This window comes from Lepus europaeus, chromosome 9 (assembly GCF_033115175.1).
Source record: "Lepus europaeus isolate LE1 chromosome 9, mLepTim1.pri, whole genome shotgun sequence".
In the NCBI taxonomy this organism is placed as follows: domain Eukaryota; kingdom Metazoa; phylum Chordata; class Mammalia; order Lagomorpha; family Leporidae; genus Lepus; species Lepus europaeus.
The window spans coordinates 94,694,892-94,839,070 of record NC_084835.1 but is presented as its reverse complement, the minus strand read 5'-3'; the positions used below and the strand labels follow the sequence as shown (position 1 = coordinate 94,839,070).

Genomic DNA, 144,179 nt, shown 5'->3' with positions numbered 1-144,179 from the left:
GACACCCTGAAAAATGCAGTCCTGCAGAGACAAGGCCAGATCCAGGGTTGCCAGGGGCTAAGGGGAGGCACTGGCTCCCGAGAAGCAGCCTGGAATTCGGTGGGTGATGGAACCATATCAGGTCTGTGATGGGGACAGTTGTGTGCATTTGCCCAAATCCTTAAAACTATGCAGCAAGTTTACTGTGTGTAAAGCTTTTTAAAAATTATTTTCTGCTACCCTCTGTGGTTGTGAGCTTCCTGAGAATGGAGACTGTGGGAGGAGCCTAGCTCCAGGGCTATAGCTCTTGGGGATGCAGGAGGTGAGTTAGAGGAACAAGGCTGCAGATGGGTGGAGAAAGCAGGAAGCCACCAGACGTGGGGACAGAAACCCAGACACTTGCCAGACCTGCCTATTGTGCCTGTATTCTGGGCAGCAGGCCCGGCCCAGGTGAAATGTGGTGAGAAGTGACCGTGAGCTTGGGATTCCTTTCTCTCGGCTCCTTTCTTCCTTCCAGGGATCTGCTTCCCACCATCAGGGAGTCCACACAGATGCTCTCCGTGGCTTCTGGCTCAGATTTGCACATTCAAAGATAATGCCAGAGATTCCAGAGGGATGTCGGAAGTTAGGTACAAAGCGTGCTGAGAGCGGTGGGCGTCTGACAGTTAAGATGGCGCTTGGGACAAATCAGAGTGCCTGAGTTAGTGCCCCAGCGTCCTGCAAACGCACACCATGGAAGGCAGCAGATGACAGCTCAAGTCGTTGTGTCTCTGCCGCCCACGCGGGAGTTCTCGGCTCCTGGCTTCTTCCACTGGGTTTCTGAGGAGTGAATCAGTAGTGAGTGTAACAGGGAGTACGACGGGGGAAGGTGAGGGGGAGACACCACCACAGAGTCAGTCCCCAGAGACTGGCTGGAATTCCTCCCTAAACTAGAGGCACCTGCTTCCCCCGTCCCCCAGGGGAGGGGGAGTGCTGTGGCCAAACCAAGGAACGTCAAGTTTATTAGATCATCTGAAGGGAATCGAAGGGAGGCTTCTGGCCCTCTCCGCCCCTGTCTGGCTCCAGCCATCCTGCTGACCCCACTTCCCACAGCCTCCCCAGACCTAGGCCTGGGCCTGGCCAGTTGCCTCCCCAGAGAGAGCAGCTGAGGTCGATGTCCACAGCTGGAGGTGTCCTTAGACGCTCAGCTACTCAGACAGCTGCTTCCTCCTCACCACTGCCAAGGGCAGGGGTCTGGGGTCTCTACCTTCAAAGAACCCTACCTCCTGCCTGCACTAGGCTGAAACCCACAACTGGGGCCAGGAGGTGGGAGCTGGCAGTGACCTCTGTGGCAACTGAACAGTGTGATTCCAGAGAGAGGCCCTGGGAGGCACAGAGCATATGGAAGTGGGGGATGTATCCTTAGAGCCCCCTCGCCCCAGGGGCTGCATCAATTTACCCTTACCTGGGGCTGGAGGCCAGAAGTCCAAAGTCCAGACGCCAGCAGGGCTGTATGCCCTCAGAGCTCCCAGGAGAGAACCAGTCCCCTTTGCTTCTGCCAGCTGCAGGTGTTGCCAGGTGTTCTTGGCTTGTGGCCATGTTGCTCCAAGCCCTGTCTCTGTCTCCATGTGTCTCCCTGCACCCCTGCATCTTTTCTCTTCTCTCTCTACAAGGACACTTGTCATTGGATTCAGGGCCCACCCAGGTAGCCCAGGATGATCTCATGTCAAGATCTTTGACTTAATGACATCTGCAAAGACCCTCTTGCCAAATAAGAACACATTCACAGCTTCCAAGAGTTAGGATGAGCACGTATCTTTTGCAGGGTCCCTTATGCACCCCCGTTACACCCATCAACTCCCATGGTACCTCACAGTCTCTGCCCTCATTTCCAGGAGCTCCCCTAAACACAAATGACTTTTCCCTCCCGTTTTGCTCGGAGGAGGCCTGATTTACCAGTGTAACTATGCTCACTGTCCCCTTTCTCTTTCAAAAGTGTTGAAAATATAGGGCAGGTGTTTGGTACAGAAGTTAAGATGCCACTTGGAATGACTGCATCCCAAATGGGAATGCCTGGGTTCAAATCCCAACCCAGCTTCCGGGGAACCTGTAGGCATGGCTTAAGTAGCCGGTCCCTGCCACTTATGGGGGACACCCAGACTGCGGTCTGGGCTCCTGGCTTTGGATGCAGGGCATTTGGGGAGTGGGCCAATGGATGGAAGATGTCTCTCTCTGTATCTCTGCCTTTCAAATGAATAACAATAAGTAAATAGAAGACCTTCATAGCCAAAATAGGTATGTATTTGAAAGAGCCGAAATGAACTCTGTGCTGACACTGCCCAAGAGTCGGACTCCCCAGGGGCACTGTGACGACAGTGTCTCACTCCTTCTCCTGTGCTCCGAGCGGCCACAAGGCCTGTGCTGCTCCAGCTCACCACAGAGGGCACCGGGCCTCTCAGGTCATTCCAGGTCATGTGGCTGGTGGCAGAAGCGTGACTTGGGTCTGGAAGGCAGAGCTCCCGACTCCAAGCCCAGCCTCGGTGCACAGTAAGCACAGACATAAAATGATGTGCAGGACACCTAGAAGAGACTCCGCCCTCATGCTGGGTGGCCTCTAATGGGTGCATGGCCCTCGGGCAAAGCTCCCTGGGTCGGTCAGGGCGGGGTCAGCCAATGCAGCTTTCCCAGGGGAGGCCACACCATGGGGAACCAGGAGGAAGGCATCAGAGGGTGTTCTAGGCCCTGGGCTTGCGTGAGGTGACTTGTGAGGGGGGAGCAGGGCTTTTCTCCCCCAGGGAAGCCAAGGAGCTTGGTAGTTCTGTGGCATCTTCACTTCTTTAGTGCAGAAGGGGCAGGGACGTAGCAACCCCACAGCTGTCCACTCGGCCCTCAGTATGCACAGGTTCCAACAACCACAGAGAGAGAAAAAACTTTTTCAGTGGTCCTGGTGGGTAAAGCAGCCACCAGCGAGGCCGGCATCCCATATGGGCACCTGTTCGTATCTCGGCTGTGCCACTTCTGATCCAGCTCCCTACAAATGGCCTGAGAAAAAGCAGCAGAACATGGCCCAAGTACTTGTGCCCCTGCCACCCATGTGGGAAACCTCGAAGAAGCTCCTGGCTCCTACCTGGCCCAGCCCTGGCTGTTGCAGCCATCTGGGACATGAACCAGCAGATGGAAGATCTCTCTCTCTCTCTCTCTCTCACTCTGAATTTCAAATAAACAAATAAATCTTAAAAAAAAAATTTAGTGCCTCTGTACTGAATATATACAGATTTTTTTTCTTGTCATTTTCCCCAAACCATACAATATAGCAACTATTTTCATAGCATTCTATTTGGTTTCTAACCCAGACATGATTTAAAGTACAGGGGAGGGTGTACATAGATCAGATTGCAAAGGCTACGCCATTCTATAGAAAGCACTGAGCAGCCATGGGTTTGGGGATCTGCAGGGCGTCCTGGAGCCAATGCTCTTTATCAAGTGCATGCGTTGGGACCATTGTATGTGGCACCTAGGCGGCAGCCAGGCAGAGGCTTGTGTGTTTTGTTGTTGGACCAGTGTTCTTGCTTTTGTCTGTGCTCCTGCAGAGGGGCCTTATTCCTGTCTCGACCTGTCACAGCCACAGGCGTGGCCCTGTCTGACACGGATGCCTTGTCACTGTTTCTGCTGGAACAGGCACGCGGGGAGCTCGCTCTTTTGCAAACCTGTTTATTTCTTTTCATTTCCAAACAGGTCTGGTTTCCTGAAGGGGTGGGGATTGACCAGGTTGAAGGAGCTCATGAAGAGCGCCTGGAGAACTAAAGATGGCTGGGCTGGACTGGGCTGGGCTGGGCTAGGGTGGAGTTTGATGGGGCTGGGCTGGGCTGGACTGGGCTGGGCTGGGCTAGGGTGGAGTTTGATGGGGCTGGGCTGGGGTGGGCTGCGATGGGTTGTGATGGGGTGGAGTGTGATGGGCTGGGCTGGGGCAGGACACGGTGTGGTGGGATGCTGTGCACCGGTGGGCAGTCACTCAGGGACCACGCCCAGGATCTCTCCCTTCATCTGCCCCACGTGCCAACTCCTTCACAGAGAATGGAGAGCAAGGGTCCGTGGTCTGAGAGAGGTTTGCAGGAGATCTGGCGCGTGGACCTGCTTCTGGGCAGCAGGTCAGCTAGGCAGCCCACCTCCGCCCACACCTGCCCCAGGCGACCAGAGACCTTCTTCCCTGGACCCAATTATTTGTTGGTGGTATGCTCCCTCCCTCCCTCCCTCCCTTTCCCGGCTGGCACTTGCGAGAAGCCAGCCTCCAGGTCTGCCTGCCGCAGAGGTGTGGAGTTGGGGTATCAAATGCAAGGGCACACAGCCAAACACCCTGCTCCTGTCTGGGTGGGGAAAGCCGAGACGCTTGGTGCCCAGTGCTGTCTTGGGGGGGGAGGAGGGAGAGCTGGGGGAGGGGGAGGAAGGGACAGCAGGGGAGATGGAAGAGGTTTCATTGGCTGCCCAGGCCAGGGGCTTTTGGGCTCATGTTGGGAGCTGAGCAGAAATCTCTGTTGCTATGCTTTTCTTTCTTTCTTTCTTTCTTTTTTTTTTTTTTGACAGGCAGAGTGGATAGTGAGAGAGAGACAGAGAGAAAGGTCTTCCTTTTTGCCATTGGTTCACCCTCCAATGGCCGCTGCGGCCGGCGCATCGCGCTGATCCGAAGCCAGGAGCCGGGTGCTTCTCCTGGTCTCCCATGGGGTGCAAGGCCCAAGCACTTGGGCCATCCTCCACTGCCTTCCCGGGCCACAGCAGAGAGCTGGGCTGGAAGAGGGGCAACCGAGATAAAATCCGGTGCCCCAACCGGGACTAGAACCCAGTGTGCCAGTGCCGCAAGGCGGAGGATTAGCCTGTTAAGCCACGGCGCCGGCCTGTTGCTATGCTTTTCAAACAATTAAAAAAAAAATAACATGAAAAGGAATCCACAGCCTGGGGGTGGTATCTCCTGGTGGGGATGGTATCTCCTGGTGGGACACAGGGGATCTGTTGATCGGAGGACATACGATGCCACTGAGGCAGGGGGCGCACATCCAAGAGCTCCAGTGTACAAGGTGGGCACTGTACAAGGTGTTGCATACCCGAAAATTGCCAAGAGTGTACATGATGAGTGTTCCCACCCCAAAAACTGGACATGTGGAGCAATCCGAGGCAGCCATTTCAGTGTGTGCCTATTCCTAAGCATCAGGCTGTATGCCGTGTATACTGATCACCTGTATTTGTCCAGTCCCCAGCAGACACCCATTCCCCGACCCCGAGTCCAGGAGTGGCAGCCACCCCTCCGTGTACGTGGATCCTGAGTTCTTGTCTCTCTAATGAGACGCCAGGCCCTCCCCTGCTGCCCCTGGCTTCTGAAACCTCAGCCTGCTCTCCTGGGCCCCGCAAGAGGGCTGCTGGCCGGGACCTGCATGGTTCCTGAATAGCAAACATGGCGCCACACCGCAGCTGCGCTCGGAGTGTGGCCACCACCTCCCACGCGCCCGCATGCGCGCCTGACAGAGCACTGGCGCCCTGCCCACTGCAACAACCGCCGTTAGAAGGGCCTTTGGGGAACAAACCCCTAGGCAGAGCAGAACCAGCGATGCCCAGCTCCAGTTCAGACCCAGCCCTAGGGCGCACGGCCCCTTGAAGGAACGAGAACAGCTAAAGGGAGTCGCCTGGAAGGCTGGGCTCTGTGTCCTCCTGCAGAAAAGGGGTCCAGAGGCCAGAGCAACCTGGTCAGCCTCTGGCTTGGTGCTCACCGCCTCCAGGAAGCCTCCTGGATTAATACTCCCTGACCGCAGCATACCACACCGGTCTCACGAGGCTCATGCACTGGGTTCCTATTTGCTCTCTGGAAAGTTCCAGACTCACTCCGTCTGTAGGGGTCCTCTCCTTGCTCACAGCAGGGTGCACCGGCAGGCACTCTGGTTTCTCTCTTCCCCACCTGGGTCAAGGCTCACCCTAGCACTGTCACTCGCTCACGGTCTGAACTCCGCAGTTGGTGCCTTCAGAAGGTGATGAAGCTGATGGTAAGAACCACGCCCAGGACCACCCCCTCCCCCCACACCCACACCTCACACCTGCCACCTCTCCCTTCTCCTTCCAGAAGGTACTTCCTTTTGGGTTTCCACCATGTTGGTTTCTTTTTCTTTTTTTTTTTTTTAAAGATTTGATTTATTTATTTGAGAGGTAGAGTTACAGACAGAGAAAGGTCTTCCATCTGCTGGTCCACTCCCCAAATGGCCACAACGGCTGGAGCTGGGCAGAGCAAAAGCCAGGAGCTTCTTCCAGGTGGATGCAGGGGCCCAAGGACCTGGGCCATCTTCCACTGCTTTCCCAGGCCATAGCAGAGAGCTGGATTGGAAGAGGAGTGGCTGGGAATTGAACCGGCGCTCATATGAGATGCAGGTGCCTTAGGTGGAAGCCTAGCCTTCTACAACACAGTGCCAGCCCCTCCATTGTGTTTTAAACAGAACCTGGGGCCTGCCCTTTGTCCCTGGCTGCAAGCCATGAACTGGCCTTTGGATCAAAGGGGGAAAAGCACACTCTGCTTTCCAAAGTGGGTAACCATCCCATTCCCCACTTTTGAAAATGGCATGGGCTTTACGACGTTACAGGAAAAAGTAGGAGTGTAATGTTAACAAAATCCACATTTTATCCCCAGGAGAAACAGTCACAGGCAGTGTAAGAGGAGCTCCCTCCCTCCCACCCTCCTTCTCCCTCCTCTGCCCTTCCCTTCCTCTCCCTGTCTTGCACTTTGCTCTCCCCCCCTCCACCCTGCCTCCTCTTATTCTCACCTCCTCTCCCCTTCTTGGACACTTGCCTGGCGGGGCCACGCTGGAGGACACAACTTCTCTTGCCCGGCTTTCAGCATCTCCATTCGGCCACACACGCATCCAGTCTGTTACCTCTGACTGCCGCAGTGTGGGGTGGGGGAGGGGGGGAGGGGGGAAAGACTGCCAGCCCTGGCCCTGGTGTCGACAGCGCCAAGGACCGAGCAGGGAAGCTGACAACCAGCGCCAGGACCTGGGTGTTAAGGTCCGTGCAGGGCACAGCCGAGGCCCTCAAACTAGGACCTCACCTCTCCGCCTCCAGCATGCCCAGCTCTGGGGCCATATTTGCAAATCAGATGCTTGGCTGGGCTCCTGTGTCTTTCCAGGGCTGACCCCAAAGCCTGGCTGCACCAAGGTCAGAAGCCTTGGCTGTCATGGGACCATCGTGCTGGGGACACATGGGGACTGGGGGACGTCTGGTGGCATTTCAGGGCGCAGGAGGGTCAGTGTGGGATGGCAGTGTATCATCAGACTGCTTCCTTGGTGTCCCAGGGCTAGGAAGCTGCATGCTGGGCTTTCAGCTTCCCCTAGGTGCGGAGGATCACGAACCAGAAATGAATTTGGGGTTTGGGAGCGTCAGGCGCTGAGCCCAGCCCCAAGCCTCCAGGGAGCCCCTTCAAGCCAGGAGGCAGCTGGGCAGGGTGAGGGCTCAGTCCCCACTGCCTGCTGTCAGGGACCCGGCAGGAATTGAGCCACAGAGCTCTGAGTTCAAGTGCGGGCTCTGCCCTCACTGGTTGCAGGACTGGGACAGGGAACGGGGATGGGACGGGCCTCAGGGGAACACTCACTAGCCAGTGTCTCGTTTGCTCTATGGCTGTGTGTCCCCCAACCCCGGGGAGCCGTGGCTGCACTGTGTGCTGGGAGGATGCAGGGCCTCAGTCTCTCTCCAGGCTGAGCACCTGAGTGACAGTCGTTGGAGATGGGACTCTGCTGCCATTGGGACAGTACTCCCAGGCATCACCCCGCAGCAAACCCAGACCTGTGCCATTCTCAGCGCTGACTCAGCTGCTTGTCACCAGCAGGAGGCCTGAGCAGCTGTGGGAAGAGCAAAGAGGAGGCAAGGGCCTTGAGAAAACTGTCTCTTTCTCAGCCCAGCCAGAGACTCCCCGCCCGGCGCCAGCCCCCAGCCTGCCCCCCTGCCTTCTCTGATTCCAGGCTTCCCACCTGTTCGTGCTGAAAAGGAAGAGCTGTATGGGGGCTCTGTGCTCACCCACGGCCCCCACGAGAGACACCAGAGCCAAACCGGTCTCCCCAGCTCCAGACAAAGGAGGGTGGTCCCCGGCTGCCGGCTGAAAGCAGATCTGCTGGGGCTGGGTTTCCGGACGCGCCTGCCTTGGCTGCGGGAAGGAGGGAGCGAGCTGGAGGCCGCAGGTCAGATTCTGTGCCTCGTCCCTTCTGCAGGAAGGGCTTCCGTGGTTTCTGTCCTGTAGCTAAGCAGGCAGAGGATTGAAGCTGGAGGGACTTGCGCAGGGGCCAAACAGCTGGGGAGTGGACCTGGACTCCCCAGGGTCTGGCTCCCCCGCACAGGTGTTCCCTTGGGCTGTGAGCGGATCTGGGTCCCCATGGGCTCCCTGCTACTCCCATGAGCCCCCTGGGCTGTGGTACTCATCCTGACCGTGAATGGGTATCAGATTCACCTGGGAAATTTTCCAAAATGTACCTTCTTCTTCCCACCCCCGCTTGTATTAGGCTAGGCTGGGGGTGAGGTACACGGCTCAATGGGCAGCGGAGGTGGGACCAGAGCCCAGGCACTCCGTGTTGGATGTGGATGATCTAAGCAACTTAAACCACTGCACAACTAGGCTCACTTAGGCAGGGGGGCTTGATGGAAGGTGTGGGCTCCATGCCTGCCTGGCAGGAAAGACACAGATGCCCAAGGAGTGTGGCCAAGTCGCAGCGCTGTAGGGTGGGACACAGGGACCTGAAGCTTACACAGTGTGTGCGTGGGGAGGCTTTGTCAGGAAAATAATAACAATAACACACACAAAAGTAGTGCAAACATGAACGTTTATTTAGTGCGAGACTAGGAAGCACTGCAAATTACAAATGTTCAAAAGCTGAGAAATATCAAAAATATCCAGGACAAATGAATATATTAATTTAAACAGTCAAGTTCATCTCTGTTATACTTTTCCTGTATTATATTTTTTTGACTACATTTGTTTTGATGACCTCTTCTTGTGACAATTTTGTAATTTTTTCCATAAAGAAAGGTGAAAGATGTGATAATCTTTCTTCTAAGATGGTTGGTCCAGGTTTATTTATTTATTTATATTTTATATTGAAATAATGACTGAAAGTCTCTCAGGAGACTGAGAGAGGGAGAGAGAGAGAGAGAGAGAGAGAGAGGAAGAGAGAGAATCTTTCATTGTTCACTCTCCAAATGCCTACAATAGCCAGGGCTGGGCCAGGTGGAAGCCAAGAGCCAGGAACTCCAGCCAGGTCTCCACAGGGGTGGAGGGGCCCAAGCACTTGGGCCACCCTCTGCTGCTTTCCCAGGGTCCTGTGAGCAAGGAGCTGGATTGGAAGCAGAGGTGGGCGATCCCAGGCACTCTGATACGGGATGCAGGCGTCCTAAGCCAGGGCTTAACCCACTTCACTGAAACGCCTGCCCCCAAGTTTCGTGTTTTTTTTTTTTTTAAGATTTATTTTATTTATTTGAAATATAGTGTTACAGAGAGAGGTAGAGATAGAAAGAGAGGTCTTCCATCTGCTGGTTCACTCCCCAGATGCCACAATGGCCGGAGCTGTGCCGATCCGAAGCCAGGATCCAGGAGCTTCTTCCGGGTCTCCCATGTGGGTGCAGGGGCCCAAGCACTTGGGCCATCTTCTACTGCTATCCCAGGCCATAGCAGAGAGCTGGATCGGAAGTGGAGCAGCCAGGACTCAAACCGGCACCCATTCGGGACGCCGGCGCTTCAGGCCAGCATTAACATTACCCACTGCACCACAGCGCCAACCCCCCCAAGTTTGGTTTTTATTATGAGCAAACATTCACAAGTGACGATTTGTATTGTCACATAAATGTTTACAGGATTGCTGCTGAACCTGGGAAACGTGTTAACAGTTTCTTCTGTATAGGAGCTATTAGACTTCAGTTGCATTTCATGTTTTCTTGTTCAAATCATCCAGAAATTAAGCACACACAAAAGAAAACCCGATAAGTTCTATTTAATATGTTCCTCATTTTAAAAGATAAAAGAGTATGGTATGCATTACAGGACTGAACTTCCATTCTAACTAAAGGTTGTAAGGAAGCAAGGTTTCCAGCTGATGCATTTGATGCTCAAAGGGATCTTCTCCAGAATCAGCTTCTGGCTCCAGTATCTCAAACTGCTTTTCTCCATGCCTACCCATGTGTTCCACAGTCCCACCCTACAGGACACGCGTGTGTTGCAGCACAGCCTCTGGACCTGAACTTTCGTGTCATGGTGCCAGAGAGCTACTTCCACAGAGGCCACTTCCACACAAGGGGCACGAGCAGCACCCAGAGAGAACCACACTTGGAAGTGACTGCGCACTACTTACATAAATCCCACTTACCCAACCAAATGTACCTGCAACTCCACCTCCCTACGCTAGATCTGCAAGTACCCAGAGCCACTCCAATGCCATATGTCGTGATGGAGGGGACATCAGAGGAAAGAGACAAGGGACTTAGCATCCAGCTACATTTAAAATTATTCTAGGGACCGGCACTGTGGCGTAGTAGGTTAAGCCTCTGTCTGCGGCACCGGCATCCCATAATGGGTGCTGGTTCAAGTCCTGGCTGCTCCACTTCTGATCCAGCTCCCTGCTAACGGACTGGGAAAGCTGCAGAGGATGGCCCAAGTCCTTGGGCCCCTGCACCTGCTTGGGAGACCAGGAGGAAGTTCCTGGCTCCTGGCTTTAGATTAGCCCAGCTCTGGCTGTTGCAGCTATTTGGGGGAGTGAACTAACAGATGGAAGACCTCTCTCTTTCTGGCTCTCTGTCTGTAACTCTGCCTCTCAAATAAATAAATAAATCTTTGAAAAATTATTTTACTTTTGAAAGTTTTCAAAAGAAGATGGCCACATGCAGAGATGGGGCTGGCCTTTCCCAACACAGAACCCACCCTGAGCGCCCCCTCCTACCTTCTGTCCAGCAAACTTTCTGCCCACTTGCCCATCCAGTACAGAACTCCGTCCTGGGGCTGGTGTGCAGGAAGGACGGCCCAGTTAACACCCAGGCTGCGCCTGTGGCTGTTTCCTGCTTAGTGCAGGGGACAAGTGTGTGCAGTGAGGCTTACAAGTCAGTGGAAAGTTCGAAGATGTGGCTTCAGAGGCCCTGGGTTCTGTTCTAGCTCTGCCATGGCACCTCCCCGAGCCTCAGTTGACTGTGCTGCAGAATGGGCACATATGGGTGACACCTGTTTTTTTGAGATGGTAGCTGTGAAAGCACACACTGGGCTGCAGATTCCCAGGCACAGCCCGTGAGCGGAATGTGCAGGTTGGGGTGCACTTGTCCAGGAGAGAAAGCTCCCAGGGAGCAGGACAGTGGCACCTGAGCTAGGACCTGGCAGGCTTGGAGCAGCCAAGAGAGGGCATCTGGACAGAAGCCACTGAGTGAGCACAGGTGTGTATAGGGCCCCGCCCGCTGCCCCCGGAGCAGGTGGGAGCTGAGAGGTTCTGAAGGCCCACAGCCGAAGAATCCTTGAGGACGGCCCTGCTGCCGATCAGCAAGTGGGGGCTGCGGAGCCAGTGTGGCCTGTCCCTGTGACGTGACTGCAGCCTCCCGTCCTAAGGATGAAACGTGCCCACACAGGCTGTCTTGTGTGCCAGGCAGCTGGCGCAGGGGCTGGGCTGCCAGCTTCCTGCTACTCCTCAGTGGTCAGTGGCCCTGAGTGGGGGCCGCTCAGTCCGCGGGAAAGTGCTCTCCCTCTAGCGCTCTGCCCCTGCCCCCGGACACTCCAGCCGTCTCTTTGATCCCACCCGCCATTCGCCTTCTCACCGACCTGCAATTCACTCACTCCACGAAGGGATCTGACAAGTGGTTACAGTCCCATTAAGGCCTGGGCACAACGCGCTCCACAGGGGAAGCGGCTCTGCACAGAACCAATGAGCTCAGAGCGTGGACGGGGGGCAGACACGACAGCGAAACAAACCCCATGACGCAGAAAGCACAGGGCTGGAGGTAGATGCAGACAGCTCTGGCTCAGGCTGTTGGGGGGTGGGTCATGTATCCGCCCCACGCCGAGCGAGGCTGCACTCCAGGTCACTGGGCTGTCCCTTGTCTTCCTGATGACAGGAGGCAAGGTGGCCGCACAGCACATCTGTTCCCTGATGCCTCTAGCTCTTCCCTGACACCCCCCGTTCCAACTCCCAGGCTTCCTGACCCACACACGGAAGCCACATCTAGAAATGGGCTGAGACACCACTGCCCTGTGCCCCTGGCCGCAGCCGGTGGCCTGTGACCCCTCAGCCGTCTCAGCCCTGCAGCTACCAGCAGAAAGGAGGCATCCCACCCTGGAATATTTATTATGCTCCCTGTGTTTTCTGCATGAGCGAAAGCTTTTCGCCCTCTCAAGCACTGCGGGACTTGGACATACACCTGCCATGGGGCACATCTGATACACAGATCCCCTGCGGCATCAGTACTACACGAGACGCGCACAGTGACTGTGCCTGGGTCTCGGCGGAGACGTGCTCTGAGTCTGAAGAGCAAGGGGCTCTCAGAGAGCAAGGACCAGTGCCGTTCGAGCTCTTGCTTCTGTTCTCCTCACTCGCACTTGGTCAGTCTCAGCCGGACCCCACAACAGGACTCAGAAAAGAAACCAGCAGGAGCCAGGTCTCACCAACTGCCTCTCCCGGCACGTCTCTCTCGTTTCTTCGTCGGTGCAAACTGACCATGATGCCCAGTTCACAGGACAGAGCAGGAGCCCTGCCACTCTCCCATGTATACCACCTGCAAGAGACCAGCGAGGATGCCACTGGGATCTCGGGTCCCGGTCCCAGATGTGCAAGAAGGGCTGTGGATGGCGCGGTTTGGCCAGGATCTCAAGCCTGGTCTGGGGAGAGGCAGGGCGAGCGGTTTACAGAGGCAGGAGAGAGCGGAAGTGAGAGCACACAGAGAGGCCCGGCTGTTCCCCGAGTGTGCACCTTCATATTTCCCCACCTGCCAGGAATCAGCCCCGGGTGTCCTAGCGAACCTCTCACCTGTTCCACTCAGCTCTCTCCTCCCTCGCCCCCTCCTCAACCCCTACACCCTGCACTGATTCCTTTATCACTTTCGTCACTCATGCGTCATCGTGTCTCTCCCCTCCACCAGATGGAAGGGTTCAGCTGGACAGGACCGAGCCAATGTGGCCATATCATCCTTTGGGTAACCCGGACAGTCATCCCAACGCGGGTGGGATACACAAAGGGGTCAGAGGTAACCTACCTGGGCATGTCTTGCTGGGTTAGGGCCCCGGAGTGCCCCTTACCTAGTGCCTGGAGGGTTGTTATTCCCTGAGAAAGGCCGAGTACACGGCCACCCCAGATCAGGCTCCAGTGCAGAAGCCGCCCGCTCCCACTTACGTTACGCTTTGTGTGACCCTGGACTTGGCGGCCTCCTGCTTTGATCTCACACCCTCCACTTTCAGCAGCCGGTTCTCCCGTTCTGCTTTTCCTGAAACACACATTCGCTTGGGGCCACGGCGGTATCTCATCTCTGTAGCTTCAGTATGGCGGGAAGCACTCAGGAAATGTTTGTTGCAACCACTTGATGATTCAGTAAATAATTATTCAGCATGGGAGGATCAGTCCAAGTAACAGTCCCATGATGCACCCAGTGTTTGCTGAGTGCCCACTGCGTGCCGAGAACAGCTCTGAGCACAACTGGGAAGCAAGCAAAGGCTTTCTTGAACTATCACTGGACTTTCCATCCTCACCATTCCTAGTCCTGAGACACGGAAGCTCTCGCGTGGATTTTCACGTGGCCTTGAGTAATCTTGCCTTCACCTTCCGGTGTGTCCAGTGCTCAGTTCTCACAAGAGCTGACTGCCTCAGCTGCACGGCCGAGAGTCTGGCATACAGCCAGAGCTTAACAAACCTTACTCCAGGGCTGTACTGTGGTGCAGGTTGATCCTCCGCCTGCGGCACCAGCGTCCCATATGGGCGCCGGTTCTAATCTCCGCTGCTCCTCTTCCAATCTAGCTCTCTGCTATGTCCTGGGAAAGCAGTAGAAGATGGCCCAGGGCCAGCGCCGCGGCTCAATAGACTAATCCTCCACCTTGCGGCGCTGGCACCCCGGGTTCTAGTCCTGGTTGGGGTGCCGAATTCTATCTCGGTTGCCCCTCTTCCAGGCCAGCTGTCTGCTGTGGCCCGGGAGTGCAGTGGAGGATGGCCCAAGTGCTTGGGCCCTGCACCCCATGGGAGACCAGGAGAAGCACCTGGCTCCTGGCTTCAGATCAGCGCGGTATGCTGGCCGCAGTGTGCTGGCCGCAGCAGCCATTGGAGGGTTAACCAACGGTAAAGGAAGACCTTTCTCTCTGTCTCTCTCTCACACTGTCCACTCTGCCTGTCAAAAAAAAAAAAGATGGCCCAAATCCCTGGGCCTCTGCACCTGAGTGGGAGACCCAGAGGAAGCTCCTGGCTCCTGGCTTTACATCGGCCCAGCTCTGGCTGTTGCGGCCATATGGGGAGTGAACCAGTGGATGGAAACCTTTCTCTGTCTCTCCTTCTCACTGTCTGTAACTCTACCTCTCAATTAAATAAATAAAAATCTTTAAAAGGAAGAAGAAAGAAGAAAGAAAGGGCCGACGCCACGACTCACTAGGCTAATCCTCCACCTGTGGCGCCGGCACACCGGGTTCTAGTCCAGGTCGGGGCGCCAGATTCTGTCCCAGTTGCTCCTCTTCCAGTCCAGCTCTCTACTGTGGCCTGGGAGTACAGTGGAGGATGGCCCAAGTGCTTGGGCCCTGCACCCACATGGGAGACCAGGAGGAAGCACCTGGCTCCTGGCTTCGGATCAGCGCAATGTGCGGGCCGCAGCGGCCATTGGGGGTGAACCAGCGGAAAAGGAAGACCTTTCTCTCTGTCTCTCTCTCTCACTGTCCACTCTGCCTGTCAAAAAAAAAAAGAAGAAGAAGAAGAAGAAGAAGAAGAAGAAGAAGAAGAAGAAGAAGAAGAAGGAAGGAAGGAAGAAACCTTATCAAGTGAGTGAATGAACAAGCAAATGAATGTCACCCCCTTCAGAATCCCATGAGGTTCCCCACTATACTAGGAGTTGTTGGGGACCGAATGTTGCCTCCTCCTGAAACGCATCCGTTGAGGCCCCAGCTCCCAAGATAATGACATTTAGAAGCAGGAGCTTCGGGGTTTAGCTGAGATCAGTGTCCCTCTAAGAAGAGAGACAGAGTCCCCTCCCTCTGCGTGTCAGCTCAGAGGCAAGGCAGCCACCCGCGGGCCAGGAAGAGAGCCCTGGCCAGAGCTGAAATCCACCCCCTCCATCTGGTTCTCCCCAGAGACGGAGAAAAGCCACTGCCACGGCTGAAGCTACTCAGTCTAGGGCATTTTGTCACAGCAGCCAGAGCTGACACAGGCACAGATTGTGCAAAGAATTTGACAACTTCAGCGGGTGTCTTTGTCCCCTCATCCCTGTACGTGTGACGCTATCTGTTCAATTTTCAGTCTTGACTTTGGTCAGGGGCGCTGTCATGCCTGTCAAACAGGGGCAGCTCGGCCTGGCTTCCCAGGCCCTCTCCCAGCCACCCCACCCTGGGTGTCTACCCCGGGAAGTGTCCCCTCCGACCCTCGCCCCTGGCTGCTCTCTCAGCTTACACACAGGAGACACATTCACTTTAATAGGACAATTTTCGGATTGCAGAATGAGTCAATTGCAGAAAAAGGGAACAAACTCCAAGCAGTCCCAGGGTGAAAAGCTGGTCCCACGGTTCAGGTACCAGGATTCATTTTCTCGCCCTCTCTGTTCAGTGAACGTCCACTCAAGTGGGTTCCTCTAGCAGAACCGGAGTGCACGGCTTTGCAACAGTCTTGTTTCCCTCAGCGGTAGCCGTTCACGTTCTTTCCACCTCCCCAGGGTTGCAGCCGAGAGGAGCCAGGGTCAGAGAAGAAAGTGACCAAGCTCTGTCTTCCGCTTCAACACTCCCAGCCAGTGGGCCCTGGCTCCCTTCCAATACACCTCACGCCGAGGCTGGGTGGCTAGAATCACTTCCCAGAGGATGCTCCCATTTTCCGAGAGCTGAAATGTGGCCCTTCTCAGAGCAACCTGGGGTCACCTACAGGTTCCTCCCAACAGCTCCCAGCTCCCCAGAGACTGATAGCACGGCTTGAGGGTCAACAGCTGGGAAGCCCTCGCCACCTTAAATATCCCCTGGACTCCATCCTCACTGTCATAGTTCTTGGTCATGCTATTAAATTGTACCATTCAGGTAGAAGTCAGGTGTCTTTTTTTTTTTTTTTAAGATTTATTTATTTACTCAAAAGTCAGTTACACAGAGAGAGGAGAGGCAGAGAGAGAGAGAGAGGTCTTCCATTTGCTGGTTCACTCCCCAGATGGCCACAACGGCCGGAGCTGTGCCGATCAGAAACCAGGAGCCAGGAGCTTCTTCTGGGTCTCCCACGTGGGTGCAGGAGCCCAAGGACTTGGACCATCTTCTACTGCTTTCCCAGGCCATAGCAGAGAGCTGGATCGGAAGTGGAGCAGCCAGGACTAGAACCGGCGCCCATATGGGATGCTGGCGCTTCAGGTCAGGGCTTTAATCCGCTGCGCCACAGTGCCGGCCCCAAATTCAGGCATCTTTTAGTTACTTGAAAAATATTTATTATTTATTTACTTAAAAGGCCGGGAGAGAATCATCCATTGATTTACTCCCCCAAATGTCTGCAACAGCCAGGGCTGGGCCAAGCCAAAGCCAGGAGCTGAGACCTCAGGTTGGGTGGCAGGGACCCAACCCCTTGAGTCATCACTGTGGCTTCTCAGGGTCCACAGTAGCAGGAAGCTGGGGAGTGGAGTCAGGTCTCGAACCCAGGCACTCCAGTAGGGGTCGTGGGTGTTCCTGTTGGCATCTTAACCACTGTGCCAAAGGTCCACCCCTTGGAGTTACTTCTTTATGATCTTCTATATTTTCCTTTTTTAAAAAAGCATGAATTTCCATTATTATTAAAAAGCCGTGGCTGGCACCGCGACTCACTAGGCTAATCATCCGCCTTGCGGCGCCGGCACACCGGGTTCTAGTCCCGGTCAGGGCGCCGGATTCTGTCCCGGTTGCCCCTCTTCCAGGCCAGCTCTCTGCTGTGGCCAGGGAGTGCAGTGGAGGATGGCCCAAGTCCTTGGGCCCTGCACCCCATGGGAGACCAGGAAAAGCACCTGGCTCCTACCATCGGATCAGTGCGGTGCGCCAGCCGCAGCGCACCAGCCGCGGCGGCCATTGGAGGGTGAACCAACGGCAAAGGAAGACCTTTCTCTCTGTCTCTCTCTCTCACTGTCCACTCTGCCTGTCAAAAAAAAAAAAAAAAAAAAAGCCATTTAATGTATAAGTTTCCTTCTCTGCCATCCTTTTGCTGTTCAGTAGCTGAATCCTTACAGGCCAACAATGTCCAGTAGTTATCTCTTATTGATAGTTTTACTTTCCATGGTTTCAGTCACCTGTGGTCTAAAAATATTAAGTGAAAAATTCCATAATTAAACAATTCGTGCATTTTTAAGTAACTTTTATCAGTTGATTGTATCATTCTTCTATTGTATTATTGTGGTGAATCAGTTACTATGCCCAGTTTCTAAGTTAAACTTTATCACATGTATACATATGTAAGGAAATACAGAACACACGTAGGATCAGTGCCATCCATAGCTTCTGGCAGCCCCTGGGGGTCTTGGGACACGTTCCCTGTGGATAAGGGGAGACTCCTGGACTGTGCTGTGCCCCGCTGCCCCAGTATGTGCTCCAGGCCGTGGCCCAGCGCTGCCCCTCCACCCCCACCCCTGCCTCACTGGGCGTGTCCCTGCACACCTCTCTCCCGTGCAAGACTTCGTTCCGTGCCTTACCAAGACGTCCTGTGCTTTTCCTCCATGCTGACAGTAAATATGCTGAGTGGATGAGAAAAAAATCCCCCAGTAATGAAAGTCACGGGCGTTTAGTGCGACATGATTTAATGAATTCATTCTGGAATGAGCGTGCTTCTCCCGAAGACGCTCCCAGACCATCTGCTCGCTAAGCCCGGAACGCTGCTGAGGGCATTAAACTTCCAGCCTGGGAACCACATTCTTCTCTTTCTGAAACCCAGGACATCTCGCTCCCCAGGCCTTCCTCTGTTCCCGAAGCCATTCCACAGGTCCTGTCTCCCCTTGGGCCATTCAGGAGCAGTAACGGCTCCTCCATCACCCCCCCACACACACACACACTGCGGAATGACCACAAGCAAACAGCGGCCACATTCGCAGCTACCAATGACACAGCGCTTGCTCTACCCCAGACGCGGGCCAAGCGCCTTTGCACGCTTCCCTACCCCTGCGTGCTGCTATTGAGTGTTGGGGTTTCAGCACTCGAGTGACAGCTGCTGCTCCGGTCCCCACTTAGCAGGTGAGGAAAGTAAGTGTAGAGAGGTTCAGGCCCCCGCACAGCTCCGCTATCCATCGCCAGTGAACCGTGGCAGACCCATGACCCCAGTCCTGGGTTTACCTGGGCCCAGAGTGCGGGTTCTTACCCCTTTGACCCCCAGGCGTTGTTTCTGGGGCTTTCAATGATTTCTTGATATTTCTGGCACCTCCTGCATAGTACTGAACACGGCCATGGGTGTCATGAGTGGGTCCTTCGTGGCTAAGTGGCCTTTTATGAGCATTGGACTGGCCCTGCCTGTCACTGGGCGCTGGTGGCACCCTCTGCCTCCACCTGTCACTGCAGGGTGGGAGGGGACTGAAGGACCCTTATGAGGGAGAGGGACAAGAAATTAGGCCTGGGCAAATATCAGGGGCTTCTTAAGAGGTTGGATGTTCCCCAGAGTCTAGCGGGCAGGATGTTCTCTGGGAAGGAAAAGTCAATCCCTTTCAGAGAACCTCTAGGCGCCCAGAGCAGAGCTGCCCCTCCCTTCGGAGGGTCTCTAGGCGCACACTTATGATGTCACTGCGACCGGCCAATCCTGTAACACCTCAGCACTCTCCCTCAGCATTCTCCGGTATGCTAATTGTCCCTCTGAACCAGCCAATCCCGTGCCACCTCTGCATTTTATATCAGCACTCTCCACCAGCATTCTCCCATATGCTAATTCGTTGCCTATATAACCTGTGTAAAACTGCCGCTCAAGGCTCCTCCTCACTGCCTGAGGTGGGGGCCCGTTTGCGCAAACGTACAATAAATACCTCATGCTTTTTGCATCAGCTGGTTTGGAGTCTGGATTTTTGGGCGTCCTCTCGAGCAAGTGGGCATCTCTACTACTGAGAGGTCCAACAGGGACCATGTCGCAGAGGGATGCACACAGCCCGGAGACTGAAAGAGGATGCCGCTGCCGGAAGCTCCCACCCACCCTGTGGCTGGGGGCTGAGGCCGCAGCCCACAGCGCTGATCATCCCACCCTCAGCAAGGCCTTCCTGGCTGGTAGTTGAATTCTGTGTTTTCCTCCCAGGCCAATCAGGAACCTCACACCACATCCGCTCGTCAAACCACTGGGCCAGGCGTCGGCAGGGGCAGGGTCCCCGGGGCACTTTTCAGCTCCCCGGAGCTTGTATTTCAGTTGCTAGAGGTCATAGGGTCTGGCATACAACCGAGGGGCAGCTGGGTGACTGCTGTCCACATCCAGGACAATCACGGGGGCTGGGGGCACGTGTTTATGGAGGAGGAGGATGGACAGCCGCATTCTGCTACGCATCGAGGAAGGCAGAGAGAGCGGCCTGCGCATGGGGACACAGTGGACCCATTCAAGGGACAAGAAACAACCCCATCTGGACAGGCCCTGGCTGTCTTCAACCAAGGAGTGATGAGGACTCCGAAAAACTCCAGTAGCTCCCAGCAAGGGTGTGTGGCCCAGCCTTGGTCCACAGAACAAGGAAAGTCTGGACAGAGGTGTTCACCACTGTTGCTCCGGTAGAGCAGGGAGAGGTTGACTCCGCCTCGCCCACGCCCACTTGACCCCATCCAAGCCCCGCCCATTTCGCCAGCGGCATCAGGCACTTCTCACCTGTGTCTCAGGAGACAAGTGCACATTCTCCCCACACACGCCCACAGCCTGCCCCTCCCCTCCATGCTCTCCAATGACTGCCAACACCTTTACATCCAGGGGCCTCCGGCCTTGCGCCTCCATGGCTCCATGGTCACTCCTTGCCTTGCAAAGCTCTCCAAATACACGAGCACAGATCGAGGCCTTTAACTCAATTTATGATGCTAACCCCCACCCCAGTAGTATTTCATACACGGATGTGCTTAATCCTCATGGGAACCCCGTGTGGATGAGAAACAGAGAGGCCAAGTGACTCACCCATGGTCACACAGCTATTAAGGGTGCTTGCTTCTTAAACACTAGCGTCTCCTTGGAACTTTCTAGGGTACCAGCAGCCCCTCTCGAACATCATCTCACATCCCCTGCACCCCGTGTTCACTTACAAGCCTCAACTGCTTGTATGACACCCCTCTAGCAAGCTTGCTCTGACAGCCCACCCCCTAGGTTCAAGTTAGGGTGGCAGGTCCCCTACTTTGCTGCATGCTGGATTTGCCTGGGAATCTTCTAGAAAATACTGATGCTAAGCCCCACCCCTAACCTCGTGATTAAATTGGGCCCAGGTGCACCCTGGACCGAAGCCCCCGATACCTCTCAAGCATTGCAGGGGCGGGCAGTTGGGTCAAGGCTTCGGTCACTCTTGGGACGCCTGCATCCCATACCAGAGGGCTTGGCTTGAGTCCCGGCCCCTCCACTTCCACCCCAGCTTCCTGCTAATGCTCACCTTGGGAGACAAGTGTTCGAGTTCCTGCCACCCACACGGGAGAGCCAGATTAAAGTCCGGTTTCCTGGCTTCAGCCTGACCCAGTCCTGGCTTTTGCGGGCATCTGGGGAGTGAACCAGTGGATAGAAGATCTCTCTCTCTCTCTCTCTACCTTTCAAATAAAATAAAAATAAATAAAAAATTCAAAAGAAAGTAACCACTGGCGGTGCTCAAAATGGAGTAGGCACCAGGAGGTCTTATTCAGCCAGGGACTGCTGGGCCCACCTCGGGCTTTCTAGTAGTGTAGATCTGGGTTAAGGCCTGAGAATGTGCGTTTCTTTTTCTTTTCTTTCCTTTTTTTTTTAAAGATTTATTTGAAAGGCAGAGGCAGAGAGAGAAAGAGGGGTCTTCCATCCGCTGGTTCGCTCCCCAGATGGTCACAACGGCCGGAGCTGTGCCAATCTGAAGCCAGGAGCCAGGAGCTTCTTCCGCGTCTCCCACGTGGGTGCAGGGGCCCAAGGTCTTAGGCCATCTTCTACTGCTTTCCCAGGCCATGGTAGAGAGTTGGATTGGAAGTGGAGCATCCGGGACTCAAACCGGGATGCAAATCGGTGTGCATATGGGTTGCTTTACCCACTAGACCACAGCACTGGCCACTTAGCCCGAGAATGTGCATTTCTTTTTTTTTTTTTTTTAAGATTTTATTTATTTATTTGAGAGGTAGAGTTACAGACAGTGAGAGGGAGAAACAGAGAGAAAGGTCTTCCATCCGCTGGTTCACTCCCCAGATGGCCACAACGGCTGGAGCTGGATCCAAAGCCAGGAGCTTCTTCCAGGTCCCCCACACGGGTGCAGGGGCCCAAGCACTTGGGCCATCTCCTGCTTTCCTAGGCTGCAGCAGAGAGTTGAATCGGAAGTGGAGCAGCCAGGACTAGAACCGGCGCCCATATGGGATGCCGCAGGCGGAGGATTAACCTACTGTGCCACAGCGCCGGCCCCATAGAATGTGCATTTCTAACACATTCCAGGTGAAGCTCCTGCTGATGCTGACCCAGGGACCACGTTCTGAGAGCCCCTGAGTTAAGGTGTCCCCCCGGGTGCCCCCGTGCTCCTAGAGGTAGGCCAGTGCTGACCCCACCTACGTCCTCACCACATCTGCTCTGACTGAGCTGGTCCCCTCCACCCTGGCTAGGTCCCGCAGCTTTCAGATCGGCTCTCTTGGGTAACAGGCGTCAACACAGGCTGGGCCGATGACCCCACGGGACAGCCAGGCCGGCTGTGAGCTGATATCACCGACAGCGCAGTCTCGCACTGTGGCCCTCCTTAGGGGCCAGGCACTGTCCTCAGCGCCTCACACAAGGGCTCCTCTGGTCCTCACAACCACCCAGGAGCAGGTGCTACTATCATCCCATTTCATAGACAAGGAAACTGAGGCACAAACAGGTGGAATAACTTGTCCAGGCCACAGATGGAGAAAGGGGCAGGGCCGGGATTCCACGATTAACCACTAGACTCCTAGAGAGTGCCCGAGTCCAGGGCTCCACCCTCCAGCCTGGTGTGTGTCCGTGGACAGCCTTTGTGAGTGACCGAATCTCAGACCTGAATGGAACTAGATCAGCATGCACCCATGTAGTAAGGGTAAGTGTTGTTGAGCAAGGCACACGTGCGTGGCATCCCAGACTGTGTCCCGATGTCAGAGGTGCGTCTTACTGTGGGTCATGGTCAAAAAAGTCTGCAGAACCCCAGTGCCTTGGCCAGATCTCCACACGAGGCCACGGTGCCCCTGCAGGCGCAAGAGCTAGAGAAGAGCGAGGTGGGCCTCTGCTGGGCGCCGCCAGCATTGCACCTGGCAAACAGAGGCCTGGACGCCCGGGAGCTAGGGGAGGAGCCAGGATTGATTTTTCTCTAGGGAGGATATCAGAATATGGGGGTAGGGAGGATGCAAACAAAGAGTTAAGTCATTGTCTTTCAAAATAAGTACTTCTCTGTTTCCAGTCCCACACTCAAGTCTTCCCTGCAGCCCGACTGCGTTGGCTGAAGCCCCCATGAATTCTTCTACCCCTACCCCAGCACGTGGCGGATGGAGCACACCAAAGGAAGTTGTTATTTAGTTAATCATTTACTTTTTAAATTATTTTACTCTTACTGCTTTACTGTCCTTTTATTTGAAAGGCAGAGAGACAGGCAGAGGTCTTCCACCTGAAGGTGCAATCTCCCCAGCCACCCCATGCTTGCAAGAGCCAGGGTTGGGCCAGGAACACCAGCCATTCATTGCCTGCTGCCTCCCTGGGTGCGATCAGTAGGAAGCTGGATTGAACCAGAGGAGCTGGGACTCGAACCCAGGCACTCTAATATGGGATGTGGGAGTCCTTAACCACTGTGCCAAATGCCTCCCCTATAGCTAATCACACAGAATCATTCAACTTCTGAGCACCCGGGGGAGAAATGTCAAGGCCCGCATCTTTTTCTTGGTGCAACAGCAAGAGCTGTGGGATCCAGAACACACCAATAGCTACTACAAGGCAGGTAATGAACTACCCGATTTCACGAAGGCTGTGTTCCCACTAGGAGAACTGAGCAAAGCCCTCAGCTCACAGGCTGGTGAGCAGCCAGGCCTCTGCCGACAGGACAGCTGGGTTGGCTGGGATTAGCCTCCATCTGGGCCTCTCCTTTGCCTCCAGCTTTGCCCTGTCTTTCGACCTCTTCCTGTGAGCAAGCGTCTCACAAGATGAGACAATGGTCTTTGAAAAGCAGGGCTTTCCCAGTGTAGAGTGGGTTTGGGCATAACTCTTTGGTTGTTTTAGATCTATTGACAGAGTGACAGAGAGGGAGAGACCGAGAGAGAGATCTTTCATCTGCTGGTTCACTCTCTAAATGGCTGCAATGGCTGGATCTGGGCCAGGCTGATATCAGGAGGCAGGAACTCCATCTGGGTCTCCCACACGGGTGGCAGGGGCCCAAGCACTTGAGTGTCTTCCCAGGTGCATTAGCAGAGAGCTGGACCAGTAGCAGAGCAGCCCAGACTGGAACCAGCACTTGGATATGGGATGCTGGCATCACAGGCGGTGGCCTAACCCGCTGTGCCACAGTGCCCTGCCCCCTGGGCATAACTTTCAGAGATCCCCAAGCCCTCAGTGGTGCACGTGTGGTCTTACAGAGCACATGTCTGCTGTTTTTCACCATAAGCACCTCCCACTGGAGGCCAATCTAATAGGAGGATTTCTTGTCTACTGTGGCCCACGATGGTTTGGACCAAGCCTGTTGGGAGGGCAGAGCTCAGGAGGGGAGAGAGGGGGAGAAGGATTTGGAGATGAGGCGGATTTGCAGTGAAATAGATGAAAGCCAGTGAAAGGGGGCAGGGAGAAGGGGCTCACAAAATGTCCCAGGGCTGGGGCTACAAACCCCTAGACCCTGCCCCCATGCAAATGCCTAGGGTGAGGTGGTCCCGTAGAACAAGTGTTTTGTATTCAAGACTTCAGCCCCAGTGAAGTGAGCCAGGGCGTGCAGACACAGCAGTCCTAAGAACCTAAACCCCAAGTGCACAAACCCCGCGGAGAGAACTTGGCATGTCCACAGAGCAATCCCCTTGGAAGGGCGTTTCCGCCGACGCCTCGGGGCACAACAGCCTCGTGCTGGCCTCTGGAACCACCACCAGCATGGGCCTCCCACCCCGTCACTTCTCCCCCTGCAGCCTGAAGACCGCCTGCCACCCGGACAAGCAAAGAACAAGCAGGGAGGCCCCATCCACAGCCTCCACTCCCCCCGGCCCCCGGCCCCCTGCCCCCCCCCCCCCCAATAGGTGCACACTAACTCACCCCACCCTTGCCACCTTCCAGCTCTGGGGGAAGTTTTCCTTCTTCTTCTTCTTTTTTTTTTTTTTTTTTTTTAATTTATTTGACAGGTAGAGTTATAGACAGAAAGAGACAGAGAGCAAGGTCTTCCTTCCGTTGGTTCAGCCCCCCAAATGGCCGCCACGGCTGGTGCTGCGCCGATCTGAAGCCAGGAGCCAGGTGCTTCCTCCTGGTCTCCCACACAGGTGCAGGGCCCAAGCACTTGGGCCATCCTCCATTGCCCTCCTGGGCCACAGCAGAGAGCTGGACTGGAAGAGGAGCAACTGGGACCAGAACCTGGCGCCCATAAGGGATGCCGGCGCCGCAGGTGGAGGATTAACCAAGTGAGCCACGGCGCCGGCCTGAAGTTTTCCTTCTGATCCAAGTTAAGTTGCCTGTCTCTGTCTCTTCCCTTTCTGCTGCCTACGGGTTCTTTATCATCAGCATACACAAGACGTCTGTCTCCCCAGTGCCTCGGAAAACTTCCTTGATCCTAAAGCCCCTTCTAGCAACTCCCAGCATCCTCTCGTTTCCTTTGCCTCCAGGCTCCAGGATTCATTACCTGCCTTCCAGTCATGTCTTCCCTCCCCCTCTCCACAATGATTTCTGCCCTGCTGTGTCAGCGTTGGCGAAGGTTCCTGTTGCTAAACTTTGTGGGGCGAGGAATGGCTCTTCCTTCCCTGGATTCCCCCAACAGCACTGTCCTGCCAGCCCTCCTGGCTCTCCCAGCATCACACTCGCTGCTCCTCTGTAACCCCCCGGGAGTGGGCTTCTCAGTCAGCATGGGTCACCCTGGAGCGTGGACAGTTTTTCTGATGGGCTCTGACCTGGGCATCATGGGATGTTTGCAGCGTCCCCAGACTCTACTCCCCGGATGCCAGGAGCAGCATCTGTTCCCGTTGTGCCATCCAAAAATGTCTTGAGGCATTGTCAAATGTCCCCTGGGTGACAAAATAGCCCTTGCTGGGAACCACTGCCTTCAAAGGATGCTTCCCTTCCACAGGCCTCCTGCAGTTGAGTCTGCAGGTCTGTTGTTCTATCTGCCACTCTACGCTTGTAGACCTGCGTCTGAAAGGCATGTGGTCACTGCCTGTGGCCCAGTCCCACCGAGTACGTCTCTGGCAGGTCAAGCTCAGGATACACTCCACCTCTTCCTCTCTGAGCTTGAATTGTCCTGGAAGCAGAGTCTGAGACTAGGATGTGGAAGCAGGTGGTTTACTGTGTAGGTGATCTCAGAACTAGGGACTGAAGAGAGACAGTGAATGAGAAGCCAATGTCAAGTTCCATCATCCAAGTCACTGCCAGGAGCAATGGGGGCTCAATGCCACTTGGATCTCCTGAGAAGCAGGATACCTCTCAGATCTGTCCAACCAAGGAGGTTGGGCCATTTAGTCCCTGGCTAGGGCATTTACCCCCTGGCTCCTACCTTTCGTTGTGAAGGATTGTTCCAGAACCGTTGCTCCCTTAACTTCTGGGCCATTGCTTGAGTCATACAAGCTTAATGTGGCTCAGAGGAGGCTGTAAAACAGAGATCAGAATGACAGAGGGCCAGCACTGTGGCACTGCGGGTTAGGTCACTGCTTGCAACACCCAAATCCCCTACCAAAGAGCCAGTTCAAGTCCTAACTGCTCCACTTCTGATCCAGCTCCCTCTTAATATGCCTGGGAAGGCAGTGGAAGATGGCCCGAGTACTTGGGTCCCTGCCACCATGCTGGAAACCAAGATGGAGTTCCTGCTCCTGCTTCAGCCTGGCCCAACCCTGGCCGTCAGGGCCATTTGGGAAGTGAACCAGCAGATGGAAGCTCTCCCTGCCTTTCAAATAAACAAATAAATCTTAAAAAATTCATAACAAGGTAATCCATGTACTTGAACTGGGGTGCTGTCAGCATTGAGCCTGAGCTCACACATCACTGTCCAGCAGAGGTGAGGTTCAGTGCAGAAGCTACCGGAAGGCACGTGATCCAGGGCACCCACATGCTCAGTTCCTTGCACAGTCCCGACCCACTCAAGCCCCACGTTAAGCCCTGTCTTCCAGGTGGTAGCCAGTCATAATCTAGTAGAAAAAGCTTCGCTGATAATTGACGATGGGCTATAGCAAACCCCCACTCACTGCTGCAGGTCCGGAGGCTGAAACTGCCATTCATTTCTCCTCATTGCCAGCTAACACTTCAGCTGGTCCAGGCTGTCTGCCTGATGGGGTGACCCATGCTTATGTTCCTGGGGGGTCTGAGTCCTTGGTTGGTTTGACCCTGACCTTGACCTTGTCAGGCCGTGGTTGCTCTGAGGGCCCATTCTCTGATGTCACTGGGCCTGGATGCCCCAAGCAACGTTCTCCCCCAAGTTCCAGACATACTCTCGAGCACATTTCCTGAGTTCTAAACACTTCTTTACCTGGTACAAGTGGATCACTGAGAGTGACGGTGAGAGGGACCAATCCTACACCCACCCTCAGCTCCTGAAGCTGGGTATTCTAACAACTGGGGACACAGTTTCTCTTATCAACTATATTCTTGATGACAGCACCCAACTCCAGTGTATCATCCCTGATTGGGGACCTCAGCTGAGCTGTTAATTCACCATCCCATCATTCTAATAGATCCACTGTGTATACCCAATTAGTGGATCCCATGGTCACATACCCACCTCCTTTGCTATAAAACAGGCCTCTTAGGCTGAGACGAGGTTACAAGATACAGTGTGGATAAATGAGGCAGTCCCCAAGCCCTCAGGTTAACACCAGGCATCAAGCCCAGGAAGGGCTCCCTGCTTTTCCTAAGGTGCAAAGGCCCGACGCTCGTCAACAGGCCTGGCTGGCTGAGCAAGACCTTAGGGCCCCCGCCTCTGTGCCGGCACATCAGCCAGCAGTGGCGGGGGCTCAATGTGCGGGTGCTTGTCTCACTTCCACTCATCAACATGGCTCCTCCATTCCCGAGGTTGCCGTGCTGGCTGCATGGTGGCTCAGCGCCTGTGCTGCAGTGGATGCTCTGGGGCCAGCACATCTGCCCCTCCCCAGACCTCGTCTCCTTCACGTTTTCCTTTCAGGCCCACGATCCACCAAGCAAGCCATTGTGACCCCAGCGCCAAGTTCTGCAGCCTCAACCTCCTACCAGTCTTCCTTGAGGCAGCCTCCCCTTGCCACCCCCTCCAGCACCTTGATCCCGCCTCCATCGCTGCCCTGCCGGACTCCTGCAGCAGCTTCCTAATTCCCCACTTCCACATGTCACCTCTCACTCACTGTTGCCACTGAACTCCTCCCTACATACTACCTTGTCTTTCCCATTTCAGAGGTATACCTTCATTGCCTATATGTGTTTAGATGTCATCTTTCTTCCCAAGTGTAGCCTTTTTGTGAGTAATAAACGTGTTCCTTTGTCTCCATAGTCAGCATGGCTGTAGGCTGTTGCTGAGACCTCCAAGGCCCATCACCAACGGCTCTCCTATCTGCAGCGTATCCCCCTGCTGCCCCGGCCCTCCCTCTGATACCAGTTTCTCTACTGCGCCATGCCCTCTCCCTGCTCTGTGCTTTGGGCTTTGCACCTGAATGATACCCACCCACACCCTCTGCTTCCTTCAGTCCCTATCCATCCGTCAAACTTAGCAAAAATCTTGGCATTCTGCAAAAGCCGCTCCATCATTCATTCTTTCCATCACACCAGCTGGTGGGGAAAGGGGGGACTTCATTTTGTTCCCATAATACCTTGCATTGAGCTGTAATCTTAGCATTTTGTCAGGCTTTGTGACAACGGTTTGTTACATCAGAGCCAGTCACTTAATGGTGAGGACTGGCCCCAGGGTCTGGCCCAATGCCTAGCACACAGCAAACACTAAGTGTTGGCTGAATCAGTGAAATCTGCATAGTACAGAGGTAGCAAACCAGCAGTCTGCAGGCCACACTAGGCCTGCTGCAGACAAATCTTGTTTGGCCCACACAGGTCCTGGCTGAGCTAGGCCAAATAGGATAGATCCAGGTTCTATGACTGGCAAGAGATGACACGGACTTGGCCTCCATTTGGTTAACTGTCTAGCAGCCAGAGATGTACCCAGGGGATACACCAGACCAAGCCTGAAACTGACTCCAGCTCCCCGGGTGCTGCGTCCCTTACGGGAGTGGCTCACCTGCAGCTCAAAGTCTCAGCAGCCTACAAGAGAATGAGGGTCAGCGCACCAGGCCACCCCAGGCTCACTTTTTTTTGTCCCATCCCCAGACCCGGGGAATAAGGAATGGGGACAGTGGCATGTCAGTGACAGGTCCCCCATGTTTTTATTATTTTATTATAGACTAACAGGTATATTCCAGTAGGTCAGACCATAGCCACTCATGAACATTTGTAAACCAAAAATCCCAGGTTTACATCCTTAAAATTCAGATTTCCATTTTCTTCTCAAAATATTCATACATTTGCAACACTGAACCTCTTTTCTCTCCTGCTGGGCTTCTCTCTGCAGCCAAGCCAACTTCCCATGTCATTTCTTTGTCCAGTGAGTGACTTCTGTTACCAGCCCTGCTTCTGTAGTCATTGGGCCTGCCAGATTTTTAAATGTTTGAAAGGCAGATGAGAGAGAAGAGAGAGGGAGAGCTAGAGAATGAGATCTTCCATTGGCTAGTTCACTTCCCAAATGGCTGTAACCGCCAGGCCTGGGCCAGGCTGAAGCCAGGAACTCCATCCAGGTCTCCCACGTGGGTGGCAGGGGTACAAGCTCTTCTTCCACTGCCTTCCTAGGTGCATTTGCAGGAAGCTAGATTGGAAGTGGAGCAGCCAGTGCTCAAACTGGCGCACTGACACAGGACCAAGGGTCACAAGTGGTGGCTTACCCTTGCCCCAATGTTGGCCCTGAGCCTGCAGCTTCCCAACAGCTGTGAATCATCCTATTGATCTTATTTGATCCTATCGTCGCCCAGGGATGCAGGCGGGCCCACAAATACCCTCCCTTCACTGAAATGTTAGCAGGCCTACACACAGGTGTTACCAGCAACCATGTTTCTCGGCACAGCTAGCCAAACAAGGGCTGGCACGGATCCGGCAGGCCCGATGGCACAGGGCTGGTTCCCAACCATTCAAGGACAATCCCATGAGGCAGGTAGGTCCTATCATCCCCACTTTACGAATGAGGCACCCGACCCACACAGAGGAGTGTGCTCGTTCATCAGTGGTTAAATGGTGACATTCTCCAACCCGAGACACACACTGCCCCTGCCCTGAGCTGCCTGAGCCTCTTCCCCTCCCCAGCCTCTGGATCTGCCGCCTAGCGGTGACTGGGCTCACGTGACACTTGCCCACAGGACCCTGGGCCAGCTGGACCTGCATGTGAATTCTGACTGGTTGGTGATGAAAGGATTTGGGGTATTTTGCTGCGGGGTGAAAAGTTTGCATTTTTGACAGTATTTTTCAATGCACTAGCAAATGAACACACTTTGGCAAGAGCCCAAAGAGCTAATGAGCAGAACTGAGAGAACAATTTGAGGTGTGGGAGACTAAATGATGAAAGCACCCGATTCCAACTAAAGCCAAGGTTCCAGCGTGTGTTCTGCCTCAGCACCGAGGGACACCGTGGACTTAGCAGCAGTGACAGTGACTCTCAGGGAGAGAAATCACTGCACCAGACTCAGGGGTTAGGGGGATGTGTGAGAACTGCCCCACCCCCAACCCACTGCCCACAGGATGCCATCAGGGCCCCTTCAACGGCTGCAAATCTTTCCCACGCCAGGAGCAGGGTCTGCGTGAGCTCACGGGCTGTGGTCACGCTCCAGCCCTGAAAGGAACCCACTAGTACCCTCTGCGCCACCTCACACACAAGGCCTCCCTAGCGTTTGCTGTGAGTTGATGAGCGTTCGTGTTTGAGCAGGGAATAAAGAAAGGCTCCTTGACCAACAAAATGCACCTTTGAGTGGTAGGTTATTTTTTTTTTTTTTAAGATTCATTTTATTTATTTGAAAGACAGAGTTAGAGATAGAGAGAGGTCCTCCATCCGCTGGTTCACTCCCCAGGTGGCCGCAACGGCCAGAGCTGCGCCAATCCGAAGCCAGGAGCCAGGAGCCTCCTCCAGGTCTCCCACGTGGGTGCAGGGGCCCAAAGACTTGGGCCATCCTCCACTGCTGTCCCAGGCCACAGCAGAGAGCCGGATCGGAAGAGGAGCAGTCGGGACTAGAACCAGCGCCCATATAGGATGCCGGCGCTTCAGGCCAGGGCTTTAGTCCACTGCGCCACTGCGCCGACCCCTAGTGGTAGGTTTCGATGCTTCAGAATTCTCCACAAGATAAATTTTCTTTACAGAGGGGAGTTTTCCTGAAGTCCCACGTCAGCATCAAGGCGGTCTGCAGCCACAGAAGGCTGATCACATTTGTCTTCGATTACAGCTGTCTTGGTCTCCTGGCTCCCTGGTAGCTGGATGGCACCTTCCAACTACCCTTTCTGCCCCCACCTGTTACATTTTTTTCACCTATTTAAACTTTTTTTTTTTTAAGTGTGTGGCACTTTTTTTTAAGATTTCATTTATTTATTTGAAAGGCAGAGCAAGAAAGAGAGAGGGAGAGACAGATCTTTCATCCGCTGGTTTATTCCCCAAATGGTTGCAACAGCAGTGGCTGGGCCAGGCTGAAGCCAGGAGCCAGGAGTTTCCTCCAGGTCTCTCATGTGGGTGCAGGGGCCCAACCACTTGGGCCACCCTCTGCTGCTTTCCTAGGTGCGTTAGCAGGGAGTTGAACTGGAAGTGAAGCAACCAGGACACGAACCAGCATCAGTGCTGCAGGTGGCAGCTTAACCTGCCACGCCACAACACCGGCCCCAGTGTGGCAGCCTTTTCACGGCAAATAGCTTAAAGCACTATGTAATTTTAGGATGTTTTCATCAGCCCCAAGAGAAACACTTATCCACTAGCAATCTCTACTACCACCTCTCCCAGCCTCTGGAAACCACTCATCTACTTGTTTCTAAAGATTTGTCTGGACATTTCCTATAAATAGAAGAATATGTGGTCTGTTGTGAGCACTTACCAGTATTCCTGCTTATGGCCAAGTAATACTGTTACACAGCTCAAACCGCATTTACCCATTCATCAGTGATGGCCATGTTGGCTGCTTCCTCTTTTTGGCTATTGTGAATAAATGTTTTTCTGTGGATGTTTTCATTTCTTTTGAGCACATTTCTAGAACAGCTGAGTCATACTCAACTCTTAGGTTCACCCATTTGAGGAACAGCCCAACTGTTTTCGGAAGTGGCCGCACTATTCTATTTCATGCTCGCACCAGCAGCGTGTGAGGAGGCTTCTGAGTTCCCCACTCCACTTGCCCACCACCGCTTGTTACCTGATGTTCTGATCCTAGCCACCCTACTGGATATTAAGTGATAGTTCATTGTGGCTTCGACTGGCCTCTCGGACATGGGAAGTACACACACTTTCTATGTGCTTATCGACCAAGCAGACACTGCTTTGAGGACATGTCTATTCAGAGCCTTAGCCGTTTTTAAACTGGGTTGTCTATTTTATTGAGTTCTTTGGATATCCAAGACAATTTTCTTATCAGAGTTAAGATTCACATTTTCTTCCATTCTGTGGCTTCTCCTTTCACTTTCTTGGTCATTTCCTCTGAAGCACAAATTTTTTTAATTAAACAAAATTTTCTTTGAAAGGCAGAGTGACAGGAAAGGAAGACAGAAGGAGAAATCTTCCATCCACTGGTTCACTCCCCAAGCCCCTGCAACTGCTGGAGCTGGGCCAGACCAAACCTAGGAGTCAGGAACGCCATCTGGGTCTCACGTGGGTGACCCATGATCTGCTGCTACCTCCAGGCACACTGGCAGGAAGCTGGACTGGAAACAGATAAGCCAGGACTCAATCCCAATCACTCTGACATGAGATGTGGGCATCCCACGTGGCAGCTTAACCTGCTGTGCTACAACCACCACCCAAACTTTTAATTCTGATGAAGTCCAACTTAGCAAATTTGTGACTCGTGCTTTTGGTGACGTAGCTAAAGAGTTGACATCCTCTGAAAGTAAGAGTTTGAGACTTCATTGCTGCTAACATACCAGCAAAGTCATGACAAGCTTTTATTATTTGTACTTGAAACAGAAAAAAAGGCCCTTTATTATATTAAATATATACCACAAAGGGCAAAGAATAACACACCTGTGCTCCCCAAATTAGGAAATTTTACCAGTGAAGTTGAAGGCTCCTCCAGACCTCCCCCTCCAGAGGTAACCACTACCCTGAATTTACTGTTTAATATCCTCATGTATTCTTTATACTTACTACGTGTGTATGTGTCCCCTATCAATATGCAGTACCGTTTTGCCTTAGGACATTTCATACAAATGGCATCATGTAAGATGCATTCTGCAACCTTGCTCTTTCTTCATGCCACGCTGTTGCAATTTTTTTCATAGTGATGTAACCAAGTGTATAAATATAGGTCTAGTTCTTTAATTTCCATGGTGGCTTAATGCTGCATAGATATATTTTCCATCTATCATCTTGATGGACCCACGCTGAAATAGCACACAACTGGAAAAATGACAGCAAACACTGGAGCACATACACTAGTTTCCCTAAAACATGACCTTCCCCATCTTTCCCATCTTTTTTTTAAAAAACTACAATTCAATGTAAAAAAAAAAAAAAAAAGCACACATTTTACATCTTAACCCTATCACACACATATTTTTGTATGGATGTGTGTCAGTATCTAAGATAGATAAGTTTAACAACATTGTTCCCAATTATTTTCTGCTATTCTACTTCCTTTAAAAACAGTAGTTGGTTATAGATGGACACCAAACTGACTCCATGACTTCCCTGTATGAGCTGCAAACACAGTGTTAACTGCTTGGGATATTAGCATAAGACGGAGAATAGCTGGGTCATGGGTTGTACACATATTCAATTTTATTAGACACTTCCAGTGTTTTACAAAATAGTTTTAGCAACGTATGCTCCCATAAGCAGACAAGCAATCCACCATTGTTCTCTCTGTTGGGTTTAAACATATTCCTACCTGCTTTGGCCTCCAAGAAATGGCATTTCCTTAGGTACTAGTAAGCCCAAGCATCTTTTCCTGTTTACTGGCCATTCCTATTTTTCTGTTCCATACACTCTGACATAGGAAAATCCATGGAAAACATCTCTGCAGTCATCCCAGAGCCTGGGCTGGGGTGCACACTCAGCAGTGTGGTTCTGATCTGAAGTATGTTTTAACCTGTGGCCACCTGCCCCAGAGAAAAGGGAATCAAACCAACATTACCTTCTCAGGAAAACTATGAATTCTTCTCAGGCCAGAACAAAGTGGAATAGCAGCAAAAAGAAGGAAAATAGGGCAGGGAAATGAGGTTCTGGTTTTCTTTTAAGTAAAAAAGTCCTAATTTGAATCAGAAAAAAGAAAAATTTGCTCTTGCAAAGTCTAGCTATGTAAATCTGGGTACATAGATATGCTGTTCTCAGTTTTTCAATCTGTAAAATTAGGACAACAATCTGTACCACCTCTTACCCCATCTGCAAATAAACAGTTGTTTAAAACTTTGAAAACAAAGAGTTTGTAGAAGTTCAAGGTTGTATAGGTGTTAGTCATCCAAGGCCCTCTAAAAGCTTAAGTGGGAAGGTAGAGCTATTGTCCTTTGAATAGCTTTTGGGAGTGAGCAGCTCTCTGGAGTTCCTGTCTGAAAAGTCTGATGATAGCTCTACAGAACAACAAAATACCCCTAAAATAACACAGCCCAGCTTTTCAGTCTAAGGAAAGAAACCTAAGACATTCGTCATTTTCCAGGTACAGAAACCAAATCCTTCAGCAGCCACATGGCCTTCCCAGGGTCTCTTATTCCTTGGGTCAGGCTTTATTTATTAAAGGTTTATTTCATTTGAAAGGCAGAGTTACAGAAAGGGGGGGGGGGGACGGACAGAGAGAAACCTATCCTGTTGGTTCATTCCCCAGATGGTACTCCAGCCTGGTCTCCCACATGGTGGCAGTGGCCCAAGTACTTGAGCCATCTTCTGCTGCCTTCTTAGGCACATCAGGGCCCTGCACCCAAAGCAGAGAGTCAAACCAGCAGCTCATGTGCAATGCTGGCATCACAGGCAGGGGGAGGGGCGTCCCTAACCTGCTGTGCTTCGATGGGTTCAGGCCTTTTATACCTCATCCATTCGAACCTCTGGAACCTCTGGTCCGACCCCCTCATGCTGCAGAATCCAAGATCCGTTAGCCTGCCTTGCTTTAGCATCAGCTGCAGGAGTGAGGGCTCAGCAGTCCACATCACTCCGCCTTCCCACACTCGGGTTGCAGCAATCAAAACACACCCGACTCCTCTCAGGTGTCGACGACCAAAGCACAAAGGAAGTCGGTAGCAAATAGCTTCCTTCCCTAAAGAGTGGGAAGGTATGCAAATCTAACACCCGACAAGGGGAGGTTCCCAACCAGCTGGCCAGGATCTTCGAGCTGTTGCTGCTGCCACACCTCTCTTCTGAGACTAGACCACTCTGCCAGCACTCACTCCTACCTTTACACCTCCACCCTTCCAAATGGGACGTCAAGGCTGCGATTCTCACCACACAAAAGGATTCCTGCCTAAGTCGTCAGCACACGAAGGCATGCCACCTGCAGAGCAGTACAATGGCAGCCCGGAACTGAACTAACAGGCAGCACCACCTCTGGACAAGTGGGTGCTCTTTCTGTGCCTCTGTGATTCTCCCCATCACCACCTGCACCTTTTTCTAAGCTCACTGCTCCTTTCCCAACTTTCTACTGCCTTCTTTCGCCCCAAGCAGAGTCTGCTAGCCAGAGTTCCACTGCAGTCTAAGAGCTAATCTGGGCATCGGTGCTCTTGAACATGGAGTCAGGAAAATACAATGATACCGACCAATGACCTAGAAGAATCATTCCTCACAGAGCGGTAACATGGTTAAAACAAAGCCTAGAAGCAATCCACTTCACTTCGGTTGTAACAGTGGAGTTGCGGAGGTATGTATATATTTGGTAAGGATTTATTTGCAATTTTTATGTTTGGACTAAAGTTATAAATAGCAGGCATGTGCTGTGAAAAACAAACCAATAAGGAAGGGAAGGCCAAAAGCTAGCAACAAACAGAAGACAGAAGCAGCCCAAAAAAAGTACCAGCCACACGTTATGTTACTTACTTGTGCCTATTTTTTCAGAAGTAGCATCCAAGGGCAAGAATTCAAAAACAAAGTCCTATGTAAACAACTTTCTTCTGAAGTCAAAGAATCTCTCATAGGCACTAATATAGCTCCGTCTCAGATACAAGGAAGTACAAAACAAGTACTTTAAAAAATTGAAAACATTTCCTACTTATTTTTTTTTAATATTTATTTTATTTGAAAGAGTTACAGAGAGAAGTAGAGACAGAGAGGTCCTCCATCTGCTGGTTCACTCCCCAGATGGCTGCAACGGCCAGAGCTGTGCCAATCTGAAGCCAGGAGCTTCCTCTGAGTCTCCCATGTGGGTGCAGGGCCCCAAGGACTTGGGCCATCTTTCCCAGGCCATAGCAGAGAGCTGGATCAGAAGAGGAGCACCTGGGACCTGAACCGGCGCCTATATGGGATGCCGGCGCTTCAGGTCAGGGCTTTAACCCACTGTACCACAGCGCCGGCCCCAACATTTCCTACTTATTAAAGTATATCTCCTAATTGCTGAAAGATCTCTTTCCAGTGTAAGCAAAACTAAATGGAAAATTGAGAGATTCAGGAGCTAGATATTTTAATAAAGGTAAGACTCACTCTTGGTGCCTCATTCTCCTTTATGTGAGGCTACAGAAATCATGAGATGACAATATGGTAGTTCCTATCACTTTGATAACCAAATAAAGGAAATTGAGCATAGAACCAAACCCAAACCATGGGAGAAGCTTTGGAGGCTCTTAATTTGTTTATTTGCCTAGACTTCCTTCAGAATACAACCATGTGCAAAGTGTGTGCGTCTTACCCTGAGGTGCAAAGCTCCAGGAAGTGCCAAGTTTTGTTCCTAAGAGCAAAGGGGCCCAGTACTACAAAGCCTTTGGCCTCTTTGAAACTTCTCTGGTCCTCACTAAGGGGTGGAGGTGGGGGTGCCACAAGAATACTAATGCAAAACTACCTTCTTAAGGATTTATCTATTCATTTATTCAAAAAGGAGAAAGAGGGAGAGAGAGAAATGTGCAAGCAAGCTCAATCTTCCATTTGCTGGTTTTCTTCCCAAATGCCCGCAACAGCCAAGACTGGGCTAAGTTGAAGCCAGGAGCCAGAATTCCATCTGGGTCTCCCGAGTGGGTGGCAAGGATGCTGCAAACAATTGGGCCATCATCCCCTCCTTTCCCAGGCACAGAAGCAGGAAGTTGGATTAGTAGTGGAACAGCCAGGAATAGAACTAGCACTCCATTATGGTATGCCAGTGTTGCAGTGGTCGCTGCTGGGCCACAAGGTCCATCCTGAGAAACCATCTTTATCTAGATCCAACACACCTTGGAAGTAGGACACAGCTACTGCTTGGAAAAATCAGGTATCCTGTAACAAAACGTAATCTACTTTCACATCCAAAAGGTAACTTGGGAGCTGCTCCAGGCACCACCTAATTCACTGAAGCAGAAAGGGAAAAAAAAGTCCTCAGAAAATAGCATTGTTTAAATACACTCTATTTTATTTTGTCTTAAAATAGTTTAACCTTTATGCTACAGACTTATTTCAAAAAACAGAAAATCTTATCTTGCACCAAAAAATATATATATAACACTCTGTTTTATTATTTTTTTCTCCAAAGACCATTAAATACTAAATGGAAACAAAAACTAAATAATGAATGTAAAGAACCAAATTTCATTTTAAAAACTAGAGTTGCACATTTGAAAACATTAATTCTAAGCAATGATTTGTCGTCACTGCATCAAGTCCACACTCACACTCCAGCAACAGCAGATCTGTTACGCGCCAAGTGCATTGGTTCCTAGCCATACAATGGCTAACAGTTCATTTTCACGGTAAGAAGAGCAAAGGGCTTCAAAGACCTCTGTACTCTTTTAAAAACAAAACAACAACAAAAATATTTCCTAGTTATCCAGTGATTTTTTTTTTAAGATCACTACCCTTTAAAATTTGTTAAAAGAATAAGAAGTAAGTAGTGTTTTAAATAAAATGAAAAATAAAAGTACAACAGCATTGGACTAAAATACGTGATTATTTTAAACAAACAGTGCACAATCTGAGGAAGTTTGGTTAGGGTGCAATCATTTTTATATATACATGGAAGTCACATCATACACATTGGAGAACAGGGATCAGGGGCTCTTTTCCTTTAAAAAAAAAAAAAAAAAGTTTGAAACTAAGAAGACGAAATTGTGTCCCTAGCTTTTTCAAAGCTCTGTGACACGTGTATAAAAAGCAGGCAACACATTCATCTTTAAGTTACCAATGGTACTAGTCTGCTAAAAGTAAAGATGAACAAAGGACTAAATTAGCAAATCAGATAGTTCATGTTCACAATCAGTAACAGCAAAAGCAGAGTTCATATTTTAAAGAATTACGGAGCCCATTCGGTCTGGCCCCCACCAGCGAAACAAAACGACAGTCACTGGACAGCAGAGATTGTAAGTTACATGGCAGTCATGATGGTGCAGCAGCAAGCTTACTGCTCTGCTTCTTCAAATTGGAAGGGAGGGGAGTTTAACCAGTGGCATCCACCAATCCCATGTGTCCCATTTTAGAAGAGCTACTACTTTGAACATACAATGTCCTGTGAAGCTTAAAAAACTACTTACACTATCAAATGCAAGCTCTGGTTAAAAGACATCCCTTTAAAAGAAATTTCAAATGTCACAGAAATTGTATATCACAGAGTTTTATCAAAACCTTGCCTGAAACCACATCCCCACTCCTCTTGATGGAAAAATGAAAGAAGAGGTGAAACAGGGTCTCTCTATCATCAGCTATTATGTGGAAAAGTGCCAACCTCATAGGGGAGAGGAAAGCTGACCATCTACCATCCCTCCCCCTGCCCTGTTTGCATTCAATGTCTACATCTCTGTTCCAGTGCATCACACAGAGAAGTTGGGGACGCCTTAAGGAGCAAGTTAGGAAAAGTGCAAGCTGGTGGTAAAGCAAAAGGCCAAAAAACAGAGCTTGACTGCCAGTCCACCCTCTGTTCCCAACCCAGTGTGCACACAACATGCCCCAAAGGCCTCTCTGTAGAAGGCGCCACTCGGGGAGTATGGAGACTATGCCACAGGATCACCTGCTATGTGGAATCAGACGAACACACTGTTGACACAGGAATAAGTAATGCAAACACAGTCTTCAAAAACGGGGCTCTGCTCTAACACAGGCGGAAAAAAAAAAAAAAAAAAAACAAGATGCAAATACTTCAAGTCATATAATCCACTCTATTCTCTTCCCAATCATTTTCCTGGAAAACACAGACCAGAAATTATACATTTCTGCTTGTCTAATATTTTAATTCAAGTCAAAAATAATGTGTAACAGTAAAACTCAATAAATTAGTCCTAAAGTAAAACGTGAAGGTTCGAGGATTCACCAGTAGTGAGTCTTCAGAAGGTCCTACTTCGCACTGGCTTCTGGGTCTTTGGTTTTTGTCTAGAACTGTGGCCATGTGAGGTGCTAAAAGCAGCGGTTCATGATCTTAAAAGCCTGCTCTATCAAAGGTAGACTAGAAGGAAAATGAAAAGCTGAAGAACAGAGGCCAGATCAAATGAGATGCTGTCGAGAAGATCAAGGAAAACACGCTCAAATACGTTCCCAAGGAGGAGGAGGTACACAGAAGGACTGAAGGAGCAAGATGAAGGGTAAAGGAACAAACTTGTCTTCAAATAAAACACAAGAAAAGGCCAGGCAGGTGGAGCCAGGCAGCATCGGATGCCCGTGCACGTGGGCTGGGTCTCCCTCATCCCAGTGCCTCCACAGCACCTACCCCTGCACAGTGCCCAGTGCGGAGTAGCCACTTGGTAAATGTGTGTGGAAACTGAAATGGTTCTCATGTTCTTCTGATATGGAAGAGCCACCGAGGCATTTAGGAAGAGAGGCAAAAGACTACAGCAACACTGGAGACAGAAACAAAAAACAATGAAAGCAAACAAAAACCATGAAAAATAAAAGGTGAGGTCTTCTGTGCCAGTATACTTCCCTCTGCCTGGGCACAATACATAGTGTTCTAACTCTAGGTATTGCTTTCCAAAGAATTCACTAATAACTACAAGATATTAGAGGGAAAAGTTAGTAACTAATGCCACAAAACTCCAATGCTAGCATTTCCTGAAGTCCCTGAAGCTCCTACTACCCTCTGCTATTCCTTTTAGATACTGTAGACTTACAGTGCTATTCATGTTCTCACAGCATATATCTGGTTTTTGTTTTTTTAAATCATGGTATGCTTTCTTAGAAGGCAGAGGTCGGGAAAACATCCCAATATAGCATCAGGTCTAGTTCAGCTCAGGTGTTACAGTCATTACACCTTTTATAGAGAGCAGCTACGAAAGGTGGCACTCTCCTCTCAGATCTGCAACAGCTGTAGCCTTAGAAGCCACACAACTTTTTTGTTCTCCCTAAGGACTAGTAATAGGTTTCAGTGTTCTCCCATTATTTGACCAAACCATGAAAAACAGTTGAGGGAGACAGATGCTCCCTGATTCCTCAATATTCTCCTCCTTTGATGCCCAGACATCCTCTGGGTGGGGATCTACCTGAAATGTCTCTAATCCAAAGGAGACATTTTCCACAGAGTCATAAATTATTGCAATAAGGAGACCAGCTAGGGTTCCTTGGTAATACTTAGAAACACAAAGGGGCAAGTCAATTCTTTGTGTTGTGCAAAGTCCATCAGGAACAAAGTCAGGAAAGAAGGCCGAAGGCTTGAGCCAAAAAGAAAAAAAAAATACTTTGTAATACTTCTGTCTTCTATTTTGAAGGACAGGTTTTTAAGTGCACATGCCCTACTAGATGCCAATAAGGACCTGACTGATATGTGTGTGAATGCCCTAAGGTGAGGGTGCCAGTGAGGGTGGGGCAGATAGTGGTCAAGTCTAGATATTAATTTTATTATACAGAAAAATAAATACAAGATTCAAAAACTGAAATCCATGTTATCTGGCAATTAAATATTATTCTAGAAGGAAGGCAGAGTTTCCTAAGATTAAAAGTCACCAAGTAAAATGAAGTCATCTAATAAAATTCATTATTCTCATAGGCCTATTGAGGGAAAGAAGAAAAGAAATCCTTTTCTCTGTGATAAGTTATTTTCCTAAGTGACTTCTTTAATTAAAAAATGGGGGAGAGGGGATTTTCCATGAGTTTCAATTCTACAAATGCCACAAACAGCTTCTGAAGCTGAAGCTATGACAATGAACTTCCGTGTCACAGAGAGGAGGAGGAGGAAGTGGCAGGGAACAGTGCAGAGGAAACACAGTGACAACGTATTACAGTAGGTATTTACGTCTACTATCCTCATCCAAGGTAAGGTCGACCACTTCTGCTGGGGAAGCCCAAGTCTGCTGAGGAGTCACGGCAGTCCATGGCTGTGTTTGCCGGCTGCTCACGTACTGCGTGCCCGAGCCGTGCTTCCACGAAGAAACACTCTGAATCACACCTCCTCGAGGATGAACACACCTACAAGGGAGAGGAAGAGCAAAAGCATGCGTAATCCCACCACAGGAGAAACAGAGGACAATATGACTGCAGTTCTGCTGGTCAATACTTTTACTAAGATAAGCCTTTTACGCAAGTTCAGGAAACCCACAATCAATAACCTTTCTCCAGCCCCACCCCATCCCTCCCGTGTCTCTATCCTTCAGTTCAGCCATAAACAGGCCAAGAGTCTTGTCTCAGAAACTCCCAGGTTGTGTCCAGCTCAATCACTGGCCACCAGCAAGATGGCATTTTGCTGCACGTGTTTAAACCTCTGGCACCTTAATGACAGGGCAACATTTAAGTGCAGGACAAAATTAAGATGCCAAACAAGACAAACAGGAGAATGGGTGAAATAACTTTTGCTTGCTAATAATACCTTCAAAGAGAGAGTAATTACACTGTACAGAGCAGAAGTCTGCAAATATTAGGTCATACGGAACCAACCAGTTTCAATCGTCTTGAAGTCACAACCGAAGTGCCTGGGTCCTTCATCAGAACTGCTTATGCCCTGGTTCAGTAGAAGTAACAAGGCTGAAGCACCCGGTTTAGATTCTCTAAAAAGATCCCATCAGAAGGGCAAACCACTCCTAGAGATCACCAGGAGAAGAGTGTGCCTGAAACACCTTGAATCCCACATTCCAGGCAAATGACACAACTATGAGTCCCCAGGATGAAGCACTAAGATAAGGATTAACTCAAATAAAAAGCAGCAGGCAGCTCAAGCTGCCATTGCTATAAATGCCCTTACATCTAAATGACTGACCAGTAGCCAAGCAGGCATGTGAGAAGTAACCAGGGGTCTGAGGCAGGTCACGTGAACTTTCACAGTGGCTCCCAAGCAGCTGTTCTGACAAGCTGAACCCAATAAGCAATAAACCATGGTCACTTGAAAATCCACTTTGACTTAATACTACTTGACCATGAGGTTCAAAAGAATATTAGGGTGACAATTCAGTTGCAAAACTGGCCCAGGTCCCAGGCTCCTAGAAAGATGCTTTGCTCTGACAAAGGGTAGCCTGGAACTACTCCCTTCCCAAGAAGGGTGTCAAGGGACCAATGTCTGACTCAGTGGTTAAGATGAACGAATTCCACGTCTAAGGATCTGGGTTTGATACCTGACTCCCCACTTTGTCCTAATGCAGATCTTGGGTGGTGGTGACAGCTCAAGTGACTGGGTTCATGTCACCCCCCTGAGATCTAGACTGATTTCCAGGCTCTGGGCCTCAGCCCAGGCCCAGGAAGGAGGGGGACTGGAGAGGAAGGTGCAAAAGCACAGACCCCTTGGGGCCAGAAGGCCAACTAGATACAGTGCCAGAGTTCCACGTCAGAATGGGCTAAGCAATTACTAACTTCAAGGCTACTATATTTTCAAAGATCAGCTAATAAAAAGCATTATAATAACAGAAAGCCCAACGTCTAATCAAAATCTGTCCAATTCATTAAGTGAACTCAAGATTAAGTGACCAGGTAGTCACAGGAAAATGGCAGCCAAGAGTCCATTCAACATTTAGTGAAATGGTTTTGATGACTGCCAGCCAACAGACTACCAAGCTTATGCAGCACTTTCAAATATATTTCCTTATTTGACAGTTCCGACAGATCTATGAAGCAGACACGAAGTCATTGCCCATTCCCAATACGTGGGTTAACTGGGGCTTCGACAGGTTCCGATTTGCCTGAAGTCTTTGCCTGAAAGTGGTAAGTCGAAGAGGCAGGCCTGACCTCAGGACCAACGCTTTCCACATCACTCTGCCACCTCACAGGTGTGTGCAGTAAATCAGGCAACAACAGCAGAGGATAAAGACAGGACCAGACTAACAATGTAAAAGTTGGGGCTGGCATCGAGGCATAACCCATTAGGCTGCCACCTACCATGCCAGCATCCTATGTGGGCAATGATTTGAGTCCCGGCTGCTTCACTTCTGATCCAGCTTCCTGCTAATGTGCCTGGGAAAGCAGTGGAAAGTGGCCTGAGTCTTGGGCCCCTGTACCCATGTCAAAGACCTGGATGGGGCTCCTGGCTTGGGCCTGATCCAGCTTCAGCCATTGTAGCCATCTGGGGAGTGAACCAGTGGATAGAAGTTTTCTCTCTTTCTTTCTGTAACTCTGCCTTTCAAATAAATAAAATAAATCTTTAAAAAGAATAAAAAAAAACCAAAAACATAAAGTTCTTTAATAGGTCCAAAGCTCTTCTGTACAAGGACTACCTCAAGTCGAACTGGCTAGAAACTTGGTAAGGATTCAGCCAATGCAATCTTTGGCAGAATTCCTAGAAATAGCTCTGACATAAAAGAAGCATACAGCCCCAGCTGTTACCCTGTTTGGCTCCCTAAGTAATCACACTTTGTAACATCAGGCAATGGCTTTAAAGGGATCTAATCTAATCTGTTCATTTTATGGAAGAGAAAACAAGGGCAAAAGACAACTAGCAGTGCCTTAAGCAAGTTATGAATAGAACCGGAGCAAAAGCAGACCTCCACTCACGGTCTGTTTTCCACTAAATAACTAGGCCTTCCTCTGACTACACCTGGAGTACCAGACCAAGCCTGACTGGGAGAAGCACTGCCTGGGCCCCAGGAGCATTTGATAAGAGCAAACCAGACTGCAGACAGTATCTGGTGTATAAAGAAGACAAGGAAAGTGAGAAGTTTTAAGACCCAACTTACTACTGAAGAACAGCAGAAGGAGGGAGAAAAATAAGATGAGGTACTTTTTAAGCTACCTAAGAATAGAAACTTCTGTAGTTAATAGTTCCAGAAACTGACTCAGGCTTCTTTAAAAAAAAAAAAAAAAAAAAATTAGGACACTGGACCACCTCAAAGAACCTGAGGTTGGTGGGACAAGTTCCAACCCTCTCAGTCTCTTCCTTCACACTTCCACTTCCTCTGGGAATGATCCCATCTTTGGTCCAAAGCTTTCCTGGCTATGATTAGTTGCAGCTGGAAGAGTGGCTCCCAAAGGAGAGAATCACTGTATGCTGAGCAGCCACCACAGAAGGCACTACTCCACCTTGCACAGGGATCCAAGGGCTTAAGGAGCACGAACAGGTGTCTGCAAAGCAAGTTCGGGGTAATCATCGCTACACAACAATCACAGTCACTACAAAATGGAATACACTGCCTTTTAAACACTGAAGCAAGGGCCAGTGCTGTGGTGCAGTGGGTTAACGCCTTGGCCTGAAGCGCCAGCATCCCATGTGGGCGCTGGTTCTAGTCCCGGCTGCTTCTCTTTCGATCGTGCTCTCTGCTATGGCCAAAGCAGTGGAAGATGGCCCAAGTCCTTGGGCCCCTGCACCCACATGGGAGACCCGGAAGAAGCTCCTGGCTCCTGGCTTCGGATCGGCGCAGCTCTGGCTGTTGTGGCCCTCTGTGGAGTGAACCAGCGGATGGAAGACCTCTTTCTCTCTACCTCTCTCTGTAACTCTTTCAAATAAATAAATAAATCTTTTAAAAAAAAAATAAAAGTGGCCGGCGCCGTGGCTCAACGGGCTAATCCTCCGCCTTGCGGCGCCGGCACACCGGGTTCTAGTCCCGGTCGGGGCACCGATCCTGTCCCGGTTGCCCCTCTTCCAGGCCAGCTCTCTGCTGTGGCCAGGGAGTGCAGTGGAGGATGGCCCAGGTGCTTGGGCCCTGCACCCCATGGGAGACCAGGAAAAGCACCTGGCTCCTGCCATCGGAACAGCGCGGTGCGCCGGCCGCAGCACACTACCGCGGCGGCCATTGGAGGGTGAACCAATGGCAAAAGGAAGACCTTTCTCCCTGTCTCTCTCTCACTGTCCACTCTGCCTGTCAAAAATTAAAAATAAATAAATAAAAATAAATAAATAAATAAATAAAAGTAAAAATAAACACTAAAGCAATTCCCAGGGCATCTGTCCAGAGTGTTACAGAAGCTTGTAAGATGACCGACCTCTAAGGTCACAGTGTAAGATGTGTTCAAAAACAGGCAAAACTAGCCTCTTAAGAATTCATAGTAGTAGTCATGGAGGGAAAGGCATGGGGGAGGCTGTGACTGGAAAGTAGCACAAGGAACATCTATTCTGTATCCAGATCCAAGTGTGGTTTTCTTGGGTTCAAGCTGTTTTCAAAAATTAAATTATATATTGTGACTTTTGTATGTTATAAGCAAATAAAACATTCAAAAGATGCTTTGTTTTAATGATCTCAATCATACTGACTGAATAAAATGGTAACTAGGAGAGGGATCAGGACTGAACAAGGAGACACACACACACACACATAAATAATACAAAGCAAAAAAGCCAACTGAGTGAGCATAACAGTCCTGGAGAAACATTTCAACCACTTTACAAGATTGTGTACATTACAGAGTAACTTCCATCAGGTAGACAGGAAGAAAACTTTAGGAGGCAGTAGGATAGCAACAGTTGTGCAAAGCCCTCCAGAGCTGTTTGATAAAAAAGAATGTGATCAACTCAAAACATTGTGATTCAACCAACATTAAACATAGGCTTTCATGCATTATTACATACGCTTTTCCTGTATTATGAAAGAAAGTTGGCAGCTTACTCAGCTGGTTTTTAAATTGGTATGATCCAATTTTGGTAGAGATACAGGCTTTGCACCTACAAAACATTTCATCTGCATAGCACTGGTGACAGGCATGAAACACAACCTAGAATCATGTTTCCAATTCTATAACCAAGAAAATGCTTAGGCCTCACATCCTGAAATGGGGGAAAGTAATAGTAAGTTTTGACAGAATAATCTCCTACTCTTTATAACTAAAACTGATAGAGGAGAAACTTAACATCATAAAAAAGAAAAGGGGGGGAGGGCCGCGGGTGGTGGGCACTGTGGCTCAGTGGTTAACGCCCTAGCCTGAAGCGCTGGCATCCTATATGGGCGCCGGTTCAAGACCCGGCTGCTCCACTTTCCGATCCTGCTCTCTACTGTGGCCTGGGAAAGCAGTGGAAGATGGCTTAAGTCCTTGGGCCCCTGCACCCATGTGGGAGACCCGGAAGAAGCTCCTGGCTCTTGGCTCCAGATCGGCGCAGCTCTAGCCATTGCGGCCAACTGAGGAGTGAACCATTGGATGGAACACTTTTCTCTCTCTCTCTCTCTCTGCCACTCCTCTGTGAAACTCTTTCAAATAAATTAATTAATTAAAAAAAAAAGAAATTCATTTTCAAAAAAGGAAAAAGAAAAAGAAAGAAACAAAAATAGGGGCCAGTGCTGTGGTGTAGCAGGTAAAGCCTCCACCTGCAGCACCAGCATCCCATATGGACACCAGTTCAAGTCCCGGCTGCTGCACTTCTGATTCAGCTCTCTGCTATGGCCAGGAAAAGCAGCAGAAGATGGCCCAAGTGCTTGGACCCCTGCCCCCACATGGGAGACCTGGAAGAAGCTCCTGGCTTCAGATCAGCGCAGCTCTGGCCATTGCAGCCAACTGGGTACTGAACCAACAGATGGAAGACCTCCCTCCCTCTCTCTCTCTCTCTCTCTGCCTTTCTGCCTCTCCTTCTCTGTCTGTGTAACTCTTTCAAATAAATAAAATAAATCTTTACAAAAAAACAAAAATCAGAGCAGGTGCTGATGGCCAGTGTTCGATATAGTTAGCTTACCATTCTAAGGAACAAATCAAATGTTAACCATTTTTGTTCTCATTTACAGAACCAGAAGGCCACCTCTTAGCTACTGTTACTACTTATTTTTCCTAATTGAAAATGGACCAAATCCTTGGGATTTTAGGGAAATGATTGTTTGCCTCCCTATTTTTCAGGGATAATGTTAGTAACTGGTTCCATGAAGCGATCAGTTTTCAATGCAAAAGCTTCCTGCACCAATTTTTTTGCTTCCAGATGAATCAACATTAACACCAATGGCCACAGGACTAACAAACTAAAATGAGGTAAGGGTCTTATTCCTAAAAGCCTCAGTTCCATGACGGAACTATCTGGGCTTTACACACTCACCTTCCTGGGGAAGTTGCCAGTAAGGCAAGTAGAAGAGAAGGAAAAGGGATCCGGGACAGAGAAAAGCATGGCATGAGGGTCACAGCTGTAGCCAAAACTTCTGGCAAAATTAAGTGGGTACAGAAGAACTAGAGAGGCTGGCAAAGTCTGCACTTCACTAGCAATGAAGACCAGGTAAAACTAGATAGTCCAAAAGCTGACATCTGGAAATGGTAGCATTAGACAGTGTGAGGAGTTCATCACAGCAATATAAGGCAGCCATAGACATGTGTTCAACCGTTAGTTCAGAGAGCATGCTTCCCAGTCTAAGACCAGAGGAAACACAGAAGCTAGGAAAGCACATTAAAAGAAGAAGAAAAGATAGTAACAAGCAAGTAAAGAAAAACAACTGTTTTCAAACAGGAGGGAGAGGCACACAAGCACAATTGCTGAGTGCAAAGATCAAACAAAATGCTTCCAATATTGAAAAATAATACCCAACACCAGAACAATCACAACCCTAAAAAGAACAAGGAGCAAGCCTGAGTTTTCGAAACTTTCAGAAAGCCCATAATGATGTAGAATATCAAAAGATAAAATAACAGGACAACTAAATCCACACAAAACATCTCTACGAGCAAATCAAATTAGAACAAAAAGATGTGGACCAAAACTTAAAACCTTTTTCCAAGTGATAACCCTGCCAGAGCACATCAATACTTCATAACTGCGACCCTAGACCTGTAAGAGAAATAAACTTCAGATGAGCCACATCAATTTGGGAGCAAACAACCAACAAGAAAGTCTCTTCCCCTACCTGCTTCCCAGCTTTTAAACATCAATGTTTGCAAGACTATCATGCTACTTCTAAAGGCACCTCTGGAGGGAAAACTCAGAGCACAGTTAGTGAAACTCTACTCAGTCCTAGACCCAAAGCCCAATTAAAGAGATACCCTCACGTGATGGGGATACAGTTAAAAACACGCCAACAGATCTGCAAGCTCCACATCCCATTTTACACTGAAAAGATCTAACCAAAGATTTCTACTTTTCCATAAACTTGTTGAGGTAACCTTGTGTTAACCATGAGGTTTCAAAACTGATTAGTAACCTATAAGAAGTGATTTCTCCAGGATTCAAACCAATGGAACAAAGTAAAATACAGCTTTTACACTTCAAAGCCTTTAAGGAAAAGTTCTCAAAAGGAATGTTATAGCCTGTTATTTAAAATACAGCATAAGTCAAACCTTTTTTTGTTTTGTTTTAATTTGAGAGGCAGAGTTATAGAGAGAGGGAGAGACAGATAGGTCCTCCACCCACTGGCCTACTCCCCAAATAGCAGTAAGGGCCAGAGTTGAGCTGTATGAAGCCAGAAGCCAAAAGCCTCCTCCTCCAGGCCTCCCATGTGGGCACAGGGGCCCAAGCACCCAGGCCATCCTCCACTGCTCTCCCAGGCCACAGCAGAGAGCTGGATTGGAAGAGCAGCAGTCAGGACATGAACCAGTGCCCATATGGTACGCCAGTGCCGCAGGCAGAGGCCCAGCCCAACATGTCACAGCACCAGCCACGGAGCAAAACAAAAGTCCATAAGGTAAATGGCAATCTGGATAAATGGCCTAACCAGTTCAAAGAGTGTACTAAAGATTCTGTGTGTTGGCAGACAGGGGCTGAATTTAAATCTCCCAAGTTTTCATAGAAACATAATGATAATTTTAACTGCAGGTATCAAAACATTGATAAGGAAGCAACAAATTTCAAGATGGAAAAAAAGCTGGTCAAAGAGGTTAAAAAGAAGAGTGGCTCATGTTGTAACACTTCTACATAAAGAAGCAATAAAGAAACGAGACACAATATAAGTTAATTGGACAACTGATCTGTCTTAGCATAGTGAAGATTAGATAAACAACACTGGTTACTACCTTCTCTTTCCTATTTGAGTAGGAACAGGTGAGTACAAAGAATCAAAATTTGAAATGTAACCTAAAAAGCAGCTGGTGAATGGATAACCTGCTCCTGGCACCAGTGAAAATACTTAACCTACATCAATCTGTCTATATGAGAGGTATTTTAATAGCAGGGAGCCTGAAGAAATACAATATTCTAGAAAGACCCTGAAACAGAGCTTAAAATATCTCCAATTTTGTAAGGCCGAAATAAACTAATGGCAAACACATGCTTAAGTGAAGGAAGAAATCCGTAGCTCTGTCTTCCTCATCTGATGGAGAGATCAGCTTGAAGAGAATAAATGGAAAAATGGAAAAGAACTTAAACAAAGGAGATAAAGGAAAGATCAAAGAATGAAAATTCTTTCCCATCAAAATAGTGGGAAAAAGGAAGCAGCTATGCAGGCATACTCAGGACATACATACAGAACAGGATGAAGAGCTAGGGCAAGGCTAGTAGCAATGAACACCAGACTGACCACTTTGGCAGAGATGGTATGCTAAACTAAGTTAATTCTACATCCTTAAAGTTCCCACTATTTTTTTTTTTTAAATGCTCTCAAAGGATAGTCAGATCATATTCATGTGTACCTGAATTCAGCCTCACTCTACACTCCTACATCTGCCTTTTATAGAAGCAACACAAGAAATGCTAGTGACTGTTTTACCCGGCTAACTAATGAGTAAAAAGCAAGGTACTATGTCACATACTTAGTTATCAGAAAACACAAGAAATGCTAGTAACTTTTATTGCCCAGCTAACCAATGAGTAAGAAAGAGCAAGGTACTGTCACATACTTAGCTATCAGAAAAGTCACAATTTAACCCTTACAACACAAAAGAAGTTTGTTACACAGAACACACACATTCGGGGGGGGGGGGGGGCATTTGGCCTAGTGATTAAGATGCCCACATCTCAAGACCCGAAAGAAGCTCCTGGCTTCGGATCAGTGCAGCTTCAGCTGCTGCAGCCAATTGGGGAGTGAACAGCAGATGGAAGCACATGCATGTGGGGTCACAGTCTCTTACCTTGCACTCTACATAAAAACAGCCAGTAGACTCTTAGCCATAGTTTGCTGAACTTTACCTTAAAAATGCCAAACTTCATATAATTATTTTCATAATACTATACACTAATTTGATGTGACTTTATCTTGAGAAACAGGATTCCCTTAGTATAAGAATAAGAACACCAGAAATATATGAGGTAAGAATAGATCAAAATAACTTACAAGTTTGCTTTTTAATGAAAGACAAGAAGAGATATTCTTGGAAACCAGGCAAAGAGGTATGATGACAGGTGCACATTCCCTGGTTGTGTGCTCCCAATATACTTCAAGGTAAGTGAAAGGCAGCAAAGTAGGAATGGGAGGTAAGAAAGAACAATGACACTTTTTTTTTTTTTTTTTTGGGACAGGCAGAGTTAGTGAGAGAGAGAGAGAGAGAGAGAGAGAGAGAGAGAGAGAAAGGTCTTCCTTTTTCCGTTGGTTCACTATGGCTGGCACGTTGTGGCCGGCGTGCTGCGCCAATCTGAAGCCAGGAGCCAGGTGCTTCCTCCTGGTCTCCCATGCGGGTGCAGGGCACAAGAACCTGCGCCATCCTCACTGCCTTCCCGGGCCACAGCAGAGAGCTGGCCTGGAAGAGGAGCAACCGGGACAGAATCCGGCGCCCCGACCAGGACTAGAACCGGAGGTGCCGGCGCCGCAGGCGGAGGATTAGCCTAGTGAACCGTGGCACCAGCCAACACTATCATAAGAGAAATATCTTTCAAGCTACCTTGAACTTTGCTTAAACTAAAAAAGAAAAAAATATCCTCTCTAGTTCAAGCACAGGTAGAGTTGAGATGACCTTGCTATGAGACTATCCCACATGTTCTGAGGTTTCTATCATGTCTGAACAAAAATGTTTCTGAAGCCAAAGAAAGTCAAGAGGTAGCTCCCACCATTCATGCCAGCCACTTGAGGAGGCTACCAATTTTCTTAACCTTGTTTTCGGGATAAAAGGAAATTCACAATTTAAAATACCAGAATACTCCAGTTAGTATCCTACCTTGCATGCTCCTGGACTCCCACAATCTCTACTTCACTATCTGAAGAGGCAATATTAATTTCTTCATTAAGTGGTGCATTGCCCGTAGATGGTTTATCACTTGTCAAGAATCCTGGATCCAAGTGACCTGAGAGAAGGGAAGAAAAGAAAAAAAAAAAAAAAAAAAGTACTATAGTTTGACTTCTCACAAACAACAGAAACAATTGACAGATTTTACTTCCTGGCTGAATCATAGAATTAGAATAGCCCATATGAGATACTCATATCAAATAAGCTGAGGCAGAACTTTTGTTTTTCTTTCATCTGAAATAGTTTAAAAAATTAACAGAATACACACTCATGGCATATATTCAGATACTATGGCAGCACACACGTGAACTCAAAATCTCGTGTTCTCTACTCCTATTTCTCAAGGGGAAAAAAAAGTTGATGCTTCAGTAAATATCTAATAGTATAAACTATAATAAATACTTTTACTCTGAAATTTTTTAAAAAAAAATTTAGCTCCAGTCGGCTTTTAAATGATCTGTATGACCACCAAGATAGAAAGCAATGAGGTGAGGCCAGCGCTGTGGCGCAGCAGGTAAAGCTGCTGCCTGCAGTGCCGGCATCTCATATGGACACTGGTTCAAGTCCCAGCTGCTCCACTTCCAATCAAGCTCTCTGTTATGGCCTGGGAAAGCAGAAGATGTCCCAAGTCCTTGGGCCCCTTTACCCATGTGGGAGACCTGGAAGAAGCTCCTGGCTCCTGGCTTCAGATCAGCTCAGCTCTGGCCGTTTTGGCCCTTTGGGGAGTAAACCAGCGGATGGATACCCCCTCTGTCTCTATCTCTCTGTAATTCTGCCTTTCAAATAAATAAATACATAAATAAAAAATCTCTTTTTTAAAAAAAAAGTTATATTTATTTTTAAAAAAATCAGCCTGCTGTAGACTTGTTGAATTTCAAATCTCGCCTGTGGCTGCCTTGGCAGGGCCAGACCCAGTGATTTTGCAGGCCTTCTCTAGCCCGCAGGCCATATGCTCCCCACCTCTGTTTAAGGAAGGCAGAACTGACAAGTCTGATCCAAACTACACCTAGAAGGGAAGGCTAGAAGATCGTAATTTTGGCTCTGAGCAACCGAAACGTGACCTGCACACTGTCCAGAGTTCTCATTAGACAGAAGCAGACCATGTGCTCTGGAAAAGCACAACAGTTTGTGGCACTGGGGTGTGGAAGGACTGGCTCACCAAGGTTTTCAGAAAGCATACATACTATATGATGCAGTCAAACACATCCGCCAACATCACAGAAAACAAGCTTCTGAGAACTCTCTCAACAAAGGCTAACAGCACAGAACCAAAGTACACAGGTGAAAACTCTTCTAACAGAGTTAAAGATTCAGTTTATGTGTTCTTATTTGAAAGGATGAATTTTGGAATACTTAGGAGTTAACATGGAATAAACAGTTACAATGGGTATGAATTTTCATTTATTCTTTAAAGTGTATTGAATATACTGCCATCTGATACAAAAGTATTTCTTCAATTTTTAAAAAATCTCTCTTGGAAGACACCTCATATAAGCTAAACCAATATAATGAAAATTAAATTTTACACACACAGCTCTCCCTGATCCATGCTTCTTTCACTCCAATGCTTCAAGGTCAGAGAAATCCTACCCCAGGCTTCAGTCAAGTTTTACAGGAAACATTAAATATAGTCTCAAAGCAAACGATCATTGTTATACCCTTTAACACTATAAACTCATTGCTGAGAATTTTATCTAAGGGAAAAGACCTGAAAGAGGCAAAATATTATGACATTCAAAGGTATTTACTGTAGTCCTATGGAGAAACGTGGGAAAATGCAAACGAGCATAACAAAGTATCACACGTAACAGTGAAAATACCAGCACATACATGTTGGGTAAGCTGTGAAAAGTACTCAAATCTGAATACGATTCATGTATCTTTTTCATAACTATCATCTTTACCTTTCTCCTTCAATCGAAAATGATGCACATGAGAAAACAGAAAATTAAAAGGCTTAAAATGGTTTCTAGACACAACTAGTAATTGAGATTATATTGCAGTCTGCCTGGCTCTGTAATCCAGACTCGTGGTTGGCCTCATCAGTGGGCACCAGACAAAGCCCCGCCTTGTTAAATCTTGGGCAGTTTCTTAAACAGAACTTGGTTAAGTCTGCATCTGGTAAACCTAGACTCTTGCTCTGCCCGTCTATACCTTGTTTTGGTTAAATCCAATTAGGTCTATTATATGTATTATCCCAATTGTACCACTAAGGAGGAATACAAATTGATAGTCTTTCTTCAAATCTTCAATCTGTCCATATTCAGTAACTCAAGCAGTCCTGTTTACTTCATCTGTTACTTCCTACAATAAATACTTCTTTATAATTGCTATGTATTATGCTGCGTGCTAGGAACACAATGGGGAACAAGGCAACCAGCTCTACCTTCAACATGCCATATATTCAGGCGAATATAAAAAGCAGCACACTGCATAATGACCAGAAAAGCACTGATAGGGAAGTTTAAGGGTACTTCAGGCCGGCGCCGTGGCTCACTAGGCTAATCCTCCGCCTGCGGCGCGGTTACCCCAGGTTCTAGTCCCGGTTGGGGTGCTGGGTTCTGTTCTGGTTGATCCTCTTCCAGTCCAGCTCTCTGCTGTGGCCTGGGAAGGCAGTGGAGGTGGCCCAAGTGCTTGGGCCCTGCACCCGCTTGGAAGACCAGGAGAAGCACCTGGCTCCTGGCTTTGGATCGGCGCAGCACGCCGGCCATAGTGGCCATTTGGGGGGTGAAGACCTTTCTCACTTTCTCTCTCTCTCTCTCTCTTTCTCACTGTCTCTAATTCTGCCTGTCAAAAAAAAAAAGGGGGGGGGGGTGTACTTCAAACAGTTCATAGAAAACAGAATTGAAAGGTAAATTTATTTTGTAGCAAAATGTTTTTGAAATTCATAGTTTTCCAGAACACACATTTTTCCATGGACTTTTTGAAGAGCCTGGAAAAAGAATAGGTACAATCCCCAAACTTGAGGGTGATTAAGGAAGCTGAGTTCCCAGGAACGAGTGGGCACAGGTGAGCAGAAATAGCTTAAGGAACATCTTGTGGCCTCTTGGTCAGAGTTGGGGTAGTAAAAAAAAAAAAAAAAAAAAGAGTACTGAGAACCAAGGCCGTCAGAATCCGCAGAGGTCAGGTCATGGTAAAGAGTCTAGGCTTGACCTTGAAAAGCTGGAAGCCACCAAAGATTTCTGCACAGCAGTGAGTGACATGACCTAGTTCTGCATTTTTAAGAATTTCCTGGAGCCGATGCTGTGGCACGGTGGGCTAAGCTTCCGCCTGCAGTGACGGCATCCCATATGAGCACTGGTTCAAGTCCCGGCTGCTCCTCTTCTGACCCAGCTCTGCTATGGCCTGGGAAAGCAGTGGAAGTACATGGGTCCCTGTGCCCATGTGGGAGACCCGGAAGAAGCTCCTGGCTCAGCTCTGGCCTTTGCAGCCATATGGGGAGTGAGCCAGCAGATGGAAGATCTCTCTGTAACTCTTTCAAAATAAATAACTAAAGCTTAAAACAAAAATTTCTTCTCGAGCACAGAAAAGAATCTAAGGGCAGCACAGGAAACTGGAAGCAAGGACTGGTTAGACTGCTGCAGTTGCTTGGTGAGAAATGACTAGCTAAATCAGGAAAGGAAGAAAATGGAAAATACTCTGTGTGGGCATGGAAGGTTGGTAACAGGGTGGGGGGAACCAGGCAAAAGAAGGAACATAGGAAGTCAAGAACGAGGCTTAGGTTTCTGAGGGGCAACTGGACAGAGTCACAGAGCTGCTCAAGGTGCTAATGAAAGCTGAGGGTGGCTGCTCTGGATATGGCAACAATGTGCCCTTGAGCTGTCCCATGGTCTATAGTCAGTGGCACTGTTCTAAATCTCACTTCGGGGCTCAAAAGAAGAAATAAGGACTTGGTAACTCCTCTGCAACAGGTGGGAAGATAAAGGTCATGGAGAGGGAAAGGGGCCCAGAGGAGAAGCCCGAGGAACACCAGTAATGAAGATATGGGTAGGGAAAGGGAAGCCCTCAAAGGAAAGCCAGAGGTAGAAAGAAAGCCCAAAGACGTGAAATCATGGACACCAAAGAGGATTTCTAGGGAAGGTGTTTAACAGTGCCCAAATGAGGGCTCAGATAAGACAGTGCAAGTGGTGTCCACTAGAATCAAGCGTAAGATGACCGTGGGTAAGCTTGGCAAAGGGAGCATCAGAGCAGTGATGGGCTGAAACCAGTGTAGCCAGGCAAGCGGAAGGATAATGGGAGGGAAGGAGCAACAGGCAAATTTTAAGATTAGCTATGGAGGAAAAGGAGATATGGATTTGAGAGAAAGGGGTGTGTGTGCATGTACAGGGAGCAGCGCATTAAGCTACCACCTGTAGCGCCAGCATCCCATACATGCACCAATTCAAGTCTGCTCCACTTCAGATCCAGCTCCCTGCTAATGCACCTGGGAAAGCATCCTTTGGCCCCTGCACCACCCTTGGGTTCCTGCACCCACATGGGAGACCAGGATGAAGTTCCTGGCTCCTGGCCTGGCCCAGCCCTGGTCACTGTGGCCGAGTGAACTAGCAGATGGTAATCTTTCCCTCTCCCTCTCTCTCTTCCTTTCAAAAATAAGTAAGTAAGTAAATAAATCTTTTAGAAAATTTAATCAGTACCAGGGTCAACAGGGACATAAGGAAGTGACTGGGTGCTAAATACAAACTTCCTGGCTACTGTTAAGAACCTCTAGAGTAATGGTGTGTGGTTTTTGCCACATTTCTCGTCAGAGTCATCAGATAAAACTGGCCACACTGTAACAAGCCAGCTGGGACCCACAGCAGTCCATGGGCAGCCATGCTGCATAGGACCCACCAAAGGCATTCGGGAAATGCCTCTGTCCCTCCTCTTCCACGCCAGGACAATTAGCCCTTTACTCTCATGTTGCCATCTTCAGCCTACCAGCATTCCTTTGGGAGCTCCTGCGCACAGCCTGACATTCTCTGGCCTTGGAGCCTGCTCTGCTCCACCCCAACCCCTCCATGACCTCAGGAATTCAACCGCAGAACACCCTAGAGCCTACATAAGAGTCAAAGATGCCACCAGGTTCTTCAAATACTGTCAGTGGTAATAACCTTTTCCAGTTCTAAGAACAAGCACTGCAGAGAAAAATTAAATACCTCAATTACCATATATTAAGCTGAAAATAAAGCAGGGCACTATATTTAGCTATTGCGACAGCTGGCTGTCTCTGTGTGTGTAGGTCTTTGCCTGTGTAGATCTTTAGAAAGATAACTTCTTTCATCTGGAGAAAATTCTAAATTTTGTCCTCCCACTACAGACCTTTTCAACACATAAGTAAATCTGAATCAGTTACCAACGTAGCCACATACAGAAAGTAGTAACTGAGTTATCATGGCAAAAGATTTCTTTTTTTTTTTTTTTTTGGACTTTAAATGAAATAATGTAGCTACTTTCTAAACTGTAAATCAGGAGAAGGATGCCTGAGCCTCTTTGCAGCACACTGAATGAAAGTATTACATACTGGATGACAGTGGCATGCTAGGTGTAAAAAAAGACTAAGATCTGAACTCTACACACTTAGCTTTAAAAACAAACACATTATTACTTTGTTTAGCTCTTTAAAATTGTCTATAACATTCTTACTAGAAAAGTACCAATAGGAGATCAGAAATCTCAACTCTTACAACAGGTAAATAAGATGTATATGACCAAACATCATCTCCTTCACAAGACTGACAGTCTTAAAAGAGCCAATAACAGAAGCATGGCCCCTGGGGTCGGACTATAAAAAGCCTCACACAAGGAACAGGAAACCCAAGATTTGTCTGTCTGCAGTGCTACCATGCTTGTGTTATAACAACAAATCAAGATTTCCCTCCCTATTATAAAATCTAGGGAAAATGCTCAGAGCCTACCTTCTTGAAAAGAAGGCTGATGGAGAAAAAAATCAGATACGTATAGAATTTATTATTCCTCAGGAAAACAAATCTAAACTCTGTTAATCTCAATCACAAGCTTCCCACACAAGAATTCTACTTCTTGTAGTCCCAATTACATCTGTAATTTTACAGTGAGCAATTACTACCAGTTAACAACAATTAAACCACCTTCAAATATTTCCTAAACAAGGTACATACAAGAAGTGTGCGGGAGGGGGTTATTATTAAAAAGAGATTTGAAGATCCCACTTCAGATCTACTTACAGAATCTTCAGGAAGAATCCTTGGACCCTGAATTTTTATAAGCGCCTGGATAGTTTTCTATATTCAAAGTTTAAGAAATACTGTAGCAGGTGCTACTAGTATGATTTTAGTTTTGTAGATACAGAAAACTGAGGCTTTCCATAATTTACCTGAGGTCATAGTTTACTATGGCTACTCGTTCAAAACCACCCTACAAATGTTCAACTCTAGCATGAAGGAAAAGGAAATACAGGTCAAGAGTTGAAACAGAAAACAGAAGTCTTGTTGACCGGTAGTTTCCTAGATTTCAACATAGCCTGTTAACCTGCTTGTGACTCAACTCTTTCGCCTAGGGTAAAACTAAAACAAATTAGGGACTACTATTTTGGATACAAGGACATTGTCTAATTCCTCGGAAAAGAGGCAAGCTCCTCCACCTCCACTGTTATGCAGATGATCCCAAACAGTCAGGAGGCTGTGGATCCAGATGCTGACAGTGATTAAAGCGAATTCCCTAACAGTGTTTAGGGACTGGGCTCCTGCTCTGCTGCAGAGAAGAGAGGGATCCAGATTACCTGTCAGAACATCTAACTTATTTTAAACCACATGAATGATCATCGGACTGATACCATTAAGTCAAGGTCTTTTTACTATAAACTGGCAATCAAAATCAAGCATTTTGTTGTGATACTGCAAGTATATTCAGATTCACAAGATGTGTTCCCACTATGATAAATTTTATCAAGACTGAAGTACATTAAGTTTTACTATCCACATGCCTGTGTTGTCAGAGTCAGACAAAAAATGATTCTGAAACAGCCAATCAATGGAAGAATGCAGAAGAAAAGGTCCTGGGAGCTGATGCATGACTATACCCTATTATATATGGACTTTACACAGAATTTATGGCCCAATATGCACACATTCCATCTCTGTATATTATACAGAGGAATCGTACACACATATACCAAATGTACAAAAATGTTAATAACTTATTTAAAACATCACCTTAAAGATCCAGAAAATGAGCAAATGAGTGCTAAGTAACAGTGCAAAATGAATGATCTAGGACCATATTTAACGTTCACAAAATGTTGAACTAAAAAAGATCCAAAAATGATTACCTTCAATGTCATACCAATCAGTTTTAAAGCATACCTTTTTACAGATACATAACAAATGTAATAAAACTATATAAAGAAATACATAGGAATACCAAACATTAAATACCAAATTTAGGGTGGAGGGGGGAAAGGAAGGGTAACAAAGTTGAAAACACTGGTGTTTCTCATCTCCTACACTTTTGAAGGTTTTATTTCCTAAGAATGATGGCAGGTGCCTATGTTTGATGTTTTAACTAATTGAGTGACAATTATAGTTGGTCCTCCATATTCACGGATCTACATCAGAGGACCCAAATGGTCATGAATCAGAAATAATCTGGAAAAAAAATTAGATCTTCACTTTAAACATGGATAAAACATGGACAGCAATAACTTATTTGCATATTATTTACACTGTAATGGGTTTTATAAATAATCTACAGATAATTGAAAGCACGTAAGAGGACTACTGCATTATTCAAGGAACCTGGGCATGCACAAAGTTTGGTATCCATGGTGCAGTAAATGGGGTGACCCTGGGAAGTGAGGGATAACTATACTTAAATCTGAAAATGCAATGTTCTCCACTGTGCTGGTTAACTTTAAGACCTCAAACATTGCACCATTAGATTGACTCATATGAAACTGTCTGCTGTATGTCAAAAAGACAATTCGATATGGTTCAGGCTATTAACAAGAATTCTCCATATGAAGAATAAGGCACTGGTAATCATTCCTTTTTACCAAAATAATGTACCATCAAGAGCTCTATATTTAATGATAAGATTAAGGGAAGAGAAATGATAATTGACAACGGACAAAGAAACAGATAAACCATCACATACACAGAACAAACTGCATAACTTAGAAACACATATTGTACAAAATGTGGTCAAACACTACTCTGCTATCATTTTTATTTCTTTCAAAGCACTTATGATAGTATTAATAAATCCTTGAAAGATCCTTGTTGGGCAAAGCAAGGATTTACACACAAAAACTGAAGTACAGAGGGGAAACATCTGGTCCAAGGTCAAACAGGCAGTCAGCAATCAAAACACAGCCAAAACCAAAGTCAGGTCTTGTTCCAAAACTAGCCACCACAAATGTAGTAGAAGGTCAACAAATAAGTTACTTTTGTTTAGTTTTAATCAAAGTTTCTAAAAGGAAGAATTCAGGACAATAACTAGTTGAGCTCTGCCTCAATATAAAAAGTTCTAAATTAGAATATTTTGTAATATAAAACTCATTATCCATAAAAATATTTTGGATAGTGACTCAATTACTAGATTTTCATAAAATCAAAGCATGTCTAATTTAACTAGAAAACTGTAACTCTTCTTACTTTTATCAAAGTAAGAAAATATATACTACATAACAGCCTCTCTCTCAATCCACTCCCTTTCTTCTCATAAATGTAAACTTCAGTACTTTTCTTAAAATATTTAAACCAGAAAGAATGGGGCAGGCATTTGGCCTAGCAGTTAAGATGTCTGCACCCCAGCTTCTGGCTAATGCAGAGCCTGGGAGGCAGCAGGGATGGCTCAAGTGACTAGATTCCTGCCACCCACATGGGAGACCTGGAACAGTTCACAACTCCCGACTCCAGCCCAGACCTAGTCCCAGCCATTGTAGGCATTTGAGGAGTGAACAGCAGATGGGGGTACTTTATTTATTTTTCTGCTTCTCAAATAAATAAAAATTTAAAAGTAAACAAAGTAGACAGAATGCTGAGTTTTGTGGAAGATACTGAAGAAGATCTTGGGGCACTGTGAAAGGTTTTCAAAAATAATAGTGCTGGCATCCCATATGGGTGCCAGTTCAAGTCTCGGCTGCTCCACTTCCTACCCAGTTCTCTGCTATGGCCTGGGAAAGCAGTGGAAGGTGATCTGAGTCCTTGAGCCCCTGCACCCATGTGGGAGACCCGGAATAAGCTCCTGGCACAGCTACAGCCGTTGCAGCCAGTTGGAGAGTGGACCAGCAGATGGAACACCTCTCTCACTCTCCTTCTCTCTCTTTACCCCCCTCCCTCCCTCCCTCTCTCTCCTCCTCCTGCCTCTCCTTCTCTAACTCTTTCAAATAAATAAATAAATCTTTAAAATAATAATAATAGTAGTGGGTATTTTAAGGCAGAATTATCACTGCTAACAATCACAGAGCCGAGATACATAAAGCAAGATAGAGAAAGGGTTTTTTTTTTTTTTTTCCTGAGATAGCAGTCAGAAACTGAAACAAAAGGGTTAGAAAAGATAAATGATACTACTCAAGAGAACTGACAGGAACACTCCACACCAAGAAGCAGAAGAAACAGCTGCAGCGCTGCACAGAAACAGCCCCACCGGGGTTGTCTCAACAGTTCCCTACCCAAGCTGCAAAGCTGCTTATCCAGAATTAAGTGAGGGAAAGAGCTGCCCAAAAAATATGTGAGTATCTGAGTATTTTTTGCACGCTGGGCATTTTTAACCCAAGAAATCTTACTACTGAAATCTACAGATGCCTACAATTATCGTCGCATTTTTGCTTCCTTCTGATTAGATGGAAGACATGCTACCCAACTCTTTTCAGTTATAAATGGCAGCTTGGATAGTCACAATCATTCGCTGCCAGATGTCTCCGGCATGCCCTGCTCTCATCAGCAGGGTCCTCTACAAGGAAAACAGCTGCCAGGATACATGCACATCACATCATCAGAGAAGGGGGTGGGGGAGACCAACCTGCCTCTGCATTCAGCTCTTCTAGAAGCCCGCTGGTCCTCCAGGTAGCTCCTGTGTCCTGGCCGCCTACAGAATTAGTGTGCTCTTGAACTACTGCAGCCGCCAATAAATTGTCCACATTTACCACTTCTGGGTCAGAGCTGGTGTCAGATATATCATAATGAGCTACAACTGGAGGTCCATCTAGGGAGGAAAGAAAATGTACACTGGTATCTAACTTGTGGGGTGAAAAAATAGTTCTGAAACGAAAAAAGCCCTCTAAATGCCAACTGCCCTTTACCGTAGCATCCTTTCTGATCAGAAAAGCTATACATTTAATATTTTTACATAATGTGTGAAAGTGGAAAAGATAACCCAAGCTTACAGAGATGAGGGACACATTTTGGGAGGAAAGTAGTGTGATGAAGAACAGAAGACAAGACTATACTGAACAGTGTTTCAATGAATTCCCATCACACTCCTAAGGAACAACAGAGTTTAGAAAAAGGGGATGATGACTCCTCAAAGTGAAACTGGCAAAAACTGATGCAAACATCAAGACTCAATTTATATTTGTTAAGGGAATGAATCTAGTTCTTTCTCTTGGTAGCTAATACTGAAAGTCCCTAACAAATTCAGAGAAGAAAATGACACATCTGTGTATTTTCCTACTTACTCCAAAAAAAAAAAAAAAAAAAAAAAAAAAAAGCTAGCACTGGCGCTCTACTAGACTAACATCTATTGGCAGTAAAGCCCTTTTATAATAACAGAGATGTTATGTGTTTTTATTCTGCTAAAAAAATAAGACTCACAAAATCCATTTTCAGGATTTTGCTTTAGAGGTCTTGTGAGGGATATTTATATTTTCTTTTCGCTGAGAAAGACAACCAGCTCACACTCCAAGGAAATGATATGCAATCTTACAAGTGATTTTAGAGGAAGCTACTAAAGTTCCTGCTGGAAAAACAAGAGATCCCAAATCATACTAACTAGCTGAAAATGACAGCTGAGTCCCAAACTAATTACACTGCAGCAATTCATGCTGAAGTAACTCAATATTCATGCTTGTAGAGTAGATACATGCTTTAAAATGCTAAATGCTAACTTTTTCTAACGTTAACAGCAAAAAGCAAAAATAAAGTTTGCATAAGTAAGAAATCCCTCTACTATCCCCATTTTAGAACAAAGCAGAAATAAAGAAATGCTGTTTCTCTCTCAAGAACTATTTATGAAGTGCAAGCAAACCATTTACTTCCATAAAATTTTTTATATCATTCAATAAATGAATAAATACACCTATTTTATGAAACTCTTGACTACGGTGGAATACATATGCCAATGAATCATAAAACTATACTACAATGAGGGAGTACTGTAATAATACAAACATCCATTGTGTAAACTGTCACTGAACAAAAACATGGAACACACTTGGGATATTAATCCCTTAAAATTAAGTTCCCAAACCATAGGTTTACATAGCAACATTTAAAAAAAAAAATGACCAAACATAAAAGCAAATAAGTGCCACTGTATAAAAAACAGACATGTCACAATATGAAATTCTGACGATCATGACAATTTTAGCTTACTCAAAAAATAATTTCCAATTCCTTTAAAAGGGTGAGTCAAATATTCAACGGTGTGGCCTTAGTATCAGCTGGTAACGAATTTTAGTTCAAACAGCAAAATATTGGTTATATTTGGGGTTTTTCTTTTCTGAAGAGAAAAGAAAGCTGCAGTCTATGGAGTTCTCGTCAGAGTTCAAAATGATTATTATGGAACCAAGATACTGTGTGATGTCCAAATACTAGGGTGCAGAAGATATGAGGGCCAAGTACAATATTGACTATTTGACCACATGTTCTATTTTTTTAAAAAAAGCTTTTTCAGATGTTTGCAGTACATTATTTTGGCAACTGATTTTAAAATTTGTATCATTAAAGCTGTTCAAAGCTTCCTGCTCTCACATCACCCCCACCCCAAATTAAGGCAACAGGTCAACAGTCAAGTCAAAATTGTACCACTCCTACATGTATAATCATGCAAAAAGTATAGGTGTGTATATATATGTATATATATACATGCAGAGCGACATCACCTACCCATAGAAATAACTTGTCTGAAAGTCTTCATCAGTAGGAAATACAAGCACAAACTTGTTATCTGGCTTCATTCTTGTATCTTCCATATTTCCAAACAGCACACCTTATAACTTAGCTTAAATTTAGTATTCATCATAAACAAAGAGTACAATTTTCATATTTTAATTATACTTAACAGTTAAAATAAATTATGATCACTGTTACTTTTAATTTCCAATATACTCAAATGATGACAAGTCAATACTATACAAATTTCAGTAAGGTAATGGAAAGGTTGCCTTTCTAATATCCCTAACTACAGTCAAGGAACTCGCACTCCAAGACCATCTTACACCTATAATTAGCAAACCAAGGTTAAAGAAGATGTTTAAAGCAGTCTAATATTCACTACATGAATATTAGCTAAGTGATGGTGAAAATTTGTGATATTTTAAAAATATGATTCCTGATGCCCAAAATTAGGAATAGGTAAGGAACTACAGTAACTTCTGCTGCTTTTTAAAAGAAATAAAGAGAAAAAAATGGAGACTGCTGAAAATGGGCTAGAAAATTCAACCAGGAGTAGTTATCTGATAATGCCCATCATTACAGAATAGGAAAACACAGGGAATCTTCCCTTCTCCTCACTTACTGTTCCTCTATGCTGCTAAAACAAACAGAGTTTTGATTTCAATAAATCAAAATAGTCACTTCAAATAGTTGTTCATGGAAACATTTCCAATCTGAGATTTAGTCATTAGCATAAGCACATTCCATGCTTACAATACTAAAGGTATCTTATCACATGCTCCCATCTGCCTATTCTGGTGTCTGTTAAAACCTTAAAGCTCTAAGTATATAATAATGAATTTACTAGTTTTTCTACAATCAGTAAAAGTACATCTCTATAAAGGTAAACGAAACAGTGAATACTCAATTTTTGGTTAATACAGGTGCTATCTCTCCAATTGATTAAAATCTTGATATTTTTGCTGTTACAATTACAAGGCAAGAAAAGAGAGTGAAGCAATCCACCAGTTAGTTTTCCTTTAAGAACATGAACTCATCCATTGTATGCTGTAAGTAGGTGTGTGCCCTCTCATTAATCTCCTATACAAATAGATTCTAACTTTTCAAACACCAAAATACAGATGTATAAGGTACTTCAAAAGGTTTGTGAACAATTGTTTATTTTGGTGCAAAAAAATTTGAAATCCAAGCATACTTTTCATGACATGCATTTCCTGTAAGTTTTTGAAGACCCCACATTATCTGTGTCATCATCACACATTCCAGACACAGTGAAGACACCTTTTTATGATCTTAAGCCTTTGGCAATATTGCCATCAAGTGTTTAATTCTATGAATGCTTCCTTTCCAAATATGTTCTAAGTCTCAGAAAAAAATCTGAACCACAAAAACAAAGAAAAACAAAACCTAACTTTTCCTTTACTGTGTTTATCCATGATTAACTCCTCTTCTCAAATCTGACAACCAGAAGCACAGAATTTTTAAATTCTGCATACTTTACCATTCATATTTCACAGCTGAGAAATTTCAGTTCTAATTACGTGGAATAAGAATAATCTACAGTTGATCTCATTGTTGAGGGAAAAAGGAATATACAGAGGGGATTGGGAGAAGCGCAGGAAGTAAAGATTTTTGGCAGCAGACACACAGGTGAAAGCCCTGCCCGCTCCCTCTTAACTACCAAGCTCGAACAAATTTATTTCACTCCTGGGTTTCTTCACAGGGCTATGGTGAAGGTTAAAGAAGATGTAACACAGAACACAGCAGTTTAAGTGCTGGTCCTCTGCGTCACCTTCCGATTATAATTAGCACTTGCCTGCTTCTTGCCCTTGCATGTACACTTTGTTGGACACAGCCTGCATGCAAGAAGCTTTGAGGAAACATCACTGCCGGGGTTGGTCTTATATTGTCATAGATGAACCCAACCTGTTAAGCAAATGTTTTGTGAAATTAATAGTTAAATGAAATCATTCAGATCTGGCTTTTATATTTTTCTTGGAAGTGAAATGTTAGCTTGTATGTATTCAGATAAAAATGCTTCAAAGCCTAATAGAAATCATTTCTGGATCAGTCCGTATTTAGCATCATACTTGCCAATAGAGTACTTCCACTGACACAAATGTTGTCAAGTCTCTTTATGAAGTCAGAACCAACGAAACAGGAATTCATTTTGTATTCCAGAGAAACCTGAAAACACCACTTCTCCTTCCCTCTATATTGAAAAGTGTTAGGCCCAAAGAAAGGTAGGTAATGGACTATTTAAGGATTGACCCTTTGACCCCCTGTATAAGGCCACCGTAATGTCTGACAAAGCCCAGAGGAAATGCCTTCTTTCCTACCTGCCATACTTGGTTTCTCCAACCTTCTCGCTAGGAAGAAAAATTTTATGTTGTTGCTGCCAAAGGGCCCCTAGATCCAACAGCATTTCTACCTAACATCAAGACAAAGCTTTGGCTGGCACCGCGGCTCAATAGGCTAATCCTCTGCCTGAGGCGCCGGCACCCCAGGTTCTAGTCCCGGTCGGGGCGCCGGATTCTGTCCCGGTTGTCCCTCTTCCAGGCCAGCTCTCTACTGTGGCCTGGGAGTGCAGTGGAGGTGGCCCAAGTCTTTGGGCCCTGCACCCGCATGGGAGACCAGGAGAAGCACCTGGCTCCTGGCTTCAGATCAGCGCGATGCACTGGCCGTGGGGGCCATTGGAGAGTGAACCAATGGCAAAAGGAAGACCTTTCTCTGTCTCTCTCTCTCACTGTCCACTCTGCCTGTCAAAAAAAAAAAAAAAAAAAAAAGACAAAGCTTCAATTCAGAGAGACTCAAAAAATGTTCATCTGAAAGAAGGGTTCTTAGAAATTACCACGCTAGTTAGTATCCTTCGATAGCTCAGCTGGTAGAAATTACCACACCAAGGGACCTAACCGGGCACGCATGCGTGGTGGCCAGGTAAAGGAATGAGGTAGGTATGAGGGATCAGGGAGGAAGCACACTTCCAGAGTGGCTGACAGGACTCTGCATCTCAGCAGAGCCTCTCATCACAGACCAGAATATTGACCAAGATGAAAATTTACATGCACAAGTGACAAAAAAAACCTTAAAGAGAATGCCTGAATTATATTTAACTATAAAAAATGAATATACAGAGAACAATTTGAAAAGCCATTTTCAAAACATCTCCTAGAAAATTACATCAACAAAAGACTCTATATAGAAAAACAGCCTTGAAAACTGAAAGCTATATGTGTATAGTTTCTTCAGAATATCATAAAGCTGTTTTAGTAAAGACAAAAATGTATGTATTTAATTGAAATTAAATACAGCAAAATGTACTGAAATTCTGGAGTCAACCCATTTTTAAAAAATAAAATTGAATCAATGTCCATTTGATACTTTTTCTACAGTACTCATTTCAATTACTACAGATTTAAACTTTACAACGTTTCCAACATGGAAATACAATTCTAATGATTATTTGTCCTTATATCCATATACTATGTCCATATATTATAGGAAATGTCCATCCAGCAAAGCTCTCTGATACTGACATTTGCCATTTTGAAATGATCAAAAAGTTAAAAAGTTTGAGATTATCAGAAGAATTGAAAAGTTGGTTAAAAGAGAAACACAACTTAATGCTCCACCACTAACTAAAGGCTTAGAATCAAGCAAAATCATTCAAAAGATAAGTCAGGTAGTTTATTTGGGAACCTACAAATACACAAGCAGGATACTTAAATCACCTTACAATTTATCTTTCTATTTCAGAGACAAATCCATGACCTACTGCCACCACCTACACCTGGGAAGAGCACAAACATTTAGGTAAATATTAACCACATCCTCAAATCTACTTACTTTGCTAAAGATTTATACATTCTAGATTTTTGATGACTTCCTGAAATAGTAATATGCTAAATAGTAATTTTATAAAAATTCCTCAATTTTTAACAGGATGATATAGTAGGACATACCATTTTAAAAGGGAAAGAACCTTGCCCTTTTGTGCTTAGTGGTTTATTTTCTTTTTCAACATACCAATTTTAAAAACCTGGAAACTATCCCAAAAGTATGTAAAATCAATTTTTAGTTATACTATGTGTAAACTAATACCAGCTATTTTGTTTAAAGCAAAGCAGGTTTCTTGACTGAGGACCTAACGTGAACTGACAGGGAATCAATCACTAACACACCAACACTGCCCTCAACAGAGTCACAGGAAACATTTCTTTTTCAAAATGTTTATTTATCTAGGTTACATTTCAAATGTACAGTTAGGGAAAAGATATAAAGAAAATGCAATGAAAGGAAAACAGTAAGTTGATAACATTCTTCCCAAATCTTAAAAGTTATAATAAAAATAAGCAAGCCTTCATTATCAAAAAATACACTTCATAAATTATTCCTTCATTTTCTATGCCACCTATGTTTTGTTGTGTTATTTTACTACAATATGAAAATATCGACTCAGGACTAGTAAACTATCAGGTTGGTTCCAACTCCAACTAACTTTCCTAAACTTTGGACAACATAAAAACAGAAATCCATGAAAAAAATTTTAACTATAGAAACTCAGAAGTTATTCATGTTATTCACAATTCACACAACTTCTAGACAAATTAAAATGACATGTTTTATCATACAATGATTGAGGGCATATACACCATTTTTGGAGAGGCTATTAATAGCTTTTCTTTGAAAATATTGTTTTACAGAATAAATTTAATAATTAAATTTCAGTATAAATTTGATGAATTTGCTGGAATTGTTTTATACTGCATTTTCTGACATGGGGCATTCTGAAAAATCTTCACTGTGCCCTCAATGTACTATTTAAATAATAAAAAAGAAAAGGAGGGAAATAAATAAGAGCTAAATAAAATATAATGTGTCAACTACTTTGCAAGGTTATCTTTTTGTAAGGACACTTACCTATATAATTTGCTATTCTAAACAAATTTATGATGATAGCATTAAACCTATCTGCCATCTTGCTGTAAATTTTATGTAACTATATCTTTAAGCAAAGCTAGCTGAATATCAAAACTAAAATTATCAGTAATATCAACTTAGGGTATTTTATTTGCCCAATGAAAGGACTAGTTACATAATTTCTTCCTTAAAGATGAATTTTTAGGTAATACATTTTATATAAACCAAGAGATACCTGTACCAAAAGGCATGCCTTTGTTATATCTATGTAATAGTAAGGAATAAGAGCAGTAAGTGAAATAAATTGATTCTTGTATATTCTTTTAATCCAGTTTGCAAGTGAATGGTCATTTTTCTATTCAATTATTGTTTATAGCTGTTGTCTATATTCCCACTAACCCACGGTCTTTTTGCTTTTTAAGTATGTCATTGCAAAAATTAAAAGAAAAATAAGGAAAGGAGGAGGGAGAGCGGGAATGAGGGAGGCTAGTAGGGTGGGAAATATCACTATATAAACTATATAGATAAAATATGTGAAATTTGTTCCCTTTAAAAAAACAGAGTCCAAATTTTTTTTAAAAGCCAGGCTACCAAAACTAGGTTTATCTGTAGGCAATCTTTTTTCTTACATACCTTTAGAAACAATGAATGTTTATTATACGGGTGTTAATGACCTGAATCCATTAGAATCTCTGTAGACTACAGCAGTTATCTGCCTCTAGCAACTTGCCAAATATAATATTAATGAAATTCAGAATTATTTCAGAATTCTTAAGATGGGTGTGCATGTGCATTCCCATACACACATATACACATTGCTAAGAATGGATTCATTGAATTGGTAACAAAAACAGGTAAGTTTTACTCTTGGTACACCAATAACAGAATCCTTTATTTTACTTCTAAATTTTAAAAAATTTTACACCAAATATTAAACCTAATATTTTAATTTTACCATGTTGTCTCTAAATGAAATTTTGTGTTTTTAGTTATAGTCAATTTTAATAATGCACATATTTAATAATAATTAAAAGCTACTGTTTAATAAGTGGCTCAAATGACCACATCATTCTAATCTGCTGCTTAAATTCCCTTAAGATGATTAAGGGTGTAACGTCTTAGAACACTGAACTAGTACAAGCTAGACAGAAAGAAGACTGTAAACAGATTATCAAAAGGCACATTTACCTTTGGTGGGGGATAATTTTCTCAAATTGGCATGAATTAGAGAGAAATACTACTAGGAAATATCAACATAACAGCCAGTAACAGAGTTACAATAATTGGTTTCCTAACACCCCCCTCCCTGTTCTTTTACAATGCTTGGTAATTTTTTAAATGGAATGACTATTTTTCTAAGTCTACAGCTTAGTCTTAATTCTCTAGCCCATGAAAACAAGCTGTGAGTAATATTAAACACCTGCTAGATTGGACAAAGGGAAATGCCATATACACATATTAAAAATCAAGTAATCCAGATATGGGATTTTATTCTTAGATAAAAGCATTTCAACCATGTTTGGATTAGTGCTGTAAATTAGAAGATTTTTTTTTTTAGCATTAACCTTTTATAGACTACATATAAATCCAAACACCAAACAAGACACAGTCCTTATCCTTGTTAAAATTCCAAGAAAATTAAGGGAATTCAAGGAAAATGAAGGGAGGACCACTAGGCACTTACACAGTAACTACATAGCAATGCCACCAGGTGCAGGTGTTTAGGTTAGTGGGTAAGAGGCCTGCATTCTAGTGGGTTGAGCTGCAGTTTGTGGCGCCAGTTCAAGTTCTAACTGTTCTACTTCTGATCCAGCTCCCTGCTAATGTGCCTTAGAAAAGCTGTAGCACACGGCCCAAGTACGTGGGCCCCTGCCACTCACATGGAAGACCCAGATGGAGTTCCTGGCTCCTGGATTTGGCCTAGTCTAGCACCATCACAGCCATTTGGGGAGTGAATAGAGGGGTGGAAGATCTCTCCCTGTCACTCTTTCAAATGAATACATTTACATAAATAAATCCACCTGCAGTGTCAGCACAGGAGACCTGCAGGAGGCCCCTGGCTCCCACTTTGGACCAGCCCAGCACTGGCCGTTGTGGCCATTTGGGGAGTGAACTAGCAGATGGAAGATCTCTACTTTGCCTCTCGAATGAATAAATAAATCTTTAAAAGAAAAATTTAAACTGCTAACACATAATTCAAAAGTAATTCCTACTTACCATTATTTGTACTTGTAATCTTAGGAATACTGACACTGGCTCAGTGGAAAAGAACAATAACCCACAACAGTAGTTGAGTAAAAATAAATTATGGACACTACTTCAAATACTCAATACTACTTTAAATGTCCGTAATACAAAAAAAAAAAAAAATCATTTTAAAAGAGGAATTTTTAAATTGTGCAACCTGGAAAAAGTGTTGTCATTCTGAAGCAAAAGTAACTATTTTAAAAAACAGGAGCTGGCGCCATAGCTCACTTGGTTAATCCTCTGCCTGCAGCGCCGGCATCCCATATGGGCACCGGGTTCTAGTCCCGGTTGCTCCTCTTCCAGTCCAGCACTCTGCTGTGGCCCGGGAGGACAGTGGAGGATGCCCCAAGTGCTTGGGTTCCTGCACCTGCATGGGGAAACCAGGAAGAAGCACCTGGCTCCTGGCTTCGGATCTGCACAGCACCGGCCGTAGCGGCCATTTGGGGAGTGAACCAACGGAAGGAAGAACTTTCTCTCTGTCTCTCTTTCTCACGGTCTATAACTCTACCTGTCAAATCAAAACAAAAACAAACAAACACACACACACACACACATACACACAGTACTCCATGGAGGCTGGCCCTGTGGCATAGCAGGCAAAGCCACAGTCTGCGGTGTCTGCATCCCATGTGGGTTCTGGTTCAAGTCCCAATTGCTCCACTTCCGACCCAGCTCTCTGCTATGGCCTGGGAAAGCAGTACAAAATGGCCCAAGTCCTTGGGCCCCTGCACCCACGTGGGAGACCTGGAAGGGGCTCCAGACTCCTGGCTTTGGATCGGCCTAGCTCCAGCTGTTGTGGCCATTTGGGGAGTGAACCAGCAAATGGAAGAACCCTCTTGTCTCTGTGCCTCTGCCTGTCTCTAACTCTGCCTATCAAATAAATAAATAAATCTTTAAAAAAAAAAAAAAAAAGGTGCTCCTTAAGAAAACAACCCATTATCTTCAAACTAGGAGACACTGAAAATCAGGATGGAAATTTATGTATTTTTTTCCTATTACAAAATACTATTCTTATACTCTTCCAAAACACAGACTGTAAAACTGTATTTCAGGAGACGTCTACAATTTTTTAGCATACGTTCTGTGAATTAAATCAGGGTATTACGATGCTCCTTCTCTCTCCACCAAAATTTCTCCTTCCACATATTTAATCGAAATTGTGTAGAAAGGCTTTTCAAAATTATTAGCATTTGTTTTAAACATTCAAAATGTTACTCTTATCTTGAATTTTAATTATTAAAATCTGTAATTCCATTCAACTGAAATTTTTTTCTTTAGGGCAAAACAAAAAGTTCGCAGAGCTCTTGTTATCCAGTATTAAGAATTAGAATATATCCAGTCAATATAGTATTAGCAATAACTTGCTAGTTATTGTCATTCTTAAAAGATGAATTGATCTTTTCTATCATAAAAATGAAAAGTACTTCAGGACATGCTTAATATATATTATGAAACAAAAAAGAAGCCTGTGAGTACTTGAGGAATTTTATACATGCATTAAAATGTAGATTAAGATGCTGAAATTAATACTTCTGTCTAAAAGTCCATGGCCAATAAAAATCTGTAATCCCAGGAATAAGGTAAAGACAGAATAAATTTTCCTGAAAATATCTCAACTTCAAGTAAAGATTATAAGTCAAATTCAATTAGTCATCTAAAACCAACATGCTCTTACCACTGATATAAAACTTACATTAAAAAAAGTTAGCTGAAGTGGTTTATGAGTGTCAAACTATCATTTAAGAGAAAAATTCATCAGTTATATTAAACTGCTATATACTTTATGGTGAAAAAGCAAACTAACACGTTATTTACTGCAAGCTGCCTCATGTTCAAACCTTCTACTGGTCAAACACTAACTTCAGCAAATCAGTCATTACACAACAGAGGAAGGTGGCATACTAATTTTTCATCAATATATATTTGTGCATTTATATTCTTAACACAGTAACTGAATATATTCACAAGTCTTCCCCAAAGTTCACTCCCAATTCTCATACATCAAGTTCTGAAAGGGGAAAGAAAGAAAAATCAATTATCTTTCCATTCAAAACTAGAAAAGGAAAAACATGGCTTAGTCTATTACTATTAGTAACAAATATTTTAACATAGTACCAAATCTTTTTTAAAAAGGGGGAAAAAAAAAAAAAACGGGCTGGCATTGCAGGGTGGCAGGTAAAGCACCATACAGGTGCTGATTCGTGTCCCAGCTGTTCCACTTCTTATTCAGCTCCCTGTTAATGGCCTGGAAAAGGCAGCACAAGAAAGCCCAAGTAGTTGGGGCCCTTCCACCCACATGGGAGACCTGGATGAAGCTCCTGGCACCTGGCTTTGGCCTGACCCAGTCCTAGAAGTTGGGCCATCCGGGGAGTGAACCAGTGGATGGAAGATCTCTTTCTCTTTCTCTTTCTCTCTCTCTCTCTCCCCCTCCCACCCTCCCTCCAACTCTGACTTTCAAATAAATAAATAAATCCCTAAAAAAAAAAAAGCAGTGATAATTTTTATGAGTAAAATTACTGACAAATATGAAGATAAATCAACAGTCTCCAAATATACTATCTATCCTTCCCCTTATTAAACACAGAATTAGGTATTTTCCAAAGCTGCAGCTTCATTAAATAGTAAAATTAACCCTCCTCAATGTGAAGGAAAAAACTCAGTTCCTCAAAAATAAAGCCAGTAGAAAGCAAAATATTTTTAAAACCGTTAACAAACTTATATATCTCTATTAAAGATTTTCATTCTACCACAAATCCTGAAAAGATAAAACACCAGTATTTCCCAGCTCTAGACCACATATTAAAAAACACCCATTATTTTGCAACACTTTTCAATCCTGTTATTTTATCCCTTCGACACACTTCATGGACCCTTTAACATAACTAAGTTTTTAGCTCAGGAACTGAAAACAAAATTAAACTGGTAATACAAAACCTGTATTGAAAACGAAACTAAACTAGTAACAGCTAGTAAACTTGGTCTCTTGCAATTTAAAAACTCATTCAGTACATGATCTTAATAGACTGTTTCATCTCTTCCCTCTACAGATACCCATTGTATGAGGGCTATCAGAAAACTGTAGTGCATAATGTTTGCCAGGTTTTTGCCTCAGGCATTGAGCTTTCAGTTAAAGCTCAAAATAAAAGTCCATCTGTGTAGCAATGAAAAAATACAATAGTTCCCCCTCATCCATGGTATTACCTTCCTCAGTTTCATTTATCCATAGTCAACCACAGACCAAAATACTGAGTGGAAGATTCCAGAAATAATTTGTAAGCTTTACATTTTGTACCACTCTGAGTAGTGTGTCCCACCCTCTGGCTCCATCCCCTTGGGATACCAGTCGTCCCTTTGTCCAGTAATATCCATGCTCTCTATGCTACCTGCCCATTAGTCACTCAGTGGCTGTCTCAGTTACCAGATTGACTGTCACAGTATCACAGCACTTATGCTCAATAACCCTTATGTAGTTACATCATTCACCATAAGTAATCTCATATAGTAACATCTCACATAATCACAGGAAGAGTGAACTCAATATGGTAAGGTATTTTCAGTCACAATGTTCATAAAAGCTTTTATTATAGTATACTACTCCAGTTGTTCTATTTTATTATTAATAATCTCTTACTGTATATAATTTATAAATTAAAGTTCATCATTGGTATGTCCATTTTCGGGGCAGTTTATATGGAGTTTAGTGTTACCCTTGGATTCATTCATTGAGGGTCCTGGCATGTATCACATCCCTCACACATAAGGGAGGATTACTGTGCTATTTTTCTCGTGCTTGAAACCATACTCCATTCTAGTTTGCTTTCCTTGTAAGTATCTTGTAAATTAACTGCAGAGTGAATACTCAAAATATGTATTCTCCCTGTATTTAAGTGCTATTTAATATTAGCATTCATAAAGACAAGCAGCAAATTAATTCTTTGAATGACATACAGAGGGGTGGGCGCTGTGGTGTAGCAGGTAAAGCTAGCACTGCACATATGGGCACACTTCACACATGAGCACTGGTTTGAGTCTCAGCTGCTCTACTTCCGATCCAGCTCTCTGCTATGGCCTGGGAAAACAGCAGAAGATGACCCAAGTCCTTGGACCCCTGCACCCATGTTGGAGACCTGGAGGAAGCTCCTGGCTTCGGATTGACGCAGCTCCGGCCAATGCGGCCAATTGGGGAGTGAACCAGTGGATGGAAGACCTCTCTCTCTCTCTCTCTCTCTCTCTCTCTCTCTCTCTCTCTCTCTCTTTTTCTCTCTCTCTCTGCCTCTCCTTCTCCCTCTGTATAACTTTGACTTTCAAATAAATAAATCTTTTTAAAAAATGACATATGGAAGAATGATATAAAAACATTCATATAGAACATTCATTCAGGAACTTCATGGTGGCATAAATTAGTTGATTTCCCAAACAGAATCAGAAGGGAATCAAGAATTGTTGGTAAAGAACAAATGCTTAGAGTTTTTCAAAGAATTAACTATTTACCTATTTGGTTCCACTAAAATTCTCCCAATTTCAAGTTATTTCTGGCATGGAAAAAAAAAGCATAAAGGAAAGGATCACCCCTATTATTATATAAATATGGTTGTATGTCCCAACCGCACATAACAAAACTGAAGCTAAATATGTTCTAACACAGCTTTCTATTTTGAGTACCTATTTTTTGTTTTTGTTTTTGTTTTGGACAGGCAGAGTTAGTGAGAGAGAGAGAGACAGAGAGAAAGGTCTTCCTTTCCGTTGGTTTACCCCCCCAGTGGCCGCTGCGCCGATCCGAAGCCAGGAACCAGGTGCTTCCTCCTGGTCTCCCATGCGGGTAAAGGCCCAAGCACTTGGGCCATCCTCCACTGCCTTCCCAGGCCACAGCAGAGAGCTGGACTGGAAGAGGAGCAACCGGGACAGAACCAGTGCCCCAACTGGGACTAGAACCCTGGGTGCCGGCGCCGCAGGCAGAGGATTAGCCAACTGAGCCATGGCGCCGGCAAGTACCTATTTTTTAACAAGAAACTGCTTAGTATTGTTTTCAAAACACAAAAAAATACAGTGTACAAAAAGAAAACCTTTCGTAAGCAATCCGAAAAGCAGTTAACACAATTAATTTTGTAATAGATTAAAAGGTTCTGTAATATTTCCATTTTCAGCAACGTTAACTGGAACATTGTTGTTAAGTCTTTAGGGCTACTAATGTACTATCAACATTTTTCAAGTCACAGAGGGCCAAAGGGCTGCTTTGATGGCAATACTTGAGAAACAGGTACCTGCATGTAAGCACCTGACTGGATGATAGGGGAAGTTCTTTGGCCAACTAGTTGCAATTTAGGTCCCCTGGGATCCAAAAGCCGGTTGTTCTCTTCGCCAGTATCAAGGTTAACGTCTCCATCCATATGCAGAACTCCTCTCTGCCTCTGCATCTCAGAAAAAGCTCATGGCCTCTTCTAGGACACTGCCTATGCAGTTCCCATCACACACAGCACCCCTGTCAAGTAATCCTGGAATTCCCCTGGGTATTCCTTCAGATCCCCCAGCAGGACAGAAGTCAGCTTTAAAGACATTGAGCCCTTTTGATAAAACATTATTAGTTCAGAAAAGTGTAGTTTTATTAAAACATACTTACTCAGGAAAATGGCTTAAGCCTTGCTAAGAACAGCCTGATAGATACAGCATTGATAAGCAGCATCTAAATTCATTAACCAAACGAAAGTAATGAATTCCAAGAAAAATAATAAAATGACGAATACAATATTACCATTTCCACAGTTTCAATATATTTGCCTGGAAGCATGTATTCTGTTATTACACAACTGACTTATTTATAGAAGTGGTTTCCAATCTTTGCTGAACATAAGAACCTGGACTGGTACCGAGGGTGGCTCCAAGGCATTTGAGATTTGTTTCATTTTAAGCTCCATGGTAATATACAATTTTGATTGAGAACCACTATGTCATTCAGTGTTTTAACTACTTTCACTTTAAAATTTTTAACACTTGTTTTACTAGCTGCCTTATAATAAATCATTACACAGTAATTCTCAGCTGGTTTTTATCAAAAGTTATTTTAAGTGGAAAAAAAAGCATTACAGAAAATCACATAAAAGGTATACAAGAATCTGTGTTATACCTCTGAGTCAGCTTTTACAAACACTGGTCTGTGCAGGGTGTTAAAAGGCACACCACCGAAACAGAGTTGTGAACAAATCCTATCCTTCCCTATAGAAAGCACAATAAGCTGTTTACACATAACCCTGCATTTTCCAAATATGTGGACACATATATGGCTATTAATAGCCAGTAGAAGAGTAGTTTCATAGGATTCCAATTTAGGAACCAGGCTAGACCATATCGGTTTGAGTTTCTCCTAAAAGCAATTATACTGAAACCTTCATTCTCAAGGATCTGCTCAGACCACTCTTGGCTGACACTATCTAAAACAGTTTTTCTACCCCACTTGATTTATATTCATCACTTATATCCTGCTTTATTATTATTCACAACATACCCCACCTGACAGCTTATAATGAATTGTCTGTCTCCTCAAAGTAGATCATGATGAAAGATTTTTGCATACTAGGTGAAGAAATACTTGCTAAATAAGTGAATGTTGGTAAAAATCAATCTATCTTGGGATTATGCCATCTCCCAATATCAAGAAGTCTTATAAAGAAGCGTCCTATGAAATGCTCTATAGGGGTTGGCACTGTGGCACAGCGGGTAAAGCTACTGCCCGCAGTGCCAGCATCCCACATGGGTGCCAATTCAAGTCCTGGCTGCTCCTCTTCCGATCCAGCTCTCTGCTAGAGCCTGGGAAAGCAGTAGAAGATGGCCTAAGTCCTTGGGCCCTCGCACCCATGTGGGAGACCAGAAGAAGCTCCTAGCTCTGGCCATTGTGGTCATTCGGGGAGTGAACCAGCGGATGGAAGACCTCGCTCGCTCTCTCTCTGCCTCTCCTCTCTGTGTAACTCTTTCAAATAAATAAATAAATCTTAAAATAAATAAATAAATAAATGCTCTAAAGTATGTACCCCATGGAGTCTCTGGAATTATGGTTCATTTTTATCACATACTGGCTTTTTATGAAGATGTGAAACAAAGATTTCCCATGTCTTAGTAACAAGGATGGATGTCTTTCTCCTGGACAGTAAGAACTTTTTAAGAAGTTGTATCACCCATCTTTAGCGTCCAAATGGCAATCGGAAAAATTTGTAGCACAATTCCATCTAGCAAAGAAAATCCTCACATCTTCCCTCTATCTTATTTCTTTTCCTAATTACTCTTCCCTTACACTGTCTTCACTTATTAAAAAGCCCCTTAAGGGCCGGCACTGTAGCACAGAGTTAGGTTAAGTTCTACTTGCATCCCACATCCAAGTGCCTACTTTGAGTCCTGGCTCCTCCACACTTTCAATCCAGCTTCCTGCTAACACACCTAGGAGGCAGCAGATGATGACTCAAGTACTTGACTCCAAGAATTTCTGGCTCCTGACTCCTGGCTCCAGTTCAGCTCAGGCCTGGCTTGCTACAGGTATTTGGGGAGTGAACCAGCAATGTCTCACCCCTCTCCCTGACACTCTGCTTTTCAAATGAAAAAGAAAAAAAAAAAAAAAAAACCTTAAAAAAGATTTAAGTCTTGTTTACATGTAGACTTCCTCAAGGACATGCTTTTTGCCCCAAAAGATGCTATTTAGCTCATGGAAAAACAAACTACATGAAATCTAAAGAATATTAAATTTTCTTTAATCCCCATTGTAAGTATTGTATAATTCAAACTTTTATGTATAGGACAGGAAATCAGATGGCAACTTTGATCTGCCTTGATTTTGACATTACATATTTCTCAGTGAAAAAGAAAAAGGAGTATCTAAAAGCTGAGTTCAGAAAATGATGTGAAAACATTTATGCTGGGTAAGATTAAATTGTGGCCTCATAAAGGCTGCTACCAGCAACACACACTGACAGAGAAACACTGAGGCCTTAAAAACAGGAACCAATTAAATATTTGTCAAAACCCACAGAACTTAGAAGACTGAACCCTAACAGCAAACCAAGGACTTGTCAACATAGATTCATCATTCTAACAAAAGCACATTCTGGTGCAGGATACTGATAGTAGGGGAGACTATGGATATGCAGCAGAGGGCATATGGGAACTCTGTATCTTTTGCTCAATTTTGCTGTGAACTTAAAAACTGCCCTAAATAATGAAGTCTATTTTTAAAAACAAAACCAAGGACCATATTCTCACCTTAAATACACCTGTACTTTTATTAACACTTAGAAAGATCCTATTTTGAAAAATAGACATATCAAAAGCAAAGTTTATGCTTTTGCATATACAAAGTTAATTTAAGCACTTACTATAATAAATTAGGGAATAATAAGTTAGGGAAAGCTGGTCAAAAATACCTGTTTGAGAGATTCTACAGGTTACCACCAATAAGACTTCAAAGCTTGCAAATTTCAGATCCAGCTGTTATAACATCCAGAAAACCAGATTTAAACAATGCATGCTTGTCAAATAATCACTTAAATGAAGTAAAAGGTGCTCATGCTTGTTAATATCTAATGCCATAGTTTATAACTAATATGACTTAAAGAAACTAAACTCTACTTTTTAGAACTTGATACTGATTCACAGTAACAGAACTTGTCAGTGATAACTTATAAACTACCAGTTTCACACGGGTTTTTAACTATGAGAGACTTAACACATCACTGCTTACCTGAGTAGTTCACAGCACTGGCTGCTCATTGTCAAAACCAAGGCAGCTCTAGAAAGATCCCGCAGCTCACACCCCAAAGATGTGCACTTAATTTAAGGGCTGCAGTACGGCAGAACAGACATTTTAAATGCTTCCTGGAATATTCTCACATAAAGCCAAATTATAAACTAGACTTTACCTGTCTAGTTTGCATTCATTAGGCTAAAAATAGACAGTTTTTACCTGATTACTCCATCTCAATGTTTTATCATTAATGTGGTAACTAAGTTTTTTAAATAGCTACAAAAACACAACCAGATTACAAAAGGCTTCTAATAAGCACATGGGGCTGCTAGCCATTGAGTCATTACATATTCAGTCTAGGAAAAAGGTCAATTACTGTACTTCATGGATTCCTCATGTGGGCTAGAGGTCTTCTACCATTAGTCCCCAGTGCCTAACTTAACATTAAAAAGTTTCCAAATAGTTAAAACACCAACAAGTTACTTATCACAAATTAAAAAGGAAAAATGTGCAAAGAACATGAACAGATTGTTTACCAAAAAAAAATACAAATGGCCGAACAGGACTTCTCAGCTTCATTAGTGAGCAAGAAATGCAAATTAATCTAGACACAATTCTCCCATCCAATCAGTAAGACTGTCATAAAACAAAACAAAAACTCAAGAATATAATGCATGCACATTAAAATTCCTGGACAGAATAAATACTTTTTTAAAGCAGCATGGCTGGATGTGATCAAGAGCCTTAAATGTTCACACTCTCATAACAGCAAACACTAAAAACAGCCAAAAAGAACATTAGGGAACTTATTTTTTTATAGTTAGCTAAAAATAATCCAAAATTCATATACTCTAGGGAGACTACTGCATTTTGGTTACATGCTGAAAATGCTGTATTAAGGAGTACGCACTGTGTGTAGTGGGTTATGCTGGCGCTTAGGACACCTGCATTCCATAAGAGAATGCCTGGAATTGAATCCTGACTCTGCCTCCAATTCTACTTCTTCTTAATGTGCCTGGGAGGCAGCAGATGACAGCCCAAATACTTGGGTCCTGGCCACCCATGCAGGAGACAGGGATAAAGTTTCTGGCTCTTGGTTTCAGCCTGGCTCAGCCCTGAATGTTGCAGGCATTTGGGAAGTGAACCAGCATATAGAAGATCTCTCCCTCCGTCCCTCCCTGTTATTTTGCCTTTCAAATAAACAAATCATTTTTTTAAATGAAACATTAAGAGGAAAAGGAAGATTGATGTATATCTGGTGTGACAAACTTTGTTATATGTTATGGAAGGCAACATGCTGAAATGTTAACAATTTTAAAAGTTAGCAAAAAGCTTAATTACAGGTGATTCTAATCTACTTTATGTTCTTCTATTTTAACAAAGCTCTACAATGGATTTACTACTTTAAAACATCTTTTACATTTCCAAGCAAGAGTCAATTGGTCAAGTATAATAACCTCTACCACAAAAACTCTGAGGTAAAATGAGAGCTTGTCAGATGCACTTCAGTGCTTTAATACAAATGGTAAGTAATGGGTGCAGAGATTCTGAGGGGCTGAGCTGGTCTGGCCTGATCACATGGATTATGAATTCTGATGATCTTTAAACAACTATGTTCAATAGCCTGACATTCCCTAAAAAATGTAAACCAGCCAAGACAGCCAACTCTTACCTACCATGATGGTAAGGTTGGAGCTTCAACCAGAACAAGTATTTACATAGTGGATCATCATACCACACAAAAGCAGGCCATTATGGCCAAGACAAGGTGCACCTACTACCCTGAGGTTCATTCTATGCTCAATACTATGAAAAAAAGTTACAGGAAACACTTCTCCACTGTCCTTATACACTGATATGTATTTGATGTGTTCAGGTAATTAATTTCTTGAAATAAATTCTAATGGCCAATACTCATAATAAATAACATCAAAATCCTTCCAACAGACCGAAGAATTAGTCTCAAAAGTGATTTTATAGAGAAACTAGCCCCTCCATGAAAAATAATCATAAAATTGCAAAATGCAAAGCATACACATAAAAATCAAAACATAACTCAGATACTTAATAAGTCTCTTGACTATTCAAGATAATAATCACATAGTACTTTTACATTAATTCACTATAAAATACTATAAATTTACCATAAAATACTATATATCTGCTCATCTTTAAGTCCCCTAAATGAAATTACTGCCACAATTATCTTGATAAATCTCCAGAGATTCTTAAAATATCAATGTATTTCCAAAACCTTCATGGAGAGAACGGTGTATTGGTGATACTAAGCTGCCTTTCAGATCATTGCAAACTTAAAAAGAAAATCCATAAACATCTGTTGTGTAGCTATTAAACTCAATTGCTAAGCATAACCATGCATTATGATTCTGTATCAGTAACTATTTGTACTCTTTAAAATAAATGCATTAACTATTAAATTATTTGGAGAACAGGTAGGATGATTTCTCAAACTTTTAAACTGCTGTCAAACAAAAGTCTACAAATAAAGCATTTCTGAATTACTCAATTGGTTGTACCTTGATGAAATAGTATATTAAGAATCTCAGTTTTTATTTTTACAATTTGTTTCCATTCTGTGTAAACAGCTGGATTCAAATTTTAACACCCAAGAGTTTCTATTAGGTACATCCAGTTTAAGTCCATCTGAATTGTCCCATGTTCATCATTTAACCTATTTTTAGGTTTATACAACTTTTCACCACTCTTGCTATCAGGTTACATGCCCAAGGTCATAATATAACTCAGGAAACTGAAGTATACATAACTGTTATATTAAAATGCACAATGTCACAATTTTTCAGAGCTGTTTAACAATATGAACAGTTGAACTAAAATTCCTAATATTTAAACTGTAGACTGTTTCATCTCTTCTACTACACAAAATTCTAAGACCATTCACGTAAAGGCACCTCCCCAGCCTGTGCAGTGCACAGCAGTCACACACAATGGCCCTACACCTTGACCAATCACTGGATTTTCCACGATTAACCTTAAAAACTACATATTTTCAAAAACCACAAAATCACTAATGACATGAACAATAAAACTAATTATAGGTTCATATTAATTTACTTTGGTGTTTGGTATACAATTAAGAAAGACAAGAGAGAGACAACTGGTTTTAAACAGTGGTCAAGGTGGTCAATCAACAAAAATTGTTAGGAAAATCTGAACAAAGCAGCAAAGCATACCTAACCTATGTAATATAAGCCAAACAGGGAAAGTGTCTACAAAGACACTTCTCATGCCACCTTTACTAGGGGGTTTTATCTTCAAAGAGAATTTTGTTCATCTACCTTCTCCCTTTCCATAAAGGCAAAGCATTGGGATGGCTACATAAAAACCTGTTTAGTAAGTACTGTTTCAAGAGATCCATAATGATCTTGATTAATAAAATAGAAAAGTATGTAAGAATGCATGAACATTCATATTACATGCCCTAACAGGACTTCTTAAAAAATATTAAGAAACTGAACTATACCTAGGAATCTGTCTTAGAACAACCCTGAAATTTGCTTCTTTCATGAGTCTCACTTACATCCAGTTCCAACTTTTTTAATAGAGAGAAAAACAGTGAAAAGCATTTCTAAATACTATTTAAAATTTTTAACTAATATACCATATGGATGCGACTTACTATTTGAATGCCTAAAGTGCTTCGAATCTGATCATTCTTGTTAACTGTTTACTTAAGTTTAGTTAGCTAGAGGTTTAATTAACCAATATGATTTTTCTTCAAGCATTTTTCACTTATCAGCAATATGCTGTCTTCAAGCGTAGACAGAAAACTTTCAGAAAACCAGGGAGAAAATATAGTCACTTAAAAAACCCTTAGAAACCAAAACTTCCCCCTCTTTAATGTAGCAATACACAAAGCTGCCAAGATGTATGAATTGCCATGTAGTTTACAAAATGTCCCTAATCATAAGTTTTTTCAATAAAGAGAATATACCAATTAAGAATCATTCATTATCATCTTTCTTCCTCTATGAAATCTCAAGCCTGCCTTTGTAGTACACAGTACCAAACGTGACAATATAAGGAAAGCAGATGTCAAATATGTGATAAATCACAGATCCCCTTTATCAATGAGAGCTAGAACAAAAAAATTTCTAACAAACTTTTTAACGCTTGGGGAATTCAGGAAAATTTTTGCCAAAACAAAAAAACAAAAAAAAAACACTCTTTTCAATATGAGTGACAACTTAGGACAGAAAATGTAAAACAAGGATTAACTGGCTCATCATGCACTAAATCAGGGCAAAAATACATAAAATTCCTTTTTTAGGAGAAACAGTTACTACAAAACTTTAACAAAAGAACGTTTATTTCAGACACCATAAACTTGAGTGCAATGGCTATATAATAAAGGTGCCTATTCCTGAGAACGTACTTAGTAATAATGCAGAACAGTAAGTATTAAATCTAAGCAGTGCTTAAAAGGCAATGATGGGAGTTCAGGTAATGTGTTACAGAGAAAGACCTGTGAGAAATAACATTACTTAAAATTAATCTTGTCCCTATTATTAACCTTTTTTTTTTTTTTTTTGTTAATGTGCTAAAGTGCACTCGAAACCTCAGAACAGGTTTTTAAAATCGGCCATGTCTTTATTTAATAGACTGCAGTCTTCAAATTTACACAGAGCTGCAGGTCGCCTGTACTTTTTCAAGTGTCACTCATCTAACTGAGGCTGACAGCTGAGAAATGTCATCAGGTGCTTTACAGTCAGTTTAAAAAACATCCTCTACCTGGTATCTCTGCAGTGATTGTCTTGCTGCTCCCTGAAACCTCTTCATCATCATCAGATGAGCTTGTGCTTGAGTCACAAGTCAGGTCACTGTCACTGGTACTACTGTCCTGCAGCAGGTTGTATTTCTTCCTCGCAGCAGCCTCCCGTTTCTGCCTCAGTAGTCTGATCCTCTCCTTGTGCTTTTGGCTCCGATGACCTTTAACCTTGGCAACTCGGCCATTCTGTTTATCACTGGATTGCCGGTTTTTCTTGGCAGCCATAGTAGACGTTTCACTTTCAGAACGAGACCGCCTAGACTTGCGCCCAACTGTGGCACCAGACACTCCTGATGGATCTCCTTCTACTGCCGTTTCTGCCTGGGAGGGTTCATTCTCCTCTGCAGAAGACAATGTATCTGAATCAGCCAGGTGACCACTAGAGGAAGGGGAAAGCATGCAATGATTAGAGGAGTCACTCTCATAAACACGGCCGGCTGTCGGCTTGTCACTCTCTGTGGATGCTAACTGAGACTCAGAAGAGTCCCTTCTCAGTTCCATCAACAAGCAGGGCATTGAAGAAAGAACTGTAGAATCCGTTACGCCATCTTTTGGAACTTGAGATTCCAGTTCTACAGATCCATCTTCCTCCTTGGCCGTCTCTTGTTCAGAGATTTTTGGTGGGACTTCAGACTCAATGAGTTCTTCAACTTTTCCTACTGCCTCCTCCATCTTCATTTCAGAATTCCAAGTTAAATCATGGAGCAAAGTCTAGGAATGATATCAAAGATGCAACAGGAATGCAACCTGCATGAAAACAGACAAAATCAATCAACAGAAATGACAGATTTAATAGATACAACATTCCTACTTTTCTAAATGGCCACAGAGTTACCATTACACAGGCTTTTAAAATATATGTATCTATTATCTCCTGTTTGATTAACAGTAAAATTCAAAGGACTTACTATCAAAAAAACCCTATCAGCATGGTGAGTCAGTGGTATGCTGGTTAAGCCCCCAGATGGGGAACCTAAATCCCCGTTCAAGTGCTCAAATTTGAGTCCTACTTCCACTCCTGATTCCAACTTCCCACTAGTGTGTACCCTAGGAGGCAGCAAGTGATGGATTGTGGCATCAGGTCCTGCCTCCCACATGGGAGACCCAAACTGAGTTCCCGGCTCCTGGTGCAGGCCCAGCAGTTGCAGGAAAATGGGGAATGACCCAGGAAATGGGAGTTCACATGCAGACACTCTCCTCTACCCTCACCTCTGCCTTTAAAATAAATAAGATTTGAAGGCTGGTGGTGGCATAGTGGGTTAGACTGTCACCTGCAACGCCAGCATTCCATATGGGTACCAGTTAGATTCTCAGCTGCTCCACTTCCGATCCAGCTCCCTGCTAATGTGCCTGGAAAAGCAGCAGAGGACAGCCAAAGTCCTTGGGTCCCTGCACCCAAGTGGGAGACCAAGATGAAGCACCTGGCTCCTGCCTTTGGCCTGGACCAGCCCTAGCCATAGCAGACATTTGGGGAGTGAACCAGCAGATGGAAGACTTGTGTGTGTGTGTGTGTGTGTCTCCCCTCCCCACTCTGTAACTCTGCCTTTTGAAATAAATAAAATTAATCTTTTAAAAAAAAAAAAAAAGGAAGATCTTCAACTACATGCATTTGGCAAAGAAGCAATCAAAGTATCAAACCTGTCTCCATTCCCCTCAGCACTAGTCACTGTAAGCGGGCATTAGGAAGGAAAGCCACAATCGGCAGTTGCCTTGGTCCTTCCTACTTCCCATGTCCCCCCTCTCAATATACTGAATGTGAATACAGAGTTTACACAGTGTTTTGTTTCATAAACAATGGCCACTAAATACAGCCCAACTACTTTGTGACCCCAGAAAACTTGGTATACTCTATCAATGATTTAAGGAATTTAAAGCACCATACATACATTTTAAACCCTCTATGCTAAACTTAGACCCTAACACTGCCACTACCACTGTGAGTGATATAATGATAAATAATCATGAAGGAATAGGACATAATCTTTAACTACAAATCTGTGCCTTATATAGTGCAAACTTCATTAACTGGTAATGGTTTTTCAAAGTACGTTAAGAACGTACAAGGCAAGTAAATACCTCAAACTGCACATGTGACATCACATAAGGTAACTATCATGAAGTCCTTTGGTAATAAACATTAATCTAGGGGCCAGCGCTGAGTTCTAGTCCCGGTTGCTCCTCTTCCAGTCCAGCTCTCTGCTGTGGCCCGGGAGGGCAGTGGAGGATGGCCCAAGTGCTTGGGCCCCTGCACCCACATGGGAGACCAGGAAGAAGCACCTGGCTCCTGGCTTTGGATCGGCGCAGAGCCAGCCATGGTGGCCATTTGTGGAGTGAACCAACAGAAGGAAGACCTTTTTCCTCTGTCTCTCTTTCTCACTGTCTATAACTCTACCTGTCAAATAAATTTTTAAAAAAAGAAAAAAAAAAATCTGGAAGATGGTATGCTACTCAGGTGCAATATGGCTTCTCCATCACTTCATTCCACCAAGTTACCTGATGGTTCAATCTATGGTAGACAGAAACTAGAAAACATATGAAAAATTCTTCCATTTATCTAACACACCAAACCCACTTTTTGCTTAATACAAACACAAATATTCCATATGCCTGTTTTTCATAGACAGCCTTGTCCTCAGCTGCTGACAAAACAAACATTCTGATAGTTTCCTTAATGTATTCATGAAAGCCAGAACATTCAGGGCTGCAGGAGGAATTATTAATTCAAAACAACCCCCGGAAGAGCCTATTTCATAAACATATTTATACCATTACTAATATCTGAGTTAAGTGAACATGAGCATAAATATTTTTCCTAACCCAAGTAAAAAAGCAGTGTAACACCTCTGAAAGCCAACAGAGGGAGTAAAAGTTCAATCAACAAACTGAAAGCATTAACAATTTAGCATGCTGGCAACACAAACATGAAACAAAATGTTCATATATATAAATATATATATATACTCCCAGGTATGAAGAATAAACTCAAAATTTTCTAACAAGAGTCTATTCTTCTGTAGGGAATCAAGTTACACATTCTAGAATAAAGATTTTTTTCCTTAAAGTTGAAACATCTGAGAAATACTCAAAATTAATATCAACCATAAAATACAAAGCATTAAATGTCTCTAATTTTTGAAAGAGGCAACACTGGGCCTTTTCAAATATATAACATCAAAATAAAAAGTAGTTTTTTTTTTTTTTTAATTTATTTGAAGGCAGAGGCAGAGAGAGCAAGAGAGTGAGAGAGAAAGGCTTTCATCCGCTGGTTCACTCCCCAATTGGCCACAACAGCCAGAGCTGTGCCAATCTGAAGACAGGAGCCAGGAGCTTCTTCTGGGTCTCCCACACGGGTGCAGGGGCCCAAGGCCTTGGGCCATCTTCCCCTGCTTTCCCAGGCCATAGCAGAGAGCGGGATCCGAAGTGGAGCAGCCAGGACTCGAAACAGCACCTATACGGGATGCCGGTACTGCAGGCAGTGGCTTTACTTGCTACGCCACAGTGCCGGACTCTGAAAAGTAAATTTATTAAAATGACCAAAAAACTCCTTCAAAAATTAAGTTGTGCGGATAGTGCAAATGAATACAGATGCTCTTCCTTGTAAGAAAATATGACAAGTGCCAGCACTGTGACACATCAGGTTAAGCCACAAGCTGCAGTGCCTACATCCAATATAGATTCCAGTTCCAGTCCTGGATGCTCCACTTCTGATCCAGCTCCCTGCTAATGCACCTGAGAAAGCAGCAGAAGATGGTCCAAGTCCTTGGGCCCCTGCACTTATGTGGGAGGATCCAGAAGCAGCTCTTGGCTCCTGGCTTCGGCCTCGCCCAGCCCTGGCCATTGTAGCCATGTGTGGAGTGAACCAGTAGACAGAAAATCTCTTTTCCCTGTGTCTCCTCTCTAACTCCGCCTGCCAAATAAATAAATAAATCTTGAAAAAAAGAAAACTTGGCAATATCAGTAACTTCCAGTATGACACATCAATCAAATGATTATCTTTAATTTCAGGTACATTAAAAAAATTGATTGAGATTTTATTTCTGTTCCCTAAATAAGTAACTAGCGTCATGGTTAAAATCTCTTAAAATATGCTCAAATCAATCACAAAATACTGGCAACAATCACAAACAGGACTCCTGTTTAGCTGTTAGCTGACAATGATATGACCACACAATGTGGCCACTGAGAATGGGAAATCTTTTTATAGTGATATGCAGCAATTCTCATGAACAAAATTTATGAACAAAAATGGTACAATATAACATTTGTGTAAATAATAAAATTTATATAAGTTTGCCTATAGACGTATGGAAAAGTAAGAAAACAACACTACCAGCTGAAGGGAAAAAAGGCAAAAGAAAGAACACTAGCATACAGCTCTATACCCCTTGAATTTTGTATCACATACAAAATACATGTAAGGATTATCCATTCAAAAGTCTTTGGAAGAAAAGGGAGTTGTGCTTTTCCTGGCCACAATACCAAACAACTTACTACTTGGGTCAAATTTAGTCAGTGATTTCTATTAGGTTTTCCACTGTACTGCAATCCTGTTATAAGCAATTAAATGCAAGAGAGAAAAAAATGACAAAGTCCAGCTCTCTGCTATGACCTGGGAAAGAAGAAGATGGCCCAAGTCCTTGGGCCCCTGCACCCAGGTGGGAGACCTGGAGGAAGCTCCTGGCTCCTGTCTTCAGATTGGCACAGCTCCGACCGTTGCAGCCAGTTGGGTAGTGAACCAGTGGATGGAAGACCTCTCTCTCTCTGTGCCTCTCCTCTCTCTGTGTAACTCTTTCAAATAAATATTTTTAAAAAAGAAAAAGAAAGTAGAAATATAAGCTTTGACAAAACTCCCTGCAGTGAAATGAAAACTTTAGCAACTTAGCCTTAAACACAGGGAGAAAATATGTCATAAATAAAAATTAACCTTCCTGGTTTATTGTGAAAACAAGTTACCTATCCCACCCTTCTGATGGTTCTTTTTGTTTTATCATGAAAAAGCCAGAAAGGATAAGACTGTGAATCAGGTCTTTTGATGGGTTTTGTCCTCGCCTTGTAACTGAATATCAGGTTTTTTTTTTTTTCTTCCCCAAAACTGCTTAAAAACCCCAGTACCACTGGCCCCTTCCCTTTTCCTCTCTTGGAGCCTGCCTCCATGCCACTCTGGTGGAGGTCCTTGACTCTAATAAATCTTGCTTTTAATCACCAAAAAAAAAAAAAATTTTTTTTAACCTTTCCAAACTACCAGATTATTTACTCCATATATTGCTTTTGGCCAGTTTCCCCAAACTGTTTTGAAAGAAACAGTGGATTTCTCTATAGGAGTAGTCAAATAGCTGGCAGTACAAATTTAAAAAATTGTCAAATGGGAATTACATCATATAAATGGGATAAAAGGCTTTCAACCTTCTGGGTTAATGGTCACAGTGAATTTACAGTGAAGTACTAAATATACAACATTTTCCCTATTAAAACAGTACCTGGAGCCAGCGCTGTGGCACAGCGGGTTAAGGCCCTTGGACTGAAGTGCTGGCATCCCTTATGGGTGCCAATTCTAGTCCTGGCTGCTCCTCTTCCAATACAGCTCTCTGCTTTGGCCAGGGAAAGCAGTAGAAGATGGCCCAAGTCCTTGGGCCCCTGCACCCATGTGGGAAGATCCAGAAGAAGCTCCTGGCTCCTGGGTTTGGATCAGCTCAGCTCCGGCCACTGCAGCCATCTGGGGAGTGAACCAGCAGATGGAAGACCCCCCTCACTGTCTCTCTCTACCTCTCTCTGTAACTCTTCAAGTCTTGGCTATACCTTTAAAAAAAAAAAATTATTTTATTTATTTGAAAGAGTTAAAGAGAGAAAGAGAGAGAGAGAGAGAGAGAAAGTCCATCCACTGGTTCACTCCCCAAATGACCGCAATGGCCAGGGCTGAGCTGATCCGAAGGCAGGAGCCAGGAGCTTCTTCCGGGTCTCCCACACAGGTGTCATGAACTTGGGCCATCTTCCACTGCTTTCCCAGGCCAAAGCAGAGTGCTGGATCAGAAGTGGAGCAGCCGGGACTTGAACCCGCGCCCATATGGGATGCCGGCGCTGCAGGCTGCAGCTTTAACCTGTTGCACCACAGCGCCGGCCCCCTGGCTCTACTTCTGATCTATCTCCCTGTTAATGCACCTGAGAAAACAGAGGGATAGCTTGAATCCCTGCCACTCACATGGGAGACCTGGATGGGATCCTAAGCTCCTGGCTTTGCCCCAGCCCAGCTCCAGCCATTGCAGTCATCTGGGGAGTGAACCAGCAGATGGAAGATAGCCTTCTCTATCTGCAACTCTGCCTTTCAAATAAAATCAAACTTTCAAAAAAACATAAAATAGCATTTTCCCCTCATATTGTTCTTCCTTTCAACCTAAAGATAACCCCTTTCTATACAGGTATTAGAGCTTATGCTTCATTATTGATTATTCCTTGGATCTTAGCAACCTCTTTATACTCAATTGGACCACTTATTCATTTGTAAAATCTTACTTCCACCTACCACCTCAACCTCACATCTCCCTCTCCAGGTATCAGTCTCTTCTTAAACAAGATATTTGACCACTTTGTACATGAGATCCAAAACTGATGGGGGTCTCCTCTCACCAGATTAAGGGATCAAATCTGAGTTACTCATGTAGGAGCACCGAATCCAGATTTGTTTCTTCACTACCATTTTATGGCACAGTTACTAAAGAAATGATAAGGAATCTATCCATTACTCTAGGAATCCTTTCAGACTCCACTGCCAAGGCTATTTCGACACAGTAGCACTCATTGAATTCCCTTGCTTGACTGGTTTTAGACAAGAGGATAGCTTGTAATTGCTTACTGGCTGAACACAGTAGAGTCTTCGTTACTGCTAACACTATTACTATATCCAGATAAATTCTTCTTGGGAATTTAAAAATTATACAATATAAGAGAACAAAGCCATATGGCTGTAACAGGGCTCATCCAGTCTCCCGTGGGTTATTTCAATTTAATTAGTTGCCTTTGATTCCTAACTCAAAACCATCCTGCAAATGAGAATTATCATACTATCAACTTTGTATCATCCTTCCTAAGTTTTGTGTTTTTTTTTTTTGTTTGTTTGTTTTTTTTTTTTTGCCTGATAAGTCATAGTAACTCCTAAAAGAGTAATGCTGGCCCAGTGCACTGAAATGATAGCCATCACCTACCAAACACACAAACCTGACAACAAAATCCAGGCAGACTACCCTGAGAGTCTCTCCTTTTGGCCTCTTTATTGCTCAAATGTGGCTGAAAAAGTTTTTTAACATCGATTCCCAGTTGCTGGTCATTTCCCTCTAAAGTGGGACCAGACTAATGAGGATCCCAATAAATAAAAACTTTATTTCAGAAGGGCTGACCAGAAATGCTCTTAGAAAAAGACCTTGATCAAAAGTGAGAAATGTGCGAGTTCTATCAATAGTAACATGGATTCAAACTCTAACAAAATAGAACCTGAGAAATAGGAAGGAGAGAGGCCTGGTCCTCATGTTTCCATACCTATGATATGAATTCCTTTAGGCAAGGAATCACTCAAAACTGCTGCATTCCAGGATGAGCTGTTTACCTGAGGGTAGCTGCCTAACAATGGTGATCCCCATCTATGAGCTAACATTAGCTCCTTAAACAAAGCCCTCATGACCATTGCTCTTTGTTTCAAAACAGCTTATGTGAACTTTATCTTGTCTTTAAAGCTTTCAGGTGCCAGTGTTGTTGCCAGGCAGCTTAGCCACCGCCTGCAACACCAGCATTCCTATGGGTGCCAGTTCTTGTCCTGGCTGCAGCACTTCTGATCCAGCTCCCTGCTATAACCTCTGGGAAAGCAGTGGAAGATGGCCCAAGGACTTGGGCTCGTGCACCCATGTGGGAGACAAGGATGGAGTTCCAGGCTCCTGGCTTTGGTCTGGCCACTGCAGCCATTTGGGGAGTAAACCAGCAGGATGGAAGATTACTGTCTCCGAACTCTTGACTTTCAAATAAATAAATAAATCTTTGGGGAAAAAAAAAAAAAAACTCCCTTGGGACAGCGCTGTGGTGCAGCAGGTTAATGCCCTGGCCTTAAGTGCATACCATATGGGCGCTGGTTCGAGACCCAGCTGCTCCACTTCCAATGCAGCTCTCTGCTATGGCCTGGGAAAGCAGAAGATGGCCCAAGCCCTTGGCCCCTGCACCTGTGAGGGAGAATCTGAGAAGCTCCTGGCTCTGGATCGGCGCAGCTCCAGCCAATTGCAGAGTTGCAGCCAACTGGGGAGTGAACCAGCGAATGGAAGACCTCTCTCTCTCTGCCTCTCCTCTATGTAACTCTGACTTTCAAAATAAATAAATAAATCTTAAAAAAAAAAAAAAAAAAACTCTCTATTTGCCCCCACCCCCACCTCACTGGATGTGCCTATGATCTGCTGTGGCACAAATACCCCAGACTGCAATCCTCTGTTATTCCTGAATTCACTTTTTGTTTTGGAGAATTGGTCTATTGTATGAGACTGACAAGTCCTACCTCCTTTACAGTTTGCTAGCTTATCCATTTATTCTCCATCTCCACTGTCACCACTCTTTTTTTTTTTAAGATAGGATCAGCGCAGCTCCAGCTGTTGCAGCCATTTGGGGAGTGAACCATCGGACAGAAGACCTCTCTCTCTCTTTCTCTGCCTCTCCTCACTCTGTGTAACTCTTTCAAATAAATAATATTTAAAAAAAAAAAAAAAAACTGCCGGCGCTGTGGCTCAACAGGCTAATCCTCCGCTTTGCGGCACCGGCACACCGGGTTCGAGTCCCGGTTGGGGTGCCAGATTCTGTCCCGGTTGCCCCTCTTCCAGGCCAGCTCTCTGCTGTGGCCCGGGAGTGCAGTGGAGGATGGTCCAAGTGCTTGGGCCCTGCACCCCATGGGAGACCAGGAGAAGCACCTGGCTCCTGCCTTCGCATCAGCGCGGTGCGCCGGCCGCAGCGCACCAGCTGCGGCGGCCATTGGAGGGTGAATCAACGGCAAAGGAAGACCTTTCTGTCTCTCTCTCTCACTGTCCACTCTGCCTGTCAAAAAATTTAAAAAAATTAAAAAATTAAAAAAAAAAAAAAAAGAGTGGTGACAGTGGAGATGGAGAATAAATGGATAAGCTAGAAACCTGTTCAGGAGGTAGGATTTTTCAGTCTCATACAATAGACCAGTTCTCCAAAGCAAAGTGAATTCAGGAATAACAGATGTCCTTAGGCTCCTGCACCTGCTTGAAGAACCCAAAGAAGTTCCTGGCTCCTGGCTTCGAATCAGCCCAGTTCCGGCCATTGTAGCCACTTGGGGAGTGAACCAGTGGACAGAAGACCCATCTCTCTCTCTCTCCTTTTAAATAAATAAATAAGCCTTTTTAAAAAAAAAAAAAAAGTGAAGAAGCCAGAAGCACAATGATATGCTCCAGGTAATAGTGAGAGGGTCCATACTCTAAGTGTCACAGCCATGAACTTACATTTGGATGTGTTTCCATGTCTAAGTTCAGCTGTATAGATCTAAGTCCAGAGGAGGCAGAAGCTGGAATTACCCAGAATCACAGTTTTGCCAAGCAAATAGAACAAGGCAAAAAGAAGCAAGTGTGTATAAAAGAAAATTATTTTAATAATCAAATCAACAAGGTACAGGGCAGGTGAGGTGCATCAGGATAAGCCACTGGAGTGCCTGGGTTCAAGCCCTGAATCCAGTTCTAGCTTCCTGCTAATGCTGCACCCTGGGAGGAAACATGTAATGATGGCTCAAGTAGCTGGATCCTGCAACCCACATGAGACCTGGATTGAGTTCCTGGCTCCTAGGCACCTGGGGAGTGAACCAGCAGATGGGAGGTGTGTCTGTTTTTCTGTCTCTCTCTCTCTCTCAAATAAAATTTAAATGCACAAGTTCAGTATGCTTAAGGAATCCAATGTAAATCAGCTATATTTCTAAATAGCATCAACAATCTGAACATGACATTAAATCAATTCCATTTATTAAAGCAGCAAATAAACACTTAGGAGTAAATTTGGAAGACCATGAAAACTGCCAAGAATTCTTGAGGAAAACAAAAAAGATCTAAATAGCTAGAAAGATACTTTATATTTGTTCATGCATTAGAAAATTCAAGATCATTAAGATGGTAATTCTCCCCAAACTGATTTACAGATTCAATGTAATCCTCATCTAAATTCCAGCAAGTTTTCTGGGGAAGAAATTGATAAACTAACCCTATAATATATATAGAAATGCAAATGACTCAAAAAGCTAAAAACAATTTTGAAAATGAAAAACAAAATTTAAAAACTTTACACTTTAAAAAGAAGCTTCATGGGCCCGCACCGTGGCTTAACAGGCTAATCCTCCGCCTTCCGGTGCTGGCACACCGGGTTCTAGTCCCAGTTGGGGTGCCAGATTCTATCCCGGTTGCCCCTCTTCCAGGCCAGCTCTCTGCTATGGCCCGGGAAGGCAGTGGAGGATGGCCCAAATCCTTGGGCCCTGCACCTGCATTGGAGACCCGGAAGAAGCTCCTGGCTTTGGATTGGCACAGCTCCGGCCATTGTGGCTCCGGCCATTGTGGCCAATTGAGGAGTGACCAACGGATGGAAAACCTCTCTCTCTCTCTCTCTCTTTTTTTTTTGTTTTTTTGACAGGCAGAGTGGATAGTGAGAGAGAGAGACAGAGAGAAAGGTCTTCCTTTTTGCCGTTGGTTCACCCTCCAATGGCCACTGCAGCCGGCGCATCTTGCTGATCCGAAGCCAGGAGCCAGGTGCTTCTCCTGGTCTCCCATGCGGGTGCAGGGCCCAAGGATTTGGGCCATCCTCCACTGCACTCCCGGGCCACAGCAGAGAGCTGGCCTGGAAGAGGGGCAACCGGGATAGAATCCGGAGCCCCAACCGGGACTAGAACACGGTGTGCCGGCGCCACAAGGTGGAGGATTAGCCTGTTAAGGCACGGCGCCGGCCGACCTCTCTCTCTTTCTACCTCTCCTCTCTCTGTGTAACTCTGACTTCCAAATAAATAAATACATCTTAAAACAAAACAAAAAATAAATAAATAAAATAAAATAAAAAGAAGCTTCACCCACCCCCACCCCATCCCCAAACAGTGTTAGGTTGGGATGCCATAACAAAATACCATATTCTTGGTGGCTTAAACAACAGAATTTTTTAAAAAATCAGTAAGAAAATGAAAACACATGCCACAGACTGGGGGAAAAGTACACAAACAAAATACTTTATTAAGTGGTTGGCACTGTGGTGCAGCAGATTAAGCCACTGCTTACAACACCAGCATCCCATACCAGAGCACCAGTTCAAGTCCCTGCGGCTCTAATTCTGATCCGGCTCCCTGCTAATGTGACTGGGAAGGAAGCAGAAGATGGTCCAAGTGCTTGAACCCTGCAACCCACATAGGAGACCCGGAAGGAGTTCCAGGTTCTTGTCTTTGGTCAGGCCCAGCCCTGACCATGGCACTCATCTGTTAAGATGGAAGATCTATCTCCCTCTCTCTCTCTCTCTCCCCAACTCTGCCTTTCAAATAAATAATTTTTTTTAAATAAAGATTTTTTTTAAATAAAGAGTTACAGAGAGGCAGAGAGAGAGAGATAGGTCTTCCATCCACTGGTTCACTCCCCAGATGCCCACAATGGCGAGGCTATAATGAGCTGAAGCCAGGAGTATCCTCTGGGTCTCCCATGTGGGTGCAGGGGCCCAAGGACTTGGGTTATCTTCTGCTTTCCCAGGCCACAGCAGAGAGCTGTACCCAAAGTACAGCAGCTGGGATTTGAACCAGCACCCATATGGGATGTGGGCACTTCAGGTGGCAGCTTTAACAATTATGCCACAGTGCTGGCCCCATTAATAAATCTTTAAAAAAAATACTCCGCAATTAATTCTCTTTTTCCATAAAACAATCCCCATCTCAAATTGTAGCTGTCTGTGCACAAAAGCTGCTAACCTAGAAACTATTTTCTTCAGCCTCTTTTGCAGCTAGAAGGCACTAGTTCTAAGACGGATAATGGGATCAGTCCACATTTCAGGCAATGTGCTCCATTTCCTCATTCCCTCTTCCAGATGACAGGACTTTGGCAACAGCTAGTGCAACACATCCTTGGATTCAAACATGGGTCCAAACAAGGAGCCAAGTGTTAAGGATCGTATTGCAAAACTCATGAAAGAAAAAATATATTATCTTCGGTTTTAAAGCACCGTAGTCTCTTTTATGAAAAGGAAAGGATTTACCACAGATATTTAATTGGGACTATTAACTGTCATGACCTACTATTTTCTTCCTTCCTAACACTTACAAAACCATAACTACTGTATTTCATTATCTGTACTATATCTATGTCTCCCACTAGTGTCTAAGCTAATGGCAGGAAGGACATTACCTGCTTGACATACTGCTCTCACCACTGAGCCCAGTGTCTAGCCAGAAATAAGCAACTATCTTTTCTGAGTAAATGAATGCACACTCCAATGCTTAGCCTCCTCCAGACTTCAACTGACATTCACTTCACTGAAAGTTAAACATCTCACTAGTGTGCCCAAGATAAACTTGTATTTTTGATCAGCTATCTCTGCTACTAAACTGTGAACACATAAATACAGAATGTGTTTCAAGTATCCTCAACACTCAATAGAATGAAATGAAATTGATTACTCAAACTATCCATCAATGAGATCACACAGCTATCAGTCCACACAAATTTGAAAGATATTTTTTAAAAACACAGGAGACAAGGTTTCATGACAGATCAGGGAGCTTTTTTCTTTTTTTAAAGATTTATTTATTTGATTTGATTTTCAGAGTTACACAGAGAGAGAAGGAGAGGGAGGGAGAGAGGGGAGGGGGGAAGAGAGGAGCGGGGAGGGAAGGGGGTGAGGGAAGAGGAGAGGGAGAGGGAGAGGGAGAGGGAGAGGGAGAGTCTTCCATCTGCTGGTTCACTCCCCAATTGGCAGCAACAGCCTGAGCTGTGCAGATCCAAAACCAGGAGCCAGGAGCTTCTTCCAGGTCTCCCACAAGGGTACAGGGGCCCAAGGACTTGGGCCATGTTCTACTGCTCTCCCAGGCCATATCAGAGAGCTGAATAGGAAGTGGAGCAGCTGGGACAGGAACCAGCTCCCATATGGGATGCCGGCACTATAGGCAGCTTTATCCGCTACACCACAGCACCAGCCCTGGGAAGTTTTTTTCGAAAAGAAGTGGCTAAAGACCACTCTCTGGGAGAACACAGGTACATTACAGTAAGAACAAAAAGTCTGGTAGAGAGTAATGGTCAACTTGGATTTGAACTGAATGATGCACACGAGAATACAATTCTCAAAGAAGTTTAAAAATACAGATTTAGGGGCTGGCACTGTGAAGCAGCAGACAGTCTGCAGCACCAGCATCCCATAGGAGTGCCAATATGAGTCCTGGCTGCTCCACTTTTTATCCAGGTCCCTAATGTACCTGGGAAAGCAGCGGAAGACGTCCCAAGTACTTGGGCCCCTGCACCCTCATGGAAGACCCAGAGGAAGCTCCTGGATCTTTGCTTCAGTCTGGCCCAGCCCTGGCCACTGTGGCCATTTGGGGAGTGAACTAGCAGATGAAGATCTCTCTCTCTGTAACTTTGCCTCTCAAATAAATAAAGCTTTTTTAAAAATTACAGATCTGGGGTGCAGTGGGTTAAAGCCCCAGCCTGTGGCAACAGCATCCCATATGGGCACAGTTCGAGTGCCAGCTGCTCCACTTCCAATTAAGCTCCCTGTTAATGCACCTGGGAAAGCAGTGGAAGATGGCCCAAGTCCTTGGGCCCCTGCACCTGTGTGGGAGACCTGGAAGAAGCTCCTGGCTTTGGATCAGCTCAGCTCTGGCAGTTGCGGCCATTTTGGGAGTGAACCAGTGGATGGAAAATTTCTCTGTCTCTACCTCTCTAACTCTTTCAAATACATAAAATTAAAAGTTTTTTAATTACATATTTGGACATCATCAATACTCATATAAGGACTGGTGGCAGCTGAATATATCAGCTCATCTGAAGAGAAAGCATCACTGAACAAAGAATGCTTCAACAGACACATTAAAGTAAAAAAGATGTGAGCCTCCTGCTTTCTTGTACAAAGTGGAATTATCTTAGGAGAAAAAAATGATATAAAGTTATCCATATGTCCTTTTCTTGTATGGCTAACAACTTCTTGTAGACTATGAACTGTGAGAAGGTCTGTGAGAAAAAATGTCTTAACCGAGACCAACCACTACAGAAAACCGTCCTGAGAGTTTTGCTATAGCAGTGTATAAAATCATGAAACACTGGAAAGTAATAAAGGTTTGCCTTGGCCGGTGCCACAGCTCAATAGGCTAATCCTCTGCCTGTGGCGCTGGCACACCGGGTTCTAGTCCCGGTCGGGGCAACGGATTCTGTCCCGGTTGCTCCTCTTCGAGTCCAGCTCTCCGCTGTGGCCCAGGAAGGCAGTGGAGGATGGCCCAAGTCCTTGGGCCCTGTACCCCATGGGAGACCAGGAGAAGCACCTGGCTCCTGGCTTCGGATCAGCGAGGTGCGCTGGCCGCAGCGGCCATTGGGGGGTGAATCAATGGAAAAAGGAAGACCTTTCTCTCTGTCTCTCTCTCACTGTACACGCTGCCTGTCAAAAAAGAAAAAAAAAAAAAAAGAAGAAGAAGAAGAAGGTTTGCCTCCCCCCCCCCCCCACCCCTTCCATTTTGCCTCTGTTGAAAAACAGCCCTCATTAACCACCCTTCAGCAACACTTAAGGACAATGACATTTCCATTAAAATGGATTGAATAAACTGTATTGTCCTTCTTGGTGAGACAAATGCAAACTGAAGTTATCTGCCATTACAAGTGTACTGCTGCCACAAGCACTTTGCAGTTGAAACCAGAAGGTGACACCATAAGATGACACAAGCACATTCCATTAAATGATACTGGTCTAGGCAATACTGTATTCTGCAGTCATGTAAAACAGGGCATTCTAATTGCTAGCAATCCTGCACCTATCTATTTTATATCACCACCCTATAACTGTGCAAGCAATTCATGTCTCAAACACAAGCTCTATCAACCAGTCAACGTACATTGCTGCTCCACATATACAAACTATAGTACTAGATAATTCATGAATTCCAACCTTGCTTTCTTACACAAAACTATGAACAGGGCTTTCTATCCACACAAAAGAGCAACTTTATGTGGAAGGTGTTTGGCACATCAGTAAAGACACCACTAAAAAGAAACAAACAAAAGACACCACTGGACACCCACATTCCATATTGGAGTGCTGGGTTTCCTGGCTACACTCCCAATTCCAACTTCCTGCTAAGTGAAGCAGAGGTGGCAGGTGATGGCTTAAGTAGTTGCATTCCTGTCACCCATATAGGAGATCTAAACTGAGTTCCAGATTTCTGACTTTCCTATTGCAGGCATTTGGGGAGTAAACCAGCGGATGGAAGATCTGTCTCTATGTCTTTCTAATAAAACTAAATTTTTAAAAAGACTTTTATTTAAGACATTTATTTACTTGAAAGTCAAGGAGAGGGGCCGGCGCTGTGGCATAGCAGGTAAAGCTGCCTCCCACAGTGCCAGCATCCTGTATGGGCACCAGTTCGAGTCCTGGCTGCTCACTTCCAATCCAGCTCTATGCCATGGCCTAGGAAAGCAGCAGAAGATGGCCCAAGTCCTTGGACCCCTGCACCGGCATGGGAGACACGGAAGAAGCTCCTGGCTCCTGGCTTCAGATCAGCCCAGCTCTGGCCATTGTGGCCATTTGGGGAGTGAACAAGCAGACGGAAGAGCTCTCCTTCTCTGCCTCTCAAATAAATGTTTCAAAAAAAATTTTTTTAGGCCGGCACCACCGTAGCTCAATAGGCTAATCCTCCACCTGCAGCGCCAGCACACCGGGTTCTAGTCCTGGTCGGGGCGCCGGATTGTCCCGGTTGCTCCTCTTCCAGTCCAGCTCTCTGCTGTGGCCCGAGAGTGCAGTGGAGGATGGCCCAAGTCCTTGGGCCCTGCACCCGCATGAGAGACCAGGAGAAGCACCTGGCTCCTGGCTTCGGATCAGCGCGGTGCGCTGGCTGCAGCGCACCGGCCACGGCAGCCATTGGGGGGTGAACCAACGGACAAGGAAGACCTTTCTCTCTTTCTCTCTGTCTCTCTGTCTCTCTCTCTCTCTCTCACTATCCACTCTGCCTCTCCAAAAAATAAAAAAATACAATAAAATTAAAAAACTATAAAAAAAATTTTTTTAAAAAAATCAGAGAGACAGGAAGAGACAGATCTTCCATCTGCTGGTTCACTCCACCGATGGCCGCAATGGCCAGGCCAAAGCCAAGAGCAAGAAGCCACCTCCAAGACTCCCAAGTGGGTGGCAGGGGCCCAAGTACTCGGGCAATCTTCCACTGCTTTTCCCAGGCCATGAGCAGGGAGCTGAATCGAAGTGGTAAAGCTGAGACACCAACATAAGGAATGCCAGTGTCACAGGCAGCAGCTTTACCTAACACTATGCCACAATGCCACTGGCCCAGAACTAGACTTAAAAAAAAGAAAAAGAAAGTCAATGTTTACTAACAAAATAAAGAAGTCTCTACCTACTAAATGTTACAGTATTTTCCCTTATAGAAATCTAACTTTTTTTTTTTTTTTTTTTTTTGGACAGGCAGAGTGGACAGAAAGAGAGACAGAGAGAAAGGTCTTCTTTTTTCCATTGGTTCACCCCCCAGTGGCCGCCGTGGCCAGCGCGCTGCAGCTGGCGCATCACGCTGATCCAAACCCAGGAGCCAGGTGCTTCTCCTGGTCTCCCATGCAGGTGCAGCGCCCAACCACTTGGGCCATCCTCCACTGCCTTCCTGGGCCACAGCAGAGAGCAGGACTGGAAGAGGAGCAACCGGGACAGAATCCAGCGCCCCGACCAGGACTAGAACCCGGTGTGCCAGCGCTGCAGGTGGAGGATTAGCCTATTGAGCCGTGGCGCCGGCCAGAAATTTAACCATTTTTAAAGAAAGAAAAAAACCTTAGAGATGAGTCTACCTTCCTTGAGAGCACTACATTTTGAATAGAATTTGATAGTAAGTCTTTCGTTTTATTTAAAATTGACAGCAAAAATTCTGTCAAGCACAGAATTTAAGGTGCTACCTAGGACGTCCACATCCCATGATAAAGTGCCTAGGTTCAAGTTTCACCTCCCCTCTCAATTCCAGCTTCCTTCTAATGCACATGCCCTGGGAACAGCAAGGGATAGCTCAAGTTGTGTCCCTCCCACCAATGTGGGAGGCCCAGATTGAGCTACCAGTCCTCTTGGCTTCAGCCTGGCCCAGCCCCAGCTGTTTGCACTCATCTGGAAAATGAAACAGCAGATGGAAGATCACTTTTTCTTTAATATTTAAAAATGCTTAATTTTAAATTCATTAAAACTTAATTATTTATTAACATTTATTAATAATTTAATTATTGATAGTGAACATTGATTAAACTTAAAATTCTAAGATTAAAGGTCACTTTTTCTTTAATTTTGACATTTTTTAAAACTTCCAAAACAGAAAAAAGGGAAGTCTATAGATTGTGTCCAATGATTATCTTCCTAGTATACTTAGATATATGTGGCAGCAGATAAATTGTCTCTAAGTTCACAGGTCTTCAGAAGAAAAGGAACTGTATTCAAGAAATCACATCTAGGCCGGTGCTGTGGCTCACTTGGCCAATCCTCTGCCTGCAGCGCCAGCACCCCGGGTTCTAGTCCTGGTTGGGGCGCCAGATTCTGTCCCGGTTGCTCCTCTTCCGGTCCAGCTCTCTGTTGTGGCCCGGGAGTACAGTGGAGGATGGCCCAGGTCCTTGGGCCCTGCACCTGCATGGGAGACCAGGAGGAAGCACCTGGCTCCTGGCTTCGGATCAGCGCACCCCACCAGCCGTGGCGGCCATTTGGAGGTAAACCAACGGAAAAGGAAGACCTTTCTCTGTTTCTCTCTCTCTCACTGTCTAACTGCCTGTCAGAAAAAAAAAAATCACATTAAAGATCTTCAACCACACGTGGACAGGATTAAATGCTAAAATCTTTGACGAGTAGACAAAATAAAGGAATGGGATTCTGCAGAACCCCAAATGGAAGTACATCTGACATGTAGGATAATGTAAGTAATCCGTGGCCAGAAGAAAGAAATTCACAGTTTTAATTCTTTGATGGGGGGCGAGGGCGGGGGGTGGGGGTGGGGAGTGCCTGGTGCTGTGGCACAATGGGTTAAAGCCCTGGCCTGCAGAGCCAGCATCCCATATGGGCACCAGCTCAAGTCTTGGCTGCTACACTTCCAATCCAGCTCCCTGCTAATGTGCCTGGGAGAGCAGCAGAGGAAGACTCAAGTCCTTGGGCCCCTGCACCCATATAGGAGACCCAGAGGACGCTCCCAGCTCCTGGCTTCAGATCATCCCAGCTCCAGCTGTTATAGCCATTTGGGGAGTGAACCAGTGGATAGAAGACCTCTTTCTATGTCTCTACCTCTCTCTGTAACTCTTTCAAGTAAATAAAATCTTAAAAAAATTGAGGTCTACATGGATAGGAACTGAGGGTTCCACTAAATAAGGGGCCTAATTCTTCCCTTTAATACAGGTTAGACTTAGTTTTCTAGTAGAAAATGGTAAAAATAATGTTCACAGGGGTAGAGAAAGACCTACCCACAGGCCATATAAGGCCCCTGAAATCATTTGATCTGGCTATGCCAAGGCAACCACAGGTGGGACTTGGAATTCAAAAAAATCTACAACAGGCTAATTTTTAAGTTGATAATTGTGTATTAGCCGCAAATGATATCTAAATGGTCCACAGAAGAAAAAAGGTTCCCTTGTCCTTTTCTATGATTTCCAAGTTGAGATCTAAAAGAAGATAGTTACTACCTTACTTGTTTTACGTTCTCTCTCAGGATTGCTCCCATTGAGAGAAGTCAGCCACTTTTACATAAGGCCACTCATTGAGCCCTGAGAGAGGTCAACATGGATAGAACTGAGGGTCCCACTAAAAGCTGGCACATGGCGCTGTGGTGTAGCAGGTAAAACCGCTGCCTGCAGTGCAGGCATCCCATATGGGCGCTGGTTCTAGTTCCAGCTGCTCCACTTCCGATCAAGCTCTCTACTACGGCCTAGGAAAGCAGTGGAAGATGGCCCAGGTCTTTGGGCCCTTACAACCATGTGGGAGACCCAGAAGAAGCTCCTGGCTCCTGGCTTCAGATAGGCACAGCTCCAGCCATTGCGGCCAATTGGGGAGTGAACCAGTGGATGGAAGATCTCTCTCTCTGCCTCTCCTCTCTCTTTGAAACTAACTCTGACTTTCAAATAAATAAATAAATCTCTTTAAAAATAAAGTGGGTCACTTTGCAAATGGATCCTCCTGCCCCAAATCTTCAGATGTCTGAAGTTTCGGCTGACAATTTGATGGCAACCTCATGATAAAGTCAAAGCTTACCAGCTAGTTGCTCCTAATATCTGACCCTCAGACACTGGGAGAAATAATGCTTATTGCTAAAATTACTTCACTAAATTTGGGGATGACTTTTATTCAAAAATAGATGTTACAATCAAGCATTTTAGAAATGCAAAAAAAAATCACTAAATCATATTAATAAAACAAATTATTTCCATAAATTTTTTTTATAAAATTCTACAATGGTTCATGATAAATAACTAGAAACTGAAGAAAACGAATTGGACAAACTACATGACAGGGTTCTTATCTAGCAATTATGCCAAATAAAACACTTAAAAACAACTATTTAAGCTAGGCAAAAAGAACATTAATGGGTTTCACAAAGGAGGAATGAGGTAGTCTTGTGACCAAAACCCTGGCTCCCAAGTAGCCAAGAGTTAACAAATTTTATAGTGTGCTTTTAGGTAAATCACGTATGTTCATTAAGTTTTGGGACGCTCCAGGAAGAGTTATGTATATTCAAAGGGTGGAGCGCACAGGGCCTACTAAGTTATCATGTATGTATGTATGCTACATGCATTCCAAGTTCAGTAAAGGGTGGAAAGATAGCACTATAATGAAAATCAAAAAAAAAGTGAAGCTGTGCTTCTTAGGCACAGAATCCTTAACCAGCTTCAGCCAGGTAGGGCTCTGATTTCTTATTAACGGGGGTTCACCATGGGACTGTGTCTTCATCTATCAGTTGTGATTTGTGTCCACCTGCCAGGACATTTGATTGATTTTTTGAAAGATTTATTTATTATTTGAAAGGCAGAGTTACAGAGAAGCAGAGCCAGAGAGAGACAGAGAGGTCTTCCATCTGCTTAGTTCATTCCCGAATGGCCACAATGGTCAGAGCTGGGCCAATCCAAAGCCAGAAGCCAGGAGCTTTCTCTGGATCTCCCATGAGGGTACAGGGGCCCAAAGACTTGGGCCGCCTTCTACTACTTTCCCAGGCAATAGCAGAGAGCTAGATCAGAACTGGAGCAGCTGAGACCTGAACCAGCACCCATATGGGATGCCGGCACTGCAGGCGGCGGCTTTACTGGCTACACCACAGCGCTGGCCCCCAGGTTGATTTTAGCTAGAACCAAAACAGGTTTGTGTCATGTTCTTTAGAGAGGTTGTTACTTACTCTAATAAACAGCATCTACCAAAACCAAAAAATCTACATGTAACAAAGGTGAGATACTGATTGAGACTTTTCCCTTGAGCTCAGAAACAAAAACTTACACTATAACCTCTTCTTCTAGAAGGTAGGTCCCAAAAAGTATGAAGTAAAAAGGAAAAAATTATGTTTGTAATTTATAAAGAAAAAAGTATTTACAAATTGCATGTCAATGTAAATAAAAACCCAAAAGAACATACCATATTGGTATAAACAATTTAGTAAGGCTGGACATAAACTGATATATATTTTTTTAAAAATCAACTGTAATTTTTTTTTGTTTGTTTTTTTGACAGGCAGAGTGGATAGTGAGAGAGAGAGACAGAGAGAAAGGTCTTCCTTTTTGCCGTTGGTTCACCCTCCAATGGCCACTGCAGCCGGCGCATCTTGCTGATCCGAAGCCAGGAGCCAGGTGCTTCTCCTGGTCTCCCATGCGGCTGCAGGGCCCAAGGATTTGGGCCATCCTCCACTGCACTCCCGGGCCATAGCAGAGAGCTGGCCTGGAAGAGGGGCAACCGGGATAGAATCCGGCGCCCCAACCGGGACTAGAACCCGGTGTGCTAGCGCCGCAAGGTGGAGGATTAGCCTGTTGAGCCACGGCACCAGCCAAAAAAATCAACTGTAATTCTATATAATACCAATTAAGAGAATGAAATTTAAAAAGTAATACTGTGAGATGAAAGTTCTAGAGATTAAAGGAGTTTGGAATAAAAAAGGGGGAAGCTAGGAGTGGCGCATTAGTTCTGACAAACACACTAATATGATAGGTTAATATGGAGTATGGGAAAGGGGTATATAGGAACTCACTGTATTGCTATCTCAATTTTAGTTTTGTAAATTTAAAATAAACTTTTGGGGCCCACACTGTGGCGTAGCAGGTAAAGCTACTGCCTGCAGCACCAGCATCCCATATGAGCACCAGTTCAATTCCCAGCTGCTCTTCTGATCCAGCTCTCTGTTATGCTCTGGGAAAGCAGAAGATGGCCCAAGTCTTTGGGCCCGTGCACACATGTGGGAGACCTGGAAGAAGCTCCTGACTCCTGGCTTCGTATAGGCCCAGCTCCAGTCATTGCAGCCATTTGGGGAGTGAACCAGTGGATGGAAGATACCTCTCTCTCTCTCTGCCTCTCTAACTCTGCATTATGAGTAAATAAATAAATATTTTAAAAATAAATAAAATGATAAACTTTTTAAAAGAAAGTTTAGAAATCCGCTGCACCACAATATGCATATAGCTAGTACCACTGTACTGTATACTTAAAAAAATGTTTTAAGACAGTAAGATTTATGTTATTGTGTGTGGTGTATTACCACATTAAAAAAAGAGCAATACTGTGAATTCCACTTCAAAATGAAACCATGAACCCCAGCAAAACTGGTGAGATGAAAAAAAAATACAGGGGCAGGCATTTGGCACAGGGATTAAAATGTTGCTTAGGATGCCTGCATCCCATTTTAATGCCTGATTCGCACCCAAGTTCATCTGCTTCTGACGGCTCAAGTAGTTGGGTCTCTGACATCCAAGTGGAAGATCCAGGTAGAGTTCCAGGCTCTGGCTTCAGCTTGGCCCAACCACAGCTGTTGCAGGCATTTGGGGAGTGAAACAGCAAATAGAAGATCTCTACCTTCCAAATAAAATGAAAATAAATAAAAATGTCCCCTACTCTATCTCCCAAAAAAAAATCTCATGGAAGCCTCTAGAAATCCCTGCAGGCATATGGCAACTGAAGAAGCAGTATTTAAAAGAATCTACTAAAATTTAGTTATAACAGTGGCAATTTGTGTTATTTGAACAGACTCATCCCTCTCCACACAGCTAAGTTGGAAACTACTCAAGAATGGTACTATCAAAATACAGCCCCCCTTTTCCCCAGGTGCAGTCACAGGACTACCTTCCCGAAACAGGCAGATTCTCATCTTGTTTCCAGCCACCTATTGTTGAGACTAAGTTCTATCAAGTGTTGCTAAGAGATTCAGCACTGTTCTTTAAAAAAAAAAAAAAAAAGATTTATTTATGTATTTATTTATTTATTTATTTATTTGAAAGTCAGAGTTACACAGAGAAAGAGAGAGGTCCTCCATCCACTGATTCACTCCCCAAATGGCCACAACGGCCAGAGCTGCACCGAACCAAAGCCAGGAGCTTTCTCCAGGTCTCCCACGTGGGTGCAGGGGCCCAGGACTTAGTTTTCCCAGGCCATAGCAGAAAGCTGAATCAGAAGTGGAGCAGCTGGGTCTTGAACTGGCACCCATATGGGATGCCAGCACTGCACACAGCAGCTTTACCAGCTATGCCACAGCACTGGCACAGTCAGCATCATTTTTATATGAAGCCCTGACTTAACAGAGGATCTACATTGGGTGCAACAATCACTCCTGCCCTAACACAATTTCCCCAATTTACTGAAAAGCATGAATATGCACATTAAAGCAGCTCAGTGAACTTCAAGTAAGACAAATTAAAAGAGAGCCTCAAACAGACACATCATAACACGGATGTTGAATGCCAAAAACAAGGAGAAAGATCTTCAGAACAGAAAAATGTTGTCATTACCTATTTGGGAACCCCAGTAAGATGATAGACAGCAACAGTGAAGGCTAGGGAGCAGTGGACAAGCATATTAAAAAAAAAAAAAAAAAAAGTGCTATTAAAACAAAAACAAAAACCTCCAAACTTATATCCAAAAAAGCTATCTTCTAGGCTGGCACCACGGCTCACTAGGCTAATCCTCCGCCTGCAGCGCCAGCACCCCGGGGTTCTAGTCCCAGTCGGGGTGCCAGATTCTGTCCCAGGTTGCTTCTCTTCCAGTCCAGCTCTCTGCTGTGGCCCGGGAAGGCAGTGGAGGATGGCCCAAGTGCTTGGGCCCTGCACCTGCATGGGAGACCAGGAGGAAGTACTTGGCTCCTGGCTTCGGATCGGCGCAGTGCACACGCCGTAGCAACCATTTGGGGAGTGAACCAACGGAGGGAAGACCTTTCTCTCTAACACTGCCTATCACCAAACAAACAAAAAAAAAAAAAAGGCTATAAGCTATCTTCTAAAAATGAAGGTGAAATACTTTCCCAGACTTCCAGACAAAAACAGGGAATTGTTTTGCCTATGGTCCACCTTACAAAAAATACTAAAGGAAGTTCTGAAAGCAAATAATTTAAAACCATCCAAATCAACAAAGAGCACCAATAGGGGCCCAAGCTGTGGCATAGTGGATGAAGCTTGCCGTGCCAGCATCCCATATGGGCGCCGGTTCAAGTCCTGGCTTCTCTTCAAATCCAGCTCTTGGCAATGGCCTGGGAAAGCAGAAGAAGATGGCCAAGTCCTTGGGCCCCTGCACCCACGTGGGAGACCCGGAGGAAGCTCCTGGCTACAGACTGGCTCAGCTCCGGCTGTTGCAGCCATCTGGGGAGTGAACTGGAAGATGAAAGACCTCTCTCCCTCCCTCCCTCCTTCCCTCTCTCTACCTTTCTATTGCTCTACCTTTCAAATAAATAAATATTTTTTAAAAAAGCAGCACCAGGCCGGCGCCGTGGCTCAATAGGCTAATCCTCTGCCTTGTGGCGCTGGCACACCAGGTTCTAGTCCCGGTCGGGGCGCCGGATTCTGTCCCAGTTGCCCCTCTTCCAGGCCAGCTCTCTGCTGTGGCCAGGGAGTGCAGTGGAGGATGGCCCAAGTGCTTGGGCCCTGCACCCCATGGGAGACCAGGAGAAGCACCTGGCTCCTGCCTTCGGATCAGCGCGGTGCGCCGGCCGCGGCGGCCATTGGAGGGTGAACCAACGGCAAAAGGAAGACCTTTCTCTCTATCTCTCTCACTGTCCACTCTGCCTGTCAAAAAAATTAATTAATTAATTAATTAATTAAAAAGCAGCACCAGTAATGGCAATTACATTTTAAATAGTACACATGCATACTTTTTCTTTCTTCTCTTAACTAGTTTAAAGAGCAACTATATAAAGCAATAAATATATAAACGTATAGTTAAGTTTTACAATGCATATTTGCCAATAAAAACGCAAAGAAGGCAGATGAGAACAAAGCAGTATTCAGCTACGGAAAGGATTCCAGGTGGTATAATCCACTGGAACAAATGAAATGAACGACAAATGAAATATACGGACACCCATGTTGAGTGCAGCAAAAAGGGTGTGTGTACATGTGTATAGACAGCTATCTAAAAAGTAACACAACTCAATGGAATTTAACTAGCAAAATTATGAAATCAGAAATGTCAAACAAATGAACTTCATCATATTTTTGAGGGGAAAAAGTGAACACCGACTATACAATGAATTTTTTTTCCTCTTTTTTTTTTTTTAATTTTTGACAGGCAGAGTGGACAGTGAGAGAGAGAGAGAGACAGAGAGAAAGGTCTTCCTTTGCCGTTGGTTCACCCTCTAATGGCCGCCGCAGTAGCGCGCTGCGGCCGGCGCACCGCGCTGTTCCGATGGCAGGAGCCAGGTGCTTCTCCTGGTCTCCCATGGGGTGCAGGGCCCAAGCACTTGGGCCATCCTCCACTGCACTCCCGGGCCACAGCAGAGAGCTGGCCTGGAAGAGGGGCAACCGGGACAGGATCGGTGCCCCGACCGGGACTAGAACCCGGTGTGCCGGCGCCACAAGGCGGAGGATTAGCCTGTTGAGCCACGGCGCCGGCCTACAATGAATTTTATATTGTGACCAATAGTAATGGTATGGTAATCACAGTTTTTTTGTGTGTGTGATTACATTTCTTTAAAAGCATTATCTGTTCAAAAAAATTTTGAAATACATTTATGGGTGGAAAAATTCTAAATCAGATTTTTTTATGGATATATATTTTTAAATTATTTCTTAAATTATTAGGTTAGTTGGGCTATTGTGATTGGTGTTTTTAATCCCTATCCATTACAGACAAAGCACTTACAGTTAAAAATAAGATAGAGAATAACGGAAAACAGATGAAATAAGATGTGCAAAATGCTGACAACGGTTGAAACATAGTAGGTATATGTGGATTTGTCATACTATCTTCTCTACTTGTTTTACTTTTGACATTTTTCATTTTTAAAAAATTGAATGAAAAATTTAGAGAAAAAAAGGGTGAAGACATAATGGAGAGATACCAATAACAAATGGAAAAACACAATTACCGAACTTGGACAATAGGTCCACAGGGTATCATCATCACATATCTGTTTTTGTGTATGGTTGAAAAACTTTTAGGTTTTTTTTGGAAATATATTTGAATTTTTTCTTTTTTTTTTTTTTTTGACAGGCAGAGTTTTTTGACAGGCAGAGTTAGACAGTGAGAAAGAGAGACAGAGAGAAAGGTCTCCCTTCCGCTGGTTCACTCCCCAAATGGTTGCTACGGCCGGTGCGCTGCGCCGATCAAAGCCAGGAGCGAGGTGCTTCCTCCTGGTCTCCCATGCGGGTGCAGGGCCCAAGAACCTGGGCCATCCTCTACTGCCCTCCCAGGCCACAGCAGAGAGCTGGCCTGGAAGAGGAGCAACTGAGACTAGAACCCAGGGTGCCGGCGCCGCAGGCGGAAGATTAGATTCTAAGATTTGTTCTTAGTCTTTGGGTCCGTTTCTGTAAAGTTGGCGCTATTCTTACCTAAAATGGTATCATGAGAATTACGTAAAAGTCCACATCCACAACACATGGCCTATTACCTGACTCACAGTAAAAATTCAAATATACAAATATTTTTCAAGTCTATTCATTTCTCTACTACCTCATCCACGCTATCATGATCTATCGCCAGGCTACTATAGTGACACTACTGACCTCCCTAATAGCCAGAATTGTTTTTGTTCAAAATTAAAAACTGGGGATGGGGGTGGGGGGGGCATGTTTTGCCTAGTGGTTAAGACACCAAGATGCTGCTAGGACTCCTGCATACCACATCAAAGTATCGGGGGCTGCGGGGGCAGGCTTCATTTCTGACTCAGGCTACTGACACCTATATCCTGACAATGCAGACCCTCAGAGGCAGCAATGATGGCTCAAATGATTGATTCCCTGTTACCCATATGAGAGATGTGTTGTGCTCCTGGCTCCCCAGATTCTGCAGTAAGGGCATCTGGGAAGTGAAACCAGCAGATGAGAGCTCTCCCTCCGCCTGTCAAATAAATATTTTCATTAAACCTTTTTAAAACAAAATGAAAAAATAAGCTTACTATATCTCTAATTAAACTCTTCAAAATACTATACCTATTTTAAAGAGAAAGATTAGAACAGAATATATTTAATTTGGCTAAAATACCAAATGCCTATTGTGTCAGACAGCATATTAGGTATGAGATCACAAAAAATATTAATCACAGTGTCTTTCAGGCACTCAACAGTCAAATGCAGCCAGTAACAATTATCTTTTCAAAGTCTACTAATTAAGTGTTACAAAGCAATAAAAGACAGCAAGTTACACCAATGAACTAGTTGGGTACAAGTTAAGCAAGTGCTAGAGGATCAGTATGAAGCATTCTGTAGAGGCAGAGCATTTGATATAGCAGTTAAGTTATCCACCACTAGAGATGCCCACATCCCGTATGAGAATGCCTGAGTTTGAATCCCAGCCTGTTTCTAAGTTCAGTTTCCTGCTAACATGCACCCCCAGGCAGCAAGAGTGATGGCTCGTGTATCTGGGTCCTTGCTATTCATATGGGAAAGGTGGATTGACTACTAAGCTCCTGAGTTCAGCCTTGCCCAACCCCCAGCTGTTGTTGCAAGCATTTGGGGAGTGAACCAGTGAATGTAAGATTTGTTTCTCTCGATCTCCCTCCCCACCCCCTCTAGGGGTGTGGTGTGGGTGTGGGTTGGGGGAGGGGGAGGGATAGGGCCAGGGGGAGGGGTGTGCTGTGGTTTTCAAATACAATCAAATACGCAAACATTAAGAACTCACAAAATTAGAGCTAGAGAAAATATCAATGAAAAGAATTTTATTAGGCTTAGAAAGAATGTTTTTAATAAATAAAAACAAGAGTGACAGGTGTCACTGCAGAATCTTATACCTCTGTTCTACAGGGTAAGCACTGTGACACAGTGAATTAAACCATTGCTTGGGTTGCCTACATCCCATATCAAAGTGCCTGGGATCAAGTTCTGCCTCTGCTTCCAACCTAGCTTCCTACTAATGCATCTGTCCAAGTACTTGGGTCCCTCCCATCCATGTAGGAGTTCCTGGCTCCTGGCTTCCGCCTGGCCCAGCCACAACTCTGAAGAGTGAACAGCAGATAGAAGATATATGTGTGTATGTGTGTGTATGTATACATACACTACTCTGCCTTTCAAATATATAAAAGAGGAAAAAAAAGTTGCTTCTGTTATAATTTCACTCTTTCAATACTGGGAAGGCAACAAATGATGGTCCAAGTACTTGGGCCTCTGCCACCCACGGGGGCAGACCAGGATGGAGTCCCTGGCTCCTGGCTTTGGCTTGGTCTAACCCATGCCAACATGGCTATCTGGGGAGTCAACCAACAAATCAAAGATCTCTTTGTCTCTGTCATTCTGCCTTTCAAAGAGATAAAACAAATCTTGAAAAAAACAAAACAAAACAAAAAAAAAACTTGTGGGGCTAGCGCTGTGGTGTAGTGGGTTAATGCCCTGGCCTGAAGCGCCAGCATCCCATATGGGCGCCGGTTCGAGACCCAGCTGCTCCACTTCCTGTCCAGCTCTCTGCTATCGCCCAGGAAAGCAGAAGATGGCCCAAGTCTTTGGGCCCCTGCACCCACGTGGGAGATCCGAAAGAAGCTCCTGGCTCCAGATTGGCGCAGCCCCAGCCGTTGGGGCCATTTGGGGAGTGACCCATCAGATGGAAGGCCTCTCTCTCTCTCTCTGCCTCTCTGTGTAACTCTTTCAAATAAATGAATAAATCTTAAAAAAAATTTTTTTTGTAAAGAAATAAGCGATCAAGCTATGAAAAAATATGGAGGAAACTTAAATATGTATTAGTGGGCCAGTGTTGTGGTAAAGGCACCAACTGTAACAACAGCATCCCTTATGGGCATCAATTTGTGTCCCAGCAGCTCCACTTCTGATACAGCTCCCTGCTAATGGCCAGAAAAGAACAGAAGATGGCCCAGGTGCTTGAGCCCCTGCCACCCACTTAGGAGACCCAGGTGAAGCTCCTGGCTTTGGCCTGGCCCAGCCCTGGCCATTGAAGCCATTTGGGAAGTGAACAGTGGAAGAGGAAGATATATATATATATATATCCTCCAACCAATCTAGAAAATCTACATTCTTTATAATTCAAAGTATATGACACTTAGGAAAAGGCCAAACTACACACACACACACACACACAGTCAAAAGATCAGTGGTTGCCAGCAGATAGGGGTGGAATGAAGGAAGACACAGAGCATAGAGGAATTTTAGGCCAATGAAACAACTTTGTATGACACTGCAATGGTGGATACATGTCATTATAAATCTGTTCAGCAGGCACTGTGGTGTAGTGAGTGAAGCCACCGCCTGCAGTGCCAGCATTCCCATATGAGTGCCATTTTGAGTACTGGATGCTCCACTTCCAATCCAGCTCTCTGCTATGGCATGGGAAAGCAGCAGAAGATGGACCAAGTGCTTGGGCCCCTGCACCCACGTGAGAGACCTGAAAGAAGCTCCTGGCTTCAGATCAGCTCAGCTCTGGCTCTTCCTCTGTAACTCTACCTCTCAAATAAATAAATAAAATCTTAAAAAATAAATAAATCTGTCCAGACCTCTAGAATGTACACCACAAAGAGAAACCCTAATACAAGCCTTGTGGTACAATTTTAATAAATGAACTACTCTGGTAGTGGATGCTGATAACTGCATCATGCACTTCTCCAAATACACAGAACTGTTATTCAGTGTTATTCAACAAAGGATCTGTTAGTCAACACAAAAAACAGTGAATCCTAATGTGAACTATGGACTTCAGTAATGCATCCACATTGGCTCATCAATTCTATTTTATTTATTTATTTATTTTGGACAGGCAGAGTGGATAGTGAGAGAGAGAGAGACAGAGAGAAAGGTCTTCCTTTTTGCCGTTGGTTCACCCTCCAATGGCCACTGCGGCCAGCGCATCTCGCTGATCCAAAGCCAGGAGCCAGGTGCTTCTCCTGGTCTCCCATGCAGGTGCAGGGCCCAAGCACTTGGGCCATCCTCCACTGCACTCCCAGGCCATAGCAGAGAGCTGGCCTGGAAGAGGGGCAACTGGGATAGAATCCGGAGCCCCAACCGGGACTAGAACCCAGTGTGCTGGCGCCGCAAGGCGGAGGATTAGCCTGTTAAGCCACGGCGCCAGCGGCTCATCAATTCTAACACATCAAATTAAAGCAGGATGTCAACAGGACAAACTGGAAGGGGATAACAGAAAAACTGTAGTTTAAGGTTTTTTGTACAAACCTAAAACTACCCTAAAAAAATAAAGTCTACTAATTTTTTTTTAAATGCTGAAGAAGCTTGTTAGCCTGGAGCTGCTAGCAACTGACAGCCCTCCTAAGAAAAAATCCTGGCTGAAAATGGAAGCTCAAAGGCAATACTCAGAGCCAACATAAAAAGAGGAAAGTAGCACCCACATAACATCAGATTAAGCCCCTGGATCCAACCAGGCAAGAGCAGTTGCACATTTGATTTGTCATAGATAAATGAACATATTAAATTTCATTTTGCTTGTAAATAAATGTAGATGGTGCATATATGGACACCTATTATAACCATCTTTTGCAAAAATATCTTTGTAGATTTTAGGGATCAATCAGAGCATGCAAAAAAAAAAAATAATAACACTGCAGTTAATAGCTCCACTTCCAGACTTCATAGACAAAGCCAATGGGAGCAATCTGCATTATGCTGGCCTTTTCTTCTCAGCACTGAAAACTAGTGCCTTCCGTGTGCACTACAGGGTATCTATCACTGCTGCTGCTGGCAAATCCCAGACATGGCATAAATAATCTCAATGAATTAGCCAAGACCTCAATGTGTTTAAAAAGTTTAAAGAAATACAAAAAAAGCAAAAAAAGATTGAGGCAAGCTTATTAAATATACACACGCACGCATGCACACACACCAAAAGAATGCTTCAGGAATTAAAGGATTTGTCAAAATAAATTGATGAATATTTGTAAGCTTTCCAAAAAATTGTAATTTTAAAACACTATAGGATAAACAGTCTACCCATGCTATCAACTATCTCTAAACAATTCTATTTAGGTTTTCAGAACATTCTATTTTTATTAATTATTGCTCACCGCTAACCTGAAATGTACAATCCTCACTGCTAAGAAAAGAATATGTAGGTCAATGACCAAGATATCTTTAGATACATTTAGGTAGATATATTTAGAACAGTTTATGAATTTCCAACCTCAGCTTAAGACTAGATCATACTACATAAGCAGCCTTCTTGAACCAAACATGAATACTTGGAATATCTAGATCTTACAAAAGAGAAATTACAGTGTACGTTCAAAAGATAAGGTTTTGTGGCCGGCGCCGCGGCTCACTAGGCTAATCCTCCACCTTGCGGCGCCGGCACACCGGGTTCTAGTCCCGGTCGGGGCATCGATCCTGTCCCGGTTGCCCCTCTTCCAGGCCAGCTCTCTGCTGTGGCCCAGGAGTGCAGTGGAGGATGGCCCAAGTGCTTGGGCCCTGCACCCCATGGGAGACCAGGAGAAGCACCTGGCTCCTGCCATCGGATCAGCGCGGTGCGCCGGCCAGCCGCAGCGCGCCTACCGCAGCGGCCATTGGAGGGTGAACCAACAGCAAAAGGAAGACCTTTCTCTCTGTCTCTCTCTCACTGTCCACTCTGCCTGTCCAAAAAAAAAAAAAAAAAAAAAGATAAGGTTTTGTAGCAGGCTTCATGGTACACTGGGGGTTAAGGACCAGTTGGGAGGGACTCCAGCATCCCATATTCAGAGTGCCAGCTGAGCCTCAGCTACTCTGCTTCTACTCTGGCTTCCTGCCTAGGAAGGCAGCAGATGATGGCCCAAGTACTTGGGACCCTGACATCCCTATGTGGGAGAGACCTGGATGGAGCTCAGGGCTACTGGTTTCAGCCTGGTCCAACCCGGGCTGTTATGGGCATTTGGGGAATGAATCAGTAGAGGAAGATTTCTCCGCCTAGCGAAGAAACGATCTTTTTAAAAATATGAAAAACAAATTATAATGTTTTATTTAATACAGGCTCCTTTAAAAACTTTTTTCTAACATATTTAGAATTTGGTTGTCCACAAATATACAATATTTGTACTTTCTGCACTAAATCAAAGCACAGCTACATTTCGCAGTTAAAAATGTAAACAAGACTGACTGCTCCTTGCCTATACCTATAGTCTTGCTATACGTTTCTAGTTAAAATTTTAATTTCTTTAAGGCCTACAAGGTATGTCTGTCACTCAAATCTCATTTTTAGCATCATTTTCCTTCACTGGGCTCCAGATCTCACCACACACAAAGATCTTTTCTGACTCATGAGTTTCTGTACTTTGCAATCCCCCTGCCAAGAAAGCATACCCCCAGTTCTCTCTGAGGTTAGGATGCCTTCTTCATGTATTTCCAGCCTCATCTTCAAGGGGCAGGAAACAAATCTAGTAACTCGTTTCCTAGTTCACAGACCACCTTCTTGCTATGATCTCACACAGTGGAAGGGACAAGGGCAAGGAGTCTCTCTGGTCCTTTTTATAATGGCACTCATCCCAATCACGTAAGCAAAGCCCTCAGGACCTAGTCACTATTTCTGGTATCACCTTGGGGGTTAGGATTCATGAATGTGAGAAGATACACACCTTCAGACCATAGCAAAAGGCCTCCTCTAAACACATTAAATACCTCTTCTCACTCACATTCCATTGTTCTCTACTTTTTTTAAGTGCCTAAAATTACTTTTTTGGGGCTGTTGTGAGCTAAGCTGTGTATGCAACACCAGCACCCCATATCAGAGTTTGAGTCCCAGCTGCTCTATTTCTGATCCAGCTCCCTGCTAATGCCCCAGGAAAAGCAGTGGAAGTTATCCTCAAGTACTTGAGCCCCTACCACCCTCATAGGATACCTAAAAGAAGCTCCTGGCTTCGCCTTGGTCCAGCCCTGGCTGTTGGAGCATTTGGAGACTAAACCAGAAGACAGAAGATCTCTTTCTCTGTACCTCTGCCTTTCAAATAAATAAGTAAATATTTTTAAAAATAAAATTTAAGGCCGGCGCCACGGCTCACTAGGCTAATCCTCCACCTTGCGGCGCCGGCACACCGGGTTCTAGTCCCGGTCGGGGCATCGATCCTGTCCCGGTTGCCCCTCTTCCAGGCCAGCTCTCTGCTGTGGCCCGGGAGTGCAGTGGAGGATGGCCCAAGTGCTTGGGCCCTGCACCCCATGGGAGACCAGGAGAAGCACCTGGCTCCTGCCATCGGATCAGCGCGGTGCGCCGACCGCAGCGCACTACCGCGGCGGCCATAGGAGGGTGAACCAACGGCAAAAAGGAAGACCTTTCTCTCTGTCTCTCTCTCACTATCCACTCTGCCTGTCAAAAATAAAAAAAATAAATAAATAAAATTTTAAAAAAATGTTTATATCTGGGACAAGCCCACCAACAAGAATGCAGGTAAACTTCAAAGTAGTAAGTCTCTGTCTCTAATACAATTATGTCCTAAAACATTATAATTCCTATCTACTGCTTATTTTTTAAAGGAATACCAAGATTTTCAAAAACAAAATCTATAGCAATCAAATTTTGTATCTTAAAATCACCCTTAGGGGGGTGAGCTGTGGCATCATGGGTAAAGCTACCACCTATAGAGCCGGCATCCCATATGGGTGCCAGTTCAAGCTCCGGCTGCTCCACTTCCAATCCAGCTTTCTGTTATGGCCTGGGAAAGCATTAGAAGATGGCCCAAGTGCTTGGACCCCTGCCACCTTTTTGGAAGACCTGGAAGAAGTTCCTAGCTCCTGGCTTCAGATGGGCACAGCTCCAGCTGTTGCAGCCTTTGGGGAATGAACTCACATCGAACGGAAGACTTCTTTCTCCATCTCTCTATGCCTCTGCCTTTCAAACAAATAAATATTTTTTTAAAAATCACCCTTGGTGCTGGCGTTTGACAAAGTGGTTAAGATGCCTCTTGGGATAGCCGATTCCCATATCCAAGTGCCTCATTTGAGCCATGGCTCTTCTGTTTCCGATCCAGCTTCCTGCTGAAGCACATTCCAGGTGGCAGTAGTAATGTCTAAAAATACTTGGGTCCCTGCCACTCATGTGAGAGACTGTATTGAGTACTTGGCTCCTGTGGCTTGGGCCTGGCCCAATTCTGGCCATGGAGGCATTTGAGAAGTGAACCAGTGTATGGAAGATCTGTGTCTCTCTCCCTTTCAAATAAAGTGAAAATAATTACTATTTAAAGTAAAAAATTAGGGTGGGTGTTTGATGCTGCTGTCAACAAGCCACATCACAAGCCATATCACAGTGACTGGTATTAAGTCCCAGCTCTGCTTCCAACTCTAACTTCTGCTAACGAGCACTTTGGGAGGCAGCTGATAATGACTCAAATATGTGTGTCCTTGCTACCCATGTGGGACATTCAGACTGCGTTCTAGGCACCTGGCTTTGGCTGTTGTGGGAACTCAAGGAGTAAACCAGCAGGTCAAAAATCTCTCCCTCTCTTTCTGCCTTCCTAATAAAATAATTAAAATTATTTAAATCTAACAAAAATTTAAAAAATAATAAAATGAAACCACTCTCAGGGCCGGCGCTGTGGCACAGGGGGTTAAGCTGCTGCCTTTAGTGCCAGCATCCCATATGGGTGCCGGTTCGAGTCTCAGCTGTTCACTTCCAATAAAACTCTCTGCTCTGGCCTGAGAAAACAGTAGAAGATGGCCCAAGTGCTTGGGCTCCTGCAATGGCGTGAGAAGACCTGGAAGAAGCTTCTGGCTCCTAGCTTCGGCTCGACACAGCTCCGGCTGTTGCAGCCAATTGGGGAGTGAACCAGTGAATGGAAGACTTCTCTCTCCCTCTCTCCATGTAACTCGGACTTTCAAATAAATAAATAAAGTAAATCTTTAAAAAAATAAAGAGGGCCGGCGTGGTGGCGCAGCAGGTTAAAACCCTGGCCTGAAGCGCCAGCCTCCATATGGGCGCCGGTTCTAGTCCCAGCTGCTCCACTTCTGATCCAGCTCTCTGTTATGGCCTGGGAAAGCAGTAGAAGATGGTCCAAGTCTTTGGGCTCCTGCACTCACGTGGGAGACCCGGAAGAAGCTCCTGGCTCCGGAACGGCACAGCTCCAGCCGTTGCGGCCATCTGGGGAATGTACCAGTGGATGGAAGACCTCTCTGTCTCTACCTCTCTCTGTAACTCTCTTTCAAATAAATAAATTAATTAATTAAAATAAAATAAAAAAGGAAGGAAGGAAAGGAGGGGAGAGGAGGGGAGGGGAGGAAAGGAAAGGAAAGGGAAAGGAAGGGGAAGGAAGGGGAAGGAAGGAAACCACTCTCAGCTCTTTCCTTTGCCAACTTTACACCTTGATGCTTACAAGTTAATAACAGCTTTTCAAGTTTTAGTAGGCACTGTTTTTTAAATATAAAGAACAGAGGTAGGGGGCCAGTGCTGTGACATATTAGGCTAAGCCTCTGCCTGTTTCGCCAGCATCCTTTGTGGGTGCCAGTTGGTGTCCCAGCTGCCCTACTTCTCTGCTTATGGACTGGGAAAGCAGTGGATGATGACCCAAGTGCTGGGGCCCCTGTATTAACACAGGAGACCCGAAAGAAGCTCCTGGCTCCAAAATGGCCCAGCTCCAGCCATTGTGGTCATTTAGGGAGTGAGACGGTGGATGGAAGAGTTGTATCTCTCCCTCTCTTTCTGTAACTCTACCTCTCATATAAATAAACAAAATCTTTTAAAAAAGAAAAAAATGAACAAAGATAGGGGACATTCAGACTAGAAACTAAGACACAAACTGCAACACATGAAGATAAAACTGGAATAAAGCAGGACTTCTGAACAACACTGTATGTCCAATTCCTGCTAGTTTGGTCTAATGTCATCAAAAGACTTAAGTCAGCTCAGTGTTAAAGCAGTCGGTTATCAGTGGAGTATTGGGAAAATTCAATGGTAAGAGAATCACACTAGTAATCATGCAAGAAAATTAACACTCAACAATTATTAACTGATTGTTCTGATGGTGATACAAACACACTGCTGCACAAGGGTGATTTTTAAAGCAAATACATATAAAACAACAATTGAGAAAATTTAAGTCCAAGAAAGACAGAGGATAAATAGCACATTATAAGAAAAGCAACAGAAAAGAAACAAGTTATTTGTGTAAATGTTTTTTCAGTCCCTCCCTCGTGGAAACATATACTGTGCTCTCTCATGGAAACAAGGATCATGTTAATTACTTCAATTGACTCACAGTTCCTAACATGAAATGAATATTCAATATTTATTGAAATGATGAACAATCTATTTTTAAAACCACCAAGACCACTAATTAAATAACTCATATGCTTAAAAATATTAACCCCTTTTATATAAAATATATTCCAATACATAGAATCAAAATGATTTCTCAGAGAGTAACATATCTTTCGACATAAAACTAAGACAGGGGCCGGAGCTGTAGAGAGCTATGGCGTAGCAGATAAAGCCACTGCCTGCAGTGCTGCCATACCATATAGGCGCCTGATTGAGTCTCAGCTGCTCCACTTCCAATCCAGCTCTCTGCTAACGTGCCTGGGAAAGCAGTAGAAGATGGCCCAAGTCCTTGGGCCCCTGCACTCACATAAGAAGCTCTAGGCTCCTGGCTTAGGATCGGCCCAGCTCCAGCAGTTGCCTCCATTTGAGGAGTGAACCAACGGATGTCAGACACCTACCCCTCTCTCCCGCCCTCCCTCCCTCCCTCCCTCCCTCTCTCTCTCTGCCTCTACCTCTACCTCTGTAACTCCACCTTTCAAATAAATAATTTTTTAAAAAAATATTTTAAAAAATTAAGATAAAAACTGACATAAATAGTTAAGAACTTAGTAAAGCTGCTTCCTTATTATTTGGTCTAGTACGTATAGTGATTGTGTTCAAGCAAAAATGCAAATCAGACACTATGAAACTATCTTAAGCCATAATAAAACTTAAGATGAAAGCAGTATCCTACTCAAAATCAAAATGGAGGTCCCTCCCCTCTGATGCTCAGTTCTAGGTATGTTCCCAATCCTGAAACAGAAAAAATAATCTCTTTTCTAATTTCTAAATACAAACACTAATTTACATAGAAAACAGTAACCTTATTTATCTTAAAGCTTATCTTAAAATAAGCACCAATACTCAAATTCTGTCTTTAATTATTGGCAAGCTTGGGGTTAGTTTCTCTACTGAGAAATTGTGGCATGGATATCTTGGCCAGTGCAGAACCAAAGATTAGGACTGAAATAAAAACACCATGTGGTAGAAATAGCAATACATCCTTTCATTAACTCTCAAAAGCAAGAGTCTGAAGAGGTGATATAAGACCGAACATATGAGTAAAAGACTCAAACTCAGAATGATGTAAAGGATTCAGAGTGAGGAACTATGAGTAACTAATTAATGAAACCCGGCAATGATCACCAACAACTTCTAGCATCACTGAGAGGAACCAAACATTGTGTCTCCTGATCCAAGCACACAAAATCATCTGGAAAGTATCTTCCCCACACATAAAAGAAAAAAAATTGAGAGAACATTCAATAAAGAAACTGAATCTGATCAAGCTTCTAAATCTAAGACCAGGCCGGCGCCATGGCTTAACAGGCTAATCCTCCGCCTTGCGGCGCCGGCACACCGGGTTCTAGTCCGGGTTGGGGCGCCGGATTCTATCCCGGTTGGGGCGCGGGATTCTATCCCGGTTGCCCCTCTTCCAGGCCAGCTCTCTGCTATGGTCCGGGAAGGCAGTGGAAGATGGCCCAAGTGCTTGGGCCCTGCACCCGCTTGGAAGACCAGGAGAAGCACCTGGCTCCTGGCTTCGGATCGGCACGATGCACCGGCCGCAGCGGCCATAGGAGGGTGAACCAACGGCAAAAAGGAAGACCTTTCTCTCTGTCTCTCTCTCTCTCACTATCCACTCTGCCTGTCAATAAATAAATAAATAAATAAATCTAAGACCAATTAACAAGAAACCAAGGAGTCAGAGGAATAAGTTTACTACCACTACAAGAATGTAACTGGCAAATCCCAGCGGGGGACCACTCATCCATTTCTTCAACATAGTTTGCAAGGAAAAAAAACTAAAGGGGGAACTTAGAGATTATGAAGTAATGCCCAGATTTTATATGGCTCTTGATGTGAACAAATGTAAAACACATTTAGTAGATTATGGAGAAATCCAAGCACTTTCATGTTACAATACTATTTTTCAATGTGATAATGACTGGCCCTTCAAGAGCTGGGGCTGGCGCTGAGCCTAACAAGTAAAGTTGCTGCCTGCAGTGCAGGCATCCCATATGGGCAAGGTTCGAGTCCTGGCTGCTCTACGTCCGATACAGCTCTCTGCTATGGGTCTGAGAAAGCAACAGAAAATGGCCCAAGTCCTTGTGCCCCTGCACTTGCATGGGAGACCTGGAAGAAGCTCCTGGCTTTGGATCAATGCAGCTGGCATTGCAGCCAGTTGGGGAGTGGATGGAAGACTCTGACTCTCTCTCTATTCGAAACTCTTTCAAGTAAATAAACAAAATAAAATATTAAAAAAAAAAAAAAAGTGAAGCTGACTGAAACACCGTGAGTATTAAAGGGTTAGAGTACACAAAAAGAACACTATAATTAATACGGTATACTATATCTGTCCATAATGTGCTAGATTTGGCCTACCCGGAACTGAAATACAAACTGTGAAATTGCAACCAGGAGGAGAGAGCGGCTTTGCTTCCTTGCCAGCCAACCTTTTCTCCACTGATATAAGCGCTATAAATAGACTAAGAGTGACAATGGCTGCTCAAATCACCTCACAGTGCAGACACTACCACTTCTGGCATCTATCTGGCCCAACATCAGGGCTGTGAATAAATTAGCATCAAGCAGAAAGCCAAGTAAGCTACCAAATGCAAAAAGTGCACTGCTGCTAATAAGAGACCCTCTAGAGTATTGAAAACACCATCAGGGTAACTCAAGATTAATTTGAAACATCGGTTCTGAGTTTCCTCCAAGATTTCTGGCCATTTGCTATCTCCCTAGAAAAACAATCCACACAAAGATGGATCCTGAGGACCCCAAGACAAATGTTGTCAAAAATTTATCCACTACACAAATATCCTCAGGCTAACTGCAAAATGTTCAGTGGACTGGGCAGGGAGGGAAGCTGAGATGGGAAACCCTTGATAAATTGTTAATTTTAGATAGGCTTCTATGTTAAGTTAAAACTAAGGCAGACAAGATACTATTTAAAATTTAACCAAATGAAGTTTTTGTTCTTAACACAAAAGGAAAACAGTGCTGTTTTTCCTAAAGTTTTAGCCCATACCCTACTTCCCTATCCCCAACAATACCTTTCTCAAATTATGAGGCTGACTCTAGACATAAGTCGTTTTTTTAAACCAGACAGCTCTTTAAAAAAACAATCTTCTGATCCCCTTGTTGTCTTGTTTCTCTAATGTTAATCATGCTAAGGAAAACAATTTTTATACTAATACTTGATCACAATCCTAGTTTACATACATTCTTAGGAACAGCTGCTGTAAATTTTAACATTTAATTTCATTGCTCTTGGAATAAGCAGAACTAATTTACTAAAACACAGGCTTGAATTCCAGGCAGAGGTAAAAAGTATTTGCAAAAAAAGAACACTCCTCAATCATTTAAGTTTAAAAACCTACTTACAAAAAATACTATTTTCTAATATCTAATCTAAAATCATTTTTTAAAGGAAAAGACTAACTCCACATTGCAGTTGTTTTGTTATACAGCACTTTGCTTCTCTATCCCTACTTTCTCTTCTCCACAGTTTAGAATAGGAAAGAAACTCAGAAATCATCTTGTTCACTAGACTGAGTTCCTCAAGCAGAAACTTTTTTTTTTTTTTTTTTTAAGATTTATTTATGAGGCCGGCGCCGCGGCTCACTAGGCTAATCCTCCACCTTGCAGCGCCAGCACACCGGGTTCTAGTCCCGGTTGGGGTGCCGGATTCTATCCTGGTTGCCCCTCTTCCAGGCCAGCTCTCTGCTGTGGCCCGGGAGTGCAGTGGAGGATGGCCCAAGTGCTTGGGTCCTGCACCCCATGGGAGACCAGGAGAAGCACCTGGCTCCTGCCATCGGAACAGCGCGGTGCGCCGGCCGCAGCGCACCTACCGCGGCGGCCATTGGAGGGTGAACCAACGGCAAAAAGGAAGACCTTTCTCTCTGTCTCCCTCTACTGTCCACTCTGCCTGTCAAAAAAAAAAAAAAAAGATTTATTTATTTATTTGAAAGTCAGAGTTACACAGAGAGAGGAGAGGCAGAGAGAGAGAGAGGTCGATCTTCCATTCGATGGTTCACTCCCCAACTGGCCACAACGATCCGGAGCCAGGAGCTTCTTCCGGGTCTCCCACGTGGGTGCAGGGGGCCAAGGACCTGGGTGGGCCATCTTCCACTGCTTTCCCAGGCCACAGCAGAGAGCTGGCTAAGAAGCAGAGCGCCAGCACTTCAGGAGGTGGTTTTTACCCTCTATGCCACAGCGCCAGCCCCAGAAACTTTCTTTTATCTATGCATCCATCCCCACCTGGCACAGAAGTGCTCAGTAACTGGATTTTTAATTTACCCAGGTTTAACACCCTCCACATACACAAGAAGTAAGGTCTACTGATATACTTCTACTTTTGATTACTCTTCACTGAATTAGAAAATACTCATACAGCTGTTTTAAAATTAAATAAAGCCAAGTTAATAATTTAGGGACTTACATCACCTCCACAATTTAAAGTCTAAGCAAAGAGGAAGGAGTTTCCCTTATTTTGAATAAAGACACGAAAGAGAACAAGAAACAAAACAAGCACTATACATTAAAGCCACAAATCCTTAATAAGACAACCAAATCTGAGTCACACCTACCATACTAAGGTTCTTAAAATCACATTTACTATCAGTTGCTATTAGTATGTTCCACTGAATCTCTTGGCCAGCAATTCAGGAATACAAAGAGAAAACAAGCAAAACACTTCTTTTCACCTTTCTCCTCCCTTTTACCATAAGGTCACAAGGCCCTGTGAGCTGAGTGTGAAAACAAAATGACTGAACATCAATCCCACCTCTGCTGAGACAAGCTGCCCACACAGAGCAGAAAACACTGCTTCCCGCCCTTGATTTCAATCAGAAGAACTCTGAAACAGTAAGGAAAGGTACAAATAAAAATAAAAGCTAGGGGCTGGTGCTGTGGCGTAGCAGGTAAAGCCGCCGTCTGCAGTGTCAGCATCCTATATAGGCAAAGTCTGAGTCCCCGCTGCTCCACTTCAGATCCAGCTCTCTGCTGTGGCCTGGGAAAGCAGTAGAAGATGGCCCAAGTCCTTGGGCCCCTGCGCAGACGTGGGAGACCCAGAAGACGCTCCTGGCTCCAGGCTTCAGACCAGCACAGCTCCGGCCGTCGCAGCCAACTGGGGAGTGAACCAGCGGGTGGAAGATCTCTTTCTCTCTGCCTTTCCTTCTCTCTCTGCGTAACTCTTTCAGATAAAATAAATAAATCTTTCAAAAATTAATTTAATTAATTAAAAGAATAAAGGCTGGGGCCAGCGCTGTGGCATGCCAGGTAAAGCCGCCGCCTGCACTGCTGGCATCCCATATGGGTGTCGGTTCAAGTCCCGGCTGCTCCAGTACTGAACGAGCTCTCTGCTAAGACCTGGGAGGGCAGTAGAGGATGGCCCAAGTCCTTGGGCCCCTGTGGCCGCATCGAGGGGCCCAGGAGAGACTCCTGGCTCCCAGCTTCGGATTGGCCCAGCTTTGGCTGTTTCGGGAGTGGACCAGCAGATGGAGGACTTTCTCTGCCTCTCTGTAGTTCTGCCTTTCAAATAAATAAATCTTTAAAAAAAAAAGTTTTGTAACAATAATTCCAAACTGGAATTTGACAGCTAAAGCAAAGTAACTATCAAAACCTTTTTAAGCTGATAAACAAGAAACCACCCAAAATGAAATTTTTACTCTATGAACATAAGGCTCAATGCAGAAAATCCTCTAAAAAAGAATGCCTACCTCATCCTTCATATTCCACAGGTTTTTTCTTCCCTAGATGAAAATTCATAACCTTTCAGCAGGCTAAGGCCCTACCTCCACCTACCCTATTAATCCCTCTGAAAACTCAAGCCAAAGGCCCCACTTAACCATTCAAGAGTATAGATATAGATACCATGACTGTTTAGGCTATTTTCCAGCCTGGAGTGCTCAAATGGAAATCCCTCTCAAACCAGGTTCCAGGGCTGGCGCTATGGTCTAGCAAATAAAGCTGTACCCCATGAATGCCGGTTTGAGTCCTGGCTGCTCCATTTCCAATCCAGCTCCCTGCTAATGCTCCTGGGAAAGCAGCAGAAGATGACCCAAGTATTTGGTACCCTGTCAACCCAGATGGAGAACCTGGAAGAAGCTCCTGGCTTTAGATCAGCACAGCTCCAGCTGCTGCAGATATTCAGGAAGTGAACCAGTGGATGGAAGATTCTCTGTCTCTCCCTATCTCTAACTTTGCCTTTCAAAGAAATAAATAAATCTTTAAAAAAGAAAGAAAAAGTTGGGGAAAACACTATGGCACAGTGGGCTAAGCCTCTACCTGACACACCAGCATTCCATATGGGCCCAGTTCGAGTCCCAGCTGTTCCTCTTCCAATCCAGCTCTCTGCTATGGCCTGGGAAAGCAACAGAGGATGGACCAAATGCTTGGGCCCCTGCACCCATGTAGGAGACCCAGAAGAAGGTCCAGGCTCCTGGCTTCAGATCAGCCCAGCTCTGACCGTTTCAGCCATTTAGGGAGTGAACAAGCAGCTGGAAGACCTTTCTCTCTGTTTCTCTCTCTCATGCTCTCTCTCTCTGTGTGTAATTCTACCTCTCAAATAAATGAATCTTGGAAAAAAAAAAAAAGTTTTGTTTCTTGGAGCGCTAGTTTGGGTCCCAGCTGCTCTACTTCCAATCCATCACCCTGCTATTGTACCTGTGAAAGCAGAGGAAGCAAGTGCTCAGCCCCACATCTACAAGCGAGACCCAGAAGATCTGGGCTTCTGGCTTAGGCCTGGCCCAGCCCTGATAGTTGCAGCCATTTGGGGAGTGAACCAGCGGATCCAGCGGATGGAAGATCTCTGTCTCTTCCTCTTTGTGTAACTGATTTTCAAATAAATAAATCTTTAAAAAAAAAAAAAAATTTAAGTTCCTGGGACCAGGCATTGTGGGAAAGCAAGTAAAGCCATCTGTGGTTGCTCCACTTCTAATCCAGCCCCCTGCTAATGCATCTAGGAAAGCAGCAGAGGATGGCCCAAGTCCTTGGAATCCTGCACCCATGTGGGGGACCTGTAAGAAGCCCCTGGCTCCTGGTTTCAGACTGGTCCAGCCCTGTACATTGCGGCCATATGGGAAGTGAACAGTGGATGCAAGACCTCTCCCTCTCTCTCTCTCCGTAACTCTGCCTTTCAAATAAATAAAATAAATCTTAATAAAAAAAAAAAGTTTAAATTCCTTGAGCACCGTGATCTTATTGGTCTCATTCACTACAGCACCTGCAACTAGAGCACTGCTGGCACAGAGGAAGCAATCAATAAATTAGTGTGGCAAGAATAAAGGTTTCACATGGATGTGCTGTCTTCCATGCTTTCTCCACAGCGCTTCTCTTTTTCAGCCCCACAGCTTTTTAGTATGTCTATTTCATTTTCCCTTCCTATTTACAACTACCCAAGAAATTTCATTTGGTCCCAAACTCTTTCCTAAAATAATGTAATACTGGAATCAGTATGCTTCAAAACACATGAACTGTAGATTTGTAATCATTTATAGGTTTTCTCAAATACTGTCACTTCAGTAAATATGAAAGTATTTTCATGTATGTGTCGGAAAATGAGGAAAGTCTAAGATGGTTTACAAAGTAACTGAACATTAAGGTTTGGGTCTCTAGTATAAATATATACCACCTCCAAACTTTAAAAAGAAAGGAAAAAATTAGCAGATTGCCTGTACTCTACATCAAGTTCATTCATGCAAGTATCAGAACAAAATCTTAAGACTGAGGATCCTGACAAAACAATGAATAAGCAACCACACAAGCTCACAGAAATTACCAGTCCTAAAGAGATTTAAAATATCAATGTCAACATAAACATTAAGACACCTTTAAGGGGCCTGTGGTGCCAGCACGCCATATGGGTGCCAGTTCCAGTCCCGACTGCTCCACTTGCGATCCAGCTCCCTGCTAATGCGCTCAGGAAAGCAGCAGAAGACGGCCAGAATGCTTGGGCCTCTGCCATCCAATCGGCAAACTAGGAAGAAGCTCCTGGCTCCACCTGGCCCAGCCCAGGGTGTTGGGGCCATCTGGAGAGTGAACCAGCAGATGAAAGATAATCTTTCTCTCTCCTACTTCTCCTTCTGTAACTCTGCTTTTCAAATAAATAAAAATTAAAACAAAAAAAGACACCTTTTTAAAGGACATATATTGAGCACTATTTTAACAGAATTCCATTAATTTAGAGCCTGAAGCTGAGTTTTATCTTTAATACAAGACCTTGAATTAATCATGAAAGCTACAAAACAGATTACGATAGTTACTCTCACGTGTATGCATGAAAGAGTACTATAACCTAAAGCAGTGGCATAACTACTACACTGTTAGCTTAATAGGAAGCTAACAATGAGCAGTTTCCAGCTCCCAAATCCAGTCCATCCTACCTTCCATAAACAAGTGTTGGGGAGAAAAAAATCCCATTAAGAAATCGATTTAGTTGGTCCCTTAGGTTGAAGGAAGTTCTTGAAGTCTTTCCCTGCCTTTCAGATTCAATACACCTATTTCAAAGTTTGCATCAGCAACATGTTAACATTAAGGAAAAGATGAGGTCTGAAGATTTAAGATTACAGTGGTACTGAAAAGCAGTCTATAGAAACCTGATTTAGAAATATCTAAGAAATATTTTTATCTCTCATTTAATAGAACTTAGAAAATCTCATTAAGGTTCCTTTTAAAGTAGCATACAGGTCACTGCAATCAATTCCACCTTGGTTTCCTGAATGCAAATTTAATTCATAATTTTGTTTACCAAGCGTTCAACTAGCATTGTATTGGGCATACCACTCAGCCAAAACGTTGTACTGCCTACTGAAATACCAGCGTTGTGACTCCTCAAGACATCAGGTAACAACTATTCATCGCGGGCCTCTAAAAATGCTTGTTAAATCAAAAGGCAAGGCTCTGATTCCTGGAGAAATCCAGACTGCCAGAATCAGCAAAACTACATCAGAAAGTTAACAGCTTCCATCCTTAAAATACCCCAAGAGAAGAAAGAGATGAGCCAAACTTAACACGTATGTGCCCAGTGATAGCGCCGAATAACACCCGAAGCAGAACGGCCATATGTATCTGTAATTAAGAGGTCCGACCATGATAAAGCATCATCAGTGGGTTTTTCAGCCCCTGGTGGAAAGATTCAGAAAGCCAAAACTCAGGCAAAAGAAAATAAGAAGGAAAAAAAAAAAACCGAAAAGGACATCTAAGCATGAACTGCTCAAGCGGCCAGAGATCTGGGACGACCAATACAGACGCTCTTGCCTTCAACCTGTGCGCATCTATTTTGGGACAGAGGATCGGACAATTTAAAAGTGAGAAACGGCGTGCGGCTCCAGCAGAGGCTGCTGCATAAATAGCACAATACAGGGCGGACGGCGCCGTGAGGCAGGAAAAGTACGAAGCGCACCCGGGGAGGAGAGGAGAGCAGAGCCGGCTCTGGGGAGTCAGGCACGGCGGCAGCCTGCAACCGGGGGGTCGCCGGGTTTACAGCCTCGCCGGCTCCGAGGCCAAGTTAACAAACTCCCCAGAAGAAGTCAACCTTGGAGACTGACACACGTCTCCCAAGGATCCGGGGAGTCGGAGTGGAAGCGCCCGCCAAAGCCTTTTTCTCCCCCCGCCACGGCCACCGCAGCCGTGGCGCCGAGGAGGCCGCGCAGGTAGCAGCGCCAGAGCCCGGCCCGCGGACTCGGCGAGCCGGCGCCACCGCCTCCCCCGCCGCGGGCCCGCGAGCCGCAAAGTTGCGGGGAGACAACTCCAGGGCCGCGCGGCCCGGGGGGCTGCGGCACCTCCCGCCTCCCCGCCACGACACGGCCCCGGCGGCCCGGACAGGGAGGAAAAAAAGGGGGGCGGCCAACTCGGCCCGGCCGGGAGGACGCGAGGGTCACCGGCCGCAGGCAAGCCAGCGGGTGGGAGCTACCCGAGCCCCTCGCGGCAGCCCCCCTACACCCGGGCCGCGCCTCCCGCCGAGCCTGGGTGCCGTCCTCGGCACCCACCAGCCGGGCCCGTCACGACCCCTGCGCCCGGACGCCGCAGAGCCCTCGCCCGCGGCCCGCGCTCCTCCCTGGGATGTAGCCCGGTCCCCACGGCTCGACCCACGGGCCAGGCCGCAGCCCTGAGCTGCTTCCCGCCTCACCTGTGCTCCGCGGCGGCTTCGTGCCTTCTCGCCCGCTCCGCGCGCCCCGTCGGGGCACGCACCGACCCGCCAAGCCGGGAATCCCGGCCGCGGTGACTCGGGAAGCGACGGCCGCCGCCGCCTTCTCCTCCTCGGCACAGGCCCCGGCAGCGAACAGAGGGTCGCGGTCAGAGCCCCCGCCGCGGCCAAAGTGAACCTCGCCGCCTCCGCAGCCTCCACCACCAATTCCCTTCAGTCGTCCGCGCCGCCCCAAGAAAATGTCACCAGAGGCCGTTCCGCTCGGCTCCTCACTTCCGCCCGGAACCACAGAGCCCGCGTCGGCCGGCTAGAGCGGCCGCTGCAGCGAGAGCCGCCGGGGATGGAGGCGGAGGCCGGGAGGAAGCCGGACAGCGCCATCTGGCGGGAGTGGACGCGAGCTCCTCCCGCTGCGGAGCGCCGGGCGCGCCGGCGCCGGCTTCACCGGCTTCTTTCCCGCGCTCCCTCCTCCGGCTGAAGCGGCTGCCTTCTAGAAATGTCCTTGCCTGCCGGTGGGCAGGCCAGTCAGTGCGAGCCCAGAGCAGGGCCGCAAGAAAGAGACGGCGCTCCCTTCTCCATGCGCTGCTCGGTACTCACCCCCTCCCGAAGATTTCCCGCGGCGGCTGAATTGGAGCTCCTCCTGCCGGGAGCCCGCTCACCTCTCCCTACTTTTTGGCGAACGCCAGCGGCTCGGCGCGGGGCTGCTCCGCGGTGCTCTTCCCGTGCAGTGGCACCAACATCCTGTGCAAGTTTCTGGCCGGGACCCCGGCTCGCCTCGCGGCTGGAGCCCCACCTGCTGGAGAGACGGCGTCGGCGGGGGAGACGCGCCCCGCCCCGGCCCCGGGCGCCCCCGTTTCCACCTCCGCGGAGTCGCTGAGCCCGCGCTGCAAGCGGGACGCGCCCCGCCCTCCAGGGGCTCTCGGAGCGCATCCCTGAGGGGGCCAGGGGCGTGAGGAGCCTGCCAGACGTGCGACCGGAGAAAGCTGGGGTGGGCGCGCGGGCCCCCTGGAGTTGGAGGGTGGAGGGCTGCCCGGGAAAGAACACGCCGGGCTGAGGACAAACCTCGCACCCCAAGATCTGGCCAAGGCCTGCGCTCCCTGAATCAATCAGTGAGGCGGGGGGGCCGGGGGGGACAAAGACTAAAAAGGGGGAGCACGTGAAAGGTCTTTAGTCTTTAAGGAGCTGTGCTCAAAACTTGGAAGAGGCCCCCGTGGCTGCCCCCGCACATGACCCCAATGGCCAGGGCTGGACCAGGCAGCCGCCCGGAGCCTGGAGCTCCATCTGGGTCTCTCACGTGGGAGTAGGGGTCCAAGTAGACGAACCCTCCCCGCCTGCTGCCTGCCAGGGTGCGCATTAGCAGGAAGCTGGAGCGGAAATGGGGGAGCAGGGACTCAAACCAGGCACTGGGGCATAGGAGCAGGCTGTCCCAGGAGGCATCTGCATTGCTGGGAAGCCTCCAGACCACGCTGTGGCCACTGCACAGTGGTGGAAACTGAGGCACACAGTGACCTGGGCAAGACCCATGCAGAAGTAGAAGGCTAGGTTCTTACACAGCCAGCTCAACTCGGGCACCCTCTCTCAACTGCAACCACCAACCGCCTCCCTGGGGTGGGTGGAGAGCGCGCCGGGACTTTTTGCCAAATAAAACATTTTTTTAGAAGCTATTTATTTTACTTACTTGCAGAGTTACAGAGACAGAGAGGGAAAGGCACGAAGAGAGATGTGATGTGGACCGGGTGCTGTCTCCACTTTGCTCACTCCAGCAAAGTGAGCTCCGGGTGGTTCTGCAACCCCTCCGAGCCCTTGGGTCCCTGTCTATCAAACACGGATGACCCCTACTAGGTGCCTGCAGGTTCATGGTGGATGTGAGTGAAGAGTCCTGCCTACAAAGCACGTTTCTGGGCACCTGCTGGGGCTGTGGTGGCAGTGCTCTGGGTCACACACCTCCTGGTGGCTGAATGCCCTGACATTTCCATCCCAACAGGCTCATCTTTCCAGAGTGACAAGTTCCCCTGGAACCGGAATGGAACAGTACAGAAGGATGTCACAGAAGTGGAGCAGCAGGTAGGCGGAGTGGCCTGGAGGGGCATCCCCCACAGATCCTCCTGTCCTGGGGGCTGATGGGCTGAGGCTGCTCTGTCCCCCGTCAGGTGGTCAGGTGCTCTGGCACCAGCTCCCAGAGCTTTATTCTAATCAAGTGAGCTCCCCAAATCTGTAATGGTATGGAAAGTCTGTAACTGCTGAAAAAGAAGTGGAAGTAAATACAAAGGATCTAATTATTTATTTATTTTGATTTACTTGAAAGAGACACACAGATTTTCCATCTGCTGGTTTTCTCCCCCAAATGCCTGCTATACCTGCCACTGGTCCAAGCCAATGTCAGGAGCCAGAAACTCAGTCTGGGTCTCCCACATGGGTGGCAGGGACCCAACTACTTGAGCCATCACTGCTACCACCCCAGGTGCACAATAGCAGACATTGGAATTGGAAGTTGAGCCCAGACTTGAACCCAGGCACTTAAAAAAAAAAAAATTCATTCATTTATTTATCTGAAAGGCAGAGAAGGCAGAGAGAGGGAGAGATCTATTTTCCATCCTCTGGTCCACTCCACAAATGCTTACAATAGCCAGGGCTAAGCCAGGCTGAAGCTATCAGCCAAGAACTCCATCCAGGTCTCCCACTTGGGTGGAAGGGACCCAAGCACCTGAGCTATCATTTGCTACCTCCCAGGCGCATTAGCAGGAAGCTGGATCAGAGGCAGAGTAGCCAGTCTGATAGGGCGTACCACTATACCTGCCCAGAATACAGCATGTTTGTTAGCGAGTGTGTGTTTCTCATTTTTTAATGAAAGGAATTGCTCTTTATGACATGGTACCCTGTCTGTAGGGCTTACTGAGTAGGGAAGAGGGGCCTCCAACCCACTCCCCCATATAAACTAGCACTCATCACAATACTTGTTTATTTCCTTCATAACATGAAATTTTTAAAAAATTATTTGATTCAAAAAAAGCAGTGGCTAGCTTTGTGGCGTAAAGGATAAAGCTGCCACCTGCAGCGTCACCATCCCATAGGGGCCCCAGTTTGTTTCCCAGCTGCTCCACTTTCTATCCAGCTCCCTGCTAATGGCCTGGGAGGACAGCAGAGGATGACCCAAGTGCTTGGGCCCCTGCAACCACGTGCAAGACCAAGAGGAAGCTCCTGGCTCCTGGCTTCGGCCTGGTCCAGCCCTGGCTGTTGCAGCCATCTGGGGAGTGACGCAGTGGATGGAAGATCTCTCTGTCCCTCTCTGTAACTCTGATTTTCAAATACATATATGTATATATATATTTTTTTAAATAATAAATTATTCAAAAAAGCCGAGAGACAAAAAGATCCTCTGTCCACTGATTCACTCCCCAAATGCTCACTTCAGGCAGGGCTTTGCCTGGCCAAAGCCAAAACCCCAGAACTCACATTCCAGGTTTCCCACACAAGTGTCAGAGAGCTGAGCTCTTGAGCTGTCTCCCGGGCTGTGCATGGCAGGAAGCTGGATCAGAAGTAGAGCCCAGGATGCTGGTTTCTTTCCTGGCTGGTCCACTTCTGATCCAACTCCCTGCTAATGGCTTGGGAAAGCAGCAGAAGATGGCCCGAGTCCTTGGGTCCCTGCCACCCATGTGGGAGACCTAGATGAAGCTCCTGGCTCCAGCCTGGCCCAGCCCCGACTGTTATGGCCATCTGGAGAGTAAACCAGCAGATGGAAAAGCTCTGTGTCTCTCCATCTGTCTCTGTAACTTTGCCTTGCAAATAAACAAATTTAAAAAAAAAAAAAAAGCAGAAGAAAGAAAGAAAAGGAGAAGGAGGAAGTGGAGGAAGAAGGCAGAGGAGCCCAGACTGTGATAAGGGGATAGGAATGCAGGTGGGCTCCTGGCTCCTGTTAACCTCTGTGCCACACATCCCTATAGAGGTAACATTTGCCCTCTGGGTTCCTGCTGTGAAAATCCTTTCTTCTCTGACCCAGCGGGGTGGCCCTGTGTGGAGACGTGTTGTCCCTTGTCCTGTTCTGTTCCGCATGCCCCACGGCTGGCTTCAGATATACTCAACACACGTGCTGTGAATGGGGGAAGTGGGTGTAAGATTCAGAAACCGGATTCCAGGATGTCAAAACAAGGAAGTGGTGCCAGGTGCCAAGTGGGTGAGAAGCTGGGAGGAGGGAGCCCATAGACAAAGGAGTGGGGCGGCCTGCCCCTGGGGTTTAAAAGGAGGAGGAGGAAGAGGAGGAGAGGCCGTGCCTTGAGGGCAGAGTGCAGGTCAACCTTCTTGTGGCCTCCCTGGGGTCATCACTGGGTGTGAAATATTCCAGGTTGAAACACAAATGGGCAGAGAACATGATCTTGGCTGCGGGGTGCAGGGGGAAAAGCCCCTAGGGTATTTGGAGAATAATAGCCCAGATTGCAGAGCAGGGGGAGGGGAAAGTTAGATAGAGAGAGATAATATATATAGAGAGAGAGAGAGAGCAAGCCAGGAGCTTCTTCCGGGTCTCCCACGTGGGTGCAGCGGCCCAAGGACGTGGGCCATCTTCTACTGCTTTCCCAGGCCATAGCAAAGAGCTGGCTAAGAAGTAGAGCGCCCATATGCGATGCTAGCACTGCAGGCGGTAGTTTTACCTGCTACGCCACAGCGCCAGCCCCAGGAACTTTCTTTTATCTGTGCTAGCCGGGAACTCAATCCAGTCTCCCACTTGGCTGGCAGGGCATGCACGCACTTGAGCCGTCACCTGCTGCCTCCCAGCATGCATTAGCAGGAAGCTGGATCACAAGCAGAGGTGCCAGGACTCAACCAGAGCTCTGATAGGAGATGTGGGCATCCCAGGCCCCAGCTTAACCCACTGTGCCACAGCACTGGCCCCATGGGCCTTGCCATTTAAGTGCTAATGGGAAAGCAGGGACAGATGTTCTCACAGAGACTTCCACTGAGTGACAGCCAAGCCAGCAGAAGGGGCCAATGTTGTGGCGCCACAAGTTAAGCCACCACTTGCGACACTGGCATCCCATATCGGAGCACAAGTTCGAGTCTTGTGTGCTCCACTTTGAATACAGCTCCCTGCTAATGCACCTGGGAAAGCAGCAGAAAATGGCTCATGTACTTGGGCCTCTGCCACCCATGTGGGAAACCCATGTGGAGTTCCTGGCTCCTGCTGTTGCGCTCATTTGGGGAGTGAACCAATGTCTCTCTCTCTCTCTCTCTCTGTCACTCTATCTTTCAAATAAATTTTAAAAAAAAAATCTGTTTTTAACCTGCATTGTGACATAGCAGATTAAGCTTCAGCCTGTGGCACTGGCATTTGAGTCCCAGCTGCTCCACTTCTGATCCAGCTCCCTGCTAATGCGCCTGGGAAAGCAGAGGATGGCCCAACTACTTGAGCCCTTGCACCCATGTGAGAGACCTGGATGAAGCTCCTGGCTCCTGACTTTGGCCTGGCCCCAGCCTTGGCTGTTACAGCCATCTGGGGAATGAATCAGTGGATGGAAAGTCACTCTGTCTCTCCCTCTCTCTCTGTAACTCTGACTTTCCAATAAACAAATAAAAATCTTTATAAATAAATAAATGGAAATGAAAGACCAGCAGAAACCCAAATGTCCCCTGCCCCTGACAGCTTGGAGAGGTAAGAGCCAAAGATTTCACGCTGACCTCCCTGGGAGGCAAGCGGGACTTAGCACTGAACACTACAGAAGAAGAGTAAGGGAAACAGTGGGGTAGGAGGGAACAGCCTCCAGCCCTAGGGACCTTCCCTGTGGGTGGTCACAGAAGACCCTCTACATTCTGGGAGAAGGTTCCATAAGAGCTTCAAAGTTCTGGGGATGCCAGCCGAAAGAACACCTCCACGTGCCACTCTCCAGCACTGAATGCAAGAACTGCAGGAGAGACCCTGTGCTGGTCTCTGCCCTGGTCCCACACAGTTCCTAAAACCCTAGGAATCTGCTGAGCCGTAGGCGTGTCTTGTCATTCCGAAGGAGGCCCTGGCCAGCACACCTGAGCTACACACTTGCTCCTGAGGCGCTCTGGGAGGACCCCTGGACGGTTTCATGGTGGGGCTGGTAACCAGAGGAACCAGCTTCTGAGGGGTGCGACTTCCAGCCCCTTGCCAGCCTCCAGGGAGGGGAGAGGGGCTGGAGATAGAGTGTGATCACCAATAGCTGCGATGGAATCAATCATGGCTATGTGATGAAACTTCAACAAAACCTCCAAACAACAGGTTCCGGGGGGCTTCTGATTAGTGAACACATTGAGGTGCTGGGAAGGTGGTGTACCCCAGGAAGGCACAAAAGCTCCAGGCTAACCTCTCCCCCTGCCTTCTTATTCCATTTGGTTCCTGTAACCTTATTTAAACTAGTGCTGGGATTGGCACTGTAGCAGCAGGTTAAGTTACTGCTTGCATCACTAATGTCCCATATCAGAATACTGGTTCAAGTCCTGACTGTTCTACTTCCAATCCAGCTCCTTGCCTTGGCCTAGTCCAGATCCAGCTGTTGGGACCATTTGGGGAGTGAACCAATGGATGGAAAATTCTCTCTCTCTCACTCTCCCCCCACCTTCTCCCCCTCCCCATCACTCTGCCCTTCAAATAAATAAACCTTTTTTAAAAATTAAATATAGAGTTAGCCGGCGCCGCGGCTCACTAGGCTAATCCTCTGCCTGCAGCGCCAGCACACCAGGTTCTAGACCCGGTTGGGGCACCGGATTCTGTCCCGGTTGCCCCTCTTCCAGGCCAGCTCTCTGCTGTGGCCAGGGAGTGCAGTGGAGGATGGCCCAAGTGCTTGGGCCCTGCACCCCATGGGAGACCAGGAGAAGCACCTGGCTCCTGCCATCGGATCAGCACGGTGGGGCGGCCGTAGCACGCCAACCGCGGCAGCCATTGGAGGGTGAACCAAAGGCAAAGGAAGACCTTTCTCTCTGTCTCTCTCACTGTCCACTCTGCCTGTCAAAAATTAAAAAAAAATAAATAAATAAATATAGAGTGCTGTGGCATAATAGGCTAAGCCTCCACCTACAGCTTCATGTTCCAGCTTCTCCTCTTCCGATCCAGCTCTCTGCTTTGGCCTGGGAAAGCAGTGGAAGATGGCCTAAGTCCTTGGGCCCCTACAGCCTCATGGGAGACACAGAAGAAGCTCCTGACTCCTGGCTTTGGATGGGTCCCAGCTCCGGCCACTGCAGCCATTTGGTGAGTGAACCAGCAGATGGAAGGCTTCTCCCTCTGTCTCTGCCCCTCTGTAACTCTGCCTTTCAAATAAGTAGATAAATAAATCTTTAAGAGAAGAATATGGACCATTTGGTCTGATACATTAAGCAAGACTAGTCCTAGGCAAAGTCTCTCACCAGGATTCATCACCTCCCAGCCATGTGAGTGTCTCCACCCAATACCCCAGAAGGTGACTTGCTTTAATGCTTTGCCTCTCCCAGTGGTATTGAAACACAAAGGAGTGCCTCTGAAGAGGAATCCACAGGAATTAATCTTTCCTGGTGACATTTCGGGTACTAAATCCTGGGTGGGGAAAATATTACTGGGTGGGGATCATCCCAGCATTCCACAGCCCCACACATTATCAAGTGCCCATCCTCTCCAGCATGTCTTAAGAGAGCTCAACACGTTATACACACAGTTCAGTTTTTTTCGAACGACTTTTGTCCACTAATGCAAAGGCACACTGTGTTAGGCTCTTGACAGCGAATCACCACAATCAGCAAGAAGCAGCAGGTTTTACAGAGGAGGCAACTGAGGCTCACAAAAGGCCGTTCACCTGACCAAGGTCCTGTGGACTTATGGGAAGAGTTAGGATTCCTGGAAGAGAACACGGTTCCCTCCCTCCAGAGCAGTGCTGCAGACTCATAACAAGGCTCAGCCTACGAACAATTTGCAACAGCAGTGCAAGACGGGGACACGTGGGAGGGAGAAATGAAGTCCCAGGAGCAAAAAGGACTTGGGAGAAGAGGAAGCCTCCAGCTGGCATCTTGGAGAAAAAGCAGGGCTTCCAAGGATGGAGATGAAGGAAACGGCTCACAGGCAGAGTCTGGCTCCTGGAAAGGCATCAGGAGGGTCAGGGCCCAGAACAACTGTGATTCTCATGCAAATGGTCTCTCCCCAGCTCTGGCCTGGGCCTTGAGCCCTCGCTCCTCCAATGTTTCATCTCTTTGCTGAATTAATACCAGCAATATACGTTTGTACAGAGTTGAACCCCGAGCTCAGGGTGATTGCCTGAGTCTCTTTACACAGCCCTGAGAAGTAGCTGGGGTGGGTAGAGCTACCATTTTGCAGGGATTATATGACTGACACAGGAGAATGAATGAATGAATGAATGAGTGAATGACTTGCCCCAGGTCACCAGCACTAAATGGAGGAATTTTGATCAAACCGTTCTCTGGTGCCTCTAAATGCTACTCTCTTCAGTACAGTATTCATCTGGGGAACGTAGCTATGCCTCTGTGTGTGTATGTGTGTGTGTGTGTGCTGAGGAGTGGGGAATTAGACTCATTATTGTGCTGTATAATGTGCTGATCATTTGAAAAAAGCCCCGGGCATGAGAACAATACAAGCATTCATTAAAGTACTTCAATAGACCCGACAGCGGCAACAATAACCTAAAATTAATTGCAAAACAGAGTGTCTCCTTGTGAGGTCCCTCTTGAGGAGTAAGTGCAAAGGCACTGAGCCTTGGGGGGAACAGAGAGGGGCTCCCGGGGAGAAGGCCCAAGCAGAGATTTAGAGATGGGAGGTGGCACTGGGAGGGGCCCCACCAGCCAGGCCGACAAGCTCCCGGGACCACAGGACCCCGGCAGGTTCAAAGGCCTCCCCACTTCTTGAGTAACTGTCATTTACTGGTTACCATGAGTAACCACCAGACCTAGAGGGGACCTTAGAGTTCACGGTCTGGTAGTGTAGAAAAGGGCTCTGGCGGCCGAGAAGGAACCACACAGTTTCCTACCTTCACTCCTGGGAACCGGGCATCCCTGCAGGGCTCAGCGCAGCAGCCCTAGCCTTTAGATTCTGCTTCTGGTTCCCTCCCTCGGGTCACCAGAAGAGCAGAAGCCCAGCTCTGCAGGGAGGCCCCTCCAAACCCTTTATAGGGACCACAGGGAAGCCTCATTAAAGGGAGCCAGCCCCTCAACCCCCGCCCCCTCCCCGGACAAGTCCAGGATGCTTGCAAAGTAAAGGAATGAGCTCCAAAGCTGGCCCCAGTCTGTAGCTCAAGAAAACAGTGCCTCGTGCACTTTGGTCCAGCCCTCTGGGTGTGTGAAATGTGTGAGCGCAAACCCCATCCCCAGAAAGCCAAGTCCTTGTCCCTGAAACAGACAGAGCGCTGAGTTACCTCCAGGACAGGAAGCTTCACCGGAGGCAGCAGTCATGCAAACGCTGTCTCTCCCCTCTCTCCATGCTCAGGCCCCTCCACTCAAAGCTCTAGCACGTCAGCCCTTCCTCGTCCATCGCCCACTTCCCACAACCAAACACTCCTGGCCTGAGACTCAATCCCCAGGTCTCCCAGTCCCCACGTTTATAATCAATGATAGAAACAAATTTGTCCTAATGTGACAGCTGACTAATATGGTGCCCCACCCAGGGGATGGAATTCTTCAGTCCAACTAAAATAAACACTTCTCTGGAAGCCCTCTAGGAATGGAATACAAGGTGGGGATTTCAGATAGCAATCAGCTCGGCTAGGAAGAGGTAAATATTTTTGTTGAGCTAGGTTTTGCAGATTCCTCAAATCATAACACTCTGGCGACCTGGGAGGATCAGTGGAATACACATTCCTCTGTGCATTCTTCCCATCCCCACTCCCAACTCTGTTTGCTGTTCTGGAAAACACTGAGAGGCTCTAGAATTTACCATCTAAGAAGCCAAAGAACTCACAGGCAAAGAGCAATGAGAAGAGCTAAACCTGTCAGATAGATTACCCGCACGGTGCTAAGTCAGAGAAGGAAAGGATTGCTGCCATGTGGAAAGACTCGTCTCCCCAGAACAGACTGTGCTCACATACAAGAATTTGGGGGCTGGCGCTGTGGCATAGCGGGTAAAGCCACCGCCTGCAGTGCCAGCATCCCATATGGGCACTGGTTCATGTCCCGACTGCTCCACTTCTGATCCAGCTCTCTGCTATGACCTGGGAAAGCAGTAGAAGATGGCCCAAGTCCGTGGGCCCTTGCACCCACATAGGAGCCCTGGAAGAAGCTCTTGGCTTCTAGCTTCAGATCAGCTCAGCTCCAGCCATTGCAGCCATCTAGGTAGTGAACCAGTGGATAGAAGACCTCTCTCTCTCTGAGAGCCTCTCTCTGTCTATAGCTCTACCTCTCAAATAAATAAAATCTTTTTTAAAAAAATATAGTAGATGCTTGCAGTTTCTTGTTTTAAAAATATATTTGAATTATTCCTTCAACTTTATATTTGAATTATTCCTTCAACTTTATATTTGAATTATTCCTTCAACTTTCTTTTCTGTTAATTTTTTTTTAATTTGAAAGGTATATGAGGCTGTCCAGTGGGGCTGGGAGTCCGTGGGCCCCTCAGACAGAGGTAGAATGTCCTTCACAAGCAAGCTGTCAGCTGTAGCTGGAAAGCCTGTCTCCAGACCGACCGGCATCTCCCCCACTAATAGCTTCTTGTGCTGTGTGTGTGACCTTGTAGCCTTAAGTCACACCCTCAGGGTGGCTGCAATATTTCACTCAGAGCTGGCAGGAGAAGGGGCTGTGCCCCTGGGGAGAGTCAGACTTGTTCCAAGACATCCAGGCTATATTGAGTGACCTTATGGCTTTAAATCACACCTCCAGGGTGGCTGCAATCTATCACCCAGAGCTAGCAGAGGAGGGGGCTGAGTCCCCAAGGAAGCAGACAGTATCCAGGAGACCCCCTGCTATCTCCATGAGCCCCAAACTAATCAACATGCGTATGTGAAACCCCCTGTCCAATGGGCACTCCCAATAGAATGACCCAATAAACAGATAGTAATGCCTTAAAAACCCGGGACACTTCTCCAAAGCCGGTGTCCCGCTCAGGCACTCCGCCTGCCCTCCTCCTGGACCAGATGCCTTACTGTCGCTTGCCAATCAAAAGTTTCTTTTCTGTCTAATAAAAGGAGAAAAGAACTCACAAGACTCGCTCCGGCAACTGCCCTCCCCTCCGTGACTGGTAATAGTGGACTGATGGAGGGAGAGATAGAGAGAGACAGAGAGAGAGAGAGAGAGAGAGAGAAAAGGATCGGTCTTCCATCCTCTGGTTCACTCATCAAATGCTGGCAAGAGATGCAGCTGGGCCAGGCCAAAGCAGGAGCCAAGAATTTCATCAGGGTCTCCCACAAGAGCAGCCAGGACCCAAATACTCAAGCCATCATCTGCTGCTTCCCAGGGTGCACCACAGCCAGAAGCTGGATCAGAAACTGTGGGGACTGACACCCAGGTTCTTGTCCACATGGGACACAGGGTCCCAAGTAGCATCTTAACCACTGTGATAAATGCCCGTCCCGCGCAGTTTCTACAAAGTCTTCATTGGGATAGAGGTGACTCGTGGAGCCTCACAGAGGGATCGATCCAAGGCTCTTCCTGGCTACCCTGTGTTCCCTGGCACTGGCTGCTGGCCTCATCTTCAAGTCTGGAGGGGTCCTTTCTGTCCCCTTCAGGCCCGCCTTGTCTCCATGGGCTTGTTTCCATGGAGGGTTTCTTTTCCAGACTCCAGAGGTACGACTTGACCTTGAGCAGCCCCTTGTTGTCTGTCCTCACAGAAGGAGCCATGGGAGAACTCTGCTCACCTTAGTCTCTGGCAGGGCTGTGCCAGGCTTGCCCCGGGCTGCTGTGAGCTCACTGACGTCACTGTGTCGTCTTGGGAATGAGACACACTCCCCAGTGGCTACATTCCAGGGAACAGGAGAGGGAAGGACAGAGCAATTTCTGGGCCAGTTCAAGCCTTGGAAAATTTTCTGGAGTAGAAAAGACGAGCAGGAGAGCAAGCTTTCAGGGACCACGCAAGGGATTCAGAATTGATTTGTAGTGGGTAATAATCTGGCTCTCCAAGGTAAGTATGCAAGAAACCACTTTCTGGTTTTCCCATAAATCAGTGTAATGCCTGCTCTGAGGCCCCTGTGTGGCAGGAGAGTCTACCCCAATCATTGCTGAAGCCTTGTTTTCCATCTGCACCCAGGCACCCGCAGAATCCAGGTGCTCAGAAAGTGGAAAAAGCCCTGGTAGTTCATCCATGCGGGCTTCGTTTGTCAAAGCCTAGGGGTGCGCAGTAGCTGGACTCTGTGTCATTTTTTTTAAATCACTTTTATGTTTATTTACTTATTCTGTAATTTTTAAAAATATTTTTATTTATTTGAAAGTCAGAGTGATGAGAGAGAGAAAGAGAGAGAGACAGAGAGAGAGAGAGATCTCCAAAATGGCTGTAATAGCCAAAGCTTATCCAGGCCAAAGCCAGAAGCCAAGAACTCTGTTTGGATAGGGGATGCAGGTATTGCAAGCAGCAGCTTAACTTGCTGTGCCACAACTTAATTAAAAAAATACTTGTTAGAGACAGATCTTTCATTCATAGATGTATTCCCCACATGCCCCCAACAGTAGAGGCTGGGCAAGAAACAGAACCCTATCTGGGTCTTCTACATCAATGCCAAGAACTCAAGGATTTGAGCCATCACCTGTTGCTTCCCAGGGTGCATATCAACAGAAAGCTGGAATCAGAAGTGGAGTGGGAGCCAGCAACGTGGCTCATTAGGCTAATCCTCTGCCTGCAGCGCCGGCACCCTGGGTTCTAGTTCTGGTTGGGGCGCTGGTACTAGTCCTGGTTGCTCCTCTTCCAGTCCAGCTCTCTGCTGTGGCCCGGAAGGGCAGTGGAGGATGGCCCAAGTGCTTGGGTCCCTGCACCTGCATGGGAGACCGGGAGGAAGTACCTGGCTCCTGGCTTCGGATCGGCACAGCGCCGGCCATGGCAGCCACTGGGGGAGTGAACCAGTGGAAGGAAGACCTTTCTCTCTGTCTCTCCCTCTCTCACTGTCTAACTCTGCCTGGCAAAAAAAAAGTGGAGTGGGAACTCAAACTCAAACTCAAACCTCCAATATGGGATGTACACCTTCCTAGCAGCATCTTTTTCTTTTTCTTTTTTAAGATTATTTATTTGAAAGGCAGAGTTACAGAGAGGCAGAGGCAGAGAGAGAGAAAGTGAAAGAGAGAGAGAGAGGTCTTCCATCCACTGATTCACTCCCCCAAGTGGCCACAACAGCCAGATCTGGGCTGGGCCAAAGCCAGGAGCCAGGAGCTTCTTCTGGATTTCCCATGTGGGTCCAGGGGCCCAAGGACTTGGGCCATCTTCTACTGCTTTCCCAGGCCATAGTAGGGAGCTGGATGGGAAGTGGAGCAGCCAAGACTCAAACCGGCACCCATATGGGATGTCAGCACTGCAGGTGACGGCTTTACCCACTATACCATAGTGCCAGCCCCCCAGCAGCATCTTCACCACTGCACCTAATGTCCACCCCCACTTCCTTTTCATAGCATGCTTGGGAAGCAGAGGTCCGGGATTCCCGAAGGCTTCCAAATCCATGAGGATGGACAGTCACCTGCATCATAGATGGACTCATGGATGTGGAGGGGTGAAGGCCCCCCACCAGTCTTCTCTCCAGGCCCTCAGGATGGCTTCTCTCTAAGACTATCTCCAACCACCCCCAGCCTTCCACTGTCTGTACCCAACAAATAGACATTACACTCAGTTTAGATTATCTTCAAAGGACCGGAAGAGTCATCGCCTCAGGTTCCTTCTGTTATGCATCAAGCTCAAGTCCCTGACACAAGGAATCACCAGCCTGGCAGTCTACTTGCAATAGATCAGGTAGGGCAGAATACTATGGAAAACACATAGATTAATGTGTCAAAACAGGCCGGTGCAGTGGCTTAACAGGCTAATCCTCCGCCTTGCGGCACCGGCACACCGGGTTCTAGTCCCGGTTGGGGTGCCGGATTCTATCCTGGTTGCCCCTCTTCCAGGCCAGCTCTCTGCTGTGGCCCGGGAAAGCAGTGGAGGATGGCCCAAGTGCTTGGGCCCTGCACCCGCATGGGAGACCAGGAGAAGCACATGGCTCCTAGCTTCGGATCAGCGAGATGCGCCGGCCGCAGCAGCCATTGGAGGGTGAACCAATGGCAAAAAGGAAGACCTTTCTCTCTGTCTCTCTCTCTCACTAT

General features: G+C 45.8%; 1 protein-coding gene across 4 annotated transcripts; it reads right to left on the bottom strand.

The window, feature by feature from the left end:
- Positions 1–37,100: 37,100 nt before the first annotated feature.
- On the bottom strand, positions 37,101–130,716 carry ARK2N (arkadia (RNF111) N-terminal like PKA signaling regulator 2N). 4 transcript variants are annotated; one of them, XM_062201610.1, is made up of 5 exons: positions 130,587–130,716; positions 83,806–84,589; positions 61,054–61,236; positions 51,007–51,133; positions 37,101–41,079 (listed from the first exon to the last, which is right to left on the bottom strand). In XM_062201610.1, the coding sequence occupies exons 2-5, from the start codon at positions 84,518–84,520 to the stop codon at positions 40,890–40,892; spliced, it is 1,215 nt and encodes a 404-aa protein (XP_062057594.1). In that variant the 5' UTR covers positions 84,521–84,589; positions 130,587–130,716; the 3' UTR covers positions 37,101–40,889. The 4 variants fall into 4 exon arrangements, with proteins under 4 accessions (XP_062057594.1, XP_062057593.1, XP_062057595.1 ...); XM_062201609.1 differs by lacking the exon at positions 130,587–130,716 and adding an exon at positions 129,975–130,257; XM_062201611.1 differs by lacking the exon at positions 130,587–130,716 and adding an exon at positions 127,676–127,695.
- Positions 130,717–144,179: the final 13,463 nt, after the last annotated feature.

Excerpts from the sequence above, each read along its gene's own strand:
- ARK2N (XM_062201610.1), bottom strand. The coding sequence starts at position 84,520 with ATGAAGATGGAGGAGGCAGTAGGAAAAGTTGAAGAACTCATTGAGTCT. Across the intron at positions 61,237-83,805 it reads AATCACTGCAGAGATACCAG|ATGGACCTCCAGTTGTAGCT; the intron begins GTAGAGGATGTT and ends TTTCCTCCCTAG. Across the intron at positions 51,134-61,053 it reads AGAGCTGAATGCAGAGGCAG|GTCACTTGGATCCAGGATTC; the intron begins GTTGGTCTCCCC and ends CCCTTCTCTCAG.